At 36.2% G+C, this 144179-nt stretch overlaps 1 protein-coding gene across 1 annotated transcript; it reads left to right on the top strand.

Annotated features, from left to right (window-relative positions):
• The first annotated feature begins 64671 nt into the window (after positions 1 to 64671).
• Positions 64672 to 139528, top strand: LSF2 (dual specificity protein phosphatase (DsPTP1) family protein). The gene is made up of 4 exons (XM_089819717.1): positions 64672 to 64986; positions 65113 to 65318; positions 138433 to 138600; positions 138697 to 139528. The coding sequence occupies exons 1-4, from the start codon at positions 64713 to 64715 to the stop codon at positions 138895 to 138897; spliced, it is 849 nt and encodes a 282-aa protein (XP_089675843.1). The 5' UTR covers positions 64672 to 64712; the 3' UTR covers positions 138898 to 139528.
• Positions 139529 to 144179: the final 4651 nt, after the last annotated feature.

Genomic DNA, 144179 nt, shown 5'->3' with positions numbered 1-144179 from the left:
TTGATGAGTATTCCCCACTTACACTAGTACGTTTGAGCCCTTTTTCTGATGGCTAGCCGTTGCAAATCCAACAAAAAATCATCAGGCAAGTGACACTACCTATCATTGCACTTTTGGCATTAAAAGTATTGACGGTGAGTGAGTCCTTCATAATTGCAATGTCAAACATCATCTAAATTTGTAGGGAAAGAGGACCTATGAGCTCATCAAAGAGGTAGCCAAGATGCCATTAGAACTTATTTTGCTATTGTTATTGAAATGTCCATGTGACAGTATTACTATACAACTGACAGCTATCTATCAGAGCTTTCCAATAGATAACCATAGGTTGCCATCACAAATGTTTGTCATACCCAATGTTGTGTCATCTATCATTCTTAGGTTTCTGTCAGAATTGTGACAGAAGGTTGTATTTAAAAATATATACTATCATGCATGGAGTGAGACATGCATTTTGATTCTAATTAAAAGATCAAGCTAAACATAGGTGCAATTTTACTCATTTACTCATTCTAATTTTAAGCTTATGAAAGTCCCTCAATTTTCTAGGTTTGTGCTATCAGTCCATGTCAACTCAATCCATGTATGGTATAAAGAAAAAGATTAAAAATATACATGTAAGTGCAAGTTACTATGATAAGATCACTTCCCAAAGTAGAGTTTGATGTTGGATGAGTCATTATGTTTCTTTTCAAGGTTATTTTTGCCATCTTTAACATGGAATTTCTCAATTCTGACACCACAGCTATATGTGTCTATGAAAGTGTTAGTTGTCAAATATCATAATACTATTTAAATATAAAGCTTATTGGTGCACTACAACTATTAAGTATTTTATCATACTTCCAATGTATCCCATCTCATTGGGTAGAGTGGGTCCTGAAAGCTTGAGAAAGATTGTGGAAAATTGGAAGTTATAATGTGAAATTAGTTTGAAAAAGTTTTTAGATTTTAGTTCTTGCTTTGTCTAATATTTGATGTCAATTCCCAGAGTAGGGTTTGATGTTAGATGAGTCATTGTGTTTCTTTTCAAGGTTGTTTTTGTCATCTTTAACATGAAATTTCTCAATTTTGACACCATAGCTATATGTGTCTATGAAAATGTTAGTTGTCAAATATCATAATACTATTTAGATATAAAGCTTAGTGGTGCACTACAATCATTAAGTGTTTTGTCATGCTTCCAATGTATCTCATGTCTATATATATTTTCCTATCATGTCTGTGCAAGATAAATGCATATCTTTTAGTGTGGGAATAAATGTTTTTAAATAATAACTGATATTGTTTCTTTCTCCTCTATTATTTACATTGCACTATGATTTATTGACTACAAATGCATGTTGTCCACTATGGGTTGTGCCATAATAAAGTAGGAGGACAAAGTTATTCTTTACATATTTCCTAAGACCCAAATATGAGCACAAATTTCAAGGTGTAACTATTTTTGAAGTGACTAAATTCATTGAATCTAAGATATGCAATCATGATTAAGAGACAAAATATAGATAACTGTTGAATACAAAATTTTACTATTTAAAGAGATGAAAAAGTCTATTTTTAGCTACTGATGATGTGTTGATAGTTTGCTAATAAGTTGTTGATAATGGTATATTCAAGATCCTACATGAATGAAAAGAAAAAAAAATTTAGTAATAAACTCTAATCAAACATCTTCAAAACACAAGCATTGAAAAGTATGTAAATCTAAATATATCATACATATTGACCAATCTTGAAGAGGAACTTGTTGCAACAACTGTTATTATTTTCATGCATAACCAATGTGTTTGTATGTGACTAAGCTTGTTTATTCACTTGTATAACACATATGAGTGGTTTAAATGCAATTGGTTTAGTGCTTTCCATTGTTTCAGTCAATGAATAAAAACTCATAGCTAAGATGGCTGACCTAGTGACTCCCAGAGAAATGTGATTATGGAACTTGTAGTTGGGGTAGTTCATTCATGTTGAGCTTCTAGTTGGGGTAATGCATTAAATTCTATGTTTTCCAATATACAATGTACAACATAAATGACTTACATTAAAATCATAACCATATTACATTAGCTTGAAGAGTATAAAGTACTAACAAGAACAACTTTTTTCTAGATGGGAAATGTGCTAGGAGATTTTTCAAAAGATTAACAACTCATGAGGAGTTCCATGAGAAAGAGCTACAAGACCACAGATAAAATATATCTCTTAACTATTGAATTCATGAAGTATAGAGAAGTTGATCAAATGCAACTTGAAAAAGTTTTGTACAAAGAAAGGAACAAAGATGTTTAACTTAAAGCCATAGTGAAGTTATCAAATCAACTTCATAGTTTTGTTGAGTAGAGCAGTAAAATGAAAGCTGATTTATTTGAGGAACTACCTTGTTTTGTTGAAGAGAATAACATATGTGGATTATCCCCAAATTCAACTTCTAAACAACACAAAGAAAGATGTGAGCTTGAACACATCTTATGTTTTCATGCAATTAATAATATTATACTATTAGATACTTATAAATTATTATATTAAAATAGTGAAATGTGTTCTTTTGATGTGAATGCTTTTAAAATTGAGATAGGAAGACATTTTAAAAGCTTAACTAATAGACATCTTTTGATTACTGTTACTAAAATTTTGCACATGTGTAAAATTTAAATATTCAGACAAGAACATACATAAATGCCATTTATTTCACAAAATATAGAAAATGTCCTCATATTATTCATTTTCAAATATACAATTTTCATGTTTACAAAGTATGAAATGAATGGAAAAATGCTGATAAATAAAGATCTCACACAAGCCGTGAGTATAGCTTACTATGGCTAACTTTCTTTCATAAAGGAATACACAAATAGATAAATATGTTCAAAAGAAAGAAATGAGGTTAGAGATAACTAGTCATTGGCTTTTGCTTTGACTGGTTATGAATTCCTTGGCATGTTCGTCATCTAGCTCCAAGCTTTGTATTCTTCAACAGCTGCAAAAAATGAAGGAAAGTGATATTAGATCCCAAAGAATCTAAACAATGATTGAATATCTCTACTACTACACATATTCTATCTGTTGATGCATTTTGTTACAAAATAAAGTAAGCTATATTAAATGCAATGCTGAAAGATATTTTGCAATGGGCTTTTCAAAGAAATAAAAGTCATTTGTGGGTGTCATGAGCCTGTGCTTGAGCCTCATTAATGATATGCTACAGGATAAAAGAAAATAAATCATTATTAGTCTATATAATTCATGAGTTTTAGCCTGATGGAATTATAAAGATTTTCACATATGCAATTCAATAAAGCATTATCAACCCCTAAATAACATTGTAGAATATTATAGAATATCATAAAAATAGCAGTAAGACAATGGCGACTTCAGGTTGAGGGTGGTGCAAGAATAAAGTTATGAGATTTATACTGTTTGTCTTGTGAATCTCCTTACAAATTCGATATGGGAGGTTTGAAGTATTACAATGAATTCTCATAGAGAAGCAGCATGATCTTAAAACAAATGGTAGATGCACTGCAAAGAAAGCATCCAGATGTCTCAATAATTTTTGCAAATTATTATAATGCAACCAACTAATAGAGATGCTTATGGATGATATGTTTTGGGGAACATTATCAAGGCTATAAATGAGTAGAAGATTGGCAATGGTAGTAATCTCTATAAGATTATTGATCGGTGCAAGGTAAGAGGTAAGGTTATTGTGGAAGTTTTACATGAAGCATCATTGCTAAAGAAACACTTTCAAGGAAGGAGGTACATGCTAATTCAAAATGCATTTTTTCTTTCTACCATTTATGAGTCTTCTCAGCTTTTACATGTTGGATTGTTACTATAGCGATGCTCACTAAATCGTGATATTAAATTGACTAAAGAAGTCATTGTACTACCTCAAGACCATTCAAATTAACAAGAATTATTTCAGCAAAATTAAGCCCAAATGTAATAGCAGATGCAAAAATCAATAAAATTTGAGCTTTATTTAATCTCTACTCAACACCTTTCAAGTTGCATCAATCAATTACCTTAACAAAATGAAGAACAACATAATTGCACACTACAATCCAATGTGGACTTTAAAGTGCAGCATGACAATGCTCGAGGACCCATGAAGGGTGGAATTCAGTATTATGCAAAGGTTGATCCAGATGAGGTAACCATGTGTTTACTCAAGGGATTCATGATTTAATTAAACAATCCACACACATATTCTCCTATTGAAAGATCTTTCTATTTTGGGAAAGAGCCAACAGCTTGGTAAGGCTTTCTAGTAAGCCACAACCGATATGGACATGAGAAGTAATCTTTTCCAGTGGTGACTCTGAAAGGAATTTTAAAGCTAATGAATGTAGAGGGTTTGGTAATATATCATGTGAAAAGCCATTTGCAGAAGTATTGAATCACAAAGTATATTTAAGATTACACAAATGGAAATATGGAGAAGGCGAGAAATGCACATGATATCTCAAATGTAAAACTAGAATGCATATTACAGGAGCTTTACAATTACAAATGAAGATTCTTTGTGAATCTACCTTAGATAGATGGTTGTTCAGTGGTATGCTATAGGCATAGTATTTGTGGTGTGGTGTGCATATATATTCTGATGCCATAGGGTTCCTATCTGAGTTTTTGAAGTTGGAAACAGTGTCTTATATGAATGAAGCATTATGTTACTCTCTGAGATATTATGTCCTCGACAATAGAAATAGATTATAAAGTTGGATGTGCAAAAAAATGCTTGGCATGTTAATGATTCTTGTCTATAGATAAGACATACCTATGCTATGGTGGCTAGACTAAAATAGTAGTACAGATATTGAGGTAGAAACATAAAATTCAACTTTGCTTTGGAAGAGACTTTATTTCTCATTGGTTCTTTTCATATTCAAAAAATTTCATTGCAAAGAAGAGGACTCGCACAAATATTAAACATAAATAAATAAAATTACAGGATAGATTCCATAAGAGTTCTTACACAATGTGAAAATGATAATGTTGAAACACATACATACAACAAATCAATTATGGTGCAGGAAAGACCCAGTAGTTAAAAGTTTTAATGGCGTGCAAAAGACCAAGATGCATGTGTAAACAAGTTTGAGTTCTTACAACAAAAGCATCAAGACAGAAAATCATTTCCAATGGCAGCTAAAGACCAATGAAATCCTTCGAAGAACTCTCCAACAAGTTGATTCATGGCGGCTTCAAGATCATGTGAAACCCTTGTTCTTCCCCTCTTCGTTCTTCCAATTTCTTCCAGAATATGCGAGTGTAAAAAATGAATACCCTTTTTATGGTTACAAAGGCTTTTATGCCTTTTTCATATTTCATATTCTATGAAGTCTATGGCATTTTCATGTCATCTTTATCCCTTTTAAGCTTGTTTTTGTTCTTTTATCTTGTGAAAGAAGTTTTTAATAATTCACAAGGTTGTATAAAGGTTGTGTTAATCTTTTTTTCCTTTTTGCATAAACTTTAATTTTGTAAAGGAATAATATTTAATGATGAATTATAAATCATTAAATATTATTTCCTATTTTAAATGCAAAAGAAGAGTACATGGTTTGACCTTGTCTATTATGGTCCTTTAAGGAAGAATCATTTTTGCAAACACTGGGAGCTCTTCTAGGAGAGAATATAGGCTTTTGAGGTCGAATTTGGCTTTGCCCTAACAACTGAAAGATATTTGTTGGCTGTTAGAGAATTTTTAGAGGAGTTTTGAATGAGTCATGAGGTTCTTTATAGGGTAGCGGAGTTTTCTCAGGGGTAGGACTTAATTTTGTGAGTTATTAAGTCCTTGTTTTTATGCTATCTTTTTGCATTTGACTCAGGGGGTTGAGATTGTACTTAATGAGTTTTGCAACTCATTTTTTAGGAGTTCTGATTTTATGCATCAAGTTTTGTGACTAGTTTTCTAAGTCCTAGACTGCATCTGCAAAATCTGTAATTCATTTTTGGAGATACAATACAAGTGACAGCAAGTGTGATCATGCTATTTTGTGTTAACTGTTAAGCCTTCTTTCTTCCTACATTTTTGTGTGTGTATTTGAGTGATTTGATAGAATAACTTGTGAAATTTCATTATTCCTTGTCATTCTGTCTCATTCTAGCACCTAATTGTAGGAGAGTAAGTTTATTTGCAAGTTATAATCTGTGTCTTTAAAAGCGAAATTGGTTAAAGAGAGGTGTCTATGTTCCTCCTTTTACTAATTCATTCTTAAAACCATATTATAAATTATTTATGCAAATCTTTACAGGAAGATCTATTTTTCTTGCACTTCCAATAGTTGTGTAATCCTCTCAATCAAGTGTATCTAAATTTTCATCATCACTTTTGGTGTATCACCCATCTCTTAGTTTAGGCTATAGGTTTTAGGTTTATTTTCAGCAATTTCTTCACTTTTCCCTAAAGTTTAAGTTAGGATCTTGGAAATATCACTAAATACCCAATAGGAGCTGGCCTAGAATTTGGAGGTCTCACTTTATTTGCATTTCCCACATAGTGAAGTGATTCTCATGTTAAGTTAGAATATTTGAACTCTTTTAGTTCAGTACTAGGTGCAATGCAGATACTTAACAATTACTTTCCACATAAGTTTGTTGCATGTCAATTGAATCTACATAAAAATGATTTGAAATCTTAGTACTATTCATACACACTTTATGGTCTTCATTTATAACAAGCATATTACAATGAATATGATTAAGCCACAAAATGGAAATAATGGAAGGTTGATAAGTGTTGAAGAACTTACAGTGTAACCACACGACCTCCAACAGTGTAAAGAATATTTGTGGCTCTAGTAAAGTAAAGAACTAGTTTGGTTGGTGTAGAGTGTTTTACATCTTCAACCTATATAACTAGAACACGTTTAGATATTCACAAATTCAAATGAGGCATAGTCAAAGCACTTTTTAGAAAATCATTCATGTAATAACACAATGTAGCCATCTAATTATGGACATAATTGACTCAAAATTTTTAGAAATTTAATATTTTGCTTTGAAATGTATATTTGTGAGATAAATTGCTACTTCTATTTTTGCTATGCAAGGTCCTTTTCCTCTAGATACAACTACTCTTTTGCATAAAGATCTTCAATGATTCAAATGTCTTGCTATTGCACTTTGAAGAGTGACTTGTCTCTAAACAACTAGAGACAAATGGAAGAGTTTGAAACAACTAGAGTCACTTTGATAGGGGTCCATTAGCCTCTATTTGTTTAGACATAAGGTGTTATCAGTTTGATTTATGATCATCTTATTCAACATGTAATTCTTGGGCTGCAAGTTTTATCTCCAATGATTGGGCCCTTCTCATCTGTACATTTAATTATGTTATGTCAAAATAACAAAGATGAAAGTAAGTTTAGGAATGTGAAGATATGGAAATAATACTTCGTCACAAAATAATTATATACGTTTGATTTTTTCTCTCCTCGTCTACTTGCAACCACCATTAATAAAAATATTTGGTACAAAAATCCAAAGAAATATTTAGAAAACTCCATAATTATGTCTAAAAAATTATACTATTTCTAAGTTTTCTAAAGAATTGAGGGGGAGGTCTTTACCTTACATGCATACAATCACCCTATTCAATCAAACATACTCATACATACGATCCATTAATCGGGATACTTAAGGAGCTTGTTGTTCTCATGAAGCATACATCTAAATATGGTTGACCAGCTAAGATACTTGTAAACATTCAAGGCCATTTCTATTTTGTTATGATTTTGTTCATATTTTATGAAGCCATATGAAATTAATAAAGGAAAAACACTTCTTATTAAAAAAGGTTCCAAACCTACAAAGTGATATTATTTTCCCATCTTTTGGTGCATGTCCTTTATGTCTTTGGCTTCTCTCCCATGTATCCAAAAATAAGATTCTACCACTCTAAATCGAGAATGCATGTGCAGTTGCGTTCCATATGTATGGACAATAGGTGGAGTTGAAAAAATGCACCATGTTTACATTTTTTATGTAGGTCTATAAGTTTTTTAATTTATAGACCATCGTGAAGATTATAACTCTAGCAACTATGGTCGAGAGAATGTCATTAGCAAACCAGCAAATAAAAAGTCTTGATTTGCTTGCATGCTGAGGACATTACCCTTGCCTATAAGAGTCAAAATTACAATGTTTGTGATGGTCTATAACTTAAAATACCTAATTAAAGACCTCTACCAAAATTGAAAACCTAGTGCATTTTTTAGCTCCACCTAATAACCTATGCATATGAGTTGAGATTGCATATTGAACTAGGCACCTCCTTCTACATTTCCTAAAACCAAGAGATTTTCACAGTTCACATCTAAAACTAGCACCATATTTACTAATATATTCTTATTTAAATACAAGTAAAAAACAAACCTTTAATTTACCCTATCATCATCATGATTAGTAGCAACATAATCATCTTCTTCTTCTTCATCTTCTTCTTTGACTAGCTCTCAATCGTGATCATCGTCTTCCACTTCTTCCTCTTCCTCAATATCTTCTTCTTTAAATACATTATAATTTAGTGGCCTTCCTCTTGGATAATGTCTAACAAAAAATGACCAACCCAATTTATGTGGAACCTCTAAGTAAAATATCTGCTCACATTGGCTTAGAAGAACATAGGGCTCTTCCCCAACTAGCTCAAACAACCTTGTATTAATCATTGGAAATCTATTATCATGTTCAAAAAAAATTCTATCTAGATCATTTTGATTGAGTCATATTCTATACCATTTCAGGATGTAGAGCACTAATTTGAAGGAATTAAAGTCAGAGTCAAGTATATCAACCAAAATGTCATAGTATCAATTTTGAGACTCTTGAGGATGTAAGTCATTTCTAGATGAAATATTAGTGACCTAGAAGACTGCACTTATCCCAGAATCACAAGTTCTCTTTGTGTCATCCAAATTTTGAAAAATTCATAACCATTTCATAAAATAGCCTTGTGGTGTTTCACCTAAAATATTATCAAATATGTATAAATTATTGTATCATGAGTTGAAAAACATAGGTCAATTAACAAATTTACAAGTACCTAGAGATCTCTTAAACCATATGCTAAATCTATTTCCTTTTTTGTATCATTGGGATCTCCAATGAGCTTATATAACCAATGAAGACACAAATTCCCATTTTAATCTATGACTAGAATGTTGATATCGTTCAATCCATACCATCATCCAATATTGATTATTTGTAATAAACAAATGTATTACATCCCACTCTTTAGCAATTGTACAAAAGTAAATAGGTGACTTACAAAAAAATTATTTTTAAGATTAAAAATCAATTGTCTATAATAACATCTCATAATTTATTACCTTTCACTTTCCTAAATCTATCATTCCCAACCAAGTACTCCCCTTCAAATTTTTTAATGGAGTCAAGATCCCAAATGCAATCTATATGGGTCTTTGTTGCAAGATTAGGAAGATATTGAATAACATACACCATAATCTAGTATACCATATGTCTCTTAACCATAGAACCCTTGAGATTGCTCTTTATTGAACCAAATCCTTCAAAAATTTCAAGTGCCTCTCAAGAATCCATATTGACCTAGTCTCTATAGGTCCACACAATTTAATCTCTTCAACTTGGTGTATGAGGTAGTGTTCTTTTGCATTGAAAAAAGTTGAAGGTAAACACTTGAATTTCACACATTATTTGACAAATTCTTTTCTTCCAATATTTTATATCTTCTTTATGGATTTCTTTAGATGACAACCACCTTGTTGGTGAATAGATTGTCCTTTCGACTTTTTAACAAAATCACTCTATGCCCAAGGTACAAAAAATACAAAATGTTCACAATAGTTGAGAAAATATCATGTTATTTGATTTTCTCTTTGAATTTTAAAGGTATAGCTCCCTTATGAGATATGCAATGAATTCAAAATTATCTTCACATTTCTACCAAAAAGTGCACAAGGATCTCTCACATACTCCTTGGTAGTGAGGTAAGAACCAATTCAAACAACAAAATAAACATTCATCGAACCATACTTACACAAAATATCTACTTTAAAGGAATGAATAACACCACAAATTGATGTCAATCATTCAAGCACCTTAATTGAAAAGAACTTACTGTAAGAACATCAATCAAATATCTTGAACCAATAAACCAGAGTTCACAAAGTAACAATGATCTAACACTTCAAACACCAAGTTTCCAAGCCCAATTCAAGATGATATATATATATATATATGTTAAACCTTCTTCATGCACACAACCATTCAAAAAATAAAACATCCATATACTATCTTTTGACTACTGTATAAAAGTATCTACTTATCAGAGTTTCTAACTATCTATTTCTAACCTTAATTAGTTCAATATCCTAGCATTTATAGTTCCATTACAGAATCCAAAAGGCCTCCATCAAAACCCAGCCATTTTAGTTCAAACAAGAAACATTTACGAACAAGAAAGTAGTTATAAACTATTGTCAAAATGTAACTAAACAACTATCTTATTCAAGCCTTGTTGCCAGTCTTCTCTTCCCTAGCCATGGTCTGACGCACTAGCTTCCAGCTTTTGAAAGTGTTCATGAACTCTTGTAGGGTGTGGGAATGTGGATTTTTTAGACTCAGCAACCTGTCCCTACACACATCCTTCTACCATTTGAACTCCTTTATCTTCAAGCTGTGACATGGCATCAGGTCCTTGTTGAGACGTAACATCGACTCAATGTTTGCCAACGAGGTGAAGTCATCAGTGCTTGGTGAGTCATTATCCCTAATTCGTTCAATAGCTTCATTGAAGCTCTTAATTAGTGTCTCAAAATCCATATTCCCATCATTGAACTGTATAATTCCCACCAGATTTACTACTTTCATATCTTTAAGGAGTTCTTCATGCATTCCAGTGACTTTGTTCTCGATGCTCTGCACTTCTTTAATTGCCTCCTTATAAACTAACTCCTTCCAACTCATGTCATTTTTCATGATAAACAACATGCAGGGATCTACATACTTCATAGGATTCTCATTTAGAAACTTAAGTACCCCGAACCTCTCGACTTCAATTATTTGAAAAAAAATCGCCTAACATTGACTTTGCTCTGCTTCCCATCTAGGAATCAAAGTTTTAATCTCTCCCAGTAGTGATTCTCCTTTGGCATATACATTTATGAATTTTGAAATAAACTTATAACCTTCTTTAATGATGACTTCCACCCAATCCTTCATGGCATCAGCTAGCAACTTTCCTCTTTACATTTGCTTCACGATTTGTTGACTTCCTATAGAATTTGGATCAAAAGCTTGGGGCACTTGAACAATTGGCAATGCACCAAGATTCATCAAGGAATCAATATACATGAACATAGTCATCACCATGCCCTTTAGTTCCTTTTTCTCTTTGCTATCCTTCTCAGATTGAGTTAGCATGTGGTTAGCAAAGAATTTGAAAAAGTTATTGCCAGTGCTTCTATTAATGGTCCCTAATTCAACCGAGGTAAGTTTGAAACCTTCATCATCAATATCTTTCGACTCTATTTTATGTCTGTATGTGTCTATTTCAACAGTGATCTTCCTAGTCACTGGGTCCTTGGTTAGGTGTACATCCATTTTCAACTTCTTAACCTTTGAACCCTGTGCACCAAATTTAGTTAGAATGTCCTTCACAGGTGATGTAACCAATTGCAGACTTCTTTTCTTGTTGATTGTGTTGGATAACCAAGCAGGGATGAAAGGACCTACAGAAATCGCCTAAGGATCTCTAGTTGGATTCATAAACTTTGGTTGATCCACCTTAGGAGCTTCGATGAACTATACATCACCATCAGTGCCATCTGAGAAATTGAGACCATCGGTTGAATCCTGCCCTTGAGTTGACATCTTCTCCATTTGAACCTTGTGTTGCTTCAGGGCCTAGGACTTAGCTTGAGACCTGGTCCTAAGAGCCATGTTTTGTATATGGATGGGCCTCCTCCTTTGTTTACCTTGAACGAATTCACTACCTGCAATAGGAGAGGAAAGTGGGATGTCAAAAGATGATGGTTCAGAAAAAGAAACCACCCTTGAAGAGGGTTCATTGACAACTTTCTTGTTTTGCTTGTTTAGCCAATTATTTATGTAAGTAAATATAAATCTAGCTCTTAGATTTATATCCTCTTCCTCATACTGGTTCCAATCTACTACCAGTGACTTCGATTCATGAGATTCTTCCCAGTTTGGTTCAATTATATCTAAGCCATCCTCAATCACCCCCTCTATTTTGAACTTCAACCTTAGGGAATTAATTTGTTGTAATGTTAACCTTGAATGATCTCTCCTCAAAATCTCCTCCTCATCCTTACAATCTTTCCATAGATCTTCTAACTGTGGAGTTACTGATGAGTGGCCTACAAGCCCAAGAATCTGAACTGCATATCCCTTACTATCAAAGTTTCTTCTACTATGAAAGGAACCAAAATTAAATCCAAGTAAATTGCTTCCAATAACAGAAGCATTAGTCATACTATTACGAACCAGAGAACCCAACATAATCAGGAGAGCTATCTCCCAATCCTCTTATGGTAAATTATCCTTAACAACAAAGAATAGTTGCCTACAAATCTCAATTAAAACAAAGCAATCCAAAGCATATCATGGAAATTTTATAGGTTCCTCTTCGTATCTGCCTATTCTCAAGTGAGTGGACCTAGGAAACTATATGAAATAACTTATGTATTTTTGAATCAACATTTGGGCTTCAAAAGACAACCTAGGCATTAGTGTTGTCTTCAAGGCTGTATGCACATTTTCAATTAACACATCATGAACTTTCCTAAAGTTCTCCAGTGCTTTATCCTTTTGCAGTAGAGGGAAATATTGGTAAACCATTATTTCTTCACTCCAGACTCCATGAGGAAGAGGGGTAAGGTCACAAACATAGGCAATACAATAAGTCAAGTAGGAAGCCATATAGAAATTTTCCTTGGACTCTTTGGCATGCTTAAGCTACATCCTTAGTGAACTAGTGATAATCTCCATGCACTCCATCCATTATTCTCCCTCCAAAATGTTTTCTATATATATGTACATCCATTCCTCAAAAAGGAGAACATCAACAGAACCTTTGACTCTATGCAATAACACCACAAGATCGTGAATATGAGGTTTCAAGTGATCTTTAATGATAACTTTGGGTAGCCTAGAACCTCCACCATAGATGGTCTCAGTCCATTTCCTAGCCAGGGTATTGTGAAATTGGTTTGGAGTTTCTTGATATTCGGCCTGGGCTTGAAAAGGGGAGAATGTGGCAAAAGTGCCCTTGGGCAGACGCAATACAGAAGTGATAGTCTCTCTCGAAATTGAAATCATTGTTTCACCATCTTTGCTTAAAATACATTTTCTCCTAAAATCATAGTGGTCAATACACATTTTGAGCAACTCAGGACTCAAAAGAGATTGGGAAAAAGTTACAACTTCAAGTAGTCCACTAGTTAGATCTTCCATGCACCCTTTCGATTTATCAACATACTCAAGGAAATTTTCTTGAACATTCTCTACCTTAAGACCCTCTAAATTTGTATCACTTATGACAGTCTTTCTACATTTCAGACTTGAAACATTGCAAAGAAATGCAAAACAAACTTCATCCTTAATCAAAATAGCAAGGCTTCAAACTAATTTTCTTGAAAAACATAGAGATTACAGAACAAACACAAGGATTTCTATGTTTCTCACCTATAATTTTCCAAAAAACAACAATTTTCCCTTCCTTCCTTAACAGTTTCTTCTCCAAACTTTCAACTCTTCGCATGATAAACAAAAAAAGAAAGCCAAGCTCATTTTAAGAAGGAAAAGCACTTACATGTGGAAGTACAAGCTCATTATAAGACATTAATGACAAATCACTCCTTGTTAAAGATTGTACATTCAAAAGCCTTGTGATATGACCATTTCATTTAATAATTCCCCTTTTTGGCCATACTAATAATGATTAGCTTTATTGCAACATCCAATCTCTTTTTCAGCCACAGATTTCCACTTTTTCTCATAATGATAATTTTTGCATTGAGAATAAAAATGTCCTTTAAATCATCACTCTCTGACATAACCATCAATACCTTGCAAAAAGATAGCGCATCGTACACCATAATCTAATTTCACCAAGATGAATCTACCATTGAATGACTTTGAACGACTTTGAACCAAGGTTCAAAGTGGTTCAAAGTGATTTAGAAAAATACTCTGTTGGATGAGCGCACACTTCCTCCAGGAAAACTCATTAGTGTAAAACCTTTGGTTGAACTACTTTGAACTACTTTGAATCAAGGTTCAAAGTGGTTCAAAAGAAGGGGCTGCAATAGGAAGCTTTTGGGATTTGCACAACACTTCGAACAATGACGAATGTGTGGAGCGATGAAGGAAAGACTTCGAAAACCCAAGGAAAAAGTTTTAAAATATGGCAACTCATGGAAAACTAACACACCTACAAGGGATTCAAGACACAAAAATATATAAATACGAGACTTTACATTATATTACTTGTTTGAAAAATTAAATAAATATCATTGCTTACCTCATGTATTTTCCAAGATCATATATCACTTGTTTGATATTATTGTCAAAGTTCTTTGGGAGCAGTAGCACAGACTGCAACAATTGTCAACTGATCATTTCATACAATTATAATTAAATGCAGTTACACAAATATATTGTAAATACAAAATACTATGACTTACCTTGATGAAGGTATGCCAATCATGCATTTTCATCCTTGACCCAAAATTACTTTTCTTTGATATGAGATTTCTTATATTCGCAACAAATCCTGTAGGAAATCAATTTTTTGTATGACTTCCTTTATGGCATTACTTTCTTGCTCTAATAATAACCAAGGAAGGATACTTGCATTAATCTAGTCTCCATTTCTATTTGATTCAATGATATTTTTTATTGCATGATTGGAATCATGAATGTCACTACAAATTTTGCCCAGTTTTTCTTTGTCACGCCTTCCATCCAATATTTTTCATAGTGTCTATGTTACATTCTTTCCAATATGCATAGTATCAAACAAATGCACAATTTTTAGCTTCTCATAGTAGGGTAGCCTACTGAATTCTCTATGATAACATTTTAGTCCATTTGGAAGGTGGTCAGTGATGCCTTGATGACCTTCATGATCATCAATTACATAATTAGCCAACAAAACACAATAAAAATATATAATTTCCAAACACAAACCATTAGGTGGAATGAAATTTTCTTGAATTGTATTATATTCAAACTACCATAGGTGAGGTGTCATTCTTAATGGCTCTGATGTAGTCTCTTCTTGCCCATTGAAAATATGTTTTTCTGCACTTTGATACTTAAGATTTTTGTGGAGGAAGTGCCTATACTCATCAAACACTTGCTTTCTTAAAATTTTGGAATTACGAGATTTCATCTTTGGACCAAACATTGGACATAAAAATTTTCCCTTTGTTTGAAGACCTACAAGACAATGATACAATTGGATTAAATATGTTAATTTTTAGAATTGGAATTATTGCATACAACTAGAATTCACCATAACATACCACATAAATGTGTCAACCCTGGGGTATCATGAATTTTCCACACAAGCATTGCATGAAATTGAAGTTTTCTTTGTCCAATTGGTCTAGAGATGTCATACATAGTGAAACCATTCCATAACACCAACAACTCATCGATAAGAGGCACAATATATACATTCATATCTTACACTTGGTATTTACCTAGTTGAATGAACAACAACATCAAATAATTATTGTGGTCATTTCACTCCAAGACTTATAATTACATGTAGATAACTATAAAATAATAATATACCTAAAACGATCATTGCCAACATAATATTCTCCCTCTTTATTGACATCCATGGAGGAAGGTTATTTTTTATAACAAAAATAGGCCACACCGAGTAAACAGATCTCATCTCTCCAAATGGATTGACATCGTCTACTACTAGAGAAAGCCTAAGGTTTCAAGGTTCTTTAAAGTGTGGTCACGTTTCCTCTATGTCCATAAATGTTGAACTATCTATTAGAATTCAAATAATTTCATCTCGACTCCTATTGCATGTATAGTAATCCATAAATTGTACCAAGCTACTGCACCTAAATAATCATTTCAGAAGTGGAATAATGTGGATGTAACAAAGAACCTTGTGAGCTATCTTTTTTTGTCATTTGATCATCTTGATATCTTCTCATATGGCAATCAGGGAATACTGTTGCATATTCATGTTCTTTATGATAAATAGAATGATATTCAAGACAAGCATCTATTGATTGATACTCCATTCCAATATGTTTCATAGTGGCACATAATTCTCGGTACGAACGAGGGAGAACATTTGATGGTGGTAACATTAACTCACCTATCAATCTACAATAAAAAAATATAATTTTTTACTGTAAATAATCCTATTGGTACATGTTTCACCTTTTATAGACTATAATGGCATATATGACAAACCTTAACATACGTGACATTGCTATGGTGGATAAACAATTCATAACCTTCAAATTCGCCAACAACAATACAATAGAGAGAAGAGTAGATTATGAGCCTTCACAAAGGGTTGTGTTTGCCTTCTCAAGTAGAGGTATATCATGGATGGTCTCAATGTCATACTCATCATAATCATCATCAACAACAACAAAACCACTAGTACCAAATGTGTAAAGGATCAATGCATTTGTACCATTATCTTCAAATCTATTTTTCTAGCTCATGATCTTCATCTTCCACGGGATCATGATCTTTAGCTTCAATACTCACACCTCTATGTTCCTTTATATTCACACCTCCATATTCCTCTAAGACATGTTGGTACATATCACCTACTACCTTGGGGAGATTGACCTATATAAAAAATGATGATATCAAACCCCCCTTCAATGTGATAATCAAACCTCCTTCCATGGTTCATATGTATATTAATTGCAAAAATAATATAACAATCAACTTACCAATTTATGAGAATAAAATCCCCCTTCAATGTGACTATTCTCCCTACAATGTCTCTTAGCTATTTTAATTTTTGTTCTTCGTTTCTTTAAATCGTTACAACTCTTGCAGGGACAATAACATTTGTCATCACCTTCTCTTTGAAAGTTAGACAAAAATCTAGTGATTGTCTCCCTATTTTGATTGAATTCCCTTGAATTATCTAACATGATCCTTCTTTACCAAAATAACTTATGCTTGTACCCTTATTCAATTGATTGTACTTGCTAGATCTATCATTGATAGCCATTTCACCATACACATTAACATTACAGAGAAAACCTTGAAAAAAATTGGACATGGTGTACTTAATGTTAATATCTACACATATGGTTTTGATAGCAAATGTTCACTTTATTTGCTCGTGGTGAGAACTCTTCAGTTGTGACAAAAAATGACAATGTGACATAATTCTAATTGAAAAATCTTCTATGAGATCCTCACATTATCTTCAAATATTTCAATATTTTGTTCACAATTTGGTCATAAGAATTACATAATCTGGGAAAGCCAAAGAATCAAGACCCTCAAATGAACATTGTGGCTCTTAGAATGCCTACTGTTAAAAAATCCAATAGTCATTTTAACGTCACAACTTGCATCATTTGTTCATTTCAATAATTGAACTAAGTGTGTCTTACAGATGTTTCTAATAAGGAGTGATATAATTTTAGGGGTTTGGCACTTTAAACAATGACATTGGTGTAGGTCATGATCTATTAGGGTCTTTGAATAGTTCTCTTACAACTATTTCTAAATTTCTAGTGCCTACTAAACTTATCTAAATTTTTATCTAATCACTAACTCAGTACCTATTAAATCTTAAACTAAAAATGCATTCACTCTAACTTGGATTGAGTAGAGCTTCATTGATATTGGCTCATGAAATTCTTAATAACTTGAAGTTTATAGATTAATCTATTAACATTTTTGAAATTTATTCTACTTAATAAAATTCAAATTTAATCTACTAAAATGGATTCCAATCTAATCTAAATTATTGTCAATAAAATATTTTTTATGCTTGCAAAAAAATCAAAAGACTATTTAAATAATAACATACAAAAATGAATCTAAATTTCATTAACATGCTCCAGTAAAGTTTATGTACAAACTTACCTTTCATCATCATTAAAAACACTACCAAATCATTTAACATCTACATATTATCAAAACTTATAAAAAATGGGAGTATTTTATAGATTGTTGAACATAATATGTAATGAAAAATTATTCTATTGAAATTTACAACATTAAAAACTATGCATAAATAGATTTATGCTTGAAACTCAATTAAAATCACTAATGATACACTAATTTATGTGTTGCAATATGCTCATGATGGGGAAAAATATAATTTTGTATGCATTGGAGTTTTGGGTTATCTTTCAAAGGCAAGATTGGCTGATGTTGTTTAGGGGTCTTGATCATCTTTCTATGTTTGAAGTTTTAAAGCAATTTGAGATGGAATCCATTTTATGTCACTACCCTATAATGAGAAAAGTATGGCAGTTACAAGTCTAAATCAGAGATTTAAAGTGTCTTGAGTACAAGAGTTTTTACCTTGTGCATGTTAAATATGTTAGAATAAGTGTATTCAAACCTTGGTAAATGTTTTGATACCAAATCAAGTAATGGGTGTTAAAGAAGATCTATAGTTTTTATCCTAAAATGCCTAATTAGACCATTTTTGTCCCACTACAACCTAACTCAACTTGTATATACATTTTGTAAGATTGAAATGATGGAAACTATTAGAAATGTTTATAATAATTGAGAGAGGGGGTGTGAATCGGTTACTCAAGGTTTTGAAGTACCATTTGAACTTTTCAACAATAGAACACTTACTGTTCTACTTATCCTACTAATGCTCAATCTCTACTGTAAACAAAATTACTAATCCAAATATAACATGCTTTGCTGAATATAAGATGTAAAACATATAAATCATTCAACACATATTTGACACTAGGATTTTTACATGGAAACCCAATTATGGAAAAACCACCAACAACATGTCACCACTTTTTCACTCTTTCAAAGTGAGCTCTGTTAAGAGCCAACCATGTTAAAGGTTACAACACACATTGTTAAATATGACCTTGTTAAAGGATTTAATCACCCTATTAGGAGTGGCCTTATCAGAGGACTTTGCTCATTCCATTTAGAATGTCACCTTGTGAAAGGATTTACATAGATTGTTAAGTCTTTCAAATGATTGTTAGGTCAACCTCTATTAAAAGGATTTTAATACAAATTGTTTACAATGATTAGAAAGAAAATAGTAGGTTTTGATCTATGTGATTACAACTCACTTTACAGGTTCAGATGTTGACTCATTGATAAGCTCTTCACTGTCATCTAGATTCTTGATTCACTCAGCAACCCTTCAAGCAACCAGTCTTTCCCCTTCAACAATACTTAAGCCTTTTTTCTTAGATTTTACTTATCACTATCAGCAACATCTGCATAAGCAATCTCTTTTAGCTTTGCATTCATTCTCACACTTGTGCACCTCTAATCCTCCTTGCTCTATAATCTTTGCACCATACCCTTTGGTTCAACTCTGTACGTCTTTAAATAGGCAATTCTCACTTTATCATTTTCCACGATCACCATAGATCTTAGGGTTTATGATCAAGTTTAACACAATTCATTGTATCTGTCCATCTTCTCGATCTTCCTCTAGAAACTTCTCTAGAATCTGTTTGTTAGGTCTTTACCTAATCCTCACCTTGAATTTAATGATCCAACTCATTGCTCTTATCCCCAACATAGTTTACGTCTCCCAATAAATCAACTGAGTCAGCTAGGAATTATGATCTCCTAAAATTCATCTTCAACATTATTACTCAGTAATCACTAAGTTTTGACACTCGGTCATTACTTAACACTCGGTTGTTGTAAAACTTCTTGGCTTGGCATCAACTAGCTTACTCGATCAATATTGATGCTTGGTCAACACAATATTTTCTTAGTACTTATTGTAGCTCAAATGACATTAGCATCACTTGACATTCCTTTACCATTTACTTTGTTACTCAACTTGGCTTGATATAAACAATTGCTTTGTCTCATCAAAGTCTATCGAATCACATGTCCATTGTAGCTTCCTTTTCATAACTCAACCTTTCATCTAAGTTCTATTGTTAAGAAAAATTTCTCAAATTGTCTTCATCAATCAAATAGATATGACATTTAGATTAGGTAGCAATATGTCTTATCAATAGATTTAACATCAATGACAAAACAACAATTGTTCCAATTGTAAGTTTCCAACAGGAAATATTGGCATTGATGTCAAAGATCAACAAGTTGTAAGTGTAAACATCATCAATGTTAAAGGTACGAGTATGAGACAAATGATTATCAAGGATTAAGTATGAATGCACCCATCATAACTAAGGTTGAAGGAGAGATTGGTCCTATAGAAATGGCAATGAAAGAATGATGATAGAGATATGGAGTTCCTTGTTAGCTTTGGTAAATCTCTAATTATATTTTTACTTGGTCTTTCATATTGTCAAGACTAATATTTTTTTTATGAATTACGGATAGTGTTGGAGACTTTCATAAGTTTATTGAATCAATCTATTAAATTAAACATGCAAACTATTGAAATGGATTTTTATTTTCACTTTACATTGAATTTACTATGTTAGGTTGGTTATAAATGAAAAATATAGAAATATGATTCTCCTATCTAGGCTTGGGAGAAAATAAATCTTATAACAATATATGCATAATATTATTTTTAATTACACTCAACATTTCACTCTGTGACAAGTGAATTATTTTGAACCAATGACTAATATCTTACCATAGGGTGCAAGATTAGAGGATTCTAACCCTCGAATCTAATTCTAACCCTCAATTCAATTCTAAACATAAGCCAAACTTTAATATTAACATGGACTATAACTCAAATTCCATATAAAAGCATAATCCTAAACCAAACCTAACAAAGAAGACATATCAATGATCAATAATAGATAAAGATTTACTCAAATTTTATAGAAAATCATAATCCTAAACCTAACAAAGAAAACATGTAAATGATCAATAATAAATTGAATTTATTATTTTCATATATTATATAATTTAAAAATAATATATAAATTAATATGGACTAATCATTACACCTCTTCCAGATGCAAATCCTAGTAATTAATATATTTTGTGGAACAAAGACATGTACTTTTTACCTATTACAATAGACAATTGTGCAACTTAAGAACTATTCAAAAAAAAATGATTTTTTTATTATCAAAATTTTGTTAAAAGTCTTAAACAAGAAGCTCTATGAATCAAAGGGATTGATTTAGAGGTGTGTGCATCACTGGCTCTATTAGGGGATTGTGGTAAATCTGAACAAAAGAATTAAGATAAGCTCAACTCAGCACAATTTGAAGACCTTTGGAAGCTCCAACATCATGTGCAAATAGGGGATATCAAATAGCTTCCAAGATTTTCAAGAACAATTTCTTATAGGTAAATCTTCATCTTTAAGAGAAAACAAAGGATATTCAAGTTACATATTTACTAGGTAAATCTTGAAATTTCACACTTTCTTAGACATGGTTTCTCTTTTGGGTATAAAATTCTAGCTAGGGCATGGTGAATAGTAATTAGTTCATTTTTTTGAATCTTCAGCCAAATGGGATATGAGTTCGCTCATATGTCAGTAGCAGTAGTGTTAGGGCACCAAGATATAGTTTCAAAAACTCATTTGTCCACATTATACACTTTCTTGTTTAGGAAATCTTTTTGTACATTGATATTAGAGATTAAAACACTAAAAAAACCATGTTATATCATTCTATAGAAATCTAAATAGATGCCCAATTTCCTATCTTTGAACACTAACTATCTAGTGATCAATTTCCTTGAAGGAAATCTTTATATAAGATTCTAAACACACAAAAATATTAAGTTTTTTAAATTGTTACACTTTTTTTTTAAGCATATTACATTTTTTTCAATCAAATTTTGTATAATGATATTAATATGTAGCAAATTCAAGGCATACTAGTAAGATAGAAAATTGTTGATAGAAAAATTCAGTCAATCCAAAGCTCATCACCTCATAGATCGTAGATCTAACTGAAAGGACTCACATGCAAGGCATGGTTCCAAGGGTTAGGTTGATACACAATTTACTAATTATATAGCTTAATCTATAAGAAAATAATAAAATTGTAACATTCAAAAGACCACTCATAAAATGTCTCATTTCTAGTAGCACTTCACATTGTTGTTGCATTTGTAAGAGTTAAAGTCATAAGTATCAATAGGAGCGGGTAAAACATTGGTGTCATTGATCATATCACCAACAACTTGTGTATCTATAATATAATTTTGATGAGCAACCTTAAGCTTAGTCCATTCATTATAAACAATATTATGTGAGATTCTATATATTTAATATGAAATTCCATATTTTCTATAACAAACAATTCACCCATTTTCCTTCTATCTTAGGGCTAGAATTTTTATTTTTTTTAAATCTCTCTTATGTAAACATTAGTGATCTTCCTATCTTGAAAAACCTATCTATAGGAACTTTTGTTATCATTGGAACTTGGATAGCATGATGAAGAAAATTCATTCCACTAAGAGACTCCTTAAGTTTTTTTTTTTTTTTTTTTGTTTTACTTCATCATTCCTTCTTCTGTTAAATATTCCACAAAATCCTAGTGGTATAAATCAAGAAAAAAATATTGAGAATCACAAATTACCTACCAAGTAAACTCATTATTGTTAACCTATACCAGTGATTCCCTTAGAAGTATGACCAAATGATTTTAGCTTAAATATAATTAAGAAAAATGCTTTTGTAAATGTCAACCATATTACCCAAAGTATAGGTGTAAGATAGAAGACCAACAATAGTTAAATAGACCCAACAAGAAGTTTAATCAATAGGAAAAATATATTTAAAGTAGGGTTTTTCTAGGTCAAAGTATTCAACCATTTTTTTTAAATATAATAGATCATTCGTCATTATCAATGTTAAGATTCTACTTATTGAAACTACACAATACTCATTGGTTTTGATTAACATATATACAAAAAAAATTGTATTAACCTTGGAAAAAAATTGTCTTTGGTGCTAGCAAAAGTTATCCAAAATCTGAGTGTAATATTTTGAAGTGACATGAAATTTAATACTATATAAGGGATTTCATATACTTGAAAATATTGTTTTGTAGGATTTAACTGAAGAGAAGCTCCTTTTATCTTCTTAGTTGACTATTTCAAATATATCATTCAATTATTTTACACATATAGATGGATAATATTGCATAGAGCATCCTTGTTTGTGGTAGAAAATCAAATCAATGTTTCTCATTGAACAAGATGAAATTTAGAAACCCATAAGGAAAAATTTAGTTTTAGTCATAAAAATTTATTTAATGGTAACCTTGATACTTTCAATACCTAGTTAAAACCTATAATATTCAAAATTAGGTGTCCAAAGGGGATACATAGGAAGTTAACTATGCTGATCCTCTTAAAGCCTCAATGGGACAACATTGGGAATGATGGAGTCTAGCTCTCTAGTGTGTAAGAACTTTCCTTAGGGAAAAATTCACTCAAGACCAAGAAGCACAATAACTAGCACAAAATAGACCAATAGAGTATGATCAAAATAACAATATGATATTCAATTCATTGTATAATACACTAGAGGTGTCTGTATATAAAGGCCTCTCAGATGCATCCAAAATATCTAGGAGTCAGCAATATGATAAGCCTCACAACTAAGCACATGTCCACCAAGAATGGGTTATCCTTCGTTAAGCACAGAGTTAGTGCGATGATGAGAGGATAAGCCTACAAAGGTGTGTCACAAAAAATTATGTTGTAGACACCATGTGCTTAATTAAGAGTGCAAACAAGGTGTTGTCAACATGAGAAGTTAGTTGATTATGCAAACTCCAGTGGTGTAGACACCATGTGCTAAAATAGTGTTGCTTACTCCTATGTTTTCAACAAGACAACTCATATGAGTACACAAACTCCTAGGTATCTAGCCTAAGAAATAATAAAATAATGCATTTATCCTAAGTAAACTTAAGTAAAGTGTAAATAATAATTATTTACACTAACACCCCCCTTAAGTGCAACTTAGGGGAATGCACTTAAGCTCACAAAATCTATGATGAAATTCATGATGGGTCCCAGCTACTAGGCCATATTAGGTACCCAAGTAGAAATGCAATGTTGAAATGTAATGAAATATCTCTGCAAATGGAGAAAGAGGGAAAACCTCATGGGAAAAACCATCCTCCAAAAAATGAGATATGTACAATAGAGAAGAGAAGGATCATGTGACCCCCCTTGGTGAAAAGACCCCTCACCCCAAGGAGATCTCACAAATAAATATAGTTGACCTTTGTGAAGGGCTTGGTGAAGATGTTGTCTACCTACTGCTTAGTAGGACAATATTGCAAAGCGATGACCTGCTTACAAATCAACTCTTGAATGTAGTCCATTTGAACCTCGATATGTTTGGTGTGTTGATGTTGCACTGGATGTTTCAAGATTTCAATAACACTCTGATTATCACAATGGATGAATATGGATCTAGGTAGATCAAATCCAAACTCCTTTAGAATTTGTTGTAGCCAAATAGCCTTTTTTGCTACATTCACAGCTGCTCAATACTCAGACTCAGTCGATGAAAGAGCAATGGTGTTTTGCTTTTTACTTTGCCAAGAAATGGGGTCAAAACCAAGATGAAACATATATCTTGAAGTAGACTTGTAAGGATCAAGGTCCCCTGCATTTTCTGAGTCTATATATCCCACTAATTGAAGTTTAGTACTAACTGCATAGCGTATCCCATGTGTATGTGTACCCTAGATATAGTTTAAGATTTGTTTGGCTACCTTCCAATGAAGTTCATGTGGCTCTTGCATGAAGTAAGAAACTATTCCAACTAAAAATGAGATGTTAGGGCATGTATTTGTCAAGTAGATGAGGCTTCCAACCAACTGTCTATATAAAGTCGCATTAACAAGTGGAGTGGAACACTATGTTTCTAACTTAACACCAAAAAGGAATGGGATAGCTATAGTCTTGAGGTCACCCATGAAAAACTGAGCAAGAAGATCAAGAGCATACTTAGGTTGTGATAATGTTATCCCTAATGAAGACAGATGTATCTCGATACCAAGGAAATAGTGTAGTAGACCTAAGTCTATCATTGAAAACCTATCCTAAAAAGTAGCCTTGACATTGTCGATGATGGATGTAGTACTTCCTATAATGATCAAGTCATCCACATAAAGTACAAGGAGCAAATGTGAATAATCCCTCTAAAGAATGTAGACATTCATATCAGAATGACATCTAGTGAACCCTTTGGAGAGAAAGAAAGAATCCATCTTGGAATACCAAGCTCTTGGAGCTTGTTTAAGTCCATAGATAGACTTCTTTAATTTGCAAACCAAGATAGCATCCTATATGAATCCATATGGCTGCTCCATATATATCTCCTCATGAAGATCACCATTCAAAAATGTGCTCTTCATATCCATTTGATGAACAACCCATCTTTGAGCTACTACTATAGCTATTGTCAAATGAATGGAATTCATATTTGCCACTGCTGCAAAGGTCTCAGTGTAATCAATGCCAGGTACCTGAGAAAAACCTTTTGAAACAAGTCAAGCGTTATGTTTATCAATACTTTCATCCACTACAAATTTGGTTTGATAGATCCACTTACACTGAACCAATTTTCTTCCCTTAGGAAGAGAGACTAAGTCCCATGTATCATTTCTCATAAGAGAATTATATTCTTCCTCCATTGCTCTATCGCATTCTATAATACCTAATGTTTCTTTGAAGGATTGTGGATCTGAAGAAACTGCAATATAAGCATGTGGGAGTAAATTGTGTTGTGATCTTGTCCTTCTTATATCAGAAGGATCCCCTACCAATGGTCTTGTTGCATCCAACATCTACTTAGCCCATCTAGGTATATTGGAAAAAGATGTAGAAGGTGTATCCTTAATCTCAACTGGCTAATAACTCTGTGTTGGTCAGCGACAAACATCTTCCAAGTCATTAGTTTCATTGTCACTCTCTTCAATGAAGGAGGAAGAAGGAGGAGTTAAAGAAGTAAAGCTTGGACAACTTTCTTCAAAATGTACATTCCTCTCATAGAATATATCATGTGTCTATGGATCCATTAGCTTGTAGGCTTTATGTGAGTCCACATATCCAAAAAAGATACAAGGTTTTTTTTTATTTTTTAATGCCTTATGTTTCTATGGAGGTATTCTTGCCCGTGTTGGACAGCCAAAGACTCTGAAGAGCTTAATCGTAGGTTTCTCACTAGTCCATGCTTCAAAAGGAGTTATACCATCCAAAGCTTTGTGAGGAATTCTATTCTGAATATAGTTAGAACAGTTCATTGCTTTAGCCCAAAAGACTTGATCAAGAGATTTGTTTAATAGCATGCAAGTAGTCATCTCTTTGAGAGTTTTGTTTTTCCTTTTAGCAACACCATTTTTTTGTGGCATATATGGTAGTGAATGTTGAAGGCCAATTCCCTCTTAAGTGCAAAAGTATATTAGTCTTGTGTTCAGATACTCCCACCCATTATCTATTCAAAGAACTTTGATGAATTACCCTAACTGCTTTACCACTTGAGCCTTGAAGCTGAGAAATTTTTCAAACACTTCACTCTTCTTAGCCATTAAGAAAACCCAAGTAAAGTGAGAGTAGTCATCTATGAAGGTGAGTGCATAGCGAGACTTGCCAAATGATGGTACTAGAAATGGTCTTGTCACATCACGATGAACTAATTCAACAACACATTGTGCTCACCAAGACTTCCCCTTTTTATACAATTTTTTTGGATGTTTTCCGAGCGAGCAACCTAAACATACACCTTCTGAAAACTAAATTTGAGGTAGACCATTGACTATTTTCTTGCTACTAAGCTACTAAAGATATATATAGTTGAGATGTCCAAATCTCTCATGCCACAGTTTACTTTTTGCATTTGAATGCACAAAGGAGGAGGAGATGTAAAGCCTTGAATCATGATTGGCTTCACCAATTGGAATCTTAGAGTCATCCTTGATGCTTTTCACTACCACTGAATCTAGAAGAAATTCAAATTTATTTCCACCTCCATAGTGAGTCATTTGGTAGACTAAAAGAAGGTTGGAGGAAAGATTTGGAACACATAGAACATCCTTGAACACTCCCTTGTTTATCTCAATTTTTGCTTTTACCTTCAACTTCCACCTTAGTATCATCACCTACAAATATGTGTGGTACCTCTAAATGTGTCATGGAAGAAAAATCTCACTTTGACGCACCCATATGATGTGTGCCACCTGAATTATTAATCCATTCTCCCTAACTAATAGTGTTTGTGAGTAAAGCATGCCCTTTTCCCTTAGAATATGAAGATAAGGATCCTTTCTATTTATAAGCATTAAGTAGTGGAACATTGTGTTTCTTCATGATGTTCTTCAACTCATCAATTTGCTTATGTAAACATTGATGTTCATCATGACCCATCTTCTTACAAGGTACATTTTTTCTTCTCCTAATTATTGTCCCCCTTCTTTTTGGTATTTGAGGAAGACTTGCCTTGTTGATTTGATGTTGGTGTTGTCTTTTTTGTATCCTTTTATTTGTTGTTCTTCCACTTCTTCTTCTTACCCTTTCCTTTGTTTGAACTTTGAGTAGTTGAATTTTGAGAACCCTCATTATTAGCCACCAATTCCTTCGACTTTGAAGACTTGAGAATCCCTATTGTTTGCAACTTACTTTGTTCATCCTCTAACAGTTGAGCATAATCATCAAAAGAGATCTTCTTATAGGCAGCCCCTAATGTAGTCTTTGTGGTGTTGAAAAAAGAAACAAATGTGGAGTGCTCAGATGGAAACTTTATTATGAATGAGATATATCAACTTGTCATCTTTCATAGGACTACCACAATCATCTAGCTTTGTTCTTAATTCATTCACCTTAATGGTCTCGTATTGAATCAAAAGTCTTAGGATCTAGGGAGACAAGTTGATCTTCAATTTTGTAAACATCCTCCTCAGTCACTTTACCCTATAGGTTTTTGAGGGCATCCCAAGCTTCCTTGGATGTATTATACTTCATGGTCTGATAGAGGATCTTCTCTTCAACCCCCATCCCAATATCACTTAGGGCTTTCCTATACGCTAGTTCCCAAGCATTGATATCACTTTTGGATACTTGATCACCTATTGATTTAGGAAGGGAACCATCTACATATTAAGAAACTTCATTATGTAGTAATTGACACCACATTTCAATAGACCATGTAGCATAGTTATGTGGTGTTAATTTTGGAAACTTAAGATTTCCCATAATGCAAGAAATGAAAGATGACAACATAAAAAGAGGAACACAACACCAAGAGACACCCCCCCACTATTCACTCAATCAAGAAACCCCCCCAAATGAAAGATTTTGGCACTTTATGATGCAAAGCCTCACCTTGGAAAACTCAAGAGGAAATCAATCACTCAACTGAGTTGCTTCAAGGGGCACATGCACCTTCGAAGATCAAACTAAAATCAAACTTTACAATTTACTAATTGATTCTCTTTATACATATTTAAATGAGAACGTGCAACATCAACTTCAGGAACGATTAAAAACTCTTGTAGACTGTTAACAAACTGATTTTTTTTTTAATACCCATTGAAACTGTCATGTGACATGAACTTTCTTAACCTCTTGTCGCCCCATTTCAATTTTCTACATCAAATTAACTTAGGCCGACCTGAATTTTCCAAAATGTAAATAGAAAAATGTGCATGGATTTAACAACTTCAAAAAGAAAATTGAATATCTGAAAATATACAAATTGTTTTCTTAAATCAATGGTAACTACGTTTAACTTCTCACCGCATCTCTATGCATGAAATTAAAATTTGAAAACTAGGTCAGCCAGTAAAGATAACCTCTTTAATATGGCTCAAAATTGCAATCTCATGCTTCAATTTGATATTTTTTCCCTCACATGCAACCATAAGATTTAACATATCGGTGAACAGATGAACACATTCACGTGATTTAAAATCTAAATTCCATGCGGCTATGATCAGAAATAAAAGACCCAAAAAAAAAAAAAAAATAGAAATAATATAATACATAACTCTTCTGTGATCTTAGGAATCAATCACAGAGAGTTTAGACAGCTCCCATCAAAAGAAGCGACTCTCAAAATCGCTAAAGTTTACACTCACAGTTTAGGAAAATCGTGCTTCCTTCAACAATTTCAAAACAACAAATTAATTTTTTGATTTCAAAATCCATTGACATGTTTCTGTTCTAAAACAAAACCAATAATTTGGAAAAGTCACACTAAAAACATAGATTCGCCAAAAATCAGAAAAAAAACTCAAACTTTCTATTTCTCTTCCACTCAATCCGCTCTCTTTTTCATTCAAAAATCTACCTTTTAAAACACTTTCCCATCTCTTCTCTTGGGAATCTAAAACGTCCACAATAAAACAAGAAACTAAAACCTATTTTGGAATCATGAAAAATCAAATTTCAGAAACTGCCACTAACTCTTCCAGCTATTGGAAGTTTCCCAAAGTTATCAATTTCTAGTTGGATTAATTATTTAAAACACACACACAAAACTCTTAAAGAAAACTGGCTCAAACATAAAACTGAAATTACTTTGTCCTAAGTGGCTATAATTGGAGAGCTTATATGATTGCTATTCCATTTATGCCACCACATCATAAGAATTTATTATAAACATTAAAATTTAAACACACTTTAAAACATAACATTAAATTTTTGTACAACTTCATGTCGCATTTTTAATCTTGTTAATTCTTGTAGCAGAAACTATCAAGTTTGCCACTGCAACACTTTATACTTAGTGTAATTACAATAGCCACTTGCCAATTTTGGCCTTAGTGGTCTTCTGATTTGTTGTTTACAATCTCTTTTTGGAGTCCAAATCTGAAACTAAGCAATGTATAATAATTTTAGAGCAATACAATGCAAAGAAAGGACCTAATTCTGAAAGTGGTATTTTTGTCCATACAAGCCTATAATCTTATTGTAGATCTAGAAAGTAGACAAAAAATTATTCACTTTCAAAAAAATAGAACCTAGTTTGGAGTCCAAATGAGCCTGTACGGAGCATTTGAAGTTGCAAAATGTAGGATTAGATAGGTACAATCACCAAAAACTATAATTTCTAACAAATTCGTGGACTAAAACTAGAAAATAATAGCACCACTCAAAAGTTTAGGAAATTCTACCCAAAATCAAAAAAATTGCACCTGATTTGGAGTCCAGATGACTGAGATATGGCCTCCCAAAGTCAAACTGTCAAATCAAAATTGAATCTGGAGAGGGGTCTGAGTAGCAAAACATGAGGTTAAATTTCACGTCCAAATGACCATTGTAGTAGTTCAAATTTCCCAGTGGATGATAGTCATGCGGTCATCAATTTTAACATAGGGATTTGATGATGTCATCAAAAATTTGCCCTCCCTGGGTGACATGGTAGTGATGTCAACTAAATGGTTGATGACATCACTATATGAACACTATATGGAAAGGTGATGTGTCTTTGCCTCCTTGGGCATACAGTCACTGACTGGAGTGCAAATGTGGCAATGCATTGTCAAAGGTTAACGTGTTAAGGGTTTCCACATGGAAAAGGTCTTTGTTGTGGATGTGGACAAATCACTACGTGTTGGTTAAGGTGGCAATCTAATCACTAATGTGTCTAGCACTTAGAACACCACATGGAAAAGGAAATACACTATAGAACTAACCACCAGTGAGAGGTAAGATAGAACTAGTGAGAGGGATATTGATGGCTGGCACCGGAGACAAGACTTGCTTGTGGGTGCGACGGGAATTTAATCCTACATGCACCCCATGCAGTGCAAAAATATGTATAAATAGCTCAAGTCACAACTGTGAAAAAAAATGAGCCGCTGAAAGTATTTGAAAGGCCCGTCGATGTGGATGTCGATTAATGTTTGAGCTCACCAAATTTGTGTGGTGTGATCTAGATTTGTTCGTCGATGAGATAGATGCAGTCAAATATGCTACAATTTAATGGAATATTGCACTTGCAGGGACCAAGGTTTCACCACTCGATTCTTGCAAAAAAAATTCTCTACAGGCTTCTTGGCCAAGAAAAATATTAAAAAATACAATCCAAAAATTAAAATTGCATAGAGAAACTCAAATATGAAAAATAAAATAAATTGCAGATCTAATAAATTATACTGTACTTGCAAATCAAGCCTTCGGGTGCTGGTTTGCAAAACAAATTTGCCTCTAATTTGACTAGTGACCAATATAAGCGAATTTATAGTCAATTTTCACCTAATCGACACTCTGGATGCAAAGGTGAGATCTGCTTTGGCTCTAGACACTCCCAATATCTATGGATACTCCAAATCTACATCAAGGTGTCCTTAAAGAGGTGAAGCAAGATCAGTCTCCAATGACAATGAAATAATCCTCCTATGGCTTTCATACCATGTAAGAATTTGCTTTAGGGCAACATTCACCCAAGACCAAGAAGCACAATAACTAGCACAAAATAGACCAACAGAGTATGATCAGAATAACAATATGATATTCAATTCATTGTATAGTACACTAGAGGTGCCTTTATATAAAGGCTTCTAAGACCCATTTAGAATGTCTAGGAGTCAACAATATGATATGCCTCACAACTAAGCACATGTCCACCAAGAATGGGTTATCCTCCATTAAGCATAGGAGTTAGTGTGATGATGAGAGGATAAACCTACAAAGTTGTGTCACATAAAATTATGTTGTAGACACCATGTGCTTAATTAAGAGTGCGAACAACTATGTTGTCAACATGAAAAGTCAGTTGATTATGCAAACTCCAGTGTTGTAGACACCATGTGCTAAAATAGAGTTGCTTACTCCTATGTTGTCAACAAGACAACTCATATGAGTACACAAAATCCTAGGTGTCTAACCTAACAAATAATAAAATAATGCATTTATCCTAAGTAAACTTAAGTAAAGTGTAAATAATAATTATTTACACTAACATAGTGATGGGTTTTATATTTATTCTAACTCATAAATCTAATTTTAGATTCTTTTTACTTGGCATGATTCCTAAGGTTATAATTTTTTTTCACCTCACAAATCTTGTTGAATTTTGAACATCTAGTTTAAAGGAAAAATCCCATTGGTTTTGGCTTTCATTTGGCTTCCTCATATTTGTATCTATGGATTTTGAGAAAATTTGAATTAACTTGTGTTAACCTCATAATGGTTTTTGACACTTGAGTGCCAACACACTTAATCACATTCCACATTGGAACCGAGTACACCATGCATGTCGAGTAATCTTCATGTGCTGAGTAGTTTTCAGAAGTCGAGTGAAGATCAAATACCGAGTAAAAGATCAGATATCGAGTAAAAATCAGATACCGAGTGAAGATCAGATACCGAGTGAAGATCAGATACCGAGCGAAGATCAGGTGCCGAGCAACATAAGGTGCCAAGTGATACAGTTTTGTTTAAGTGTCGAGCTATCCAAGAAATAGCATGTGCTAAGTATTAGCAATACTTCAAGAGCCGAGTAACTTAGTATATCAGCATAAGAGTTTGTGATTGCACAAACTATGATGCAAACAGTTTTTTTAGCCGACATAAGGTAAATCTCAAAGGATTTAATGATGAGATCAAATCTTTTATTTTTCCTATGCAATCTACATGCAGCCAATAAGAAAAATGATGAAGGCATGCAACCAATAGAAGAAGTGCAAACAATAAGCAAAAAATGAAGATTGAATATGGATCGTAGATCCATACCTAACCCTAAATTCTCAAATGTCTTTATAAGGAAGACAAAATTTCATTGTAAAGTAGAGGTGAGATAAGACATACAAGGGTGCACAAGGAATTCTATTTTCAGAAGCGAGGATTATCAGATCACAAAAAAGATCAAGACTAGAGAAAGCAAAACATGTGCCTGCATTCAGCAATCAAGGATTGTAATCAATCAAGTTCATTGTACCTAATACTCTCTAGCAATTGTATTAGAATGAAAATCCTATGGTGATAGGTTAGCTTAACAGCTATTTTGTAAATCCTTAATTAGGTGACTAAATCCTTTAATAGGGTGACACTTCATGTTAAGTGTTTGAAATCCTCTAACTAGGTCACTATTGACACAGTGTAAGGCCGTTAACAGGGCAGACCATCAGAAGTGGTTGAACAATATTGCTGCAGTAATTTTTGTGGGTATCATCCCCACCCCAGTTTTACCTTCTTATTCCTGGAGGGTTTATGGGTTACCAAATTCCAGTGTTATGAGTTGTTGATGCATGTGTTTAGTTTCATGTTTACTTGATGTATTTACATGCATGCAATTTACTTTCAGTTAAAAGTTTTATTGGCTAAAGTGTGATACTTATGATTCACCTCACCCCCCCCCCCCCCCCCCCCTCTCATAAGTACTCTTTCCATATTTGAATATTCCAACAACTTGAGTTTAATAACTCATAGTATTAACTAGGAACTGTCATCTTCTGTTGCCACTGATATTTTTTTGTATTTGTGGTATTTCAAAGTGATCAACACATCATTGGGTATTTCAAAGTGACAAAAGATTGATGTCAAAAAGATAAGGGGGCAAATGAATAAGACTTGGAAAAAGAAAGATGAGTGCAACACATCAAGTGGAGGGATCACTTCACCCAATGGGTCAAGTGATCACACTTCATCAAACTAAGTATGAGAAGTACACAAGATTGATATACAAAGCTATATCACACATCAGTCCCAAGACAAAGAAGCTAAGCAAAGTATAAATCTACATGAAACAAGATGTCAAGACAAAAACTAAATGTTGTTGCCAAGCTGTCTTTGGATACCGAGTTAAAACTCCAACAGATGTCGAGCTCCTAACAACGATCGAGCTGATAACTGATGCCGAGTTGGATAACTCCAATGGAAGCTGAGTAAAATGGAACTAGTGGAAGTTGAGTTAGGTTAAAATTTCTTCAGAAGCCGAGTTGGCAGTTGAGCATTTAATGTGATGGAATTAGGGTATATTATCGCGATTTCAATCAATTTTACTCATCGCGATCAAGAAGCAAAAGAGAAGAAAAAGAGCTGAGCGACTTCATAGCAAGAATCCAGTGTTTCAAGCATATTGCAACCTCATTCAAACATTTTTCATCGATCTTAAGGTATTTTCATTTGTTTCGAGCTACGTAGTTTCATATCCTTTTGTTGTGAAAACCCTAGTTTGCATAAATGGCGTCAAGTTCAAAGAAAATCGAGGAAAAAGAGTCTTTTGAAGTCCAGTTAATTTCAAATGAGGTCAAGCAACCTAATTTTTGTCCTATTCCCGAAGTTGCCTACAAAAATGACCCAACCGGAGCTCTCTCCCATATTCCCCCAAAAGTTGTAATGGTTCAAGACGTGCGGAAATGTTACAACTGGAAGATAGGAGCTCTAGGAGACATGGAAATTAGACAAGCATATGATAAACTGTGTGTAGATGGAGTCTTGAAAGAAGAATTCAAAATTGTAGAAAGAAAGGGTTTGACCCGAGTTTTAAGTTTTCCCACCGTATTCAAAACAGAATGGGTTAGACTTGTACTGAGCAAAATTCATGGTGGAAATTTGTGGTTAGAAGATATTCCCATCAAATTGACAAAGGAAATTATACATAGAGTAACAGGGTACCCAACCCTAGATCAGTACAAAACCCTCAGAAGTGAATCAAAAGAGGTTATTGAAAAGAATACTGGTGCACAATGGAACAAAAGAGGAATGACAATTCATACCATACAGGATCCTCTAGTTGAGTTTGATGTTAGAGTCATCGCCCGTAAATTCTATCAATCCAGTAGACTCAACAGTGTACCATGCATTGCAGTAGATGTAGGTTACAAATTGGTGAAAAAGGATCATACGTATGATCTTGCAGAACTGCAATTGCAACAGATCAATGAAAACCTAGCTGCCATAAGAAGAACAAAGGGCACTCAGTGCAAGTTTGGAGCAATCCTAGTTTGTATATTCTTTTATGTTCAGAATGAGTTTCCTTCTTTTGGAAAAGTAGCATGGAGGAATGACAGAACCATCATTGCACAAATTAATGAATATATAGAACAAATGGGAGAAAATTTTGATACCTTGATGACAAGCTATTTTGAGGATTTCAAGAAATCCATGAAGCAAAGATCAAGGATACCAGCTTCCTCAGTAGAAAAACATACTAATGATATATGTTTCTTAGTTTACATTGATTTTACCTATATTCAAGCAATAATACCAAGAGTAAGATGGCTAAGGCCATTTGGATATGAAATTAATATTGATGAGGCATCAACAACAATAACTGCATTATTAGCAGAAGAAATAGATAAAAGTGCTCCACATTTTGGCACTTATGATGTGGTAAGATCAAAGATAAACATGAAATTAAAAACTGCTTCCACGTTGAAGAAGAAAGACAAATTAATAAAGAAGATTAAGAAGAAGTTTGGTAAAGAAATTGAGGCTAAAGCAGAAGAAGAAGAGGAGGATAGTGATGATGAAGATGAGCAAGAACAAGGACCAATAGAATTAACTCAAGGTCTTGGAGAAGACAAGGAGGAAGGTGAAAAGGAAGAAGAAGCCAAGGAAGCACCAACTAAAGCTGAGCCAAAGAAAAGAAAGGCAACAGAACAACCTTCAGCTAAGCCCAGATCAAAGAAAGCTGCCACGCCATCACCTCAAAAGCCAACAACACGAGCATCAACAAGGGCCTCCACTCAAAAGGCCAAAGAGGAAGTTACCAAGAAGAAACAAGTCAAGGAAACACAAGAAGAGCCGAGGAAGAGAAGAAGGTATGTGGCTCAACCTGGCACTGATGAAGAAGATCTATCTGAAAAGGTAAGCAATTCATCAGTTGATACATTATGTAAAAATTTTGGAAATGGTGACTTGAGTAATTTAAATAAAGTTGATTTTAGTAAATTTACAAAAGAAAAACAAAATAAGATAGAAGAAACAGTGTATGGAATGATGGCACAGTTCAAGTACACTCCACTTGAACTAGATGGACAATTGCCAAAAGAACTATCAAAAATTGTAGAAGACAAATGGCATTTTTGCTTAGAAATGGAGAAGGAGATGAGAGCATCAACCCTAGCAAGTGTATTGGCGGATTTGACCAGGGAACAAGTAAGGAAGGCAGTCAAAAGGCATAATAACAGGTTTACACCTAAATACAGGGCATTCTTCATACTCTAAAACAGGATGGAAGAGATTGTTCAAAGAACAATGAAATCATGGAAGAATTTGTACAAAAAGATTGAAGATTTTTTCGAGGAAGAATACAAGGAAGAAGCTGCTATACCAATAGAAGAGAGGAGAAAAAGGAAAGAAGAAGAAGAAAAGAAAAGAGAAGAAGAGAAGAAAGAAGAAGAAAAGAAAAGAGAAGAAGAGAAGAAGGAAGAAGAAAAGAAAGATGGAGAGGAGGAAGAGACACAAAAATAGGACAAAATGGCAACAACTGAGCAAGAGCAACAACTAGATCAGAGTGTGCAAGACACACAATTGCCACCCCCTAGCCCTACTCAAGCATCCATCGCACCTGCAGACACTGTAACTATTACTGATGTTCCTAATACTTTTGGTCAGAATATCAATCCATTAACGGCAGAAGATCTTAAAAGAATTCTTGACCAATCTACACAACAAGCAATATTGTGTACAGATCCAGTATTGGTCAGTATAGATGAGTTGCAAAAACTAGTAGAAAATATAGTCAAAGATAAGGTGAATCCGCAAGAACCACCTTCTATCATCTCTACAACTACTAGTAGTCAATTCCAAATACTAACAAGCATAATTGATGCTACAAGACATAAGCAAAGTGCAGCTATAGAAAAAGGAACAGAAAATAGGACAGACTAGTACATCTGATCCTACAACACAAACACAAGGTGCACTTCCACAAATTACAATAATTGATCATGGTAGACAGAAGGAGGAGGAAATAGTGAAAACCCCTAAAGAACAGGAGGCGATACAAACATTAATAAATTTGACTACCTCAAGAACTCCTTCACACCAGCCATTGCAAATATCAGTACCATCATCTAGTACTACCAGAGTTGCAAGGGTACTTCACTATGGAGACCTTGAATTAGATGAGGAGATAGTCATATTGAGCTATGACTCAAAATCAATAACCATTGATCAAATCAATGAGGTACAAGATGCACTGAATAGGAGGAAAAGACAAGAAACACTTAGGAAGGAGTATAAACATAAGCAGACACTGTATGAGATTAAGGACATCTTTATGGATGCCTTCAGTTTGCAATCACCAAATGAGTCAAAGCATATCACAGAGCAATTAACAGATATTTTTGACCAGGTGACAAATGAAGACTTAGAAAAAAATGCAAAACTTATGGAATGGTTAGAAAGAAAATTTCAAGGGAAAGTGAATGAGAAAATATCAAGACAAATTGCACTTTCACAAGTTGAATTGGCAAAAATTATTGACAAAGTGAAAAAGGTACTTGAGAATATATTCTCACTATACAAAAAGTTGTGTGATTTTTCATACTTCACACAAGAAACAAGCCAAAAGATATTGAGCTTGGAAAGAAATTTAAACATTTCAAGCATGCAATTACCAAATGATCCAGCTCAAAGTGAGAAGCATTTTGCTCAATCGCTTCACACTCACAAAGAAATAGTTGTATTAATAGCAGATGAGGCTAATATCAAGGCCAAATTAATACAGCTCTAGTCCTCCATTACCCCTCATTTAGAGATACTCCATAAAGAGCAAGTATATGCTGAAACCATTCTTAAGAAAGACCCAAATCTTTCTACATCAAATGGACTTATTCATCTTGCTGCTAAGACTGCCATCTAGTATAAGTCACTGGAAGTTGCTTTGAACAATTGGGATGCAGCTCTCAGGATGATTATGGAGGTAAACATCACATTTTTGGCTAAATATGGTCTTAACCCTTAAACATTCTCTGACATAATTGTCAAAAAGGGGGAGAAAATAGACATAATAGGGGGAGATAAAGATATTATGAAATAAATTAATGGGGGAGTTATAAAATTATAAAATGAGAAAAGATACAAAGGAGGAGCTTGATATACAGATAAGGCACAATCAACTCAGGGGAAGTTACAAAATTTTTGAGGTATATATTGTAAGATTGTAAGTTACAAATTTTGATCAAGTTTTCTTTAAAGTCTGTACATACCAATCAGATTAGTAAATGTACTTATAAGGTCAGTTAAGTGTTTTTGTCACTCATGTCAAAGGGGGAGATTGTTAACCTCATAATGGTTTTTGACACTTGAGTGCCAACACACTTAATCACATTCCACATTGGAACCGAGTACACCATGCATGCCAAGTAATCTTCATGTGCCGAGTAGTTTTCAGATGCCGAGTGAAGATCAAATACCAAGTAAAAGATCCAATACTGAGTAAAGATCAGATACCGAGTAAAGATCAGATACCAAGTGAAGATCAGATACTGAGTGAAGATCAGATACCGAGTGAAGATCAGGTGTCGAGCAACATAAGGTGCCGAGTGATACAGTTTTGTTTAAGTGCTGAGCTATCCAAGAAACAACATGTGCCGAGTATTAGCAATACTTCAGGAGCCGAGTAACTCAGTATATCAGCATTTGCACAAACTATGATGCAAACAATTTTTGCAGCTAACATAAGGTAAATCTCGAAGGATTTAATGATGAGATCGAATCTTTTATTTTTCCTATGTAATCTACATGCAGCCAATAAGAAAAATGATGAAGGCATGCAACCAATAGAAGAAGTACAAACAATAAGCAGAAAATGAAGATTGAATATGGATCGTAGATCCATACCTATCCCTAAATTCTCAAATGTCTTTATAAGGAAGACGAAATTTCATTGTAAAGTAGAGGTGAGATAAGACATACAAGGGTGCACAAGGAATTCTATTTTCAGAAGTAAGGATTATCAGATCACAAAAAGGATCAAGATTAGAGAAAGCAAAACAGGTGCCTGCATTTAGCAATCAAGGATTGTAATCAATTAGGTTCATTGTACCTAATACTCTCTAGCAATTGTATTAGAATGAAAATCCTATGGTGATAAGTTAGCTTAACAGCTATTTTGTAAATCCTTAATTAGGTGACTAAATCCTTTAATAGGGTGGCACTTCATGTTAAGTGTTTGAAATCCTCTAACCAGGTCACTATTGACACAGTGTAAAGCCTTTAACAGGGCAAGCCTTTAACAAGGCAGACCATCTGAAGTGGTTGAACAATATTGCTGTAGTAATTTTTGTGGAAATCATCCCCACCCAAGTTTTACTTTCTTATTCCTGGAGGGTTTCTAGGTTACCAAATTCCAGTGTTATGAGTTGTTGATGCATGTGTTTAGTTTCATGTTTACTTGATGTATTTACATGCATGCAATTTACTTTCAGTTAAAAGTTTTATTGGCTAAAGTGTGATACTTATGATTCACCCCCCCCTTCTCATAAGTACTCTTTCCATATTTGAATATTCCAACAACTTGAGTTTAATAACTCATAGTATTAACTAGGAACTGTCATCTTCTATTGCCACTGATATTTTTTTGTATTTGTGGTATTTCAAAGTGACATGACAATTCTATTAGATTGAAGACACACCTTGATATGATGACTCACCCTCTACACTTGAGAAATGCACTCGAATAACTATCTACATGTCCTAGGCCACTTTTGACATGTAATGACCTACACCCTAAAATTTTCATATACCTTTCACATAGGATTTGGCATATAAAAACAGTTGAGAATGCCATTCTTTGGGATATTAGTAAGTGGATTAAAATGAAATTCTCTCAAACTACTTCTGTATGGTTCTATACAAGGTCTATAGTGAACGTTAAATGCCATGCTATGTAATTAAGGGTTATAATTGAGAACACCAAACGAAAAGGCAAGATTGATTACAGAGAAACCCTCAAATAGGAAGAAAACTCTTGGAAAATAAATTAATATTCTTCGTTCCACTAGATTGCATTCCCAGAAGAGAAGATGTGGAGTCTCTTATAACACAGAGGCCTGACATGACTACCTCAAAAGTTTCTCATGCAACTTATGTCATCATAGAAGCTATGGAAATGCTTGTACTTCTTAGGAAGCTCACGATGATGATAATGATGATAATCATGAAGACCAATCCAGGGCCAAAAAAATTGAACATGTATTTTTCATAATCTATGATGTCTGTTATGAAGCTTTTAAAATCTTTAAAAGTTTCTTCATCATCAATGTTTTAGGTCATACATAATAATAAAAAAATTAAGTTCTTCGATTTTTTTTTGTCAAAAAAATGGATGAAATATCCTTTCAAATATAATCCACAAGTGTATCACAACATCCACAAAGGAAAGAAATGTCATGGGCACAAAACCACAAATATGCATAATAAGGATTTCTAATTATACCAATATCTTATGACCAAAAATATTATACTACAGATCTTCAAAACAAAATTTACCCAACACTCCTCGCCAGGTACCAGTTACCATGTCTTCCTTCTTGTCACTAGTTCTACAAATTAAACAATCAAAAATAATTGAGACAAATAATTGCAACCCATTAATTAATCCCCCCATCAAATCTATACAATTCAAGGAAATGTAGTTTAATAAAAAAAATCTTCAAAGAATTAAAAATATTGCTATGACATTCATTTAGAGGAAAACTTAATAGGGTTATAAGAAATAGAGCTTAATAGATCAGATGATACTACTTTAAAATTCATTTAGGGGCTAACTTGTAGAGGATGAAAAAGTACTAGTGGTGATGGAAGAATCTCTACCAACATGTAGTAAATGAGACTAAGAATTGGTTGATCCAAAACATCAAGGTCAACGACAACAAACACAAGTCTAATACCAAATATAGATACAACAAAAAAATAGTTAATTTTTTTTGAACAATTTCAACAGCTATGTAGAACCCCGAATGTTTCAACATGATGAGGGTATATATGTTTTTTGTTATATATACATTGTGCATGTACATTTTTACATGGTGTTTGGCTTAGGGTTGAAGGATATATGAGAATGGGCATGTTGTATGGATGGGCCACTAGGGGATTTCAAATTAGTGCTCTTAGGGAGCCATCCCAAAAAGATTGGTGACAAGGTGACAAGAGTTATAGTTTTCATGGTGTTTATGTACAAACATTTTGTGGTTACAAGGGGTATCACATACTATTTCTATGCAAATATAAGCATGGGGTGATCGCTCCTTACCATGATTGACTTTTCCCTGACAACCTCCACCTCTTCTCATGCAAAGCCAGATCTAAAGAAAATGAGAAATGAGCTATTCATTTTTTTTTGTTTTTATATAATTACATGGGTATTGAAATAACAATGGTATCGTCGATATTATGATGACATTAGATATGGTTGCAAAAAAAACATAAAAATCACACACAAATGGTATTTTTGTCACAAATTTGCATCAAAATTTGACCCCAAATGTTGTAGTGTTAGTCTTCCTGGGATGTCACTGAACTAGAGGACTGAGGATATGGGACATGTTTTCTATTGTTTTCTAATTGTGGGTGTAGCTTTCATGATCCTAAGTGTCTCTTTCTTTGGCCTCTTGGACACTTATGAGATTTGGGACATCATCCTTATCTGCTACATCATGTTTTCATATGCAAGACTGCACTCATGGTTATCCTAGCCTTTATGCCTTGGTATAGTTGCAATCTTACAATATTAAAGTTAGGGATTCTACTAGTGAATCATCTTGACCTTTAAGTATTTGATGCTTATGCTAGGTTCCCACATTTTGGCTTGATGATTAAAACAAGGACCTACTTAATTGACCCTTACAACTTGCACTTTGCATCTTCATGATAGCTTTCATTTTAGGGTTTCATTCTAGTTTGCATATAAGTTCAGAGAGAGTCTCCTTCATCTTTCATGGACATGTCAGTCAACTCCATTCATCTCCTTTATTCTTCTCGATCATGTCACCATCATATCTCCTATCTTTCACTAATCATCTTCTTTTTTTTCTTGTCATAAAAAGGAGTAAATTATATCTTCCCATCCATCTACCCTTTTGAATCCCTTATGTAGAATTTTGACGTAATTCTTTGAACATCTCAGATTTCTACAAAAAAATGCATTTTCCAAACCTAATATCGACGTCTTGGATCCCTTTTTTGAAATAGAAATTCTACTTCATCTTGCTTGTCAAAATCATATTTTAAATTCTTCCTTCTTCTATACAGTTGATCAAATTTATGAGGCTTAACCTTTACATCTTTTGAGGTAATCATACTTTTCATAGTTTCCACCTCTTAATCTTCTCTCTCATTTCATCACATTTTTTCTTGTTTTGACCTAATTCTCACAATTATCTTTCTCATCAAACTTAGTCAAACTGGGACAAATTTTCAATCCTTGGTGATCAAACTTTGATTCTTCACTCTTTGAGAATCTCTTATTTATCATTATTGACATTAGCTTATCTTGATTTGATCATATCTATCTCATTTATGTATCTCCTCTGCCTCATTTTGATTTTGATCTTGAGGGGGCTAGAATAATCTATCTGCTTTCTATTTCACCTAGGGTAGACTCTTGATCTATCTATCTATTTATCTTGGACATATTAGTGATCATCTTATCATTATGGGTGTTTATATTGTTTGGACATATTAGTTCTCATCTTATCATTATGAGTGTTGATATTATCTTATTTATTTATGTCCTAATTTTCAGTTCCACTACTTATCAATTGTGTGTTTAGGATCATCTATCTCTCCAAGCTTCATTCGATCAAGTTCAGAGTCAAATCTCTCTCAATTAGCTCGACATCATCACTCTTTAACTTAATGTGCTCCTAGATCGCTTATGCATTAGTCAAAGAGGGGCAAATGTTATCACCCAAAAATGGTATAGTAAATTATAAGCCCCCTTTTAAAATTTTAAATCTCTATGCTAGACCATACTTTATGCTTAATCAATTTTGCATAATTTATCAATCACTTATCCTTGATCAAATAATCAATTAATGATTTATTTGGTTTTATTCTATAGTTTAGCCACATTATCCTAAGTTTTGTTTAATTGAAAGAGCATGCTCCCTTTTAATTAAATAAAAAGTCCCCTTTATTCTATGTGCACATGCAAATCACTTTTCTAAAATATAAACTCAAATAAATAAATAAAAAGAAGATGGAATTCCCCACTTGGATTAAATTTATTTTAATTCAAATATTTCGTCTTATTTTCTACCTTAATTAAAGCATGTTTAATTGTCTTATCTTCAATTACTTTTTCCAAGGTAGACTCATTTGAATTAAATTATTCTTTAATCTTTTTCTTAATTACAATTAGAGTGTAATTTATTTTATCTTATCTTCGATAAGTTTTTCCAAGGTGGATCTATTTAGATTAAATTTAATTAAATTTAAATCTTCTTTAACTTGATTAAAATGAAATTAATTGTCTTTTTTCTAATCATGTGCACAATCATCTTTTTCAAGGAAACCACCTCTTCTTCTTATTTTCTCCTCCAATTATTTTAAAATTCTTTTCTTTTCCCCATGAAGGTGAAATCTTTGATTTTTTCTTATTTTTGCCTCTTAAATCTCAACTACCCATTCTTTGATACCTTTAAGATCTTTAAAGAAAAAATTGATAATGAATTGTGACTCAAGCTTAAATGTTCAAGATCTAATAGAGGTGGAGAATTCACATATAACCAATTCAATGCATATTGTGAGGATAATGAGATTTATAGACAAACTTCAGCCTCTAGAATAGCACAATAAAATGTTTTAGTAGAAAGAAGAAACATAATAGTTTGTGGGGTAGCAAGAGAGATGTTATTTGAAGAAAATGTAGCGCATGCACGTTTGAGAGAAGTAGTAAATGGTATAGTATACACCTTGAATAGAGTTCAAATAAGATAAGGAACATGTAAACCACCTTGTGAACTTTGGTTTTCTCATACACCTAAAGTTAATTACTTTATAATATTTTGAAGCAAATATTATATTAAGAGAGATAATGAAATAGGAGAATTTGATCCTAGAAGAGATGAAGGTATGTTTCTTGGATATTCTACTAAAATTAAGACCTACAAATGTTATAATCAAGGCTAAAGAAGATTGTTAGAAGTAAAAATATAAGAATCAATCAATGATTTTAGGTGCAAGAAAGAATTTTTGAGTGTGACTCAAATGAGGATACAAATCAAGCGAGCACAAGTCATATACAATACAAAATCAAAATGTAGAACAAGAGCTCATGTTCAAATTTAAGAACCTATAGAAGAATAAAGTAGATAAAGGTATGTTGATTCAAATCACCTTGATGATCATATTATTGGAAATGTAATTAGTGGAGCAATGACAAGAGGAAGAATGAGAAATGAAATATGTTTGATTTCACAATTTGTACCTAAAAGTATCAATGAAGTATGCAAAGACAAATCATGGATTAATGTCATGAAGAAAGAGCTTGAAAAGGTTGAAAAGAACAACACATGGGAATTGGTTCCTAGGCCTAAATTCAATTTTTTTTAAAGGAGCTAAGTGGGTATTTAGAAACAAGATGAATGAGCAAAAAGAAGTTATAAGGAACAAGGCAAGATTGGTGTATAAAGGCCATTCACAACAAGAATGAATTGATTTGAAAAACCTTTGCCCCTATAGATATATTAGAAGCAGTTAGACTAATTTTGGCATATGTAGCTAACAAAAAATTCAAAATATATCAAATAATGTTAAATCAACTTTCTTGAAAGGAGAAATAGAAGAATAGGTATACATTGAGCAGTCTGATGAATTTCTATTAACACAGCAAGAAGACATGGTATGCAAATTAAAGAAAGGCCTTTATGGATTGAAGCAAGCTCCAACAACTTGGTATGTGAGGTTAGATAAAAACTTTTTGCATTTGGGATTAAAAAAGGGAAAGACAAACAATAATCTATATGTAAGAATCAATTCATATGGACTAATTTGATCATTGGAATTTTTGTAGAAGACATTGTTTTAGGAGGAAATGATGGTGTAAGTAATAATTTTTCTAATGAAATGAAAGGTGAATTTCAAATGTATATTACGGAGGAGATGAAATACTTTCTTGGACTACAAATAACTCAAACTGAAATGGTATCTTTAAATATTAAACTAAGTATCTTAAAGAGTTACTAGTAAGATTTGGTATAAAAATTTTAAATCAAATGGAATATGTTGTGATGTAGAGCCTAATCAAACGCAGAGGTCAATATTTTTCCACTTTATTATGTGATTTCCCACCAGATTACTCTGGGGGTTTGGGAGCAGCATCCCCAAGATGGGGTCAAGGGACAGGGCCCCTTGTGGGGTCCTAGGGCATCTCCCCTTGTGCGGTCCTAAGGCAGTGCCCTAGGTGTACTCCTTGTCATAGTACATGGTGAGGTCGAGGGTCAACACCCTTGAAATCTCAAATGAGTTTGTTATTGTAAAAGGTGTCAGGTGCTATTTTTGTATTAGATAACTTATTCTAGCTCTCATTTTGTAAGCGGCAAAAAACGTGTATAAAATGGTTTAGGGTTAGGGATTTCATAATGTATTTTTGGATTATAGATTCTTGTTGCAATTTTGAGTTGTAAGGGATTCCATATTGTAATCACTAGATAATAATAATAATGGACCTATTGTTGGTGGATGTATACCATGGATTGGATGAACCACATTAAATTTTTGTGCCCCGTGTTCTCTTATGTATGATTTTATTATTTTTTGATATTGGTTATATTTGCATGTAAATGTTATTTCTATCTATGGTTAATCCTAATAGAATACCTATGGTTACAAGTTGTAAGTTCACTACTAAAAATGATTCCCCTATCACCATTTAGATAAGGTATAGATCTATGATTGGTGGTTTACAATACTTAGTTCATACTTGACCTCACATATCAAGTGCAATTGGTATTGTGGTGAGATATCAAGAAAAACCTAAAGAATCACACTTATCAGTAGTAAAAAGAATTTTCAAATATTTGAAGAGAACTTATGAATTCGGTCTATGGTATAAGAGATCCAATTATTTCACATTATATGCTTATATTGATGCAAATTGGGCAAGAAATGTTGATGGCAACAAAAGTACTAGTGGAGGTCCATTTTTCTTTGGAGGAAGTTTAGTCTCATGGTTAAGCAAGAATCAAGATTGTATATCACACTCTACTAGAGAAATAGAATATGAAGTGGCAACACATAATTGTAATCAATTGACATGGATGAAATAGATGTTGAAAGATATTAACATAACAATATTTGAACCTATCATTATGCATTATAATAATACAAGTAAATTAACATGTCAAAAAATCTAGTATTGCACTCAGAGACTAACCATATTGCTATCAAGTATCATTTTATGAGAGAAAAAGTTAGTGATAAGTAAATCAAATTGGAACACATAATCACAAAAGAGTAGGTAGTGGATATCTTTACTAAAACTTTGGCTAAAGACACCTTTGAATAAAGATGAATGTTTGGGGTAATGACCCCACCTTGTGAAGAGTAATTAATGCTAGAATGCATCAGTCTAGTGTATTCATAACACATTAATTATCCTAGACATAATGCTTGATATTTCTCCTTAGGGGGAGGGGTTGCATGGTGTAGAGATAATCCTAGACATCTTATGTGAAATTTCTTATATAATATATTTTTTGGCACTTAACACTATATGTTGTTGCAGATTAGCTTGATCCAATATAGGTAAGTTGAAGAGTTTAATGTCAAAGTGAGAGAAAACTTCCTTAATGGAAGATCTTGGTGATATTTTTCATATTGGATCATTTTCCATTGATGTCAAAGGGGAAGAGAATCTATGAAAAAAAATTCATCTTTGAAGGTATATGCATGAGAAAGTTTAAAGATTGTACATGTTGAGGATATTCAAAAAATTATATTATACTTAGTTTTTTGGATTGATGTTTTTTCACAATATGTTTCCATCAATGTTAAAGGGAGGGTTGTTAAGAATTGAGGATATTGTTTGCATTTAGGAACTTTGCAGGGACATTGTATTAATGATAGGTTTTGTCATTAATACAACATATATTCTTTGGTTTATTATAGACTTAGATTCTTTATATTGTTGGCTAATTAACAATTCAACATAGAAAATGACTAACATATTCGTTATTGGAGCTTATAATTATGTGTACTAATGAGTATAGATATCACATCTATATTTTATGTACTTTATGTGATATTTAGGATACGTTATGGTTTGTTTTGTGAAGCTTGGTAGCATGCCAATGTGTAGGAAAATATGACAGAACTAGTTATAGTATTTTGTTAAATATCTTAATGGAAATAAATAAATAATTTTAGCAAGAACAAAATATGGTAGAAGACATGTTTTCTTATGTATGATTAAATTTGTGAGTCATTTGGCTTATTTTGGTAAGGTCACTGGTGTGTAACGTGCAATGCACTTTAGTAGTATCTGATTGTGTTGATGTAGGATGTGAATTACCATTGGCAAATATTATATTCTTATTGTAATAGGTGGAAAACTTAATGTAATAGTTGTATACATGCTTATGAAGGCATGCATATCTTAGTATGGTCCTATGTAATTAACTTCACATTGGGAATAATCTAATAGTTTGCCCTGATCAATTAATTTGTAAAAGGGAATAAAAGAAAAATGTTTTCCTTTTTTTGGAGATATGTATGTTATACTTGGTATGTGTGGATATATATAATGTGAGCCTTGATATTGAATTTTCATAGAAGAGTATAGATGATATTTGAATGATTAAGTGGAATTCAAAGTAACTATTTCAACAAGTAAGTTATAGATTGACCAGTCTGTGTTTATTAAATATGTTATTTTGAAAGTTTTATCTTTCACTTTTGTTAGAGCATTTGGAAAGTGGGTCTACTTTTTATCATCAACCTTTAACGGGGTTAGAACCTTCTAGAAAGGGTTTGAGGTCTCATAACTAGGATATATCCTTTAACAAGAACTATTGTACTAAATAAACTTTATTTGACTCCTAAAAAGGTCACATCCTTTCACAAGGAACTTATATATTAGTGCACTATCTTATGGGTACCATTCTCATTGGGGTTTCCCCTCTTATCAAGAGTTTCCCTAGTCAAGGAATCATTATGTAATGGCGTATAAGTTATTTTTTGTGTGTGTCATTGTTCTAATTGTTGGTAATCAATTTTATATGTTTAGATATAATTATGTTTTCTCATAATAGATTCATCCCTAGGTGTGTATGGACTTTACTCAACATTATTGAGCAATGCAAAGTTGTGTACAATTTGTTTTGCATCAATGTGTTAAATTCATATACAAATAAAGAATGACATAATTTGAAGGGACTAATTATTAACCATGTACCATCTTAAATTGGATGCACTCCAATTTAATGAAGGTTTAACACCTATTTAATGTGAGATATCAATCTCCTTGACTCTTCTATTCCTTCTTCCCTTTTTTGTCCTTCCTCCTAGGTGGAATTGGGGTACAACCTAATATATCCTCTTTAAAGCTCCTATTTTCATAGCGTTACATTTGAGGTAGGATCTATCCTCCTAGGTCCTCCCTTTCCTTCATCTATCCACTTGGAATCTACTAAATGCACCATAACAGTTATATCTCAGACTCTACACCTAATTCTGGAGATCCTGGACCTATTTTTGAATCCTGAAGGAGTCCTGAAGGTTTTGGGACCTACTTGTCAGGGGTGTAGTATGCCCCTAACCAATCAAGGGCACAATGCCTATTTTGGATCTCCTCTTCAGGCCTCATGTTTGTAAATATTTAGGGCGTTAATTACTAGATAGATTGGAGTGAGAGAGTTAATCATTTATTTGCTTTATATAAACCCCTCCATTTACTTCATTTCTACATCAAGCATCTCAATTATCAAGTGTTCAAGCATCCACAAAGTCAATCTCTCAAGCATTGTAATATTCAAGCCTTCAAGTCTTCAAGCACTATTTCAAGCATTCCTCCATTGAAGATCAAGTATTCAAACATTCAAGAAATTGATGGAGTTTATCTTTAAGATATCCTTCATTCAATTAAACATTATTTGTTTCATCTTTTACATATATTCATCTTCATCTTCTTGGTCCAAATCAATTCAAACATATTGCATTCGATTTGAGAGATATAGATATTGTAAGGTGAATTTGTACATTTACTTTACATTCATGTTATTTCACTTATTTCAATTCAAGGCTAATTGCTAAATTGGGGTTTGACCAAGGCAAACCCCCAATCAAGAACAAACCCCCTTTTTATTAGAGGTTGTAGATATTGAATCGATGAGCAGTCTATAGAATTGAATACCCTTTTTGGATTTCTTTAGAGCTATCAAATCAAAATTAGTGTCACACACAGTCAATCAGGGGCGCGTTGCACCCTTGATGATCTATTTCTTCTTGAAATATCAACTTCACCCCTAACAGATCATCAAAAGATTTTTGGGTTTTGTCACTACATAGTTTCAGGCTTAGATTTTATGATTTCTAGTAATTCTAATTAGAACAAAAAGCATAAAACAAATAAGAAAGGTGTGTTATTTTCCTTTCTTTGTCCTTTTGGCACATTTACTTATATATAGCTCTAGCTTCTTTCATTCATCTAGGGTTTTTGAGGACTTGGATACTTCTCCCCTATTCTTCCTAGACCTAGTTTACATTAGTGCTCCTTTCTTGTTTGGCTAGCACTAATCTTTCTAGACTTATTTCTCTAGAATTTGGATTGAAAGGACTCTTTTCCTTGATTTCCATCCCTCTATTTGTATATGTATGTGTTGATTATGTGAAGAACTTAGGCTTTTATCCTTGACTCACATTTCCACCCTTACATTTATTGGTGAACCTAACTTATGATATTTCCACTTCCAATCTAGTATCAAATTTCTTATTTCAAAGTTAGATCTTGGTATTCTATTATGTTACCTCATGATCTATCTTTTCATGCTTTATATTACATTGGATTTGAGTTCATATCATAAGGTTAGATTTCCTTGTGTCTTGTTTCCTTGTTTGGTGTATGATTTTTACTACTTTTAGTCGTACTCATTGCATTTCCATTAGGAGAAGTTGTAGACTAGTGGCTCTCTTTGATCCAGATTCCTCTTCTCCTCTTCTTCAAAACCTTAGTGACCCTATGGTATCTCATGATCCTAATCTTATATGGATCATGACTCTTCCCAATCAAGTCATGATGAGGACGAGGCTTTAAAACTTCCTCATGAGCAAGTGGACAAACTTGATGCTAAGATTGATAAAATGCATAATCAGATCTTAGAAGAAAATCACAATATTGAAAATATTGCTACTTTCAATGCTCTTAAGAAAGTGATCTGTAATGATGAACATGGTGTTGATCTTTTGTATGGTCTTTTTCACCTTTTCCATACTCAAGTTAAGCCTTTGAATCAAGTTTCTTCTAATGTGGGGATAGCTTAGTTTGTTTCTACCCTTGAGTCAATTTTTTCTATTTTTGTACCTATCTCTAGCATTTCTACTTATGTTTCTCCTATTGTGGATAGTTTTTTTTAGGTGTCTAATCTTCTTAGTAGTTTTCCTATTTCGTCTTTTCTTATGAGTGCTTCATTCATCTTATTATCAACTTCACAACCTTCATATAATAGTGTTACTTTTGCTTATCCTACAATGGTTCCCAATGTTCCACGAATAGTTCCTTCTTTTCCACCTAATTCGTACACCCTTCCTCGTACTATGTTAAGGTTTTTGTGCCACTTTTTTCTTCTAATAATTCCATTATCCTTGGTTTTACTCATACTATATCTTCTCTACAACAACAACTTGCTTCTTTCACTCAATCTAAGTTTAATGCTCCTACATGTATATGGGTAGTCCTTTATCTTTTGACATTGTCCATACCACTTCTCATCAATAAGATGATATGCCTTGCCTTGACACTTATAATGGTAAAGGTGATCTTGTGACACATCTTAAGACTTTCCAAGTTCTATGTAGTGACTATGTTCATGACCATAGGATTTTAGCTAAGTTGTTTGTTTATTCTTTTCATGACAAACCTTTGCAATGATATTACTCTTTTCTACCTTATTCTATTGATTATTTTCATAAACTTTTGAATGTCTTTATACAAAAATTTCAGAGTAATATTGGTCCTTTTTCTTTCTTTGACTAATCTAACGCATTGTAAACAAAGTCCTAAGGAGAAAGTGATTTATTTTATTGGCAGATTTAAGCATTTGCATGCTCAAGTTTCTTATCATGTGCCTGATCTTGATATTCAATGTATGCTTATTGCAAATTTACAAAAAGACATTAGAGTTAAGATTTTTCTTACTAAGTTCACTTCTTTTTCACAACTTTGTGCAATGCTTCATTATCATCAATTACAATTGAGTCAGTTTGAGAGCACCACTCCAATGGCTCTTGTACATATTGATAAGAGTGATATCATACTTAATCCTAACAAAATTCATAAATGTAACAACTATGTCAAGATTAAAAAAACCACAAATACAATAGATGATCAAGTAGTTGTTGCATCCCAAGGTGTCACTACTTCTTCCTCGACTTTTTGGATGAATTGTAAGTTTACTCCTCTTTTCGAGTCTTTGCATTTTAGTATGACTAGGTTAGTTAGTGGTAATATGACTACACTTCCTCCTATTAAAATTCTTCTTCCTTCTACTACATTGAGTCCACATTTTAATCCTCAAGCTTATATCAATTTCATCATCAACCTGAACATGATATTAAGGCCTCTTATTCTTAGAAACATAAGATTAAGGTTTTGATTGATTCCAATGCATTATTTTTTGATAGTCAATATAATAGGAATAAATAAATTTGTGGCACCTCCTAATCAAATCTTCAAATCTACACTAATCCTTTACCTTAACATAGTACTAATACTATTATTCAACATCCTTCCTCTTCTTCTCCTACTGAAGTGAATGTCACTTATGATACTTTACAGTGAGAGAATGATAATACTATTAATGTGTAGTTCAACCTCCACCTCCACCTAAAGAATGCATTCTCTCCACATCTAATGCTCAACCTAAACCTAAACCTAATTGTAAGTGTTCTAGAGCCCATACTATCTCATTGACTGATGTTGCTAAGTTCAAGGCTTTTGATGGTCCTCTCTATATTACTACTCGGATTGTTAAATATCCTTCTTATGGGTGTCTCGTTGATCCTACTTTTATGTAAAATATTATTACTGAGGAACATTTATATACCAAGCAAACACATCATGATTTATATGACTTAACTAATACTTGGATTCAAACTTGTAATGGTTTCTTTTATCCTCCACAAGGTTCTATTCCTATTGAGCTTTGTGGTAAAGTGGTGAATAGTACCATTTTTGCTAATCCTAATTCCATTAGATTTCAAGTGAAGCTTTGTTTACCTTGGTTGACTACCATGCAAGTCATTACTTCCCCTATTCATCAATGCAATAAATTTCATTATGATTACAAGACTAAGAAGATCAATCATAGTCTTTATCATCCTTTTTGATCTCACATTGTGCTACTATGAATTTCTTTTGGCCTTCTATTTGTAGTACTCCTACTCGTTCAAATTATATTTTCCACACCTATCAAGCTCATAAATTTAGAAAGATTTTTGAGTTAAGTATGCCTAGGGGTATTTCTCACGGTCTTTAACCTTTTCCTTCTATGCCTATCTCTTTTGATTCTTCTATTTCTAATTTTCAACCACATGTCTACCACCTATTGATCCTCCTAGTATGGTTCCTCCTCTCAAAATGATTCCCTCTTCTTCTATGGATCTTTCACCTAGTGCGGTTCCTCCTATATTTCAACCTCATTTTATTCCTCCTCTTCTGTCATCAAAAGGTAAGGAACCTATGGTTTTTTATCCTCCTCCCTCTTCTCAATAAGCCTCCAATAAAACTAAGCATAATCAACATGCTCCTAATCCTCAAAATAACCATCAAACTCATGCTAAAGCTTGTATGAATACTTCTCATCACCCATTTATGTCGAGGAAGTTAAACATGAAATGTATATTCCTATTTTGAATCCTATTGCTATTAATTTAGAGGAAGAAGATACTTTTGATGATGATGAGAATGATATTATTGATCTTGATATTGATTTACCTAACATGCTTTCTATGTAGCTTATTATTACATCTACACTTGAGCACAGTGACTCTCCCAAGAGTCCTTCTTTGGATTTAGTTATTATTCCTACTATGTTAGATATAGCTCCTTTTGCAAGTTATCCACCTTCTCTTATTACTACCGACCAAGATAGGGGAGGAGGGAAACATGCTTGAAGTGAGTTCTCTAGCATAGTATCTTTTTATGTGTTTTCTTGTTGTTATTTACTTCTCCTATATCATGTTTTTTTAATATTTGTTTAAATTTGTTTAAATGACCCTTGTTGTTATGTTGGCACAAGGTGATAAAGAAATCGATGTGTTGTATCATTTTTCTAATTGTATCTTACCTCTTCTATATGTCATTATATGTTATGTTGTACATATACTATTATTTATACTTGCATCCTTGTGTTGTGTGCTTGGATTCATGACATGGTAGTACCAATTCTTTCTGGTCTCCATGGTGGTGATCCAAAAGTACTCTTCTTTGTAACTCTTTTGTGTCTTTCTTCCATTGTGTTGTAGTTCTACTTCCTTTGGGGGATGATGATATTTCATACTTGATATAATATTTACATGTTATCATATGATCATAATGACCCCAGAGTTAGTAGATCCCTTTTCTACTCTTGCATGTTATGTCTCATTTCTCTTGATTTGTCTTCTCATGGGGGCATCTCATAGTGGAAACACCTTTCAATTATTGTACATATACTCTTTCAAAACCATTGATCCTATTAAAGTATTAGTAATGACTTTAACATGGGGGCATATGCTCTATTCATTTTTGCATTCCAGTCATGGGGTAGTGAATACTAATTTTGAGTATAGCTTGGGGTACTTTAGCCTTGGTTGCTTAATATGCTTCCTAAGTTATCCTCAAATATATGCATTGCTACTTCATCCTCTTTTTCAAGGCACACATCTTATGAATCCCTTTACGGATTATGCACAATCTTAAAGAATGGATTCTCTATGCACACATTCAATACAGAAGGTGAGCATCCTTGACATTGGGTCTCTCTTTCCTTTACATACACATATTCTAAATCTCATCTATGGGTAACACATGACAATTTGCTAAGTTCCATAAATGGGTGACACATTCTTATCAAACCTTACTATGGTGATACAAAGAATGTTGATCCATGGGTGGGCTTTCTGATGGGTTGGCTAGTAGGTTACCATCCTGTTAGACTATTTCAATGCCATCTTTTGGTGATTCATAGTAGGGTGGGCACTCTACTGGGCAAGATAATCAATCATCTCTTCTTTTCTTTTCAGTTAGCAATTTCTCTCTTATTATGATTTGGGAGTTAGCAAAGTCTGTTAGGATTAAACCACTGACATAAATAACAATTACATGCAAATATAAACAATATCAAAAATTAATAGATCACACAAAAAAGAACACAAGACACCGAGATTTAACATGGTTCACTCAAACCCTAGGCTACATCCACCAAACAACAAGTCCAATATTTTATGATCTAGTGATTACAACCTAATTACAAATTGTAATCCCTTACAGCTCAATACTACCGCAAGAACTAATTTTTGCATCACCAAGAATGACAAAATCCCCTAACTCTAAGCCCTTTTATACAAGTATTTTTAACACTTTAGGGTTATAATTAATAATTACATGTTAGCCCAAAATCTTGATAAAATAGGGCCCTTTTTTTTTATTGTTATGAAGTATGTACAGTACTTTCCTGATTAGTCACCACAAACTAACAAAGTCTCAATCCCTTGGGAGCTTGATGGATTCTTTGTCTCCTTGATTTTAATAAGAGTATCTTATGCTTTGTGCTCTACTTTTCCACTAGTTTGGATTGAGTCCATACTCTCACCAAAAGTGGGGGCTAAATGTACCATCTTGAAGTGGATGCACCCATTTTATGTGAGATCATCAATCTCCTTATGTATTTCATTCCTTCTTCCCTTTTTGGGCCTTCCTCCTAGGTGGAATTGGGGTAAAACCTAATAGATCCTCTTTAAAGCTCCTATTTTCATGGCGTTAAGCTTGAGGAAGGATCTATCCTCCTAGGTCCCCCCTTTTCTTCATTTATCGACTTGGAATCTACCCTTGCACCATAAAGACTATCTCTTAGACTTTGCATTTGATTTTGGAGATCTGTGACTTATTTTGGGATTCCAAAAGGATCCTAAAGATTCCAGGACTTGCTTGTTAGGGGTGTAGTGTGACTTTGGTTAGGACCTATTTTGGGTCTCCTCTTAGGGTCTCATGTCTAGAAATGTTCGTGATGTTAATTCCTATGTAGGTCAGCCTGTGGGTGTTAGCCAATTTTGAGCTCTTTATAAACCCTTCCATTTGCTTCATTTATACATCAAGCATCTCAACTTTCAAGTGTTCAAGCATCCACACACTCAAGTTCTCAAGTGTTCTAGCATTCAAGCCTTCAAGTCTTCAAGAAATTTTTAAAACATTCCTCCATTAAAGATCAAGGATTCAAGCATTCAAGAAATTGAAGGAATTTATCTTCAAGATCTCCTTCAATCCATTCAAGATCCTTTCTTGCATCTTCTACAACCATTCATATTCATCTTCTTGGTCTAAATCAATTGGTGAAGCAAACACATTGTATTTGATTCAAGAGATCTTACTATTGTAAGGTGAATTCATACATTTACTTTACATTCATGCTATTTCAATTATTTCAATTCAAGGTTAATTCTTAAATTGGGATTTGACTGAGACAAACCCTCCATCAACAAAAAACCTTTTTTTGTAGGTTACAGATATTGAATCGATGAACACTTTATAGATTTGAGTACCTTTTTTGGTTTTCTTTGGAACTATGAAATCAAAATCAGTGTCACACATGGTCAATCAGGGATGCACTTCACCCTTGATTATCCATTTTGCCCTTGAAGATCTAGTTTTTTGTTGACAGATCGTTGAAAGATTTCTAGGTTTGTTAGTTCCACAATTTTAGGCCCACATCTAACGATTTTCATTCATTCCAATAAGAACAAAAAGCATAAAATAGATTAGAAAGGTATGTTCTTTACCTTTCTTTTTCCTTTCAACACATTTACTTATATCTAGCTCTAGCCTAGCTTATTTCATTCATCGAGGGTTTTCAAGGACTTGGATACTTTTCCCCTATTCTACCTAGACCTAGTTTGTATTAGTGCTCCTTGCTTATTTGGTTTGCACTAATCTTTCCAGACCCAATTCTCTAGAATTGGGATTGAAAGGACTCTTTTCCTCGATTTCTATCCCTCTCTCTCTCTCTCTCTCTCTCTCTCTCTCTCTCTCTCTCTCTCTCTCTCTCTCTCTCTCTCTCTCTCTCTCTCTCTCTCTCTCTCTCTCTCTCTCTCTCTCTCTCTCTCTCTCTATATATATATATATATATATATATATATATATATATATATATATATATATATATATATATATATATATCCGTTAGTTATTTGATGAACTTAGGATTTTATCCTTGACTCATATTTTCACCCTTACAAGCTAGAAGAAGTTTACATTTAAAACATTTTCTTATGAAAAATATCATTTAGATTTATATATATGGAGATAAACTAATCAGATGAGATATAGATAATTTAAAAATATTGAAATGGTGTGCCTATTTTATAATTGAGATTCTTGTTATAAAATATTAAAGGAGGATACAAATTAAAAATCAAAGAAAAAACATATCAAACATGAGAAAAGAGAAGAAACAAAATTAAAAGCAATACAAACATTTGAATATCATATGCAAAAAATGAGTTGGAAATTGAAGCAAGAAGTTAGGTATATCAAATACCTATTATTCCATAGCATTGTAAAGTTTATAAATAAGAAGAGGAAAGAAAGGAAATACCTAATCTTGAATTTGTTGTATTTTTATCTAACATTAAGGAATGCAAAAAGAAACACATGCAAAAAAATTGAAAGAAAAATAAAAAATAAAAATAAAACATTCTTAAAAAATGATGACTTTTATTGAGAGATGATGCCCAAGTTAATGAGGTTGAGTGAGGTCTTTGAGGACAACAACTAAGCTAAAATAATTGTTTATGATACATAGAATGATATATACTTATATTGTGTATTTTAATTTTGTACTTTTTATTTTCTTAGTGTTTTTTTATTTTTTATTTTTTATTCTTATTCCATGTTTATGATGATTTGCACATTTATTTCACCTCCAATATTTGAGTGTGCACTTATTGTCTTCCCACTCGAGGTATTTTTTTATTATGTTGTCTTTGCTTTCTCTTATGATTGTGTGCCAACTTTTATATGATCTATTTTTCCTTGCCTCTTATGTTCACACTTTGATTGATATTTTCTCCTTATTCATCACCTTTTGCCTCGATTTAATAATTATTGTCTTTAATACTTAATTTTATCATTTTATTTTATATCCACTTCATACTTCTCATTTATTTGCATGTTTACTTTTTTTTCCTTATTATATTCATAATTATTCATGCATGTAATCATATTTACAGATATGGAGTTTACCATATCATGTTACTTGTGATTTTTGTGTTGCCTAGTGATAACTTTTTTGATCCTATAGTAATATAAGTTTATTTTAGAACCCACACTTTATCTTACATTGTTAGACCATATAAAGTTACTCTACCCTTAGAAGGCATCACTTTCCTTTAACATATCATTATTTCATAGACACATCCTTACCACTAGGGGTATTATGCCTTCACTTGTATCATTATTACTTTCATTGTTTAGTCATACTCTTGGACATAAGAAACTAACATGGAGTGGTATTATGAATTCCTCAATTTTGTTTAGGCTTTCATTCTTATGTCCTTATATTAGGGGAATCATAATTTCCCTAATTCTATTTGTACCTACATTGCATTATCATGCTATTAGATCCATAACTCCCTTTAAGTGAGAATATCTTCCCTTCCCACTCTTTCCTGTGACATCATCACCTATTCCATTTTACATTTGACAAGAATCACAACTTCCCTCCTCACCATTACCTTGATATCACTTATAATATTAGTAGAGACCTATTTTCTTATTTATACTATTGTGTACTCATGCTACTAGATTCCACATTACAAGCATATGCTTCTACTAATATGTATATATGCATATTTATCTATGTATCTATGTATATTTACATCTATCTATCTATTTATCTATATATTTATTTGCTTGTCTTTTGATCTATCTTTTTGCATATCTATCTATCCATTAGTCTATATGTTTATCTATCTATTCATTCGTTTGTCCATCCATCCTTCTGTCCATCCATCCATCCATCTATACATCCATCCATCCATCTATCCATATATTTGCCCATCCATCTATCCATCTATCTATCCAACTATGTATCTATCTATCCAACTATGTATCTATCTTTCCATCCATCCATCCATCCATTTATCCACCCACCCACCAGTCCATCCATATTTATTATTTTGCAATAGTTTACATATATTTTTGGGATTTGACTCAACATAACATATGCACTTAAGACATATCGACAATCCTCTAAAGGTATTTTCTAAATATCTCCATTTTTTTTAGTAGAAAAAAGTAAAAATAAATAAGTATGAATTAATAAAATTGAAGAATACAAGTCCAAAATATATTTCAAGGTCACTCAATCTCAAGTTATCAATTCAAGTACGTCTATATTGTTTTTTGGTAAAATGAACATAAATTATATATTGATCAACAACATGAACTCTCATAACTATTAGCTGGAGTTGTGACAATAATTTGACTCAAAATTGGACATATGATAACACGTAACTCAAAGTTCTATATATAAAGAAGCATCACATTTTCAACATAAAGAGAATAGGCAGTTGGCACGATTGATGGTAATGCGAAATCACTCTACTAGGTTTTTACATGTAAAATATTTTTATTATTCATTTTGATTCATCTATGGTTTTGCACCTATCATACCACATTAATAGTGGGAGCATTAGGGTTTTTTTTATGATGGCTTCGACCAACTTTAGCCCATTAGTTGATATTAGTATTGGAGTTGCTACGACGGATACTCATGGCACCTCCTTTGAACAAATGACCACAAATTTTTGTTTCAAAAGTGTTTCATGAGGTATGACCTCCCCTGATATTGTTCTTAACATTCAGGAATTTGATGATGCATGCAACTGGTTAGAGAAGCATACCTTGATAGGTTACTTTGTGGGTTGATCTCCTCTTGAAAGAATGCTCAAAGAATAGGTTGCCAAGAACTGGACTCCTTATGGAGTCTGGCTCGAGGGCATTTAAAACCTTACTAAAGGTTTTTTTTATAAGTTCGATTTGCTAACCCTTCCTAGGCCGACACGGTCTTCAACCATAGGCCTTGGTTAGTTAGGTCTTCACTGCTGGTTTTCCAGCAATGGTCTTGGGATTTCTGTCTCAGATGATAAGAAACTAAAAGTCCCTATTTGGGTTGAGTTTTTGGGTCTCCCCATACCTTGCTGGAAGTTTATTCATGCTATTGCTCAAATCCTTGGAAAAGTGGTTTGCATGGAACCAAAGAAATTCTTCAATGCACGTCCTTAAAGGATGGTTTGCATTGAAGTGGACCTCTCTTGTGATCTCAAAGAATTCGTTGACATTTAGGTCAAAGCGCACACCTTCACTTAGAAGGCATTATAATTTAACTTGTCAAACACCTGTTATCAGTGTCAATAAGTTGAACACGAGATCAAGGATTGCCCTTTGGTCATGCCTCGCAAGTTGGCTCATGTCAGAGAAACCCGTGACAAACCAACTGAAAATGCTAAAAAAGATGAGTGGAATATAGTAGTTTGCAAGGGCAAGAATTCCTTGTCATCTAAGCAACAAGGATCCTCTTGTACCCATTCTTCCCTGAAGATTATTCCTATTACTTCTATTGCAATACCAATCACACCGGTGGTTTCACCACTCATTTCAAACCCTGTCCACCAAGGGATGACATCGTCTTTGGGTGCTTCTTAATCCACATGGGTTCGTACTCCTCAGGTAGCATCCATGGTGGTCCCACTTGGGTCTTAGCCATTGCAACACTCTCGTAGCCCAGATGGCCCTGACCCTGATGGTAGTTCAGAGAAGAGGATAATCATCTTTGGTGGTGACTCTCCTCCTACTTTCACCTCCAATTTGTTTTAGCATAACAATTTATCCTCTCCTGGGGATGGGGGCGACATGCAAGAACTAGTTCCATGATTTTTCTCTCATGGAATGTGCGGGGTCTCACAAACGTCCCTCACAAATATTATGTGCAAGATACTCAATGCCGACTTGGATTCCTGGACATCCTTTGTCTACAAGAAGTCAAGATTTCAAGATTTTTGCTCAAGGCTGCTTGCCATGTTATTTGGTTAGACAATGTAGTTTTTTCTTCTCAGCATGAAGCTGATCAAGGTGGTGTAGTTACTCTCCTTTTACCTCATTTATCTTCTTCTATTATTGCTCATGGTTCCAACCCCATGCACATGATTGTGTGGATTTTGTTGTCCTTCTATAATCATTCTTTTGGGATAGTTAGTGTTTATGTTCCAATGATGTCGTTGAACGATCCCAACTGTGGCTTTGGATGGCAAATTCCTTGCCACTTGCCACTTGGGTTGTCTGTGGGGACTTCAACATGATTGAGTTGGCCTCTAATAAAGAAGGTATTCAGTCATTTTGGTGGACACTTGGAGAAAGAGAATCCTAGTACTACATGCAAAATAAATTATGCCTTTTTCATCCCAATGCCCATTGCCATCATTATGATGGGAATTGGCATACTTGGTCTAATTTTAGAGCTCACTGTGACAGGGTTTTTAAAAGACTTGATTGTGAGATGATATTTGCACAATATTTTTTCTCTTTTTTGAAGAAAGAGATCTACTTGTCATTCCTCTGTTGGATGTGACTTTGTTAGATCATTTCACCATTCTTTTTATTGTGACCTGGCAAATAGCTCAGAGAAACTTGATTTTTTCTCAACATGTCATTATTGTCACGATCCCACCAGGGCTCACATATTACATGTTTGCAATTTAGAGTGAGTACAGGCTTTGAAGGAATTCACCACTGTAATTCCTAACCACCTTGCAATTGAACAACATGCTTTCTATGAGCAATTGCTTACTCTTAGTAACCTCAAGGAGGTTGTGTTTTCTATGGTAGATGACAAGGTTCTTGGGTGCGATGGTTTCCCTTGTAAGTTTTACAAAGCCTTTTGGGATTCCATTGGGCCAGACCTTCACAAGGTTCACCTGGAAGCTTTTCACTCTAAATCTTTAGGTAACCTTATCATCAAAGGCAATATCAAATTCATACCCAAGGTTGGCGATCTCGAAGATATTAACAATTGGAGGGCTATCACTTTGTTGAATGTCTCCTATAAGATCATAGCCAAAGCTTTGGTGCTTAAAATCTAATCTCTTACCATTGGTTGTCCAACTAGAGCAAACATGCTTTATCAAATCTCGTTATATCCTAGACGACACCATTGTTATCTAGGAAGGTATGGAATTGGCTCATAGGTCTAAGCAGCAAACTCTCTTTCTCAAAATTGATTTTGGCAAAGCTCGTGATCGCATTGAATGACCCTTCATTCTTGTTATGCTAAAAGCTTTAGGATTTGGACATGTCTTTCTTCAGTCTATGGAGATACTTTTTGGCGATGCTTCTACTTGCATCACCATTAATGACAAATAATCTAAGGATCCACGCTAGGGCTATCTTTTGGCTCATGGTTTGTAAATCCTGGTTGCTAAAGGGTTTGGTTACTTGTTGGACCACTCCATCTCCTCTGGTCGTATTCGAGATATTTCTCTTCCTGAGTCCCCCACTCAACTTGTTAATGGACACTTTGCTAATGATTCCTTCCTCACCATCATTGGGGATGAGGACAATGTTTCCAATGCACTCTAATGCCTAGATATCTTCTATCTAGCTTTTGAGTTAGCCATTTAGTAGCACAAGACGCTCTGCTATAGATAATCTTTCCTACCTGCCCCACCTTGGCTAGCTCAATGCTAGTGGAAATGGATCCAACATAGTGAAACATTTCATTTCTTGGGTATCCCTTTTGCTTTTCAAGCATCTATAGTGGACCTTTGGAATGTCGTACTCAACAAAATCTCTAAAGACTTGGACTATTGGATTACCAAGCCTCTCTCTTTCGCTAGTAAATTCCAAATCTTCTCTAAGGTTCGGGCTTCTATCCATGTGTATTATTCCTCCTGTTGGGCTCTATCCAAAGCCTCTTATTCCAAATTAGAGAAGATTCTCAAAGATTTCCTCTGGGCTTCAAATTTTGAGCATCATGGCTTCCACGGAGTTGCTTGGAATATTATTACTTGCCCAAGGAATCTGGTGGGCTTGGCCTTATTTCCACTCACAAACAAGGTATTGCCTTGTGTGCTAAATGGGTTATAAGAGCTCTTTCAGGGGATAAGGGCTGTAAGATTCTTCTCGGGCACTGAAATTCCTCTTGCTTTCCTGTCAATAGGCCGACTTAGAAGGGGATTGGGTTTCAAACCCTTCTCATCACCTATGAGCTTGTTCATATCCAAGGCTCCTTTGTTGTTAAGAGCATTTGGAGAGCATGAGAAGTTGTCAAGCTATGGCTTCATTGCGCTGGTAATGGTTTCAGAGATAGGCTTTCCTTGAATCAACATAATTTGTGGTGGTCGTCCTTATTTTCTATTGAGGGAGTGCCACTTGCCAAGATTTAGGGTGCTAGTGCACTGCATTATTTCAAACATGGCATCAGGACGCCCAAAGATCTATTTTCTAGAGGCTCCATGAATCCAAGATCATGGGAAGATATGCAGGCCCAGTTTTGCATGAATCATTTAGATTCGCAGAATTTTGACCTTCTGGTCTCTCTTTTGCCTCTTCACTTGCTTCACAAGATGGGCATTCAAGCAACCAAGCCTTGGTGGAAGGACTAGAAGTGGTATCCATGTACTCCTCTTGTCAATTACAAGCTGAAAATGGGATACTTGTGGTTGGTGCCTCATTTGCCTATGGTTGATTCTCTGAACCAATGTTGGTAACTCTAGTCCACACAATAGACTTGGAGATATAGGTTTAACACTATCTGGAAAACCATTACTGAGCCGAAGATTCCACACTTTGCTTGTGTGTTATCTTCTAGGGTTTGCCTCTAGGTCCTCGGCTCAAGCATTTGGGTATTCCCAACCCACATTGTCCTTTTTGTGAGCAACCTAAGACTTTCTTGCACATCTTTTGGTTTTTTCGTAGAGCTCAGTAGTACTAGCTCTGGATCCATGATTTTTTAGGCCTTTTAGGCTAGATCCATTTCTTGGCATATGGTTTTGCTTGGGAACTCTACCAAAATCTTGTTTAAATTCTCCTAGATTTGGCATGCTTTCAGGCTAGAGATTCTTTTCACTCTTCGGAAAGACATAAATGTTGTGCTTTTTACATGTAATTTTCTCGATATAAATGTTGCTATGTATACTAAGGCTTGCATATGTAATAATGTAATGCTATAGATTCAAGTATAAGCCAATAAAGTGGCTTTGGAGGTGGCCCACCTACTATTCCTAGTTGGCCTGCACCTGCTACTAACTCCAAGTGGTCATTCCCCTGCATGGACCTGGCAGTTTTGTTGCCGAGGGTGGAGGGTGAGGAGAAAGAACATATTGCCGCTACTATTGATGACGGGTGGGCTCCTCCTGAGCCATCCTCTAATCCCACTGATGCATGGGGGTTTCATGATAGACATGATCCTCCTCCCTCGACTGCCACTACTTTAGCCCCTCAGGGTTGCTTATATGTTTTTTTTTTTTTTATGAATACCTTTTAGTGTTTCTGGCTCTGCCATTTGAACTCTCATAGAGTGATCTTGTATCCCCCAACCTCTTTTTGTGAATATGTAACTTTAATATTTAATTAATAGAACAGAGACTATTCATAAAAAAAAACTTGGAAAGAATGAGATCTAGAATCTACTTTAAAGTCATTAAATCTTTAAATTTTCTAGTTGAAAATTTCTTTTACATGTTTTCCATAAATTAAGTTACATATGCATCCATACACTTAGAATAAGAAAATTAACATGAATCATTATCAACTTAAGTCAATTTATTTGATTAACCTCCAATATATTTATAAAAAATCGAAGACATTATATTTCCATTATATTCTAAGTCCAGATTGAATTTGGCCCACCCAAAGTGAGGTGCAGTTTCATGATTTGGGGACGTGTTATTTTCCCTTGCAATATGTTGACATTATATTCGTACCTCGTGACGCACCACAAGAATTGAAAAATGAAATATGCGGCGCATCCGTGGAAGGAACGCCAGAAAAACTGCATGATTTACTTTGTTTCGTTTTCGTTTTGATGTGCACTTTATCAGCAGCCATCCATTTCATTTTCTGCAGACAATCGTGTCAGTGTCAACTTAATAACTAGTATTTGTACAATTCATCGTAAGAAAGAGATGAAATTAAACTAGGTTCCAGTACAAGGCCTTCGAGTTTGAGAATGGCTTCCACATTAAGCCAAGGATTAAAATGGATTCCTTCAGGATCGAACCTCTGCAATGCAAAATTCCAAGTCCCAGCAGTCGTAATAAATAGGAGGATCTGCGTTGCTGTTCACCCTGCCAAGATCAGAGAGAAGAAAAACATCATGGCCTCCTTCAGCCCAACAGAAGAAAAGACGGTCTCTCTTAGCCCAACAGAAAAAAAGACGGATCAATATAACAAAGAAATGCAGCGTCAGATGAGAAACCCTTACGAATACCACCACGATCTGGGTTTGAACTCGTGACCTACTTTGTCCTAATTTCTACTCATAACTAATGACACTGAATTAGAAGTCTATAGCATGCACAATTGTGTTCCTCCTAAAAGGGTGGGGATATAATTTGATTTGTTTGCAGGAATCCATTACACTCGTATCTCACCCAATTTGATTGTGGGGTCACAGCCTCAAAGTGTTAAGGATATTGACAAATTGAAAGAGGAAGAAGGTGTGTCTGCAATCTTAAACTTACAACAGGACAAGGATATTGAGTATTGGGGAATCGATCTGAATTCCATTGTCAGGCAGTGCAATGAGTTGGGCATTCGGCATATGCGAAGGCCTGTGAGTTATTTAGCTGTTATGTTTCATTCCATTGTATTGTTTCATCAGATTTAGAGATTGTACAGTTGACTTTCATCAGTTGTATCTCATCGTTGGCCGTTGTAATGAGTTGAGTATTGAGCATTTGCGAATGTCTGTAAGTCATTGACTGATTCTGCTTTTGTCCATTCTGTTTTTTCATCAGATTTTAGGATCATACAAAGATAGAAGCCTTAGAAACAAAAAATAGGTCATGCTAAGCTACACGTTAACTTGTTAGATAATATCCTTTTTTTGTGGAAGCTCACAAAGCTCACAATTTCTATTTAACTTGTGTATTATTCGAATTTCATATGATTGATTTCCAACTTCATGACAAAGCTTTTGGGAAAATCCACATTGGACGCTCCACATTGGAGGCAATCTTTATCACATGCCCATGGATGCTTCATGACTCACTTCATGGCTCACAAACATGCACATGACGGATGTGTTCATGTCGAAATTCTTGAAATGTGAAGTATAAACTTACTGTGAGCAATGCAGTACAGTTTGTAGAAAACCTTCTTGCCTAAAAGTTGCATTCACGGGACTTCATTTTCATATTTCAAACTCCATATTTAATTTACCAAAAGCCTCTTCAAAGTTGCTTCTAGCCTCTTATGACTAGAACTTGTTAACACGATGTTTTTCAGTCATAATGCAGAGGACTTGCTCTCAGAATGCTTCATGTCATGCCCGCACCTCAAAAGAGAGACTTCTAGCATGAACAGAAAGAATGGGGTAATGAATAGAATGATTTTTTTTGAAGGTGGTGATCTTTATAACAAATTAGCAATCGAAGTAATGATGATCGGTAATCAAATTAGTAGTGAACAGTGATCAAATAACAAATAGAAACCTCATGAGATAACACAAAAAGGTGCGATCAAGGAAAAGAAACAAATTGTTAATCAGATTAGGCGTGAGATACGTCTCTTCACAAGGATTGCCTCTCAATCAATTAATGGAATATAAATAAACAGGTCTCCGGTGAAAGGCAGGCATCAAGCAATCACACAAGTACAATCACACCAAGAGATTTTTGGCTGATCTTACTTTGCTTAAGCAAATACAATTACATCAAGGAAATTCAATCAGGAAGAACGAAACATTGAACAAAAGAGCAAAAACATCTAAGATCGACTCATATAAGTCTACAGAAAATACATCAAAGGAATTAATCTTCAGATCAGGCAAAACACAGCAGTATGATATTATTTAAGATCTGCCCTTCTCAGCACTCTCATTATCAATATCAGTTGTGGTCTTTCTCCCTCTCTCTCTCTTTCTTTCTCTAATATATATAAAATTATAAATTACTTATGCATAAATAGATAATGCTGAAGTGTATACTCCTATGATAGAATATAAGATATGCCCAATTGTCTGAAGTCCATCTTGTAGGGATGATTGCAGGTTTAATAGGAGGGTGATAAAAGCAAAGTAACGTGAATCGGAATCGGCAAGGCTGAATCGAATCGTGAATCGGCAATGAATCAGCGATGAATCAGCAAATTTGAAAAAACCCTTTAAATTTAAAGATTTTAACAATTTAAAACTTATTGCATGCACCCTTTATTGAATATAACTTAAACACACTATAACATCATCAAATAGAAGTTAAAACTTAACATACATAAACATGGAAGTTTGGAACATAAAATCCATCACATACGTAACTATGTTATCTAAAATGTAAATTGTAGACTAGCTGAAGTAAATAGAAATCAAATGATCATAATGATTTAAATCATAGAATGTATGTAAGATGATCCATAAGACATCAAATCATAAATGTATGTAAGAATCTAAGATGAAGATCCATGAAAGTTTGAAACATATGTCTATCATTGATTCAGTATCAATATCTGTAAACAAAATATAAAAACAAAGCTCCAGCTCAAGCCTTAGACTCATAGTCATCATCATCCTTAACATCATCCTCAAGCTCGGCTACAGCCTCAGCCTCAGCCTCAGCCTCTGAGTATCCAGTCTGCCTAGTAGCAAGGCATCTAATTTAGGTCCTAGAGGACTACCGAGCCATATCTCCCGCATGTAAGATGGGCTCACGAACGTCGCTAGGGCCTGTGCCTGTGCGTACACGTGTGCATCTACCAATGCCTGAAGAACGTGCTCTAGCTGCCTCAGCCTCTATATCCACCTAGTCGACCCACGCACGGTCTTTCTCAATGAAGACTGGATCCACAACCTCTGTGAGCCACTTTGGTTCTGGATCAATCTCCTCTAGAATGATCGGAGAGGAGTTAGTGCCCAAAATCTGTTTGATCCTAAGACGGAGGTTGTAATGAACAAAGACAAGATCATTCAACTTCTGCACTGTCAACCTGTTTCTCCTCTTCGAATGGATGTGCTCGAACATGGACCAACTGTGCTCACATCTAGAAGCGCTGCTTGGCAGATGGCAATTTTTTGAAGTTTTGGGGTTGTGGCCCCAAACATTTGCCACCATCTATCTGAAATAAGGGAAAATATAAACAATTATTCTCATTTACAAATTACAAGTTAACTCTATAATTACATAATCAACTTTAAGTTTAGAATCTAGATTCATGAACATTGAATATATTATTTAATTTTTACTTGGCTGTAGTGTTGTCTGAGCATTTATGGCCATCCTGCCAGAGAAAAGTGGCTCCTCTTTATTGTTGAACTGGTCTAGCTCAACAAACGTAGCAGCGCTATCTTCATCGCTACTCAACCTCTGAATCACTGTGTATAAGCCAGTGAGAACCTCCGCATCTGCCTTGAACTCAGGATGGAAACAAAATGTTGGATTCAAATAGTAAGCTGTTGCATGGATGGGTCGATGGAGCTGATTCTGCCATCTCCTATTGATGATGTCCCAAATAGGGCCATACCTCTCCTGCACTCCTGCATATTGGGCTCCGATGGCCTCCTTGGCCCTATCCATGCCCTCATAAATGTAGCCCATAGAGGGCTTCTCCCCATCAGCAGTTCGTAGCAAAGCTACAAGGGGCTCAGTGATCTACATATAAAGTAAAACAAAAAATTTGAGTCAAAACTTAAATATAAAATAATATAACTTAAAGTAAAAGTAAAATACTAAATGTTAAATTGCAATAAATTTACCTTAAGGATTTCTCTAGCGGGTTTCCAAAAACCATCCTCATCAAATATGCAATCCGCCACATCTATCCCTGCAGTGGTCGTAGCATAGGAAGAGGAAATCCACTCCCGCCCAACAAACATGCTCCTCAATTCATCCCTTGATGTCAACAAGGACTGCAAGGTGATGAAATTCGAGACAAATCTTGTAATACCTGGGTGAGCTAACTCCTTGCCTTCCGTGTACTTCCTCATTGTGCTAAGGACAAATGAATGATTATAAATGAATTTGCATATGTTTTTTGCCCTTTCCACACATGACTTGACAAACTCAAGTTTGCCAATTTCCTCCAACATGAGGTCAATGCAGTGTGCCACACAAGGGGACCAAAATATGGTGGGGTGCCTCTCCATCAAAAGTTTACCTACAACAATTTTAAGTCAATTAGAAATTCAAATTTCAAAATTCAAATAAATTTATTTTCAAAATTTGAAAAGTTAAAAGTTTACCTGCAGCAACATAACTTGCTGCATTATCTGTCACCACCTTGATCACATTTTGTTCCCCCACCTCTGCTATGACTTCTTCAATAGCCTCACATAAGTATGTGGCTTTTTTTACATGTGCGGAAGCATCAATGGATTTGATGAACATGGTATATCCTACAAGTAACAAAACAACGAATTATAATATTAAATGGATCACCAACGAATTAGCATTCAACAAATCAAAATTTACAATTATGTATGTAGGAAAGTAGAATGATCAATCACCTCCACAGGATACAAGAAAATTGAGGAGTGTTTTATTCTTCTATCTGTCCAACCATCAGTCATGATGGTGCAACCCTTTGCAATCCACTCCTTTCGGTTCTCCTCAAGCTTAGCCCTCATGTCCTCTACCATCTCATCCAAGAGGTATCTGCTCAACTCAGCCTTAGTTGGGGCTTTAAACCCCGGACCACAAATAGCAACTACATCTATCATGTTTTGCCAATAAGGAGCTCTGTCACAAATAAAAATTTAGATGTCAAAGACTCAAATTATAAAACAAGTAGATATAATCAAAGTTTTACTTTTACTTTTAATTTTAACTTTAAAGAAAACAAAGAAAAAAGAGTCAATTACCTGGCTGCAATAAATGGAATGTTGCAAAAGTACCAAAATTTGCATATCTCCTTTCTGGCAGCATCATGAATCTCCTTGTTCAAACCCATGCCCTCAAGCATGGGTTGGGAACTAGGAGTAGTGCGGGGCACAAAGTAACTATCCATTTTGTTTTTCCACACTCTAGGCTGCAATAGGTTGGTGTGGGACTCTGTCTCAGTATGTGACCGACTAGCACTAGCACGAGCAGAAGAACTAGGATAAAAAGGAGGCCTAGGAGAACCCTCTCCAACACAACCTACGGATGCGGAAGCTGATGCAGATGCAGATGTGGATGCGGGAACATGGGAGCCAATACCCCTTAACCCTTCAAGTTGCATTTTCCTATTCGCTTTGTCTTTTTCAAATTTTCCTAATGCCATTAAGCAAGTGCGTTTTGCCTCCAGAGTTTGGTGAGTGCAAATTGTAACATCGTGTCCAGGTATAGCAGCAATGTGGTATTTCAATCTATAAATACCACTAGAAGTTATTTTTTCTTTACAAAACATACATTTTGTTTGATATTTGGTTCTTTCAGGAAACTCTTCGTTATATTTCCAACATTCATCTTTTTTACCCATTGCGAATTTGCGAAAAATGAAAGGAAAGGCTACTGCAATAATTTTTTTAATGTAAAATATCGAAGTTTGAAGCTAATAAAAGCTACAAAACAACAAACCCTAGTTTGCAACTTAGTAAAAATAAAGAACATTCAAGATCTAAACTAAAAATCTTGAAAACTATAAAAATTTAACAAAAAATGCATAATACACTAACATGCAAAAAACAAAAAAAAAGAGCACTTACCTCTTGCAAATGAGTTGAGGAGTGTTGATATTGGCTCCTTGATGCTTCCAATGCAATTGATGGCCTCCCCAAATGGACTGCTGATCTCTTTGGTGCTCTTCCTTTTTGCCGGTTAGAAACCTATGGCTTTTCTTTTCTCTTCTTCTCTCTCACTTTTCCTCTCTTCTACTCATGCTTAACAAATAGAAGGCCCTTTAGGGTTATAACAAAGAGAATAGGTCGAAAAGAAACAAGTTATTTTAAAAAAAATTTACAAGTCCATACTTTTCATGCCGCGGCTGGTTTTTTGGTGATTTTTTAAGGCAATTTAGGCAATTTTTTTGGTGAATCACCGATACATGCGATTCGGATGATTCATTCGATTGAATCGGCGATGGCGATTTCCGACACCAAAAAAATCGCCATCCATGAATATGATTGCTGAATCGGCGATTCACGCGATTTTCGTTACTATGGATAAAAGGGTTATTATGTAGGCCACTCTAGAGATGACGATATATGTAGCTCCTAGGGCCAACAGGGTTTTTACTCCACTCTCGCTTACAATCTCTGTCTGACTTTGTAACGATGATACTTTTCTTTGGGAGATGAGACATTAATAGGGAGCGCATTATGTTGGCCACCTTAGTGGATGTCCATATTGATTGCTCACTCAGGCCAAGAAGACTTTGTTATTCACTGTATGCTTGGGCTTAGCGTAGATATTGCTTCGGGCGAACCTCTAATTTTTCTTCATCTAAACACTAATATTTTTGTATAATATTATTGATGTTATATTTGATCTTGTCTCGACCTAATAATTTGTTGGTTTTATAGCAGAAATGACATACACAGTAGAAAACAAAAATAGAGAAGACAAAACTTAGAAATTGCCTTGGGAAAACTCTCCAACTTGAGGGGGAAAGACTCTAGCCACAAAGATCACTTTATTAATGATAAACAAGAGTCTGATTTACAACACACTAATTGAATCAATAATGATTTCTCCTCTGAATTTGTAGACACTTAACAACGAATACAAAAAGTACTCTAACTAGGAATATTTAACCAGCATTATATGTCATTCACGCCTATGACTTTGCTAATAATAATGAATGCTACATCACAACAACAAAGAACATTAAAAAATGATGACCTCAGAAGAACTAGATGTTGTCTATAGTAAAGAATATATTATACCCCTAAAGAGGCAGACTCTTCACTGTCTTTCCCATTAAGAGTTTGTTGTAACACATGACTAGAATGTTATGGGAAATTGATGTTGTAGTTGTATTAAACAAAGGAGATGAAAGCTCTTTATATAGATTTACAAAGACGATGGTTGTAAAAGAAACAATTTGTGAGGGAAGGTGGAAATAGAAAAGTACCTAATAAACTAAAGACTAACTAAGATGACCATTCAAGGAACATTATAATATTCTAATATCCTCCCTTAGTTGTTATCGTCTAATTGTTGTTTTTTGGTCACAAATTCTTCAAAACATTCTACTGCTGTAGAGACCCTCCTTGGATCTACAAAATATAAATGACCAAGAAGCCTAAATCCGTCTATAAAAGAACAGAGAAGGGTGCCTCCTTCTTCAGAATGCTCTGCAACAAGTAAAAATAGCATGCCATTGACTTTGCCGCTGAGATGAGTCTTCCACCTAACCCTTCTAGAATTTGCAAAACATCTGACCAGAAATCATCGCAAAACAGTCCAACCTAATGTTGGATATTGAAGCTTCTCTTTCCTAGAGGCAAAGACAAACATTGAGAACAACTAGCATGATTTTGAGAAAAATTTGGCAAGTCCTGCAAACTTTGCAGATGAGCATGGTGCCCCAAAATATATTGCAAAAAACCATGATTTTTTAGGAGAAAATTAAAAAAACCAGACAATTTTTTAAGTGAAAAATTGATCAAGATTCAAAACTAGACAATAGAAGCCGAAACATGGATTGGAGAATACAAAGCTTCGTTTTTTAGGAAAAATAGTAAAAACTCAATATATAATTTGAGGAAAAAATTATAACAAAGAAAGCCCACACAACTTTGTGAATTATAGAATCAGATTTTTTTTTGAGGGAAAAAAATTATGAAAACCCACTAGAAAAAGCTTCATGTGGCAAAACACGAGACTTTGCATAGTAAAACAACACATGCAAGTAACAAAATGCAAATACAAGCAACATGCAAGGACATACAACTCACATGAGACTTTTGCCCAAACCAAGAAATTGTACAATTGAAATTCTCCACCAGGTTTGCGACTTTCAGCAAAAATGTTTGAAGACAAACCACAAATTTCATAAAATACCTATTAACGATTTTTATTTTAAAAAATCAAAAAACAAATTTCTGGAAAAATTTCTAGATCAAAAGGGGCTTAGATTTTTCTTAAAATTTTTGCCAATTTTTACAAAATCCCATCAACTTGCTTTGTTACCATGTTATGGTTAATTGATGGTAGTAGTTGAATTAAACAAAGGAGATGAAAGCTCCTTAAATAGGTTTACAAAGATAATGTGTCTAAAAGGAATAATTGTGAACTAAAGACGAAAATAAAAAACTACCTAATAAACTAAAGACTAACTAAGATGATCATTAAAGAAACATTATAATATTCTAATATAGATCGCTGAGACAAATGAAGAGTCTTCAGTCACAAATAATAAGAGTAATGCTACAAATTGAAGAGATTTTAAAAAACCTTCACTCACCACTTTTTGAGAACTCCTCTTGCTACTACAAAGCAAGGAGAGAAGACATAATATGAATTCCTTCAGCATTGGACAAGGTAAATATTACGAACTAGAGATGGTATTCTTCCTGCTTTGAAGATGATTATGTATGAAGTTCTGAGAATCAGGAAAAGATAACTCCCCAACTACATAATGTCAACACTCCTTAGCAAGGGAGATATCTTTTCCACTACCCCTGCCATGGAATCTCTCAAAATGACACTCACAATGGCTACACCTATTTGTGAAAATATTTTTTTTTTATCGCGAAATCTCTCAATGTGATAATGCCATGGAGTCACTCACACAACATCCGCTATGGCTACTCCCATATGTGGAAAGAGTAAATGCATTGGTGCCCATCACGGAATCACTCAACATGATATCGTCATTTAATCTCTCAATATGATGTCCACCGTGGCTACTCCCATTTGTGGAAAGAGCAACATCTCACAAGGGTTTTCACCTCAGATTTCTCCGTATTAGATGAATATGCATATTAGCATATAGTAAGAGCAACATCTCTCAAGGGTTTTCACCTCATATTTCTTTGTCTCAAAGAAATATGTATTTTAGTACATAGCAAGTATCATTGATGCTGAAACTCTCTCTCTTAGCAAGAGCAGCATTCTCGACAACCCAAGCTTGTGTTGAAAACATACAAATTTTACTCGAGAGAGAGGCTTGGTGAGAATGTCAATTGTCTATTCATCAGTGCAAATATACTTGAGTTGAATAGCTTTTCTCAATAATATATGTGTTTTGTTCAATAATATATGTGTTTTGTTCAATCATGAAATACTGGATTTATAGAAAGCTTTATGCAGCTTTGATTATCACAAGAACCACAACTGGCTCTAATACCTGACCAAACAATCGTACAATATGCTTTCAAAGCCACAATGCTTCTCAAGCTGCTACATATGCTACAACGTTTCCAGCTTCTGCAGAGTTTTGAGCCACAAAGGTCCATTTCATTCTACACTAGGAAATCATGACATACACCAAACAAAAGCAACATCCATAATTGCTTTTCATAGTAGTTTCTTTTCCAACCCAATCAGAAGTAGAATAACCTTACAAATTCAGATCTACATTTGAAGCATATCTTAAGCCATATCCAACTGTGCCACACAACAATCTTAAGATATGCCTAACTAATTGAATGTCTTGGTTCACACATGAACTGACTAAAAGCATCCATCACATAACGAATATTTGGTCTGATATTCACTAGATACATCAAAGATCCAATCAATTGTTTGTACATGGTGGGATATACCAAACCAGAGCTAATTGCAACAACTCTCAACTTTTTTAAATTTGTCTCCATGGGAGTGGACATGGACTTGCAATCCAACATTCCAAAACTCTTCTAGATATCTATGGAGGATTTCCTTTGATTAAGAATAATCTCATTGGGTCTTTGCCATACTTCTAGTCGTAGAAAGTAATGCATGAGACCAAGATCCTTCATTTCAAACTGAGAGTTTAAATCTTTCTTGCATTTGACAATGAGACTATCTTGTCTAGTGAGAAATCCATCCATCACATAACAAATATTTGGTCTAGTATTCACTAGATACATCAAAGATCTAATCAATTGTTTGTACATGGTGGGATATACCAAATTAGAGCTAATTGCAACAACTCTCAACTTTTTTAAATTTGTCTCCATGGGAGTGGACATGGACTTGCAGTCCAACATCCAAACCTCTTCTAGATATCTATGGAGGATTTCCTTTGATTAAGAATAATCTCATTGGGTCTTTGCCATACTTCTAGTCGTAGAAAGTAATACATGAGACCAAGATCCTCCATCTCAAACTGAGAGGTTAAATCTTTCTTGCATTTGACAACGAGACTATCTTGTCATCTTGTCTATTGAGAAATCCATCCATCATATAACAAATATTTGGTCTAATATTCACTAGATACATCAAAGATCCAATCAATTGTTTGTACATAGTGGGATATACCAAATCAGAGCTAATTGCAACAACTCTCAACTTTTTAAAATTTGTCTGCATGGGAGTGGACATGGACTTGCAGTCCAACATTCCAAACCTCTTCTAGATATCAATGGAGGATTTCCTTTGATTAAGAATAATCTCATTGGGTCTTTGCCATACTTGTAGTCATAGAAAGTAATGCATGAGACCAAGATCCTTCATCTCAAACTGAGAGGTTAAATCTTTCTTGCATTTAACAACGAGATTATCTTGTCTAGTGAGAAATCCATCCATCACATAACAAATATTTGGTCTAATATTCACTAGATACATCAAAGATCCAATCAATTATTTGTACATGGTGGGATATACCAAATTAGAGCTAATTGCAACAACTCTCAACTTTTTTAAATTTGTCTCCATGGGAGTGGACATGGACTTGCAATCCAACATTCCAAACCTCTTCTAGATATCTATGGAGGATTTCCTTTGATTAAGAATAATCTCATTGGGTCTTTGCCATACTTCTAGTCATAGAAAGTAATGCATGAGACCAAGATCCTTCATCTCAAACTAAGAGGTTAAATCTTTCTTGCATTTGACAACGAGACTATCTTGTCTAGTGAGAAATCCATCCATCACATAACAAATATTTGGTCTAATATCCACTAGATACATCAAAGATCCAATCAATTGTTTGTACATGGTGGGATGTACCAAATCAGAGCTAATTGCAACAACTCTCAACTTTTTTAAATTTGTCTCCATGGGAGTGGACATGGACTTGCAATCCAACATTCCAAACCTCTTCTAGATATCTATGGAGGATTTCCTTTGATGAAGAATAATCTCATTGGGTCTTTGCCATACTTCTAGTCGTAGAAAGTAATGCACGAGACCAAGATCCTTCATCTCAAATTGAGAGGTTAAATCTTTCTTGCATTTGACAACGAGACTATCTTGTCTAGTGAGAAATCCATCCATCACATGACAAATATTTGGTCTATTATCCACTAGATACATCAAAGATCCAATCAATTGTTTGTACATGGTGGGATGTACCAAATCAGAGCTAATTGCAACGACTCTCAACTTTTTTAAATTTGTCTCCATGGGAGTGGACATGGACTTGCAATCCAACATTCTAAACCTCTTCTAGATATCTATGGAGGATTTCCTTTGATTAAGAATAATCTCGTTGGGTCGTTGCCATACTTCTAGTTGTAGAAAGCAATGCATGAGACCAAGATCCTTCATCTCAAACTAAGGGGTTAAATCTTTCTTGCATTTGGCAACGAGACTATCTTGTCTAGTGAGAAATAAATCAATATAAAGAACCAAAATTCAGACTTTACCATTAACTATCTTGAAGTAAAGATCTGAATCTGCATCATTCTTGAAGAATCCCAACCTCATCAAGTATTGATCAATCCTTTCTTACCATGCACGAGGTACTTGCTTAAGGCCATACAACACTGTCTTCAATCTGCAGACATGAATCACTAATCATCTGGCTGTTCATTAAACACTTCTTTAATTATACCCTTAAGAAATGCAGGTTTTACATACTTTGGATGTAGTTTTTAGCCTTTAATTGATGCAATAGCAATTATAGTCATGATAGATGTATAATGAGCTACTTGAGCAAATATTTCCTCCTTTTGAGAGAAACCTCTTGCAACAAATCTTGTTTTGTACTTCTCAATACTTCTATCAACTACATGGTTGATCTGTTATGGTAAATTGATGTTGTTGCAGTTGTATTAAATGAAGGAGATGGAAGCTCCTTATATAGATTTACAAAGACGATGTTTGTAAAAGAAACAATCGTGAACTAAAGACAAAAATAGAAACTACTTAATAAACTGTTGTCACAAAAGTTTGCACCCTTGTCCAAAGTTTTTACCCAAGGACAACCTTGTGAAACATGGAAACAACATCCAATCTGTAGGACTTGAACTGTGAGGTTGAGTCTCTGGAGAAGGCTGGCTTCCTTTACTATCAGGATGCACCTAACTACTGTTGAAGAAGAAAAGGGAGAAGGAATGCATGAAATCAAACTACCTAATCTAATCTAGCGAGGTGATGCACCAAAATAGAGTGTTCAAACCAAAGTAACGAGAATCGGAATCGGCAAGGCCGAATCGAATCGTGAATTAACCATGAATGCCCATGAATCGGCCATAAATCAACAAATTAAAAAAAAACCCTTTAAATTTAGAGATTTTAACAATTTAAAATTTATTTCATGCACCCTTTTTGAATATACCTTAAACACACTATAACATCATCAAATAGAAGTTAGCATACATAAACATGGAACATAAATGATAAATCCATCACGTACGTAACTACATAAAATGTAAATTGTAGGCTGTGCTGAAGTAAATAGAAATCATATGATTATAATGATTCAAATCATAGAATGTATGTAAGATGAAGATCCATAAGACATCAAATCATAAATGTATGTAAGAATCTAAGATGAAGATCCATGAAACGTACGTCTATCAGTATCAATATCTATAAACAAAATGAAAAAACAAGGCTCCAGCTCGAACCTCATCATCATCCTCAAGCTCAGTTGCAGCCTCAGCCTCAGGCTCTGAGCATCTAGTTTGCCTACTAGAAAGGCGTCTAAGGTAGGTCCTAGAGGACCGCGGAGCCATATCCCCTGCATGTAAGATGGGCTCACGAACAACATCACTACAGCCTGTGTCTGTGCGTGCGCGTGTGCGTCTACTAGTGCCTGAACGTGCTCTAGCTGCCTCGTTTGCCATGGGCACAGCCTCAGCCTCTATATCCACTTGGTCAACCCACTCACGGTCTTCCTTAGTGAAGATTGGATCCACAGCCTCTGTGAGCCACTTTGATTTTGGATCGATCTCCTCCAGAATGATCGGAGAGGAGTCAACGCCCAAAATCTGTCTGATCCTAAGACAAAAGTTGTAATGAACAAAGACAAGATCATTCAACCTCTGCACAATCAACCTATTTCTCCTCTTTGAGTGGATGTGCTTAAACATGGACCAACTGCACTCACATCCAGAAGCACTGCTTGGCTGACTCAAAATACGGATGGCAATTTTTTGAAGTTTTGGGGTTGTGGGCCCAAACATTTGCCACTGTCTATCTGAAATAAGGGAAATAAAAAACAATTAGTTTCATTTACAATTTTAAAATTACATAATCAACAATTAAAATTTAAAATGCACAACTTATAAGTCATAAACTTTAGATTCATGAATATATAATTTAATTTTTACCTGGCTGTATTGTTGTTCGAGCATCTATGGCCATCCTGCCAGAGAAAAGTGGCCTTTCTTTATTATTGAACTTGTCGAGCTCAATGATTGCAGTTGCGCTATCCTCATCACTACTCAACCTTTGGATCACTGTATATAAACCGGTGAGAACCTCCTCATCTGCCTTGAAGTCAGGACGGAAACAAAATGCCGGATTCAAAAAGTAAGTTGCTGCATGGATGGGTCAGTGGAACTGATTCTGCCATCTTCTATAAATGATATCCCAAATAGGGGCATACTTCTCCTGCACTCCTGCATACTGGGCTCTAATGGTCTCCTTGGCCCTATCCATGCCCTCATATATGTAGCCCATAGAGGGCTTCTCCCCATCAGCAGTTCATAGGAGAGATACAAGGGGCTCAGTGACCTGCATATAAAGTAAAACAAAAATTTGAGTAAAAAAACTAAATCATTAAACAATTAAATATTAAATATTAAATGCTAAATAGTAAACTGTAAAATACTAAATGTTAAATTGCAATAAATTTACCTTAAGGATTTCTTTAGCAGGTTTCCAAAAACCATCATCATCAAATATGCAATTCACCACATCTACCCCTACAGTGGTCATAGCATAGGAAGATGAAACCCACTCCCGCCCAACAAACATGCTCTTTAAATCGTCCCTTGATGTCAACAAGGATTGCAGTGTGATGAAATTCGAGGCAAACCTCGTGATGCTTGGACGAGTTAACTCCTTGCCTCCTGTGTACTTCCTCATTGTGCTAAGGACAAATGAATGATCATAAATAAACTTGCATATATTTTTTGCCCTTTTGACACATGACTTGACCCACTCAAGCTTGCCAATTTCCTCCAACATGAGGTTAATGCAGTGTGGCGCACAAGGGGAGCAAAATATGGTGGGGTGCCTCTCCATCAAAAGTTTACCTACAACAATTTTAAGTGAATTAAAAATTCAAACATGTTAGAACTTGGGAAACTTAGAATTAGAAAAAGTTCAAAATTCAAATAAATTTATTTTCAAAACTTGAAAAGTTAAAAGTTTACTTGCAGCAACATAGCTTGCTGCATTATCCATCACCACCTACACCACATGTTGTTCCCCCACCTCTGCTATGACTTCCTCAATAACCTCACATAAGTATGTGGCGTTTTTTATATGAGCGGAAGCATCAATGGATTTGAGAAACATAATATATCCTACAAAACAACGAATTATAATGGATCATCAACAAATTAGCAATCAACAAATCAAAATTTAAAATATTCAATCACGATTCACAATTATGTATGTAGGAAAGTAGAATGATCAATCACCTCCACAGGATACAAGAAAATTGAGGAGTGTTCTATTCCTCCTATCTATCCAACCATCAATCATGATGGTGCAACCCTTTTCGATCCACTCTTTTCGGTTTTCCTCAAGCTCAACCCTCATATCCTCTACCATATCATCCAAGAGGTATCCACTCAACTTAGCCTCAATTGGGGCTTTAAACCTTGAACCACAAATAGCAACTGCATCTATCATGTTTTGCCAATAAGGAGCCTTATCACAAATAGATAATGATTAGAAATTTAGAGGTCAAATCATTATGTACGCTAGTAAAGCGAATCTATGATTAATCAATGAAAATCATAAAACAAGTAGATATAATTAAAGTTTTACTTTTAAGTTTAACTTTAAAGAAAACAAAGAAAAAAAATCAATTACCTAGCTGCAACAAATGGAATGTTGCAAAAGTACCAAAATTTGCAAATCTCTTTTTTGGTAGCATCATGAATTTCCTTGTTCAAACCCATGCCCTCAAGCATGGGTTGTGAGCCAGGAGTAGTGCAGCGCACAAAGTAATTATCCATTCTATTTTTCTGCACTCTAGGCCACAATAGGTTGGAGTTGGACTCAGTCTCAGTATAAGACCGATTAGCATTAGGACTCACATGAGCACTAGAACCAGGATGAAAAGGAGGTCTGAAAGAACCCTCTCTAACACAACCTACGGATGCGAAAGCTGATGTAGATGCAAATGCGGCTAGGGGAGCATGGGAGCCAATAGCCCTTAACCCTCCAAGTTGCATTTTCTTAATCAATTTCTCTTGTTCATATTTTTTTTAATGCCACTAAACGAGTGCTTTTTGCCTTAGCAGTTTGTTGAGTGCAAATTGTAATATCATGTCTAGTTATAGCAACAATGTGGTATTTGAATCTATAAATACCTCCAGAATTTATTTTTTTACAAAACATACATTTCGTTTGAAATTTGTTTCTTCTAGGAAACTCTTTGGTATATTTCCAACATTCATCTTTTTTACCCATTGCAAAAAATGAAAGCAAAGGGCTGCTGCAATAAGAAAATTCATGTAAAATATCAATGTTTGAAACTAATAAACAAAAGCTACAAAACAACAAACCCTAATGTGCAATTTAGTAAAACTAAAAAACATTCAAGATTTGCAAATGAAAATTAAAAAAATTTAACAAAGAATGCATGATATGATATGATATGATAGATTTTAATGACGTCCACGAGACTAAAGTAGTCTATGGGACCCATGCAATCGCCCTCCCGAGTCAGGAGCCAAACTAGTCAGTTGCAAAGTTTTGGTTAACTTGTTTCTTCTTCTCTGAATTTTGATAATCAACTCCGCTGTTCTCTTCACTTGATCTTCCTCAAATAAATAGTTGAAGTCCTTGTTCTGCAGAATTTTTGTATAATCAGATCTGATGTCGTTGTAAGCCAAGCATTCCATGACAAAGTGTTGCTCTGTCTCCACTGTTCCCATATTGCAAAATAAACATGTTCTGTCTGCCCACTCTTCCTTTGGAACTTGCCATCTACCAGTTTCACATCGCAGCTGATGTGAACTAGTTCTAATTTGTGCCATCAACATTTTTGCTTTCCAGTTAATAGGTGCCCTTATATAGGCCTTTTCATCATGACTAGAAGTGGGATTAAATTCTTTAATGTAATAAGATTTTTTCCTCCCTATGTGTCTTGTCCACAGAATATTGCGAAATTTTTCATTTACAAACTTTTTTATTTCTTTAATGTTATCCGGGCAAGCTTGGATGTTGATATCCCATTTTTGCATCCATTTGTCATTTTGTTTCATCCATGTGCTTTTCCGCCTCACAAGTTTTTCCTCTATTACCAACTTGGGCCAATGATGTGTTTCTAGACCTTGAGTTTTCTTTAAATAGCTTAGCATTCGGGTCAATGCGACGGCTTCTAATGGAAAGGAACCCACCTCCGCCAAAAGGATTTCATACGGAACTGTGGTCTTGACTTTAAGATTGCATGTGATAAAGTGTTTTTGAATTCTTTCTACTTGCCGCCATTTCTGTTTGGACATACTACCGCCCCACACTTCACATCCGTATAGAATAACCGGAGTGACCAGCAAACCAAACAGAGTTTTCATGGTCGTCCAATCCCATAATTCTGCGTTCCTGCACTTGTTTTGTAAAGAGTATAACGCCTTCCAGCCCCCTTGGATTCTTTTCGATCTACAAGTATCCCAGTTGAGTTTGTTATGAAAATCGATGCCCAAGTATTTGTACTCTTCCACAATCTCAAGGGGGCTATTTTCAAACAGAAACTTGTCTTGTATGCCCCTATTCTTCTTTAGTGAGAAGATCATAATTTTGGTTTTGCTAGTATTAACTTGCATTCCTACATCATGGCAAAAAAATTCTAGTGCTTTCAAGTGCTCTTTCAAACCTTTAGCTGTTCTAGCAAGAATAATGAGATCATCTGCATATAAGAGCAATCTTATCACGAAGTGGGCCAGCTGCACCCCCTCACCATTGGTCTTGTTTATCCACTCTTCTAACTTGTCAATATAAAGCCCGAATAGTGTGGGAGAAAGCGGACACCCTTGCTTAACCCCGATGTTGCTATCAAAATCTTCTGATAACCCTTCTGTCGTTCTGATTTTAGCTTTGACCTGCTCATATAATCTGTAAACCGCTGATGTAAGTTCTTTAGGGACATCCAGCTCTACCATTCTATCCCATAGTTTATTACGTGGCACTGTGTCGAAAGCTTTTTTAAAGTCCACGAAACAACAAAAAGCCTCGTTCCCCGGAGTGTCCCAAACTTTCTCTATCAAATGCCTGAGAGTGATGCCGTGATCTATAGTAGAGTGTTTTGGTCTAAAGCCTGCTTGCCCTTTTGCACGTTTGCCTTCTGTTTCAGCCCAGTTGCTGATTTTTTGTTCTACCAAACTACCAAATAACTTGCCAAATAGTGGATTGATCATGATGGTTCGGTAATTAGAAGGATTGTTTATATCTCCACTTTTGTGGAGTGGGATCACCACACTTGTAGTCCATTTTACAGGGAAACCCTCTCTATTGACATTGTTGAAAATCTTAGTGATGTGTGGTGTGAGGATTTCAGCACCCCATTTTAAGTATTCCGCTTGTAGCCCATCTATATCTTGCGCTTTACCAACAGCTAACCTTTTGATGCCTTGAATAATATCATTTTCACTGAATAACTCCCCCGTAGTCTCTGTTTCCATGATACTGTGTTCTCTTAGATCACATTCGTAGAGAGTCTTGGCATATTCCAGCCATTTGGTTCCTGTTATGTTATTCACTATCTGAGTTTTTCTCTGCTGAAGCTCTTTCCAAAATTTTCTGGGGTTGTTTTTACCAAGATTAATCAACTCTATTCTTCTCTTGTTCACATACTCTTCTTTCTTCTTTTTAATCAGTTGATTATACTCTTTTCTACTTTCTTTGTTCATGTTCTTTTTCCAATTCCTTTTTGCCATTTTGCACTCCTCATCAAACCAAGGATTGGCCGGAAAAGTGTTCTTGGCTTCTTTTGTGGCCCTAGATCTTTTACACTCCTCCAATGCTTTAATGATAGTAAGAACAAGATTATCCTTGTCCATGAAATGTTGTTTTTCAGACTCTAGATGGTTTCCCGGAACCCTAGACAGCCGCAAAAGAGAGTCTTGAAAAGTATCATGGTTTTCTTGTGTCATTAAAACTTTGCCAGTCGGAATCATCTTCCTCTTCTGTAAAAGTTTTGGGACAATATGTTGATCTTTGAAGTGAGTAGTCACCCTTATCAAGATGGGGTTATGATCAGATTTTAACTCCATGGGGCAATCTTCTATGTCAAAGTTAATTATCTTTGCGACATAGTCTTGCGAGCATATAACATAATCAACAACACTTTGTCCATTGTGTCTTTTGCATGTGATGCCTCCTGATTTAGGCCACTTTTCCATACCATTGCATATAACCATGTTGTATAGGCAGCATAATCCTAGTAATTCAGCACCAAAATGATTAATCTTTCCCATGCTATCCTGTGAAGATCTTTCCCATTTTTGTGTCCCTTCTTCTTCGAGCCAAACTGGATCTCTGCTTTCATTGTAACTCTCCTTAAGATTGAGAGTTTGGTTGTTTGCTGTTCTAGCATTGAAATCCCCTATTAACATTATTTCCCCTAAAGAGCTAAAGGCTGTTATGTCTTTTTTTAGCGCAACAAACGGATCTTCTCGATCCAACCTATGTTTTTTATATACTTTTGAGCCTTTTGGAGCGAAGTAACATATAGCCACCCTTGTAGAAATCTGATTCTCTGTTATTTTTATCCAAATATACTGCTTGTTTACATCTTCTTTCTCTAAGTTTACAAATCTGCTCCAAGTTTCTTTTATTAGAACGGTGATGCCTCCATGCCCCTTACCATTATCTATCTTTTCATTCCACAGTGATACCTTCTTATATCCTTCAAAATCTGGAACTCTACATCCATCATGCTCATGAGTCTCGGTAAGCATAATGATGTCATTATCTTTAGCTATCGGCCCTAACCCAGGTCCTCTTCTCCAAGGATAACCTCTACAGTTCCAGCTAACTATAGTTAAATGTTCCTGGGTGGGCCCGAGTTCCTATTTATTGCGTGTGATTTTGTCGCTGATTTGGGCTTTGCCATCTTGTAACCACGCCCACTTGCCTTTTCCTCTTGCTGTTTTCACTTTTTCCCATTCCTTCCTCCTTTCTTCTTGCTGAGTTACGGTGAGATCATCATCAAGATATATGCGTGTGCCTCTAAGAAACTTCCTCTTGCTGAAAATGTTATTTTTATCTCCTATATTCTTCATTGTCACTCTAACATGTCTATCTTTGCCTCCTCTAATCCATTTTCCGATTCTTTGAGCTTGTATGGTTGTTCCATGCCAATCTAATTGGTCTTTAAAGAAGTCTTTAACTAAATCCATTGTTTTCTCCTGTTCTCCATAGTCTCGTAGCCCTTTGACAACGATATTTGTTGCTTTCTCATTTCTTTCTTTTTCCTCTCTAATCTGTCTCCGAACTTGTTTTTCTATGTTGTCAATAGGAGTGTTTGCTGGTCCCTTTACTATGTTGGCCCATGATCTAACTTCTTCATTCTGTTCTCTAAGTTGATTCTCTTTTATTTCCATATTGGCCATGGCATCTTGTATATTTTTCATTTGCGAGTTTTTGTCTGCTTCTGTAGCCTCTCCTTCTCCCATAGTACTTGCTGCTGTCCTCTTTTCCCCTACTTCTTTCTTCAACAATATTAATTCATACTCTCCTTTTTCCATATTAAATTGCAATTTTTGAATTTGTTCTCTAAGTGATTTGATCTCCGCTGCCAGCTTCCAGTTATCTTCAGTAACTCTTTTCATTGTGATACTTTCTATTTGGTTCCTCTCCTCGAGTGCCCACACCCTTTCCTTCATAGCTACTAAATCATTCACAAAAATGTCTGGATACCACGTCATAGGTGTCCTTGTGGGGCTGTAATTATTCGGTAGCCCATCCTCCACCATGTCTATCACCTGAGAATTATCTGGCTTCCCTTTACCGTTAATATCTCTGATATTATCAAACTGCTCAATTGTTTTAGAGATTTCAGTCGGCCTCAGACTTTGTTCTCCCTCCCTTGTGCTGTCTGGGGTTTGTGGAATCGATTTCGGAAGTAAAGTTGCTAACTTCCCTCTTTTTGCATTTTTAAACTTTCGTATCTTTCTCCGCCTAATTATTCTTTTATATTGTTTGGCATTCACATAGATGTAGTTGCCTCCTGTGAGTGGTCCGCTGGTTTGTGATAAGCTCAAAGTGTTTGTGGGCAAATTACCATTTGTCCCTCCAAGATTGAATGAACTCGTGTGTCCGGCTGAGGGTTCTGGAATAATGAGGAAGCTCCCTTGATTCCACTTGATGATGTTGCTGTGCCTTAAACTATCTCCGTATGTCAGGACCAAGCCACTATTGCCAGAGATGTCGTGTTTCGTAGCTTCTTTCAAACTAGTTTGCTGTTCTGCTGTTACGGGTGCCCTGACTATCTGATTCTCTGCCACCCTGTTACTATCAGATCCTGTGTTATGTAAGGTGGACCCATCTAGTTCTGACTGTTCCTCTCTTATCATAGGTTGATCAGTCAATGATACTTTTACAAGTATCCTATCTGCAGATGTATCTGTGATTTCCCCGTTTGTTCCGTCCATGAGGACCATATCATTCCCACCGGTGCCTTGTTTATATGTTTTTAATAGTGTTTTACTGTTGTAAACTTACCAATGCCAGGAGAAGAAACAAAGGGAGCCTGAACAGGTGTAAAATCATATGCAAGATAAAAGGAAAAGGCGTACCTGGGATCTGCCTGTCCCCCTATTGGAGGCACATATTGTTGTCTTCAAATGGAACCGAGCTGGAGCCCACTGAAAGAGAGGGACACCATATCAAGTAAAATCATCATTTGAAAACTCGCCAATATCAAAGTCTTTAGTACTGGATGGTCCCACCGGATGCTAAGACTACCGACCAAACCCTTAAATCTGCCCCTGCACTGATCCCGTGTCTTGTGGACCCCTCAATCAGAATGCTGGACCCCTCAAATTTTTATGTAGACCTTGTTAAACTGCTGTCCTTGTTTTCAAAGCTTCCCAGAAGATCCCTTAGACCACGTCTGAAACTATATGTTAAACCCTACCAGTTAAGTTTCTCGTTTCGAATTATATCAACGGCCCCGATCAGTTCCTACATGTCGGGAGTAGGTACGGCCAGTTGGAGAGAGTACAATTGCGTTCGAAATATTCTCCTTTGATTATGGTGGTGGACTTTCATGGCACTTACCTGTTAGACATGCTGCACGCTCTCGGCTGCCCTCAAAACATTTAAACGTATTTAAATTCTACTTTGATTTTTTCTGCGGAGGAAAACGCGTTAGGCACTGGGTGACCGTTTGAAGGGAATACTCTTAGTGATATTGATGGCAGTTCTTACATGTAAAAAAAAATCAGCACTTACCTCTTGCAAATGAGTTGAGGAGTGTTAATATTGACTCCGTAATGCTCCCAATGCAATTTATGGCCTCCCCAGATGGACTTCTGATTTCTTTGGTGCTCTTCCTTCTTGCTGGTTGGAAACCTATGGTTTTTCTTCTCTTCTTTTCTCTCACTTTTCCTCTCTTCTACTCATGTTTAACAATTAGAAGGCCCTTTAGGGTTAAAACAAAGAGGAAAGGCCAAAAAGAAAAGAAAAACAAACATGTATTTTAAAAAAAAAATCAAGCCAACTTTATTTGCTGCCGTGGCCAATTTTTGCTGCCGATTCAGGCCATTTTTGCCATGAATCGCTTGAATCGGTGATTCATGGCAAAAAATCGGCCATGCCGATTCACGACTCCAAAAAAACCACTTGGCTTGAATCGAATCGCCAAACCAGCGATTCAAGCTATTTTTAGGCGATTCTTGGAACTATGGTTCAAACCAATCTCTACCCATACATGCATTTTTGAACCATCATGACACCAAAACATATACACATCCAGACTTGTTTTAATCTTAACAATCACATGTAGATCAAAAAACCCAAATAAATGACACAAGGAAGATGAGATTGACTTATATATCATTCATAGGTCAAAGAGATACAATCATGCAAAATTGCAGATATCCACAATACACTAATGAGAGGCAAATAGGTCTTGCACAATACATCAATGAATGAAGGAGATAAGGTAGAATACCATATAGTTCAAATGCAAAGGGGATTTACAGTGAACTTGCAAAATAGTATCAGAGAAACAGAGAAGAGTCGGCCTTACGAAAGATTACAAAACCTGCCTTTATAGTTCAGGCATGATTGAGATTTTTCTGAATGAAAGTAATTTCACAACTACTGCCATTAAGAGTACAGAGAACAATCATACAGATATGGAGAAAATCTAATCTTGGCACACATTTAGATGCGAGAAAATTCAATATTTTGCACAAAACAGAGCCCTGAGAAGATAGAAACAGTGCCATTAAGTCACTCTAACCAAGTAGATGGATAACCCAGACGGTGGAGAGATGTGCTTTGTTGTTTCTAGTCCTGCATTCATTCAGGAGTTGTTGGAATTGATCAAGAAGATCAAATTGTGCAGGAAAACCATTTCTTTCCCATAGTTGGCTCGACAAATCAGCAAAAATGAATAGGTCAACTGAGTTCTGCAACTGGGATAAGCCACATGGACCAATGGTCTTTTATCTTTCCGCCACCCTGTAGAGTCCTTATGCATTTGACCATATCATGTTTAACAAACCGCACCACCTTCAAACTTAATTGCGATGGTTTATAACATTGTCAGTTCTAACCACGATGTCAACCTTACTGCATCCGCCAAACTAGGCCTACTGGGACATGTGGCAAATCATCGCTATGTCACTATAGCTAAAGATTGATCATTTTCCCATAGCGACATAACGATAGACGTCGATCTTCCTCCATCTGACGGCCCCAAAAAATCATCAATCCTGCCAGTGCATCAACCGATAGAAACAGGGTCTTTTGCCAACTTGTTTGACATTAATCCACCACATCGCAAACCACAAAAGGAAAGGACCCACCTGCCACATGTCAATCCATTGCTATATCACTATGGATAACTACCTTGCAACTCCGCAAGGCGACATAGCGACAAGCGTAGATGATCCTTGATCTGACAGCGAATAAAATGCACTGAAGGAACTGGCCCACACTTTGCATAGTCAGCACCTCGGCTAATGAGAAACCAACAAAATGCCAACTCATTCTAACAACTGCTCGGCTGCTTTGACAGGAAAGGGGGGGTCCGTCGAGCCGTTGCTATGTCGCATGAAATAACTACCTTGCAACTTTTCAAAGCGACATAACGATGATTGTTGATCCTGAGAAGATCGATGGCTGGGAAGATGCACGATGAACTCTGCCAGAACTGAGGAAAGAGGGTCCACCATGCTACGTGTCCACTTGTCGCTTTGTCGCTATGGATAAAGAACATGCAAATCCCCAAAGCGACAAAGCGACAAGATTTGTTTGCATTGGATGGTAGATAAAACACAAGCTCACAAGGAGATATTAATCACACACTACTTAGGAATTAAGGTATAGTCTAAGGTCATAACAAATATTGCTTCTGCATGCCCTAATGTTTGACTTTTCAAATATTTGAATGACCGTTAGACATTTTGCCAAATATGAAATATGAATTTTGGCGGGAGGGCAAAATAGCTAACATAAACTAAAGACTTAACTAAGATGACCATTAAAGAAACATTATAATATTCTAATACCCTCCCTTAATGGTCATTGTCTAATTGATGTCTTTTGGTCACAAATTCTTCAAAACATTTTGCTGCTGCTGAGACCCTCCTTCGATCTGCAAAATGTTAATGACCAAGAAGCCTAAATTCCTCCATAAAAGAATAGAGAAGGGTGCCCTTTTCTTCAGAATGCTTTGCAACAAGAGGTGAGCCAACCACTGACTCAGGTATTGAGATGAGTCTACCATTGACCCTCCTAGAATCAGCAAAACATTTGACCAGAAATCATCATAAAATATCCATGGATCTCCATGAAGTAATCTTCATGAAGTAGGAAATGATCGATTCTCCTTTAGCCGTTTTAATATGATGGAGCTGTTGTCTTAAGGCAAGAGCTCTGCTGGTATTGTTGATCTCATACTGGTCTTGAAGAGTCTTGAAAATGACTCTAGTTGACTTCATGTTGGATATGATAGGCACAAGATGATCTTTTATAAAATCTATATAAAGCTTCCTAGCCTTAATGTCATTCTTCTTCCATTGAGTTTTCTCAACCTCATTAGATGTCTAGCATGCTAAAATTTTATACTATTTTGATGAATTGGAAATATCTAAAAATAACATTTCTTTTCAAGGTAACATGAAATACGTTTATAACTACCTATGAATGGATTATCGTTTCCTTTCCATTTAAACATAATCAAGTAAAGAAATAATTGATTCAATTGGTTTTAATCCAAATAAAGAGAAACTAACCATATTATCTAACTATAATACTTAACTGAAAATGCAGAATATAAATATAAAGTACCTGAATTTCAAATGTTTTGCAAAAAAACCTCGACCTTGAGTTGTGCAAGCCTCGGCTACAGGAGGAGAGAAGAAGCATTGCCATGGGCTTAACCTCGCAACCGCGGAGCCTTAAGTATCCCACACAATCTTTACTGAGAAAGGCCCTCCCTACCTTGGGAATTAGGCTTGGGGCTCTACTGTTCAGCCACTAAGCATCCTAGTGTTAGAGCATCGACTAAATAACCAGCTAGGCTTAGGATACCTTCCATACACCTATCTGCTAACTGTTAGCAACTCTGACTTCTAGTGATCACAAGAAGAAGCATGCCACTAACCTACCTTGCCCAAGGATTTGTAAGGCCACTATGTATGTGATCACCCACTGCTTGACTTGATAACAGGACTATAGTGAGGACTATCATGAGCTGACATAGATTTTAAACATGTCATATTACTTGCTTAAATAACTGATGGTTCTTTTCTTTATCATGCAGGAATAACCTTAGCTCAATGATTGCCATTTCACGCCCTTCATCTCGACCAAGCTGGTCTTCCTAGATGAATCATAGGGTGAATGTATAAGCATTTGAAATCACAATCACTGTATCTTCCGATCCGGTCTTGGCATTATAAAAGATACTTTGAATGTTTTTGCATTTATATTCACAGCTAGTACATTTGTTGACTTGGCCTTGGCATTATAAAAGATATTTTGAATGTTCAAGCATTTATATTCATAGCCAATACTTCTATCCATAGTTCAAAATCTTGTTCTCAGTCACTTCTCGACAAGGCCAACAAATTTTTCTTGGCAAATATTAGTGAGAAATTGGCAACTTCTCGGGAAAATATCGAGACTTTTAAAAATGACTTTAATTTAATTAAAAATGCATTTTTTCCACAAAATTCAATAAGTAGATGCATGTATTGAGTCAATAAATGAGTAAACAAACCAAACAAGCTGATCTAGATATATATAAATGCAATAAGTAACAAAATCACATCCTTATGTGGAATGCCGATGTAGTCATAGACTCTGAACTCTGAAGCAAGCTACAAATACAGAATTGTCTTTGTCAAAATATAAGCAAATACAAATGTCAAGTTCAATATGAAACTAGTCTACATCTTCCTCTTCCCCATCCCAGTAGTTCTAGTAAAAACTATGGGAGAGGGAGGGGGTCTAGCAGCTCTAGCCGTAGCAGTTGTCTGTGGTGGTGTTGGTGTTGGCCCTGGTAATGACTCATCATCCTCATCCTCACTATCACTGTGCTAACTGTCATTGTTTGGCCTTGGTAATGACTCATCATCCTCATCCTCACTATCACTGTGCTCACTGTCATTGTCCTCCTCCTGAATGTCGTCTAGTGACCACCCTCCTCCATAGCCTCCCTCTCCAACTCATATATTTCATCCTTAGTGAACAGTGAAGGCTGCTTCTGTGCTGTCCAATCGCCAAAAGGATCTATGTCATCTAGATCAAGTGGCTCAGTTGCTGCCGACTTTACCTTTCTTATGCTCAACTTGAGGTTATAATGCACAAAGACAAGGTCATTTAGGCATTTTTGTACCAACTTGTTCCTTTTCTTCGTGTGAATAGATTCGAACAAGCTCTAATTACTCTCACAACTAGATAAGCTACAAGGCTGACATAAGATGCGAAGAGCAAGCTTATACAGATTCAGGACATTACCACCCCAATTTCGCTACCAAGCATCTGCAAGATAAATTTTAAAGAGCTAGAAAGCAAGATGAGGATAAGTTTTTGTAGCTTAGTATTTATCTACTTATCATGCATGTGAGAGACTCCAAATTCCAAATATTGTACTTGGGGTTTGAGTGTCTCTGCCCCTCTTTGCCAAGGCCGAGGAGAATAGTTTGCTTGTTGCATTTTGATACACTTCCATTTCGGCCACAATGAGGTTTCTCACCACAATGTCAGGTACCATCCCTTGCATGCATTCACTAAAGCCCTCCATGACCTCTCTATTGGGATCCACATATGATGGAGAGAAGTGGTAACAAGGGTTGAGGGAATACTCTGTTGCATGAATGGGTTGGTGGAGCTGATTGCTCCATCTCCTATCAATAATGTCCCATATGGGCTGAAATTTTAGGCTCTCTCCCCTATACTTATTTCTTACAACCTCTTTTGCCCTATCCATGGCCTCATAAGGGGACCCCATTGGGGTTTGTTCCCCATCTACCAAGTGGAGAACTCTAACCAAAGGCTTCACCACCTACAATTGAAAAGTAGAAAACAATTATCAATCAGAGAGTAGGGTTATAAATTAATAAGTACAAAAAAAAGTAAATTTTGAAGTTTCCAAGTTACCTCTACAATGTCTGTAGCTTGATCAAAAAACTGGATGTCAAACACAATGTTTACAACACTTTGCCCATTGACCTTCTTTGAATAACTTGACTGTAGCTATTTTGGACACACAAAACATTTGCCTCAAAGGATTCATATGATGAAGAACACTTTGCAATATTAAAAAAATCGTTTCAAATCTTGTGACCGTGGGTCTAACTAATTCCTTGTCTTCGGTGTAGTCTCTCATCAAGCAAAGGACCCGAGGGTGATTGTAGATATATTTTTAATCTTCCTTGCATCCTCTACAAGTGGTTTCACCCAATCCAATTTCCCTATATCCTCCAAAAGAAGGTCAATAACATGCGCTACACAAGGAGACCAGAAGAGTGTGTTATGCTTTTCTTGTAAGATCCGACCCGCTGCCACATGTGCCGCTGCATTGTCAATTATGATTTGCACCACATTTTCAGGCCCAACCTCTATCACAATATTCTCTAGCATTCGCGCCAAAGTCTCAGCCGTCTTTATCTTGTCCGAGGCATCCAAGGATTTAAGAAAGACTACTTGATCTTTGCAAGAAACTAAAAAGTTGATGATGGTACGGTTTCTTCCATCCGTCCATCCATTTTAAAGTATGGTGCAGCCATATTGTTTCCATTGTAACTTTTGCTCTTCAACCACATATTTACCCCTAGAAACAACATCTTTCAGCAATCTACAAGCACAAAATAAAAAATGAGATTAACTTTAATTATACAACTTTGATTAAGAAAAATTACTTCCAACAAAAAAAAGCAAATTGTAAAACTATAAAAGTATTAAAGTTTGAAACAAGTGAGCTACCTCCCACTCAAGGCTGCAGGAGTAGGTGGCTTGTAGCCCTTTCTCGCTAACGTACAACCAGTCACAAAATTCAGAAATATGGACTTGCTGCAACATTGAAGGAGAGCTTGTTAAAAAACCAAAAATCAGCACATTGAATGCCAAGTTGCTCATGCACATCATGGTTCCATCCAGTACCCTCCAATGATGGTTGTGCTCCAGGTGTGTTTCTATGCACAAAATAACCATCAATAGAAGAGTTTTGTGGTCTACTAGAATCAGCAAATGTGGAAGTTAAGCCCGAGGACCTGCCATAGGTAGGTGTGTTTCGTGCGCGGATCCGTGGGCCACGAAAAGAGCCCACTATTCCCTCAAGTACTTCTTCTTCATTAAGGGTGACTGGGATACCTAGTCACATGACACAACCCACATCATTTCATTATGAATCATGATAATTGTTTTAGCACAATCATTAGTCATGATTAGAAAATAATAAATGATTCTTAAAAGGAAACATACCTTGCGATTCGTAAATGGCTGCCCTCATGGCCAATTTTTCCCTTTCCCTTTTCAATTTCTTCTCTCCTTGGGCACTAAGCAAAGCAATCATCTCCCTTATTATTTCCTCCATAGTCGCATCACAAACTCTTGTGTCATGCGTGTCTATACCAGCAAGGTGGTACTTCAAACGAGATATGCCTCCACGGATTTGTTTTTCGCATTTCATGCATATGATACTATTATACCCTACCTTCAAAGGCATATTTCCATGCAAAGCCTCTAGCCCCTTTAGGGCGTGTGCCTATGAATTCAGATGGGCATGCTATGACACCATTGGGAGATGCTGCAGCTGTCCCAGATGTAGAGGAAGCCATATTTGTTGGAAAATCAGAGAATAAAACAAAAAAGGTATTAGCCTTTAGGTTTTGAAATTATTGAGAAAAACTTGATGTTTTTGGAAAAATTGCAAAAAGATGGTGTTAGGTCTTTGTCATTACACTCTAAAATGTATTAGAGAACATTACAAATGGTATTCCTAGAGTCTTAATTAAGTTAGATGCAAGATATGCAAGTATGGGAGGACAAAAAAAAGTTTAACTCAAAAGAACAAAAAATTGAGAAACTTACTTGTGGATCCAGATTTGCTTGGAAAGAGCTTCGAATCCGCTCCTAATCCACTGGAAATCGCTACAAATCAATGCCAAACACATAGTTGCTACTTCGAAACCCTTCTCCTCCACCTAAGATGCTGAATGCAACAAACAAAATAATAAAATGATGTTTTTATGCGCAGGTATTTACTGGCATGCTGCCCGTGAGAAGATTGAAAGTTATCACGAGAAATTGGTGATATATCGCTGAGTTATCACCAACTTCTCGCTGCAAGAAGTTCAAAATCTCGGCCCCCAAAACTAGCGATAAAATCTCAACATTTCTTCCTATCTGGAACTTCTCACGAGAAGTTGATTTATCACTGATATATCGGCGAGAAGTTGAACTATGCTTCTATCGTTTTGACCTTGGCATTACAAAGATATTTTGAAATTTTATTATTATTGATTTACAAGGAGCGGTTTCTTATCTCAAGGGATATATTTCAGATATCCCCATATAAGACGTACTTCATGTTTTCATGATTCTGAAAGGAGAGTTCTTATATGAACAAAAGCCACAATTATGAAGCATTCTTACATTATAAACATAAGGAAAGAGAACTTGGATCATTTCTTTATTGGTTCTAACAATATGACTTAAACTCTCCAAGTAGATTCTGGCTATGCCACACTATATCATGTGAAAATAAAACATAAGTAGAGGTGAGTTCCATGACTTGACTGGAGGTCGACCTTGCACAAGGCTCGAATACTTCTTGAATCAGTGTAGAAATGCTCAATCACTAAATGCTTATGAAACTAGGAAGGTATCAATCGGCTATTTCCGTTCTTGTGCAAGAACTTGGCACCGAAAATACTAGTGTGATCAACTCAATGCCTGAAGAAGGCAGAAGCAATATTTAATGCAGAAATTGTGATAGCGGATGGTGTATCTGCTGGAAGAATTGAAAGGAACTTGCAGCGATAATGTGATGCAAGAATGAGAGCAAATCTGATTGTAGGTGGTAATTTTCTTGCTAGTGGGTAAGAATGTTATATCTAAATGAACTTCCTTATCAAAATATCTTTCTTCTTGGCTGGATGCTTAGTGTCGAGCAAGATTGAGAAAGGTGGCAAGGAGTTGCAAGATACAAGGCCATCGACTTAATGTAGCAATATTATTAATGTGGCCATTGAAAAATAATTTAAGGCTGATGAAATGAAACATAAAAAAATATGTTCGCTGAAGATGAATGATAAAACTATTGCCAAAGAATAATATTAACCCATGCTAATTAACTTAATATAATTATATCATACACCTCCTAACTATACTTGTGTGTGTGTGTGTGTGTGTGTGTGTGTGTGTGTGTGTGTGTATATATATATATATATATATATATATATGCGTGATATTATAGCAACGTATTTAACGTATACGTCTTATATTATGTGGGCGTATACATTTGTCTTATTCCAATTCATGCATACATACATATATGTGTATATATATATGCAAGCATACATAGATAATATGCTATTATTGTATTAAGGCGTGACAATATCACATGAAGCTTTGAGATTGTCAATTTCATAAGGTAACACATTTTAATTTAATTTTCATTGGTCTTCTTTTAATAATACATTATTATTGAACGGGTAGCTCATGGGAGTCCCTAATATATTCTCGCTTGCCTAGTCATTTGCCCCTTAGCCTAGGCAGTTAGAATTCATACTTGTCATCTCATAGGTAAAGTGGTGTCCCTTGACCAATTCCTTTCTTGGCAATGCTCCCCGCCTTTGACATGCTCCCGCAAGTAGAAATTCTCCATGATAATATCATATTCCTCAAATAATCATAATTACTATAACAAGTTATTGATCATAAAACATCATAACAGCTAACTACCATTTCATTTCTCATGAATGAATAACCAACTTTCCAAGATTCCAAGATAACATTATAATAGCATCATAACGACTAACATGTCATCTTCACATGAAATTATAATGATTAACCATCTTACCCTTTGACATGATCATAACTAATTTTACTTGTCAACTTACTTCATTTGAAAACTGAACGGCTATATGAGCAATTTTAAATTAGGCAAAAATTGGGATGTAACAAGATGGTTTGACGCATCCTTCTCCACAAAATCTAGAAGATTATTTTCTTCCCCTGTGATAAGAACCTTGAATTTTCAAGAGGTAAAGTTTGATGCACCATCAAGCCTATCTTCAACCTTGAGACCCATTCATGATCTTGAATGCTTAAAACGAATTATTCAATGAGAAGAACATAAGAAGTCTTAGTTGATTTTGAATGAATGTGATTATGGCTTTGTTTAAACCTGCTCTAATAGCATGTTGGTTTTATAGGAGAAATGACACACAACACAAAACAAAGCTAGAGAAAACAAAACTAAAAAATCACCTAGGGAAAACCCTCCAACTTGAGGGGAGAAAAACCTTGCCACAAAGATCAGTTTAGTAATGATAAACATGTCTGATCTACAATAACCAAACTGGATCAGTAATGATTTCTCCTCTGAATCTACAGAAATTTAATGAATATAAAAAATACTTTAACCAAGTATATATTAAAATAATGTTTTATTATTTATTCAATGTTCTATAATGCACTTTATTGTAATTTTAGGTGATAAGATCATCTCTAATCTTATTTGCAGTTTCTTTTTAGAAACTCGCTTATTTTGTAAATATTGTAAATAAATTTATTGAGGGCCTTTACTCAGTGTTTTTTTTTCGTTGATTGGTAAAAGGCAAAAGCCCTATATGTTATATTCAAAATATTTTATAAATTAACCCCATTCAAAGTGCAGGCACTAGAGGGAAAAGAACGTGGAAGAAAACCTCCAGTGTAGCCCGAGACATTTGTGTCCTGATTTCATACAAATACATTCGCCTTTGTGACTTAACAAAGGTCTTTGAGAGTACATATCCTCCCTTACATTTAAATCAGGTCTTTGCTCAATGTTAATACATCAAATAATTTACCAATTACTTGCATAATATGGTATCAGAGCGAGCTTAATTTTTTTTCGAAAAATTTATAATTTCTCTTATGAAATTATTTGCATTAAATTTTTTGAAATTAATTTTCTTCAGCTTGGTCTCGTTAGAATTTTGGTCAGCAAATCTCTTTCAAACTTGACTAGGGTTTTTTTTTGCCATTTCTCTTTGCAAATCTTGTCCATTATTGGTCGTTTTTGGTTTGCAACTTGGTTTGGACTTTGGGCAAAGCCATTTTCTACAACTCATGTTAGTGTTTTGGTGCTTTTTATTTGGTCTTAAACGTCTTTGTGTATTCAGTAATTATACACCTAGGGTTGTGCAATATAAGAATGTGTACCTTGTAGGCCTTTGTAACTTAAGAATTTACAAAATCAAATTTCACCTGGATTTGTACCTAACTCTTTTAGATAGCTTGTAGAAACAATGTGATCTATTTTGTTAAGTTTAAAATCTCCTAGACTTGCAATGGCATTCTTTGGAATAGGCTTGAGGAAGATAACAATTTATTTTGTCAAAACTCATCTAGGCTTACACTTAGCCTCTAACATAAGCTTGTGTAATATGACAATGTATTCTGTCAGTCATTTACCTGGACTTTATCAGTCTATTCCATGTAGGCTTCAGTAACATAAAGATCCAAGATATCAATCCTTACCCAAATTGGCACACAACATCTTCTAGATAGGTCTTACTAACATAATGATCCATATGTCAAGTCAAAATTCACCTAGAATTGCATCCAATCTTTGCCTAAAAAGGCTTCAGTAACATTTTATCAATCAAAAATTACATTTACTTGCACCTAGCTTCTTTTATGTTGGCATCAGTAACATATCGATCTATTTTGCCAAAACATATTAAAACTTTAAACTAATAATTTCCAGATAGGCTTTAGTGTAGTCGGAATAATTGTGTTTAGTACTTGTTGTAGTTAGTTAGGCGGGTCTACAAGTACTTGGAACGTTGTCAATGTACTCATGTTGATTTTTGGTATTAATAAAGAAATCATTTCCTTGCCTATTGGTGTTGTGGTATGAATGGTATGTTTTGTGTTTTACTTCATATGTATCTCAATTAGGACTATTTTGTATGGTTAGCATATTATATCTCTGTACGATACGTTACGAGCTTTCGGTGCCACCAGCAATGTACGATCTCTTGGGAGAGATCCTTCGCCCGTTAGCATGAAATTTGTTACAAGTGGAAGAGGAAAGAGCTGAGACACAAAGGGAACGAAGGAGACAAGTACTACAATTTGCGGAAAGGAGGACCGGGGAGCACAAAGAATGTGAAGATTCCAAAGAGGGAAACAAACAATAAAATGATTCATGCCCCTAATTCCAAACATATGTCCCAAGCGGTTACAGGGAGAAGAAACTGAGGAAGAAGTCGCTTTGAGGATACTACGTCTCCAGTAGTAGGAGGAGAGACGTCGTAATTGGAAAGGAGGACAAGGGGATTCCACAAGAACCCAAGAAGGGTTGATTAAGCATACAATTGAATGTATAGCAAATTTGGTCATCTCAGAGACACTAGCAAGGAAGTTGGGATACAAAAATCCAGAGACACTGATAGGGAGAGACTTGGATAGGAGCAAAGTCAAGAAGAACGAATTTCCAGTCGGGAGGGAGTGTTCCATCAGAAGGTGTTCATATAATGGCAATAGACAAACAAAAATTACCAAGGTTCACAGGGAACGGCTCGGAGGACCCTGCTCGCCACTGTAAAACATGTATAACCACATGGCAAGCGAATGGACAAAATGATGCAGCGGAATGGTTAAAATCCTTTCCAGCCACATTAAGGGTATTGCCATTGATTGGTATACAAATTTGGAGGCAGCAAAGAAAAACACATGGAATAATATTTGCACAACCTTCGAGGAAGAATTTAGACTCCTAAGAGATGATGAAATAGTAATGGAGATTTATAACACAAGACAAGGGAAGAGTGAATCCGTCAAAGCCTACAACAGAAGAAGGAGAGAGCTGATAGGGAAACTAGATAACAAGCTGGTAGATTGACTAAAGAAACGATGGTTCATCAAAGGATACACCGTCTCTCAAGAAAAAGATGAAGATAGTCCCGCCATTGACCTTTGGAGATGCATATACCCGTGCCATGGACATAGAAAGTGAGAGTAAAACTTCCAAGGCAAGAAGGCACGGAAGCTCAACTGAAAGCTCAGAGGAGAGCGAAGAAGAATTCAAAACCATTCAAGCCCTGAGAAAAGACCTGAGGCGTTTGATGAAGGAAGTGGTAGGGAGTAAAGAAGAAAAGAAAGAAGGGAGAGAACTTTGGTGTATTGAGTGTGGAAAAGAAGGCCATACAAAAGGAGTATGCTTGAAGAAAGCATTTTGTGAGATTTGTTACGTATTGGGGCACGCAATTAAAGATTGCCCCTATAATTTAAAAACAAGAGGAGTGCTCAAGTATTCTTGACCCAAGGGGGCAATCTACACCTCCATCCACTCTACCGAAGAACACAAATACAGAAGCCTCATCAAGAGGATACAGAAATAACAGGAGAGGAAATAACAATAATAGCAACAACTATAGCAATAACAACACACCGCAACGGCCACTCCAGTATGATTTCAAGTGGAGGCCGATGATTCAATGTAGGAGATGTAATGAATGGGGACATTTTGCCCAAGATTGTCAAAGCGAAGGAGGACAAAATGGAGGGATGCTCTGCACATGGCGTGGGCCAAGCAATCATGAGGATACAAATTGCCCAAGACAAAAGGGGGTAAATATGCTAGACATTGAAGATCCAGAAGGCGAGATTCTTGCAGTCACCAGGATGCAAGCCAAAAAATTAGCATATCCGAATGCTACTATGGAGATCGAAAGATTCAGGAAACAAAGAAACACATTCAAGATAGCATGAGAGAGGAAGCAAAGACAAAGCCAGAAAAGCCTACTTCAAATAGGGGTGTAACGAATATTGTGCGGCAAGTATTGGAAACTACTATCCCAGTGAAAATATGTGATTTATTAGAAACATTACCCCAACTGCAGGTAGCACTAACATGGCGGCAAACCCAAAAGGGATAACCTCAAAGAAAGAGGAGGTGTCGTCGGTAAATATTGTGTAGCCGACAGGATGATGTCCTCAGTAAATAGTGTAGTTGATGGGTTGATGTCGTCGGTAATTGTTATTTAGCCCACGGGCCCCTTCAGGAAGGTTCTTCAGAAAGTATATGTACACCATCCGAGATCATTGTAATCATCATCAGAAGCATAATGTAATGTCTTTGGCATATGTGAATAATAAAAGGAGTACTGCTGTTCTTGTCTATCGTTTGTGTGCATTAATCTATTTACCCCATACGGTAAACATTTGGCGCCATTGCAGGATCACTACTACTTTAGAATTGATGTCTCTTTTACGGCCGTATGGTCTTTGTGATTTCCTTAAGGCTATACGGTGCATTATGTTCTCCTTGAGTCCATATGTTTATTGTACTGGGTAAAGAAAACAATGCATACAAATAATAGACAGAATAGCAGAACTCCTTCGATTATATTCGCATACGCCAAGATATTACATTAGGTTCTGATATATGATTACGATCCCGAAGGGGGATATAAATACTATCTGAGGAACCTTCTTGAAGGTATCTGTTGGCCACATACAACATGTCGACTACAATAATAGAACCTTCTAGATACATCCCGATACATGTCGGCCTGACGGCATACCTCCCGATAACCCAACGATTACATCCCGTTACCTCGACAGGTACATCCCGTTACCCTAATGCATACATCCCGTTACCCTGATGCATACATCCTGTTACCTCGACGGGTACATCTTGTTACCTCGACGGGTACATCCTGTTACCCTGACGCATGCATCCCGTTACCCCGACGGGTACATCTCGTTACCTCGACAGGTACATCCTGTTACCCTGACGCATACATCCCGTTACCTAGATGAGTACATCTCGTTACCTTGACGAGTACATCCTGTTACATTATTTCCTGACGACATCATCCCCCCCAAAAGAAAAAGTCTTCTCCAGACGACAATTACAAAATATCTGAGACAATATATTAACGGACTGATTACAACAAGATAAATCTGCTTCTGACACATCACTTTCACCTTCGTCCCGTGCCTGTAGCCTCTGCTAACACAATGAAGCTGACCTTGATAGCCACTTGTGCTGCTTTTTCTATTTTCAACTCCTTGGTACCTTGAGCCAAGTGTCGCTGCACTGCCTCCAACTAGATGATCAGCTCCTTCAGAGCTCTCTACGCATCCACCAAGACAGCCTCTCGGCCAACACCTGCTCCCAGTGCCTCTGGTACACAGACACTCCATGCCTGCAATAGCTTCAAGTCTTCTCAACTGGTCACACTTCACGACTGATATCCGCAACGACTGGGGGTCTAGGGGGCAACATCCCCGGTGGGGTCGAGGGGCAACACCCACACAAAATTGCATGGAACACACTATTTTTGTCATTTTCTTCTGATCTGATACTCTTTCTAGCAACCACTGATGCTTCCCCTTCCCTTTGACATCATTTGCTACTCTTTCGTTTTTTTTTTTTTTAAAAATAAAATTTATTTTAACAATTAAAAAATTGCAGCACCTTAATTTTGCCTCGAGGCGTTGCTGTTTTGCAACGACAATGACAAGGGAATCATCTGATCATTTTGCAACGGTGATGGCGACAACATCTTTCTGGCACGGTAGGATCCGTTGACTGCGGGAGGTACCTCTTGCTCATCCAACGTCCCCAACTTTATCACTTGATTGTCGCCGACCTCCCGGATCTGATATGGTCCAATCCATCTTGCCTTAAACCTTTCCTGTTTGATTTCATTCCGACCGTCGTACTTGAGTACCAACTGCCTCGGTTGAAACCTGTTGAGTTTGTCATGCCATGCCTTATGTTTGTTCTGTGTCACCTTTGTCACCCACTGTGCCTGCGGTCGTCGCGCATCTAGCTTATTTCCTTGCTATTGGCATCCTTCAAGTAATTTTATGGTGCAATGCATTCTTTTCTTCTTGTGTGGTCTGTTCACCATGTGCCGGACGGTGGAATTTTTCTTTTATCTAGGTTTGTATTGTATGTCCTTCCCTTCTTCAGCTGTAACCTCCTTTGTGTCATCTGCTTCTCTGTATTCCTTCGGACACTCATTTTCCTCTTTTTTCTCACCTTCGTCGACCCTTAGCATATTACAACTCGGAAAGAGTTCGTAGTCTTCTATTTGCCAATGGTAAAGGCCATTCACCAAGTCTAGGTCGTCATCATTCGATCCTCCTAGTGTCAATACTCCTTCGTCCGGTTCCATTCTCTCCTCTTTCCTTCGTTGTTACTTTCGCCTTCACCTTTTGAATTTGACGATGCTACCTTCTCACCTACCATTTGTGTGTAGGTCAATTATGAATCTTTTGCCTCCGTGCTCCATTGATAGGGTATTTTGTTTCCAATCATGTTTTACTTTTGCTTGCACCAACCAAGTCCATCCCAGAATAGCATCATATCCTTTTCTTTTCAATGGAATGACCACGAAGTCCAATAAAAATGGTTGTGTTCCAATAGTTATTTGTTGCGCTCTTAAGGTTCCCAACGGTTTGATTCTGTGCTGGTCTGCCGTGAGTAACTGGAATATAGGTGGCCACAACGTCGGCTTTCCCAACTTCTTCCAGGTATCCTCTGGTAACACATTCACGTTGGACCCTCCGTCGACAATTGTGTCTGTCAGAACATGTCCCAAAATCCCCATCTTGACAACCGTCGGATGCCTTCCAGTTGTGAGTGCCAGCAACATTGAGTCTGTTGTCGTCACTTCCCTACTGTCCCTTCCTGTGTCTTCCGTTGCTTTCAAAAACGGTGTATGATTCAGAATGGCCGTCCGTAACTGGGGCATTGTGAGGTGGTCACTTATCTTGACCAGTACCTCCGTTTGTAAGATTTGCCGTACGATTTTTTGTTCCGCGTAGTTCCTTGCCAAGGTGTCGGTGATGTCTTTTAACTGAGATGTCTCCGTAAACTATGCCTTCTCAATTTCCGCTTGCGCTTCCCCCAGTTTTCTCTCTTCTTCTGCCGGGTCCGAGTACACCTTCACTTGCCTCCGTGCAATTGCCAGAACCTCCTCTTCATCCGTGCCGACAGTGATTAAATTTACTTCAAACTTTGGGCACTTAGCATCTTCTTCTGCCGGGTCCGAGTACACCTTCACTTGCCTCCGTGCAATTGCCAGAACCTGGAGTGGCACTATCAATGTTTGCATTTCCGTTCCCTCCTGACGTGGAAGCTGCCTGAGTAAGAAGCACTTGCGGAAATCCTCTGGTTTTCATGTTAAAGGGGCATTCCTTTGTCGAATGGCCCATGATCTGACAAATGTCACATAATTGGTTCTTTGGATAGGATCCTTTAGTATGACCGTCGATTTTACACTCTATGCACCACAACTCACTGCTCTTTGTCTTCTTTTGCATATTTTTAAACTCCATCATGCGGATCATGTCCTTCTGTAGGGCACGAACCTTCTTGGTACTGCCTTCATCGTCGCTGCTATCTTCTCCGGAAGGCTCGTCATCATCAGAATCTGAAGAGCTAGTCCTCTTCTTCTTCGTCTTTTGCTCGCTTTCCAAGTTCAATGCTCTGTTATAAGCTTCTGTGTATGACGACGGTGATGCGATTTTCATTTTCTTCTGCAACTTTGTGCATAAACCTTCCACAAACCATCTTTTTTGAAGTCCATCTGCCGGCTTATTTTTCATTTTGTTTATCAAGTCTTTTAACCTCCTGGCGTAGATGCGGACAGTTTCATTCTTCCCCTGCTTAGTATTGAAGATCTCTGCGACAATTTCGCAACAGTTGAAATTCGGCCAAAAACTCCTTTTTGATGTTATTCCAACTGTCCAACTTCTGTGGATCCGTACTAGTAAACCAATAAATTGCCACGCTCCATAGGGTGGCCGGAAATTGCCTCATCTAGTTGTCTTCATCAGTTATGCCATTTGCCCTCCAAATTGTTCCACAGGTTTTACAATGTCAGATGGGATTAGTTGCGCCATCACCATCAAATTTAGGTAACTTCTCCTTTGGTCCCGCCATCCCGACACTCACGCTTGGTATTCTGACGCTCACACTTGGTATCCCGACGCTCACACTTGGTATCCTGACAGCTGTGTTTGGTGAAGAAGGGTCTCCGTTAAGTGAATCTATTCCTTGTGGAAGTGGATCCCGGACGAAGAGTTCACTCCACGCTCTTGCTCCTTCGGCACTCCGAGCCGTGCGAGTCGATTCTCTTCCATCTAGATTGTCTTCCCTCGGCGAACACCAATTCAAAAACTCCTCGCGTGCTTCTTCCACCAACTCCATGCGTTGTCGCGTCTCCTCTAACAATGCTTCTGCGCTTTTGCGTCCGTTTGCAACAATCTTCTGGAATCTCTTTTTGCGTTCGGCTTGTTGCGCCAAAATCAGATCTTCGTGTGCTGTGCGTATTTTGTCCTTGGCCTTTAGCTTGTTCTTATTCTTGTTCAGCTGATTCAGCATTACTCTTTATTCTCCTGCCTTTCCAGGTCCATTGGACAACGGCGCCAAATGTTTACTGTACTGGGTAAAGAAAACAATGCATACAGATAATAGATAGAATAGCAGAACTCCTTCGATTATATTCGCATACGCCAAGATATTACATTAGGTTCTAATATATGATTACAACGATCTCGAAGTGGGATATAAATACTATCCGAGGAACCTTCTCGAAGGTATCCGTCGGCCACATACAACATGTCGACCACAATAATAGAACCTTCCGGATACATCCCGATACATGTTGGCCTGACAACATACCTCTCGATACCTCGACGGTTACATCCCGTTACCTTGACGGGTACATCTCGTTACCCTAACGCATACATCTTGTTACCCCGACAGGTACATCTCGTTACCCCGACGAGTACATCCGGTTAGCTCGATAGGTACATCTCGTTACCCCGACGGGTACATCCTGTTACCCTGACGCATACATCTCGTCACCCTGACGTGTACATCTCGTTACCCCGACGGGTACATCCTGTTACATTATTTCCTGACGACACCATACGGTCCAATTCACTAGCTGGTTATCACCCACACAATGATACTTCTTCCCCGCTTGAGTCGTTTGGTGTGTCATGCACAATATCTTCTCCTATCTAGCTGTACGGATATAAGAAGACCCCTATAGCAAACAAGTCACCACTGTAAAACTGTACGAAAGGAGGCTTAGATTGGATACTGTATGGTGTACGACCTATACAAAGGGTAAAGCTAGGCAAACAATAAAGACTGTACGACATTATGTGAACGCAAGTGGAGAAATCTTGACCGCACGGAGAATAGAAAGAACGCCGTATGTTGTATGGTTAGCAGCTTGGAGAAATAGGAACACAGTACGGCTGAAAACTTATGGGAAATTAGAATGTTGTAGGCAAAGAAAAACAGAGAAACATCTTCCATACGACTCAAAAAGAAGAAGGAAGTAGCATATAGTGGTCCGTACGGCCTGGTATTTTAGAAAGCAAGCAAAGGTAGGAAAGTTGTACGGCCAAGACGTACGGTAATAGGAGCAAGGAAGCCGTACGTCGGAGAAGGAGAACTGGGAACATCTTCAATACAGGAAGGGAGCCATTTCGTAAAGTAGGAACTGGAAAGGGAGAAGAAGATTGCAGTACACCTGTAGACTTAGAAGAAAGAGTGATATGAGGTTTTAAGAAAAAAAAAAAAAGCGACGACAAATAAAAAATGTTCAGAATGAATAATGTATGATGTTGAAGGGAAGGGAAAGACATAAATGGGTAGAAAGCATAAGCAGTTGCCAAGAAGAATGTGGGATTGGAAGAAAATTGCAAAAATGGTGTGTTCTATGGAGTTTTCTGTGGCTTTCAGAGTGCTAATTTGGTCTTGGCTGCCCCTCGACCTCGCTGGGGGCGATGCCCCCTAGACCCTCAGTCGCTGCAGTTATCAGTCGTGAGAAGTGTGACCAGTTGATGAGACCTGGAGTTGCTGTAGGTATAGAGAGTCTGTGTACCAGAGGTAGAGAGAGCACTAGAGCAAGCCTTTCGAGAGGGGTGATATGTTTTGAGGCACTCAGAGTAGGTGTTGGATGTGAGGCTATCTTGGTGGATGCATAGAGAGCTCGGGAGGAGCTGATCATTCAGTTGAAGGCAATATAGCGACACTTGGCTTAGGGTACCCAGGAGTTGGAAGCAGAGAAAGCGACATGGGTGGCTATCAAGGCCAGCTTGACTAAGGAGACACTATTGTGTTAGCAGAGGCTACAAATGCAACATGGTTTGGAGACCAGTTTGGTGTAGGCACGGGACGAATGTGAAAGTGGTGTGATAGAAACAGATCTATCTTGTTGTAGTTAGTCAATTAATGAATTCCGTTTTGTTAATCGTCTCAGATATTTTGTAATTGTTGTCTGAAGATGACTTTCTTTTGGGTGGGATGATGTCGTCAGTAAATATTGTGTAGCTGACGGGTTGATGTCGTTAGTAAATATTGTGTAGCCGATGGGTTGATGTCGGTAATTGTTATGTAGCCCATGGGCCCCTTCGGGAAGGTTTTGCGAAAATTATATGTACACCATCCGAGATCATTGTAATCATCATCAGAAGCATAATGTAATGTCTTTGGCATATGCGAACAATAAAAGGAGTACTGCTGTTCTTGTCTATTGTCTGTGTGCATTAATCTATTTACCCCATACAGTAAACAGGAGGGAGAAGTATGGATAGAAGACAATACCCTGTTCACCATAGGGATGGGGAGAACACCAGCAGTAGTAGAGATGGAGATACTAGGGTACAAACTCTTAAATACTATTGTGGACGGAGGTTCCAACATAAATGTCTTATCAGAAGAAACATGGAAGGAAATAGGGAAACCTACACTCGGGCCGCTAACATTTCAACTAATGGGAGCGAACCAACTTGGAATCAAGAGTATAGGAACGCTGATGGGACAAAAAGTCATAGTTGGTATGCAACAATTTTTTCTCGATTTTGTGGTTATCACCTTAGAGAAGAAAGGATACAATGCTCTATTAGGAAGGAAATGGTTGGTTGTAACAAAAGCTACCCATAACTGGAAGCGAAACACTCTATCTATTGAGTCAGAAGGAAGAAAGTACATCATAGACCTCAAGAAACAGTCAGTAAGTCAGGACTGGGTATCAGACTCAAAAGGAGAAGACTATGGAGAGATGGAACCAGATGAGGAAGGAGTACTTAGATTAGGGGAATGCTTAGAAGACGACACAAGTTCCCTTAATGGATTATTTCATTGGCAGATGGGAGACTGAAAAGTTTTCCATGTGGAATGTAATATGCTGGAAGTGCAAGAATCTAAGTTGGAGGAACAATACCCGGAAGAGTACACAGAGTATAAGGAAGGGATGGCAACTCTCAACAAGACACCTGCACACATTTTTGAACGAAAGGTGGAATACGAAGAGGCCAAGCTCCAGGCATTAAACCTTGGAGAAGGAGATCAACCTAAGGAAATATGGATAGGAGATGATTGGGACCCAGTATTGAAAGCAACAACTCTTAGAATCTTCTTGGAGTATAAGGATGTCTTTGCTTGGACGTACAAAGACTTGAAGGGAGTACCCCCGAAACTGTGTGTCCATCGGATTCCATTGGTACCCGGAGCAAGACCAGTATGGAAAAGGCCTTATAGAATGAATAAAAACTATGCAGACAGGGTTAGGGAAGAAATCACAAAGATGTTAGAGGCAGGAATAATATTTAAAGTGCAAACAAGTGAATGGGTATCTCCTATAGTCATATCACTTAAGAAGGATGGTGCTTAGATTCGGATATGTGTTGATTTCAGATGTTTGAATGCAGTGACAATAAAAGACCCATTCCCCATCTTGTTTGCTAATAGCATTCTAGAGGAGGTAGCTGGACATGAGATGTATTTTTTCATGGACAGATTTTTAGGGTACAATCAGATTAGCATTGTGGAGGAAGATAAGCTAAAAACAACATTTGTGGTTGAGGACGAGGTATATGTCTATAATAGGATGCCCTTTTGGCTATGCAATGCGCCAGCCACGTTCCAGAGAATTATACTGCATATCTTCGATAGCATGTCAGTGGGGAATTTCAAATCCTTCTTGGATAGCTGGTCGGTTTACAGTGGGTAGGAGCAACACCTCAGAATCCTTGGAGAATGCGTGGAGAAATGCTGAAGAGCAAGACTAGCCCTCAATCCGAAAAATGCAAGTTTATGGTTTCACATGGTAGGCTTTTTGGGCATATTGTGTGCAAAGAAGGATTGAAGACAGATCCTAATAAGATCAAGCTGATCTTGGAAATGGAAGTTCCCTCTAATGTAACAGGTATCAAATTATTTCTGGGCCATGTAGGATCTATAGAAGGTTTATAAAAGGATTTGCTGGAGTGTCAATGCCACTGGAGAAATTAACTAGGAAAGGAGAGCGGTTTTGGTGGAAGGAAGAGCAAGAAACCGCCTTCCAAGAATTGAAGAAAAGATTAGCAGAGGCCCCTATTCTCATATACCCCAGCTGGGACAAAGAATTCCGTGTCCATGTAGATGCCTCCAATTATGCAATTGGTGCTACTTTGGCACAAACAAGAAAGGAAGGGCTTGACCATCTTGTATATTTTGCAAGCAAGCTCCGGTCCAAAGCTGAGTGTAGCTATAGTACTACAAAGAGGGAAGCATTAGGTATGGTGTATGCGGTGCAAAAATTCAGACATTACCTATTAGCTACACCCTCTACATTTTTTGTTGACCACCAAGCACTAATGTACTTAGTGAACAAACCAGTGATCCAAGGGAGAGTAAGGAGGTGGCTAGTTCCGCTACAAGAATTTACATTCAAAATCATAGTTTGCCCAGGAAAAACTCATGTAATTGCTGATCAATTGTCCAAAATCAAGTTAGGAGAAGCCTCTGGTAATGGGGTGTGCGAAGACTTTCCAGACGTGTACCTGTTTAGGATCATTGTGTTACCTCAATGGTATGAAAAGATTGGACAATACTTATCAACAACAGCCTTCCTGAAAGAAATGCCTACAACAGAGAGGAGAAAAATTGCCTTAAAAAGCAGCACATTTGAGCTAATTGAAGGGTTATTATACAAAATGGGACTGGATGAGATATTGCGGAGATGTGTGATGGAGGAAGAAATTCCAAGTGTTCTCAAGGAATCCCATGAAGGACTAGCAGGAGGTCACATGGGACCAGATACTATGGTGAGGAAGGTACTCTTGGCAGGACTATGGTGGGCTGACATTGTACACAGATGTGAGGGAATGGGTATTGAGTTGTGACACTTGTCAAAGAGCAGGCAAACCACTCAAAAGAGACTTCGTGCCACTATTTCCATCCCAACCACAGGAATTATTTGAACGGTGGGGACTAGACTTTGTAGGACCCTTACTGGTAAGCAAAAGTCATCGGTGTAAGTACATAGTAGTGGCAACAGAATACTTAACCAAATGGGCTGAAGTACGGGCTCTTCCAGACAACACTGCTCTCAGCACCGCTAGATTTTTGTATGAGCAAATGTCACAAGATTCGGGATTCCATTCCAACTGACAAGTGACAGAGGAGTACATTTTTTTAACATTATAATGCCAAATGGACATGTTTCCAATGAAGAGCAAAATGCTACGAACAAAAACTTGATTTAGGACTCCAAATCTCTACATAAAAACACCTTGAGCCACTTATGGAATGATAATATTTCATGAAAAAACCGTACATGATCACCAATAACATGAACAAATCATATAATAGTTTTCTGCAACCTTCCTGTAGCAACAGTGACAGTATTTCAGATAGAAAATGACACAGCAGTTTTTAGAAATTGGCTTGTTTGACAGTGACCCATTAAGCCATGCGATAAATTTTTCTGGAAAGAATAACTTTTGTTCACAACATGATAATATATCCACACATCAAGGCTCAAGTCTTTACTCAACCATACATAACTATACCAACACATTTTCTATCTGCAGATTCTAGAAACCGTTTTCTGAACAGGCTGCCTTTACAAAATTGATCACAACTTACTCATTTCTCAATGAAGAACAATCAAACTTGAAGCAAAAGCTTTTCAACCATATGAAATTTGCACAGTAATCCTTTCGTGCAAGACAGTACAAAGCTATGCAACATGAGAAAACTTAGAGTTTACTGGACGGTGACATTGTTTGTCAGTGCTAAGGCGTCATCAAAACCCTTGGAAACCTTCATAAAAAACCAACAAACCCTGGATTATGAAAATATACCTTCAGATAGAGAATTACACAAAGCTATATCCATCTTCACCATGGCAAAGGAAAGATACGAGTTTACCCTAAGAGGGTTTCAGACCTGCCATTAGAAAAACTACCATTACTGTCTCTATACCTTATGAAAAACACTCAAACCTGTTCGAAATGAAAGGTGATTCATACAGCTTTCCAATGGATTCAATTACAGGTCACAAAACATCTGTACACGCCTGTAACATGGGCCGCAACTGGAATTTCTAAAGAATGCAGCCACTAAAGCAACTGTAACTTTAAAAACACTTCATAAAAACTAATGAAAATTGATTCAAATGGAAGGTATTTGGATTTCCTACGTTTACTAATCATTCACATATCAGTTTCAATCCTTACAAAGTAATTGAAGATTACTGTTACAGTCACAGACTTTGGACATGCAAGTATAACTGATTTTTTATTATGCTTCTCTTCCATTCTCCATACAATCTGTCCTCCAAAACCTCAGATCTGACCGTACCATCATTGTATCATGTTTAAATAACATAAATAGGCTTGATAGATCAGTCACAACCGGTCCAAACTTATCTTCAACTGATTTTGACAAGATTTTGTAAAGTTGTCAATTTTGCAACTTCACAACTTTTTGACAATTTAACAACGTTTTACCTATCTTGCAAATATGACCCCAAAACATGACAGTTGTCCATAACACATCTGAACTAGGATCTAATAAGTCCAATTACATCAATTCAACCTATTTTTACCGTTCGTCCAACCTTTGCCTATGGTTGACCTATTGGTCATTAAAATGCAATTTTGGCTTATTAGCCTTACAATATGACTTCAAATTGCTACAAATATCAACCAAATGATCCAAAGACGTTATTTCATGCTTTATTGTCATCCTAGACTCAACTTGAATGTCCTTCCATCTTTCTTGATTTCCAATTCCTTTGTAATTTGATCATGATTCTTGCAAGTAACTTTGGTTGTGTAATATTTACCCTCTTGCTGTACCTTCCATCCTTCAAGCGGTCCTCACTATCTTGGTTCCAAGGGATGGAATCTTCAAAATTGATGCTCATGTCCTCATAGGCATCTTTAATATTGTCCTCCACATACAATCCCTATAAACCTACATATCACATGTTAGGAACCAAAATCACAGAATCATCATTAGTGTATTCATCATGAACATTATTTCCCTTCCATGACACTCATAGTGTCCTCCTTTCTCATGGTTTCACTAGCGACCATCACATCATCTCTTGATCAACAATCTCATTATGAATTTTGACATCCAAATGTCCTTGTATTGCTTTATGAATCAACAAATCAATTTGTTCATCTCCTTTTCAACTTGGACAATAGGTTCATGCTCCACCACTATCTCTTGGGCTTCTATCTCTAGTTGCTTCTTCCTTTTCAATTTCTCCTAATAGTCTACATGCATGAAATGTCTTTTAATTTTTGTCACCATGATATTCGAGGAAGTGATCATACTCATTCCTTCTCTCATCCTTTCACCTTGAACATAGTTCCTCCTTGTGAATGCTTCCCCTTTCATCTTGGACCTTGCAAACTTCACCTTTTTGTCTTCTGGTGTCTTCCCATAATCAAAATGGTTATTTAAGTCTTCCATCTATTCCACAATTTCTTCAGCATCCTTCTTCCCCTTATATATTAGGAGTTCCATCTTTTGTAACTCCATTTCTCTTTCAGTCTCTTTTTATTCTTTTCTCTTATTTTCCTTTTCTTGCTTCTTCTTTTGTGAATCTTTATAAGCCTTCCATGCATCCCACAATACTTCCTTTTCATAGGACAACTTTTTTTCCTCACCTAGGTTTCGCCCACTACCTAGTCTTTTAGCTACTATTCTCAGGTTCTCTCAACCTATCTTGCCCACACCAACTTACCACAACTTCCCTTGCCAAAACTTTGTGCTCTGATACCATTTTTATGCGAAGGCACTAGAATTCACATTAAACCTGTTAACATTTTAATGCCAATCTTGATTTTGGATTCTAAATCTCTACAAGAAAACACCCTGAGTCACTTATGGCATGATAAATATTTCATGAAAAGACCATACATTGTCACCAATAACATGAACATATCATATAATAGTTTTCTACAATCTTCCTGCAGCAATGATGATAGGAACTCACATAGGAAATGACAAAGTAGTTTTTAGAAATTGGCTTGTTTTGTTGGATTTTAATTCAGAAATCAGATAAATAGCAATAACAAATAACCAAAAAAGATGCAAGAGACACATACAAGTATCATAGGAAAACCCTTTTAGGATGAAGAGAAAAACCCAGCCACACAACAAAAGATCATTTTATTGATAATAAAGTTCAAGTGTACAATGCCTTTCGCTTGAAGCAATATATAAGAGAGACTCTTTACATTACAACCAAAGGTCTTTTGAATTTCCAAAACATGACTATGTATTTCCATGCTTCAACGCATCTTGTATGACACGTCTTAATATTTAATAGTTCAATTTATCAGAAATGTCCTTTTCAGTTGAAGGTGACCATAACGATAATACCGTCCATATTTCTAGAGATAGAGATCTCTATCGCAACTACAATTTTTAGGACTCCCTCTTAGCCAGAGATAGATCTTTAGCTGAACAATCACACAACTGCAACCAAAATGTCAATGATAAAATTTAATCACATGGATCCTATAAAGTTTACGGAATCACTCAACATGAAAACCCTGCAAGAAACAAAATTAGCTTTCATCATGATGTTGTCATGGAATCTCTCAACATGACACTAAGAGAACTATTTACTCATTGTTAATAATCATGGAATTACTCAACATGATAGCTCTGTAATAATTACCCATAATCATGGAATCACTCAACATGAAAAACCTGCAAAAATCACAATCAAATTTCATCACGGACTCACTCAACGTGGTGTTGTGATGGAATCTCTCAACATGATAATGTGGTCTTGTCATGGAATCTCTCAACATGACTAGTTAGTAAAGGTTTACAACTAACATTTTATTGTGGACTCTTTCTATTACAAGGTAATTGGTAAATACTTGCTTATTAATAACAGAGACCGAAAGGTCAATTTATACAAAAGGAAGAGACGATGTTTCCTTAGGAAACGATCGTAAAGAATAGAAACATTCTATTCCAGAGAAAGCAAAAAACGAAAGCAAACTAAAGCTAAAGATATTTACAAGATAACCATTAACTAATAATAGACGTCTTATCTATTATTGTAATACCCTCCCTTAATGGTTAATCTATCTAACACACCAAGCTGTCCTCTAAATTTGACAAACTTATCAAGACCAAGAGGCTTGGTGAGAATGTCTGCAGTCTGATCTGAGGTAGGAACATACTGCAGATCTATAGTCCCGTCTTCAACCAGCTGTCGTATGTAATGACAATGAACATCCACATGCTTGGTTAGTTCATGGAAGACTGGATTCCGTGCTAACTTGATAACGCCTTCGTTATCAACAAACAGAGTAGTCGGTCCTGCTGGTGACATCTGCATATCCCCAAGCATCCGACGAAGCCAGACAGCTTCACATCCTGCCTTAATAGTCCCTCTATATTCAGCCTCTGTAGAAGAGAGAGAAACTGCCTGCTGCTTCTTGCTGGTCCATGTGACTGCACCGGATCCCAAACTGAACACATCCAGATGTTGACTTTTTATCATCAACAAAGCCTGCCCAATCTGAATCTGTGAACCCACTGAGTTTAGGATTAGAACTCCGAGAATACAGAAGTCCATAATCAGAAGTGCCCTTCACATAACGAAGCACACGCTTTGCCGCCATCCAATGATCAGCCTTAGGAGCTGTCATAAAGCGTGAAATATAGCTGATTGCGAAGCTGATATCAGGCCTAGTAGCAGATAGGTAGATGAGGCTGCCTACTAGTTGCCTATACGTAGTATCATCAACGGAAGGAGAATCAGACTTGGCTGATAACTTGAGACCTTTCTCCATAGGTGTAGATGCAGGTTTGCAATCCTGCATTCGGAATTTGTCTAACAAGGCTCTAGCATATTTGGACTGAGAGATGAATATACCAGAAGACTGTTGCCAAACTTCAACACCTAAGCAATAATGCATGAGCCCAAGGTCAGTCATATCAAAAGATTGGCATAAGTGTTGTTTGATTCCCTGAATCAAAGATGCCGAACTGCCAGTGATGATCAGATCATCCACATAGATAACCAGAAGGATGATGTCACTGTCAGTAGTCTTGATGTACAAATTTGAGTCTGAAGAACTCCTCTTGAAGCCTTGATCACTGAGGTACGTATCAATCTTGATGTACCATGCCCGAGGGGCCTGCTTCAAACCATAGAGAGCTTTTACCAATCTGAGAACCGGATGGTCTTTACCAGCAACCTTGAAACCAGGAGGCTGCGTCATGTAGACCTCTTCATGGAGATCACCATTCAGGAAAGCACTCTTTACGTCCATCTGATGGACCTTCCAGCCAAATTGTGCTGCCATGGCTAGGACTAATCTGATGGTGCTCATCTTTGCAGTAGGAGCAAAGGTCTCCTCATAATCAATGCCCCGACGCTGAGAAAAGCCCTTTGCCACTAAACGAGCTTTGTACTTATCCAAAGTACCATCTGATTTGTATTTGATTTTGTAGACCCATTTGCAGCTAATGGGTTTCTTCCCTGGGGGAAGATCAGAAAGGACCCAAGTGTTGTTCTTCAGCAGGCTCTGGTGTTCAGATTGCATGGCCTGTTCCCACTCTGGAATTCCTTTAGCCTCGGAATATGTTTGAGGTTCAAATACACTGTGAATGTTGGCCATAAGAGCAAAGTTAACAGAATCTATAGTTTTGCTCTTTTTCCGAGTAGTTCTCCCATCAATGAGCTCATCATCATGAAGATCAGCAAGTGTCTTAGCCCACCACTTAGGCCGGAGAGGAGAATGACCAACAATAGTACTAGGAGATGCTTGATCAGCAGGATCTTGATCAGAAGAATCTGGATCAAACTCAGGTGAAGCATCTTCAAAACGAGGTGATCCTGCAGGAGAAGCCGGAGGTGGCTGTACAGGTATCACTGGCAGGACTGGAGCTGTAGGAGCTACTGGAGCCCTCCCATCAGGTGGACCTAATGGAAGCCGAACTCCCAAATCATGAACCTGCATAGGCTGGTCTGCTGGATCAGGAACAGGAGAAACAGGCATGAATGGTCCTCGCTGCTCATCAAAGACTACATCGCGGCTGTATATGAGACGAGATGTCTCAACATCAATAAGGCGGTAGGCTTTGTGAAGACTACTATATCCAGCAAGCATCAGTTTCTGACTCTTGGCATCCAACTTGGTGCGTGAAGCATCAGGGATCCAAACAAAAGCAAGAGAGCCAAAAACCTTCAGGTGACTGATTCTGGGCTTGCGACCTGACCAGGCCTCTTCCGGAGTTTTACCTTTGACCGCCACTGTGGGTGACCGGTTCAACAGATAAACTGCAGTGTTAACTGCTTCTGCCCAAAAATGCTTCAAAACATGTCTGTGTTCGAGCATGGAACGAGCCATCTCGGTGATTGTCCTGTTCCGACGTTCAACTACACTGTTCTGTTGTGGCGTGTGGGGTGTGGTGAACTGGCGTTGGATGCCATGTGTATCCAAGAAGCTGGAGAAAACATTAGAACAAAATTCCCCCCCATTGTCTGATCTAAGAGTAATAATAGATTTCCCAGACTCTTTTTCAACTAAGGGTTTAAACTTCTGAAATACAATAAAAGAACAAGCTCATCCCGAGCAAGTTGTGAGAGATAATGCACATTTAAGTGCCCATATCGCTGATGCCAAAGTGTGCTGATGGAAGATTGCCGAGCAGCCATAGCTAAGTCCTGAGAATCACCAGAATTAGTAAGTCTGAAAAGACCATGATCCTCAAGACCAACTGCAATAGTAGACTTAGTCGCCCGATCAGTGATGGTGCACTGATGTGAACTGAAGGTGACTGCCAAGTGTGGAGAATGTCGCAGCAACTGACTGACCGAGAGTAGATTTAGTTCCATCCCTGGAACGTAGTACACATCAAGGAATATGAGTTTCCTCCCAACAGACTGAATTTGAATGTTGCCTTTACCAACAACCGTGTACTCTTCTCCACCACCAAAGATAACAGAATCTGAATAAGGCTGGTAGTCAGTAAACCAGTCTCTGCGGTGAGTGAAATGTCGAGAGGCACCTGAATCAATGTACCAAGCAGATGACTGTACATGATCTGCAGGTCTTTTAGCCATGAAGGCATAAAAGGCAGATTCCACCTGCTCAATGTGCTCTGCACTGTTCGCTTTGGGTTGCGAACCTGATTGCTTAGACTGGGCAGCTAAGTGTTTCCGACATGCAACCTTCATGTGACCATACTTGTGGCAATAGTTGCATTGAATGTTCTTCTTTTTGGTACCATCGGATGCTGGAGCAGAAGACTTCTGCTGAGATGGTTGCTGAAACTTGCCCTTATCCTTCTGAAAGGATTTCGCAGCAAAGGCTTGCTCAGTGGAGGTGGAACTGGAGCTGCTACCGAACTGTTGTTTCCACCGATCTTGCTGAAGTAGCAGGGTGCAGAGATCAGTGAACTTTAGATCAACACCAGTAGATGTGATGTTGAGAGTCTCGATAAAATGCTCATAGGAATTTGGTAAACTCCGAAGAGTGATTACCACAATATCCTCTTCCTCCATCTTGCGACCGATGGCAAGTAACTGATCACGGATTTCCTGAATCCGATTCAGGTGTGCCTGGAGCGAGGTGCGCTCATCCATGACAATAGAAAACAGAGTGTTTTTCAGAAAGAAGGCTCTACTCTTGTCGGAAGTCTCATGAAGACCTTTTAGATGTGTCCAGATTTCGGCCGCTGTCTTGCCGGATGGAATTTGAGAAAGCTGGTCATCAGCTACGGATAGTTTGAGAAGCATTACTGCCTCTCGATTATTGAGATCCCATGTATCTTGATCAGGACCTAGAGAAGTCGGACGCTGCGTAACACCCAGAACAAGTTGATCAGTGTTTCGATATTCGAAGATTGCAATGATGCGTTGCTTCTAGGTTCCATAATTGTGACCATTGAATTTGGAATTATGCTCGAGCAAAATATTTGTCAGAGATGCCATGGCACATTTTTCAATAAAAAACTGTGAAAATCTGTGAAGGCACGTTCTTCGAGGCAAAAAATACGGAAGACCCAAAAGAATCAGAGAATGACCCAAAAGAGAGCTCAAAAAACCCAGAAGGAATTTGCTGTCGTTTTTTGAATCCGCTGGCTCGAAAATCGAGGCACAAAAATCGAGGCACCCAGAAAAAACAGACGACAACCCAGTTGAACTCTCAAAAAACCCACCAAGAATTTGCAAACAAAAAATTTTTTTGACCCCAAAAAATTAGGGTTTCGAAAAAAAAACGGCCCTAGCTGAAAAAAGCTTGAAAAAACTTCAGATTTCTTGATGAAAAATGGTCGAATCTGCTTCCTAGAGCACGATGACAGATTGAGACGGCTAAGAGCATGAAGATTTGATACAGAAACATGCAGATTTTCACCCCAAAAAGGCGAGTCTTCAAAAAATGGCCACGATTTCCACGCGATTTGCAGACCTGTAATTCGGAAATTTCTCCAAGCAGAAAAACCCTAGGTGGGTTTTGGAGAAATTAGCTGAAATAATTTTGGAAAAATTTAAACAAATAATTTCAAAAAGAAATTATAAATTTTTCCGAAAAAATTTAAGTATTTAGCTCTGATACCATAATACAAGGTAATTGGTAAATACTTGCTTATTAATAACAGAGACCGAAAGGTCAATTTATACAAAAGGAAGAGACGATGTTTCCTTAGGAAACGATCGTAAAGAATAGAAACATTCTATTCCAGAGAAAGCAAAAAACGAAAGCAAACTAAAGCTAAAGATATTTACAAGATAACCATTAACTAATAATAGATGTCTTATCTATTATTGTAATACTTTCAACGTGATACAGTCGTGGACTCTCTCAACATGACTTCCAACTCCCATCACAGAATCTCGCAACTCGATGTCATCATAGACTCTCTCAACATGATGTTCACTCCCAAAGTGAAAGAGTTATCAGGTTGACCTTGTAACTATCATGAAAAAGAACTCATAGCTAGCAAGAAAAGAAATCACAGCTGAAATTCTTTTCCAACAAGAGTCTCAAATTCTACAATAGCAAATATTAACAATATGTATACAAAAGTCTCCCTCTTAACAGAACTAACTTTGATCACTACATTACAATAGTTGATGTAACCTCACTCTGAAGCTGAACAGCTCCCTCTAAAGATCATTGTCGTTGCATCGTACAATCAATAGAAATTAAATAAACATTAACCTATCGTGTAGATCAATGCTAAAAAAAACTTACTATTCTAAATAATCAATATTCAGCACTATTCAAGATCTGAAAATCTTATCTGTGTCTTTGCTAACATCATCATGGTCTCTCATATGCAAGACAAGTTCTGCTCATAATTGTTTTAAAGAAAGTTAAAACTCCATCTTTCAATATCTGACAATAGAGAGGCCTTCACAACATCTTTACCAGAATAGCGATTAAAAAAAACTCCTTCGCTGCCAGACATAGCATTCACCACATTGCACAATCCTAAAGATTGCCCTGATTTCAATAGCTGATGTCAACTTGATTCTTCTCAAAGGTCATCCTTCTGTATGCATTTTGTGATGACTTGCAGCAACTCATATGCCAATATGAAGCAATTGATCAAAGAAGTAACAAAAATGGAATAAAGAGGTGTTACGAAATATAATGTCAAGCAGTTACGAATAACATACTTCCAAAAATGGTAGACTCCAACCACCAGCATTGCCATGCCATTAGATACGGATAGTCTTCCAACAATGTTTGTGGCAGTCTCAAGACCATAAGTACTGGAAGAGTTACCAAATCTTTGAAAACTGCCATCGATTCTTGTTCCAGAGGGATCCCAACAGAGCTGATAGTAGCTGCATGGCCAAATCCTGGGCAAAAAGTTTCTTTGGAACAGGAAATGGCGCTGCCTCCACTGTCATTTCCCTTATGCCCTCGATCAAAAAAAAGAAATACTAACTAAAACAATAGTAATACTCTTCTGAATGAAATTCAAAGGCTTGCTTGCAAATAAACAAAATTGCTCTGGAATCTGCACACGCGACAATAAGCCACCAATATTCTTCTTGAAGGATCGAGGGACAAGAATGGCTTTCAATGGCATTCACATTGTTATATAGTCAGTCAGCACAACGGGAAAAATACATCACCTCGAGAAACTTCTTCGTCATGCTCCACAAGAAACTCTTCCTAATATACCATAGAGGGATGCCTCTGTCCATAGAAAATCCATCTTCGCTGCTTCCTTTGTGCCCTCAACTTCTGCTAAAAAAATGTCCCTCAAATTTAACGGTAATAAGAGTTGGGTGCATAGAAAAGCCTATCTCAGCCAAATTCAGGAAAAGAACCAGAGGTAAATAAAATACTGCAGAACAAGTTCTGCGCAGACAAGCTTTTTAGAAAATTGATGCATGCATGAAAATTTATTTCTTCACTGCAATGTGTTAAGAATGTTAGCTTGTGTGAAATTGAATCTATATTGTTTATGTCTATCCTCAAGTTAATATTACATAACTGATTCATTAATACATACATATATATATATATATATTTAAGATTATACGTAATGTAATCAGTGGGTATGAGATGAAATTGCCGATAGCATACTATCCTCACGTAAGACTTTATTATCGACAGGGAATAATTATTGTTCATATTGATATGCCATTCTAGGGATATCATAGTGAGATGATATCTCCTTACACTCAAGAACATAGTATGTTCTATATCAATCCTTCTTAATTAAGAGGGAGTGTTAAACCCTAGTTCAGTCAGATTGATATGATGACGAGATTCATTATAAATGGTAAATCATCATTAGATAAATATCCTATATACATACATATTATTATATAGATAATATATATGTTACACACACACACACACATGGTTAGTTATATTAAATATACTAACAAATGATGATTAACTATAGAGACATGTCTCTTTATGAGACATGTCTCCTCCTCATATTTATATGAGAAGCAAATCTGCAATTGGAACACATCAATCAAATTGGCAATGATACTACATTTGCAGAAATGATCCTAGAAAATCAACATGGTATCAGAGCCATGCTGCAAGTGTACGATATAATCTGGTCAATCGAAATACTATAGAAAATCTGTGAATTATTTTTAATCATGAAGAAAATACTATAGCTAAGTATCAATGTAGCGAACCCAGAAAGCATCGTTAAGAGAAATACAAATATTTATTTAAGAGTTGAATTTCTTATGGCCCTACTGGATCAGGAGGAAGACTATAAGTACCCCAAAACAACCATAATGAAGACTAAGAATCCTGAAAGGGCTTAAAGAATCCTGAAATACCCACATTCATATTCATATTTATTATCTTTGAATCCTGAAATGCCATAAAAGACCTGGTAGCTGCTACATTCAAAATTCTGAAGTGAAAGATAGATCGGCATTCTGTAAAATCCTAATTTCAAAGTTATTCCAGCATATAAGAACATTTAAAACCATGGGCACACATAGAAATCCAAGAATCCAGCAGCTACCTGGCACTATAAAAGATCACTGTGTATTCTGTGCAGTGTGGCGAGAAACGAGTGCCTCAATAAGACATTGACTGGGTGTACCCAATATACGCAAAAACATGTCCTTAGTCTGCTCCTCCAACGCTTCCATATGCAAGCTCACAATGGTAAGGATTCGAAAGTCGCCTAGCACGGTGCTTACAATGGTCTTCGCTATTTTATCCACGCAGCTCTACGGAAATAACTTGGCTGGCATCCCGTCCCAACATGCACTTACATAGGAAGCCCGAATCCAATTCTTTACTTCTTCCCTCCTAATTGTACGCTAATTGGCTATTATTTGCTTCAAATTTTCAAAGACTTGCGCGAATTCTGTGAGTATGCAGACTCAATCTGGATGAGTGTTCTGGTAGTGATTTAAATGGTGATTTATACTTTGCAAGCTGGGATACATCTCTTTATATTTCCCAATGGACTATGAGGCAAAGCCAGCGGAAATACTGAACCATGCAGTTATAATTGAGGAGATTCAAGAGTGTTTTGTCAATTATATGGTGAATGACACACTGGGATTCATATCCAGTAGGCATATTGTCTATGCTGATATGGAGCCTGACAAGGCTAGAAGTCTGATTTGCTTGGAGTTGGCCAAGTTTTTTTTTAATAGCTATAGATCTCCCCAAAACTGGAAATTCGGCTCATATACAACAAAAGAATCCCACCTTAGTTTGGTTGTGTTTCATGTGGAGAGGGACCTACCACAAGATGGAGTGGATTAGTAAGTAATAAAAGAAAGATATTGATTTAAATATTAGAAAGTAAAATCAATTTATAAATAATAATAATAAAAAAATCATCGAATACCTCTCGAGAATGCTAAAGGAATCAAGAGTAAGTGGAAGGTATGTGACTTGCTAATATTTTTTTTATCTTATTTTTTATCATATAGGTATCTTGTTTTTTCATTTCTTAATATAGTTTTCAAATGAACTAATTTTTGAAAGCGAAGTTAATATATATTTGTATATATATGTTCTTTCAAATTTTATACGATGAAAATAGTAAAAGCTTTTGAGATGATATTTTTCAATGAAAATATGTTAAAACTCTTACAAATGATCTTATAGAATATATTTATTCATGACTTTGCAAATTAATGAGTATCATTTTATTTAAGAGATTGAGGTACTTATACATCTCAATAGATCTAAAACCCAAGCTGTCAAGTCATTATCACTAGGTAAGTTTGCTCACCTTTCCTAAAAGGTGAAAGTAAAATTGATATTATTTTATTATATTTCAATGCTCTTCTCAAAAGATTAACGATATTTACATTGATATATTCTTTCTTAAGGAGAACAAAGAGAGGAATAATGCAAATAGAATTTTTTTCATGATATTTTGCTTTTCCCTTTTCTTATTCAATTTTACGGAAAATATTACTTCAAATGGTGAAAGGACTATTTAAAGGAGATGTTTAGTAAAACAAAAATTTAGTTTCGATTATACAAATTAAGGATGTATACAACTCACAATTGTTGTAAAAATAAAATACATATGTTCTATCATTATTATGTAAGACAAACATACAAACATCACCACTCTAAGTAATATTGGAGTTAAATTATAGATCATCAATATACTAGAAGTCATTTTTTAAGGATTTTGAGAGAATGAACTCAAGTCTCTTTGAAAAACTCATAGAATTCTGGTATAGGACAATTCAAGAAGATAACAGGGGTTCCCTTAAGAAAGGATTTGGTGAACATGATCTTATCACTAACGCTATAGTAGATTCACACTATGGTGCATAAGTATTGTTATGTGATTGGGAATGTATCAGCCAAAGTGTTGTTCTAAGTAACACTGGGAGTCAAAATTCAACACTATCATTTTAATCGCATATGAATCTTATCTCATGAAGCAAAATATCTTCCATCATATGCATAAAGTTGTGTAGTTAAACTAGTATGAATAATTTTACAATGTGGGGGGGATAATAACCAATGCTTCATTCCCACTTGAACCTTATTTAGAGGGGAGATGTTCCATTCTCAAGTAATCTCTAAAGACAATTCTTGAATATTCATGTGCAGATAAGTAATCTTATATTAGTTTAATTCCTTGTACTCTCTCTCTTATTTGTAATTCTATATGTATTATATGAGCTATTTCCCTTGATCTTCTCCTTTGTATCTAAAGATGATCTTGCAGGAAAAGAAGAATGGCACATTGGGCATATTGTGTAGACTCAATCTTATGAAGTAGCTCCAAAGAAGTCGTAATCTAGAATTCATTAGTCTTATGAGGATCAAGTTGAATAATGTAAGGATCTTGAAGCAAATATCAATGATGATCGAGGTTTTGAGTATTCTTTTTTATTAAGAGGGAGTCTGACACTTCTTCTAGGCAACGTTGGAGCTTGAATTATTTATAATTAGAGGAAGTCTAGAAATACATGGGTGTGACTTTGTGATTTTGATGGGCCCACCTCCATATACATCATGAGGAAGTATTGACTTATCACCTGAAGGTTGAAAAGATTAAGATATTCAAAGGAAGTTCAAAAGTTTTTATGAGTAACAAAATGATTTTAATGGGCTACACCTTGTGAACATCACAAGAAAATGAAAAGATCCTTAAATAACTTGCATGATCATACACTAGATACCGAGTACGTAAAATTGTTCGATGATATAAAAGTTGGAATTTCACATTATGGGGGCTAAATTTAATAAACAATGTTCAAATTCCTACTTTTATAGAGGAGATTTAATGATTTGACATTTTGTCATAGAAAGATAAGTAATTCTTACTCTTGAGTATTGCAGTTATCTACTTACTATAGTCTCTCTCTTTCTTGGTTATAAACTTATACGTACTATAAGAGTTAAATTGCGCTGATCTTTTCCTTATATCTAAAGATGTTCTTGTAGAAAAGGAAAGTTGGTACGTTTGCTACTAGGATTATTGTGCAGGCTCTGGAAGTGAACACTTTTTATGATTAAGATTATGAAAAGGAAATCTAACATTGCTTCAGATTAAGAGGGAGTAGATCATATCACTTCAGAGGTAAACTTGACATGATTAATGATTGTTGTTTCTTATGCACTTATTGACTCACATCATATGGTTGATGATTATATGCATACAGTGATAAATCTACTTTTGTAGAAAATGTTCCATGACTTAATGTCATGTGACCTTGTGATACTGGTGCATTTATCACAAGGATGAGTTATATTAGTACAGATGAGCAAAGTGCTGATATTTTTACCAAGCCTCTTGCAAATTTGAAATTGTGTACTTCATAGGTAAAATTGATATGATTTTGTTGTAAATACATTTAAACTATATATTCATGAATATAAAATTCTTTGTTTGCAAGCTTGCATTGATGTCCAGTGAGAAGAGAAGGCAATAACAAGAAGGTGGAAACCGTCCAATCTTTAAAGGGACAAAACAAGATGCAGACTTCCAAGTCGGCAAGACATGAAGGATCCAAAAGTTAAAATACATTAACAATGCCAAAGAAGATCAACTTGCATGAGCACAGGAATACAAGCTTGAATGACACTAATCAAGCGATGGGAAAAATAGACTTCTTTCGAAGAAATAGCAGGCAGAAATAAAATTGCTACGCCCAAATCCATGGTCGCACAGTATTCACTTTGCCATAATACTGCCAGCCCACACCAAATCTTTTTGACAAAAACAGGGGATGCACAGATAAACATGAGAATCATAGATAATGCATATTTAAGCAGACAGATGATCTGAAATCCTTCACGGTTTGCCAAAAATGATTGACAGAGAGCAGAAAAAATCTCAGGAATCTTTGATCAAATGTTCAAAGGTGTGAAACCAGAATTCCACAACTCTCTCCTGCATCCTCTCTGCTCAAACTTTATTTACTGCTGCTTTGTGAACCTGGCTCTGATACCATGCTGGATTTTAACCCAGAAATCAGATAAACAGCAAGAACGAATAACCAGAAAAGATGCAAGAGACACATAGATTTATCTTGGGAAAACCCTTCTAGAATGAAGGGAAAAACCCAGCCACACAACAAAGGATGATTTTATTGATAATAAAATTCAAGTGTACAATCCCTTTCGCTTGAAGCGAAATATAACATAATAGAGACTCTTCACATTACAACCAAAGGTCTCTTCAATTTCCAAAACATGACTCTTCGTATTTCCATGCCTCAATGCATGTTGTATGACACGTCTTAATATTTAATATTATAATTTATCATAAATGTCCTTTTCAGCTGAAGGTGATCATAATGATAATAACGTCCATATTTCTAGAGATAAAGATCTCTATCGCAACTACAATCTCCAAAATGTTCGACCCATTAAACCATGAGATAAATTTTTCTGGAAAGAATAATTTTGTTCACGACATGGTAATCTATTCACACACCAGGCTCAGGTCTTTACTCAACCATACATAGCTATACCAATTTCTATCTGCAGATTCTATAAACCATTTTCTGAACAGGCTGCTTTTACAAAATTGTTCACAACTTACTCATTTCTCAATGAAGATAAATCAAACTTGAAGTGAAAAAATGTTTACTGAATGAGCTTTCCGACCATATGGAATTTGCACAGTAATCCTTCCATAGAAGAGAGTTCAAAGCTCTGCAACATGAGAAAACTTAGAGTTTACCAGACTGTGACATTGTTTGTCAATGTTAGCGCATCATCAAAACCCCTGGAAACCTTCATAGAAAACCACCAAACTCTGGATTATGAAAATATACCTTAAAACATAGAATTACACAAAGTTATATGCATTTTTACCATGGCAAATGAAAGATATGAATTTTTATAGGGTCTCTGGTTACCTTGTTAAAAATGCTCACACCTGTTGCAAATGAAAGGTGATTCATAAAGCTTTCCAATGAATTCAATTAGAGGTCACAGAACATCAGTACATGCCTCTACCATACGCTGCAACTGGGAATTCTGAAGATTGCATTCATTAAAACAACCATAGCTTTAAAAGTACTTTATAAAAATCCTGAGAATTGATTCAAATGGAAGGTATTTTGGATTTCCTATGCTTATTAATCATTCACATATCAGTTTCAATCCATACAAAACCATGAAAGACTGTTACAGTCACAGACTTTGGAAATGCAAGAATAACTGATTTCTTATTATGCTTCTCTTCCATTCTCTAGAGTCCATACAATCTTGCTTCCAAACCCTCAGATCTAACCATAGCATCATTGGATCATGTTTAAATAACATAAATAGGCTTGATGGATTAGTCACAACTGATCCAAACTAATCTTAAACTGATTTTTGAAAATGCTTTATAAAGTTGTCAATTTTGCAACTTGATAACTTTTTGACAATTTGACAACTTTTTACCTGTCTTGCAAATATGACCCCAAAACATCATGATTGACTGTAATACATCTGAACTAGGACCAAATTAGTCCAATTACATCAATTCAACCTATTTTTCCCATTTGTCAAACCTTTGACCATGGTTGACCTATTGATCATTACAATGCCATTTTGGCTTATTAGCATTAGAATATAACTTAAGATTGCTACAAATATTAACTAGATGATCCAAAAGATGTTATTGCATGTTTGATTGTCATCCTTGACTCAAACCATTAAAGTTGGACTCCTTTAACCAACAGGTGCTCTGCACCACTTAGCACCATAATTATATATTTCATCAAGTCAAAAAACACCTAGAATGGCATTTGTACTATTCTAAATACTCGTCGATGCACAACAATTTAATCATCTCACTTGTCAGAAGTTATGTGTACTTGCACCTAACCTCTTCAATAATGTTTAATGCTATCAAAGCAAATGTATGTTTGCATCAATCCTTTTCTGCATAGGCCTCAATAATAGAATAATTTATTCTGTTGAAATATATCTAAGCTTGCACTTTGCTTTTTCTAGATAGGCCTTAATTGGATAATGATATCTCATGTCAAATCGACCTACACTTGCATTCGGCCACTTCTATATGGATTAGTAATGTAAGAATTGGTTCTATCGAAATTTACAATTTCTTAGTCCTAACATTTTTCATATGGTTCTCAATATCATAACTTTATCAAAATCTACCTAGACTTGCAACTAGCCTCATCCATATAGGGCTAACAATCTGTTCTTCCAAGACACACCAAACTTTGCATCAGCCTCTTCTGCACAACCATGGGTACAAGCTGGGTTGACCTAATGGTGAAGGTATGCACACTTCATAATGTGGTCATGTGCACAAATCCAGAGTGTGGTAAGGTTTTACACATGAAAAAAATATGCGGTGAATGATAAAAGCAATACCTGGGGTGTCTTATACACCAAATTGGTTCCTTGCTTGGTGGTTACCTATAAGACTCTCCCTCCTTTACCATAACTTGAAAAATTGTTTTCTAACTCTCTCACCTTTATTGTAACTAGTAAAATCATTATCTATATTATTACACAATATCCATGTAGATTTGCATAAAGCTTCTTCTAGACAAGTCTATATTATAAAACCATTTTTTCTCTCAATACTCAGGTATACTTGCTCTCAAATCTGTTCTGTCTAAGCTAGTGACATCTATCTTTTCCATCAAAATTTATATGTATTTGTATGCATCCAACTCTTTATGCTTCTTAACTTCTTAGTAAAAGGTATTCTGGTCTGACACTCTTTATTTACCTTGAACTCTAGACCTATCTCTTTCCCTATCACTCTTCCTCGATCCCCTCTCTCTATCTCTCTCCTCTCTCCTCTCGCCTCCAAGATCTAGATCTATCTCTCTACCTCTCTCACCCTCAAACCCACTCAAGGGGTGCTACCCTCAACCTTGTTTTGGTGCTCCCCTATACCCCCATCAAACTGCAAGTCTAAGCAAGTTGATCTTAAAACTCTACATGATATATTCCCTTCTTGTAAATTTTTCAATATTTGTACTCATAGTTTAAAAAATATTATGGCTGCTATATCATCTAGCATTAGTTGCCTTTGAGGAAGGATTCTTACTCTAAGAGTTGGAGCCATAGACTTGTAGTTTGTTTGGAACATTTGATGCCATGGATTTTGTATTCCATGAGTTTTGTATATATTTGAGAATATTTATGTATCAGGTGTGTTTAAACATTAAAGTTTATACTAATGCGATTGATGTAAACTTGTGTATGTGATCAAATTAGCTTCTATTTGATGATGTTATTGCGTTTCTCTTTAATAAAGGGTGCAAGAAACAAGATTTGAATAGTCAACTTCTATTTAATGATGTTATTATGTTTTCACTTTGCCGAGTCTTGCCCAGTTTTTGCCCTTTTTTTTGCTGTGTCTTGAGTTGGGTTAACCTTACCAAGTTTGCATTGAGTCCGAGTCTAGGAACTATGATCTTATGTTCATTAGATTGAATAGCTTTATTGATGATCATGAGTTTTTGTATTGCTGTTTTCTTTAAGTATGTGATTATAGGTTTGCATACAATTTCTTTCATTCAATTTGCTGATTTGTATGTTTTTTTCTAATTTCAATCGGTGTTTGCAGACAGTTTGTGTAACATACACTTTTCCCGGGTCTTAATCAACAACTAATATATCAAAGAAATACAGGTTATTACTTCATTTTCATAGGAAGACAGTTAAATCAGTTGCGTTCATATGAATAATGGTTAAAATCAGTTAAACAAAATTTCATAACTAAGAATTGAAAACACCATCAATGAGTTTACTATGGAAATTAAAATCTACATACCATGGAATTTGAGACTGAAATCAATCTAGGGATGCTTTTGCAAACACCCAAGTTAGTCCACAAATACCACTATATCAATATCAAATGACGACTACCATCCAATACCATTATATCAATATCAAATGACGGTTACTATTAAATACCACTATATCAATTAGGGCATCACATACCACTGTATCAATTAGGGGATCAAATAACATTGGATCATTTAGGGCATTAGATACCACTATATCAATTAGGGCATCAGATACCATTGGATCATTTAGGGCATTAGATACCACTGTATCAATTCTTTTCTTCCCATTGTTAACTGTGGCAATAAAATAAGATTAGAAGATATGCTCATAATTATTATTCATATAAATGAAAAACTGAAATAAAAATCCTATAGATATGTTCCATATTCAGTTGGAAGATTATCTGATCTAACTGGTTACTAATTGCTTTGATGAGAAATATTGCTTACATCAAAAGAGATAACTGAATTCAACGATATAAATTCATCGATCATATCTTCCACTTGTATATATATATCATAAAAGTAAAAATACTTGTTACTGATAATTGTTTGAATTGCTCAATTTATCTATATCAGATGCGCATCCGACATCTTGTGAAGAGGGGAAACATTGTCAGGGGCTTAACTACTCAAACTTGGACTATAACTTATCCTAACACAATCTCTAATGAGAAAGGCCCTCCCTACTCGGAATAGACACGGAACACCTTGTTAGTCACTGAGTATCCTGGTATCTAATCACACCACTCGACTTGACAACAGGAGAAAACAATAAACATGAATGCGCATGAGCTATTAAATGATTCCTTTTAAAATGATAAATGTTTACCGCATAGGTTAATTAAGAAATGTACACAGACAATGGAACATGAACAGCAGAATTCCTTCTTATTATTCGCATATGCCAACAGATTAGATTATGCTTCATAAGATGAGATTGAATTATAAAAGATGATATACAATGATCCCAGACGGGATATAAATACTATTCGCCGAACCTTCCCGAAGGAGTCCATTGGCCACAAACGTTATGTTGCTACAAACTATTTACCCGTCGGCTACAAAATACAGAAACACCGACGACAATCACCCTGTCGGCTATAGAAACATCGACGACAATCACTCCGTCGGCTACAGAAACACCGACGACCATTTCTACCTACGACATCATCCCCCTCAAAAGAAAAAGTCGTCTCCGGACGACAATTACAAAATATCTGAGATAATTTAACAAACAAAATACATTAACAGAGTGACTACAACAAAAAATCTGCTTTTGTCACATCACTTCCACATTCATCCCGTTACATTTGTAGCCTCTGCTAACACAATATTGTCTCCTCAAGCTGACCTTGATAGCCACCCGTGCTGCTTTCTCTGCTTCCAACACCTCGGTACCTTGAGCCAAGTGTCGCTGCATTGCCTCCAACTGGATGATCAGCTCCTCTCGAGCTCTCTATGCATCCACCAAGACAGCGTCTCGGCCAACACCTACTCCCAGTGCCTCTGGTATACAGACACTCCATTCTTGCAGCAGCTTCAAGTCTTCTCAACTGGTCACACTTCACACGATTGATATCCGCAACGACTGGGGGTCCAGGGGGCGATGCCCTCGGCGGGGTCGAGGGGCAGCACCCTCGCGGGGTCCTGGGGTAGTGCCCCAGGTGCGCTCCCTGTCACAATACAGGGCGGGGTCAAGGGGCGGCGCCCCTCGTCGCCAAGACCAAATTAGCACTTCGAAACCCACACAAAACTGCACGGAACACACCATTTCTGTCATTTTCTGCCAATTCCACACTCTTTCTGGCAACCACTGATGCTTCCCCTTCCCTTTGGCATCATTAGCTACTCATTCTAAACTGCTTAAATCTGTCGTTTTTTTTTTTTTTTTGGTTCGTTTTCTTGGTTCCTGCTCCTACCACTTTGGCCTTCTTGCAGAATATATATTTGTTCCTATAGCTTCTTACTTTTCCCTACGGCTACTTTTTAATTCAGCTAGAAGATTTCTAGTCCGCAGAGAAGAAGGGGCTATAACAATTTGGCTTTCAACTGTAACGAATCTCCCCGTCCTCCTCCCAAGCTGAACAAGGGTAGAAAAGCAACACCAAAATCCGAACCAATAGAAACTCCCGTTGCTATAGACATAGAGGATTTCATGCGGGAAGATGTGTCAATCTCTCAGCGTCTTCTTGAATGGTGCAACTCCTCTCATTATCCCATGGAGGTCGAAACAGATGAAGGAAAAGATAGCGCCCGCGCGGAAGAGGGACCTTCAAAAGCTCAAGCCGTTAGCCACGGGAGAGGGAAGACAACTCCAACCATGTTCGCGGAAGAGGAAATACCAAGCTGCAAAACAGTCATTCGCCAGAAGGATTGTTGCATTGCGGGAAGACTAAAGACACCTGCGGAAAAAAAAGAAGCAACCGCGAGAAACAAAGCTATCCGTGTGAAACAAAACATCCACGGCAACTAGACCATCTGCGGGGAAATAGAAAAGTGCGTGTCCGCGGAACAAGCAAGGCAGTGACAACCACCTGTTCGCGGGAAACCAAATAAATCCCCGCTGAAAGCAAAAGGAGTCCGTGGAAGACACAGTTAGGAAGATAATAAAGTCCGCGAGGAGACACCAAATGCCGTAGGAAACAAATGAAATCCGCGGGAAGACACCAAACACCGTGGAAAACAAATAAAATCTGCAGGTGGGAAACAATAGCAAAGTTCGCTCGTGATAAGGTACTCCGCAGAAAAACAAGGAAGTCCGTGGAAAGGAAAGAGAGGCACCCGCGGAAGGGAGTCTACAGGATCTCTCGCAGACTGTTGCCTGTGGGGCAACAGTCCGCGAGAACTCTTTCGTTTCTTTTCTTTTTTTTTTTTTGCAAATTTTTCTTCCAAAATTTTAATTTTATTTTTCTCCAAAATTTTTAATTTTTAATTTTTTTTTTTGGTTCCAATTTTTTTCTCTTTTTAAGTCTTTTTAAACAAAGAAATGCATCTTAATTTTGCCTCGAGGCATTTCCGTTCTGCAACGACAATGACGAGGGAATCATTTGATCATTCGGTGACGGCGACGACATCTTCTTGGCACAGTAGGATTCGTTGACTGCGTGAGGTACCTCTTGCCCATCCAACATCCCCAACTTTATCACTCAATTGTCACCGACCTCTCGGATCTGATATGGTCCAACCCATCTGGCCTTAAACATTCTCGGCTTGATTTCATTCCGACCGTCATACTTGTGTACCAACTGCTTTGGCTGAAACCTATTGAGTTTGTCATGCCACGCCTTATGTCTATTTTGTGTCACCTCCGTCGCCCACTGTGCCTGCAGTCGTCGCGCATCTAGCTTATTTCCTTGTTGTCGGCACCCTTCAAGTAATTTTATGGTACGATGCATTCTTTTCTTCTTGTGCAGTTCTTTCACCGTGTACCGGATGGTGGAATTTTTCTTTTTTTTTGGGTTTGGACTGTATGTTCTTCCCCTCAGCTTCAGGCGTAACCGCCTTTCCTTCTTCCGCTGCTCTGTATTCCTTCAGACATTTATTTTCCTCTATTTTCTCACCTTCATCAATCCTTAGCATATTACAACTCGGAAAGAGTTCGTAGTCTTCTATTTGCCAATGGTAAAGGCCATTCACCGAGTCTAGGTCGTCGTCATTCGATCCTTCTTCTAGTGTCAATACTCCTTCGTTGTTTGGTTCCATTCTCCTCTTTCCTTCATCATCATTTCTTTCGTCGTCACTGTCGCCTTCACCTTTTGAGTTTGACGATGCTGCCTCCTCAATTACCATTGTGTGCAGGTCAATTATGAATCTTTTGCCTCTGCGTTCCATTGATAGGGTATTTCGTTTCCAATCATGTTTTACTTGTGCTTGCACCAACCAATCCCGTCCCATAATAGCATCATATCCTTTTCTTTTCAATGGAATGACCACAAAATTCAATAAAAATGGTTGCATACCAATGGTTACCGGTTGCGCCCTCAAGGTTCCTAACGGTTTGATCCCGTGCTGGTCCGTCGTGAGCAACTGGAATGTAGGTGGCCACAGCGTCGGCTTTCCCAACTTCTTCCAAGTATCCTCCGGCAACACATTCATGCCGGACCCTCGGTCGACAATTGTGTTTGTCAGAACATTTCCCAAAATCCCCATCTCAACGACCGTCGGATGCCGTCCAGATGTGAGTGCCAACAGCATTGGGTCTGTTGTCATCACTTTCCTACTGTCCCTTCCTGTGTCCTCCATTGCTTTCGAAAACAGTGTATGATTCAGAATTGCCGTCCGTAACTGGGGCATTGTGAGGAGGAGGTCACTTATCTTGACCGGTATCTCCGTTTGTAAGATTTGTCGTACAATGTTTTGTTCTGCAAAGTTCCTTGCCAAGTGCCGGTGATGTCCTTCAACTGAGATGTCTCTACCGACGATGCCTTTCCAATTTCCACCTGCGCTTCCCCCAATTTTCTTTTTTCCTCTGCCGGCAGTTTTGCTTGCCTCCGCGTAATTGCCAGAATCTCCTCTTCATCTGTGCCGACAGTGATCAAGTTTACTCCAGACTTTGGGCACTTTAGCATTTTCATGGTCGCCGGGTCCGCACCATCTGCATAATAATTTTGGTGTGTTTGCCGTTGTACAATCTCGCGCAAACTGACCCCACAAATTACATGCTCGGCATTGAATGATCGGCTGTCCATTTGCATCATATTGGGTTCGACTTCGGCTCCCATTATTATTGTTATTGTTCGCATTGTTGTTATTTTGCCTTCTGTTATTATTCTTGTACCCTTCGGATGTGGCACCTGTGCTATTCCTATTTTCGCTACTGCCCAATGGGGAAGCCTCCTGTGTAAGAAGCACCTGCAGAGATCCTCTTGTCTTCATGTTAAAGGGGCACTCTTTTGTCGAATGGCCCATGATTTGACAAATGTCACAAAATTGGTTTTTTGGACACGATCCTTTAGTATGACCACCGGTCTTACACTTCGTGCACCACAACTCACTACCTTTTGGCTCCTTCTGCATTTTTTAAAACTCCTCCATCAGGTGGATCATGTCCTTCCATAGGGCACGGACCTTCTTACTGTTGCTTTCATCGTCGTTGCTATCACCTTCGGCAGGCTCGTTGTCATCCGAATTAGATGAGCTAGTCTTTGTCTTTAGCTCACTTTTGAGGTCCAATGCTTTGTTATAAGCTTCCGTATATGACGATGGTGGCACAAGTTTCATTTTCCTCCGCAACTTCGAGCGTAGGCCTTCCATGAACCATCTTTTCTAAAGTCCGTTTGCTGGCTTACTTTCCATTTTATTTATCAAATCTTTTAATTTCTTAGCGTAAACGCGGATGGTTTCGTTCTTCCCCTGCTTAGTATTGAAGATCTCTGCTACAATTTCATTATCATCCCGCAACAGTTTAAATTTTGCCAAAAACTCCTTTTTAATGTTATCCCAACTATTTAGCTTTTGTGGATCTGTATCAGTGAACCAATCAATTGCTATGCCTTGTAGGGTGGCCGGAAATTGCCTCATCCAGTCGTCTTCATGAGTTATGCCATTTGCCTTCCCGATCGTTTCACCTGTTTTGCAATGTCAAATGGGATCAACCGTACCATCGCCATTGAACTTTGGCAGTTTCTCTTTTGGTCTCGCCATCACAATTGTTTTCTGTAAACAGGCGTTGCTCGGTTCTGCAACACTGGCTCTCTTCACTCCCACACCGACGGTCTGCACTCCCACATCGACAATCTGTACTCCCACACCGGCGGACTGATCTCCCACATCAGCGGACTGCACTCCCACACCGGCAGACTGATCTCCCACACCGGCGGACTGCACTCCCACACCAGCAGACTACTCTCCCACATAAGTGGACTGCACTCCCACACCGGCGGCCTGCACTCTCACACTAGCGAACTGTTTTTCCACACCGTCAGACTCAATAGCTGCGAACCTTGGTGAAGAAGGGTGTTTTGAAGTTGTCCCTTGCGGAAGTATATCTTGGACAGAGTTCACTCCACGCTCTTGTACTGTCGGCACTCCGAGCCGTGTGAGTCGATGCTTTTCCGTCTGGATTCTCTTCCCTCGGCGAACAGAGATTCAAAAACTCCTCCCGTGCTTCTTCCACTAATTCCACCCGCTGTCGAGTTTCCTCCAACAATCTTTCCGTTCTCCGATTTCCGTTGGCAATCTTCTGAATTCTCCGTTGGCGTTCGGCTTGCTGTGCCAGAATTAAATTTTCTTGTGCAGTACAGATTCCATCTTTTCCCTTAGCCTTATTTCGATCCTTGTTAAGCTGATTTGACATTAATCTTCATTCCTCCCACTTTCCAGGTTCATAGGGCAACGACGCCAAATGTTTACCGCATAGGTTAATTAAGAAACGTATACAGACAATGGAACATGAACAACATAATTCCTTCTTATTATTCGCATATAATAGATTACATTATGCTTCATAAGATGAGATTGAATGATAAAAGATGATATACAATGATCCCAGACAGGATATAAATACTATCCGCCGAACCTTCTCGAAGGAGTCCGTTGGCCACAAACATTATGTTGCTACAAACTATTTACCCGTCGGCTACAGAATACAGAAACACCGACGACAATCACCCCGTCGGCTATAGAAACACTGACGACAATCACTCCGTCGGCTACAAAAACACCGACGACCATTTCTACCTACGAGAATATACATTGTTATGTCACATCTGATTCTATTTCATGTTATTGTAGATTACTCTCTCTCACCTCTTCACCCTTGTCCTTGGCTATACAGCTAGGTGAGTCCTAGGTGTTTGAATCTCAGAGCATCCGACTCTTTCTGTTGATTCTCAACTATTTCATGAATAATATATGTTCTGACTTATCACAAATTGTGATTTGAAGAATGTGTTCTTAAAGACTTGCAGAAAATATCATTTGAATTGTAATCTCCAATGGTATAATAAATCTTGATTCAATAACGTGGTTACTTGGTTTTTAACTGCCATAAATAAATCTAATTTAGAGGTGGTCTATCCTATGCTAGCGATCAAGAGATTTTGCATCATGATATAAGTTGTAGCTCACTGCTATGTAAATTGGATTTGCTGTAACAATTGAATAAGAAATTCATAGTGCAATGTTTTGGATTTTGGATATCCACATAACTTGAAATAATCCGAAAAGGAATGGGGTCTTGCTGGACGCTTAACAACCTACCTCACTTTCGACTGTGAAGATCTTGAATGCTAATCCAATATGAAGACAACTTGTGATTTCGGCAGAATAACATAAAGAATTCGTGGGAAGGAACAATGCAATGATTACAATTTGATAATAGTAGAGATATTGATGCTTTGAAAATGTAATCGGTAATATGGAAGAAGACGGGAATGATCACAGAAGTCAGATGCTTGGAAAATAATAAAAGTTGAGTGCTTGAAAGAATAGAGGTCTTTCCCTCTCACTCTCGACTTCTTAAATAAAAGGTAATGTGACTTCTTGGCTTCCAAGAAGCCATAACATAAAGGAAATGTATTGGCTTTTGGACACCAAATAAATGTGTCAAGTGTTAAATCGGTTTCAAACAAGAAAAATAATAAAAAGGATGGAAGAAGATTTGAAGGTTATAATTCGAAAAAATATTATGGTTTATATCTACGTAGATATATTGGTGAGGTGGCATTATTTTATAATAACGAAAATAATATTATGGTGTCACTTTAATTTATATCTATGTGTACATACATAGGTATATATATTAATAATATGGTGAAAGATCATTCAAAATCTTTTGAGGTATGTGTTATATTTTAATTAAATTATTTTATGTTTTAAATTGTTTATTTAATAGCTCATGCGGTTCCATCGGTTGTATCTTGATGTTCAGGTCGCTAGGTCCCCAACCATGGTGATTAACGATTAATACCCATTTGCCCAGTGATGGTGACGCTCCTGTGCCCAATTCTTCTCTGACAATGCTTCCACCCCTTCAACTTGCTTCCTACAAGGAAATTCTCCGCAGTTAAATCATATTACCATAACAAGTTATTTAGTCATAAATAATCATAACGGCTAACCACCTTTTCAATTCTATGAATTTGTGATAAATAATCAACTAGCATGTTATCTTCGCATGAAATTATAACGACTAACCATCTTACCATTTTGCAGGATTATAACAAATTTAACTGTCGACTAACTTAATGTGAACCTCAATGGCTATATTTTAAATTAGGTCAAAAATTGGGATGTAACAGTTTGTTCTAGCCTTTGCTTTTAGCCAGAGGAGTTGAAAGTGATTTTTCTTCCCATAGATTAGATTTTCCATGTTAGACATGAAACATAAATTCTTTTGTCTTGGGCAGAGCTGCTGAATAACCTTTTGCCTTGATGGTTTAACCTGAGACTGAAAAGATAGGTTTTGTTTTATGTTTGTTTGTAATACAAAATGAAGATGCCCCTACGCTTTAGGCTTATTTTAAAGGAGCTTCTACAAATTTGGAAGTTCATCCTTACGTTTCATTTGTGTTGTCTTCAAAGGGACAGAGTAAAGTAGTAACAGTGAATCACTTGAAGGGCAACATATTTTGAAACTAATGTTCCATGTTTGTATGATTCAAAACAAGAGAAATGAGAAAGGGAGATTAATTTCCAGTAATTTAAGTTCCAAGCAGCATTTTACCAGTGTGTTGATTTCTTCCCAACTCTACAATAAATCAATAATTAAACATCAAACTGATATGGTCTTTTCTACATGTCAGTAGAAACTCAGCAGATACAAATTTCGTCTGAGTTGGTCAAAACCTTGACAAATCTGAAAATGATAAAAGTTAAAAAAGTAACTTAAATTAACATGCAAAATAGCAGAGAAAAGCATAAGACATGAATTTGACAACATATAGCAAGGAGAAATTAGTTAAACTTTTGGCATGGACTCACAAGTATTTACAATTTTTTCTTTGCAAACTCAGCAAGTGATCTGCAAGGTTGCATTGGTTTTCCTGTAATTTCTGAAAATTGTATCAGCTATTGGTAGAAATCTGTATTTTGTTAATACTGTTGAAATAAATCTTTCATTTAATTGTGCAGAAGAATACTTACTAACAGTTTTTCAGATGGAAATCAAATCTAAAGTTTAATGAAAGTGGGCCATTGGCTGAGTTATTGTTGAGTCCAAGTTTTGAACAATGGTGATATATATTATTCTTATTTTATATTGCAGCTCAATATTTTTGACTGGCTGATATTGAAGAAATGAGGTCATATCAATGTATGCTTCCTTCCTGATATAGGGACAAGCACCCTTGGACATGCTCTTGTCTTACCTCATTGTTTCCAGAAGCAGCACCACAGTAGGATTTAATAGGTCCCATGTTCAATATCTTGCCTTTTGGCTATAGCTCAGTTGTATTAGGCTGTTGCCATGCATATCTCATATGCCTATTTTGTGTTTTTTAAAATTAGGTTTTCCTTTTATAGGAGTGCTTTTCAGTACGTAGCTTTGTGTAGAATGTTTTATTTAGTATTTTCTGCTCTAAGATTGAGTTGTCTTTGTTTACTTGATTTAAGACTAGCTTTAATTCTATAATTTGTATATTCAGGTTTGTAGTTTTGGCATATCTGCCTAGTAAATGTGACATTCTGTACTTTTTCAGTTTCTTGGACCTGCTTGACCCAATTTGAGGACAGTAGCATAATTGATTTCTTATAGAGCTCCCATAGTTATTGAGTTTCTATTGGTTGAAATTCAAGTCTGTCCCTGCTTCCATTTATGTATCAACATTTTGGAGCCAATTCCTTGTTATTGAAATTGCAGGCACAGGATTTTGATCCAGATTCTTTACGTAAGGTGCTGCCAAAGGCAGTAAATTCATTACAATGGGCAATCTCAAAGGGGGGTACTGTTTATGTTCACTGCACAGCAGGCCTAGGAAGGGCACCAGCTGTTGTAATCGCTTATCTTTTCTGGTTCTGTGACATGGATGTAAGATTCTCAAATATCATGTTTGTTTCCTATTTGGCTTATCATCCACAGTTTTCCTCTGACATCATTATGCTTTTTGGTTGATAATATGTGCAGTTAAACACAGCATATAATATGGTGACATCAAAGAGGCCTTGTGGACCAAAGAAGGTTGCAATCAGAGGTGCCACATATGATCTGGCAAAAAATGATCCATGGAAAGAGCCTTTTGAGAGTCTTCCTGACCATGCTTTCACAGGTATTTCAAATTGGGAGAGAAAGCTAATTCAAGATAGAGTCCGTGCCATTGGTCATTGATAAGAATTTTAGAAGTCTCCAAACTTTATTTCCAAATGAGAGACAAGTAGCTTAAGGTGAAATGCATGAGCTCCTGATGTTGTTACATCAGCATTTTAAACTGTCTGCTGTGTTAGAAATTTTCTCTATTACACAGATGGAGTCAGCGGAAGTTTATAGGTAGGAGAAATGAATGTTTGATGTGGATCTGTCAACCATATCAATATTGTTACATTCATCTCCAGATGATGTATATTCATTGTGTAGGAAATATTTGGAAATGGTAAGCACTTTCAAAGTGATTTCAACAAACAATTGCTATGAAGGGTATTGCCACAGGGATTTGTTTGGAGCTATCAATGCAATACACGGTGAGGCAACAATTGAATACTCTTGACTGCAATATGCATGACAGTGTGCAGGTGTAGGACAGATGAATGTTAGATGTGGATCTGTCAATCATATGAGTATTGTTACATTCGTTTCCAGAGGTTTATTTCCATTCTATATGTGCGAAATATTTGGAAAGATAAACACCTTTAAAGTTATTGGAAGAAGCAATTAGTGTGACTATTGTCACATTCATTTCCACAGGATGAATTTCCTTCGTAACATTTGGAAGTAATAAATACCTTTAAAATAATTCTAACTATTAGTGTGAAGGATATTGCCACAATTTTTTTTGGACTTATAAACGTAACCCATTGTGAGGCACCTATTGAATACCTTTGGTGTGAATTTATTTATAAATGTGCATAACATTTGGAAATGATTAGCACCTTTAAAGTTATTCTAACTATTAGTGTGAAGGGTATTGCCAATTTTTTTTGGACTGATAAATGCAACTCATTGTGAGGCACCTATTGAATACTCTTAGTCATTACTTCAGTGTGCATGGAGGGAGTTAAAACACATTAACACATAAGGGTGAAGTTATAGGTAATTTTGTCTGTACAAAAACTTGGAGAACGTTTCCAAATAGCATCTGTGAAAAATAGGTCATTAGAAGAGACTAACTGTAATGTGCATGCACAGTATGCGTGTAAGGCAGTAGCATTTAACACAACTTATTAGCATTTGAAAGTAGTACAGGTATCATTTATCGTACAATGACCTAAAAAATCTATCCCAGAATGTAACTATTAAAGAGTGGCCCATGACAAGACAAAATAGTCTAGCTGGACCACGCTACCATAATCAGCTGTTTCATCCTATGATGAATGATTTCTACAAGCTGTCATACTAGGGGGGATATCTCTTTCCAAAAAGAAAATGTAAAACTTAGCATTTAGAAGATATTTTCCACAAGCAGCCAAATTGTGATATTGCTGTTAGGATTCAATTGCGTAGTTTTTTGAGGCAAACTTATTGATCCATTTTTCATCCTACACAAAAACACTACACAGTTGAATCCAGAGCAATATCACAATTTAACAATGGATGTTATTGATTAAAGAAAATTCTTCTGATTGGAAAGAACATGGAAGAACCAACAAAGAAAGGGACCAAAGAAGACCCCAAACATCAAGTTACAAAGAAGGGAAACCAAATGAGAAACCAAACAAACTGAATAGGTGGCTTGAATCTAAACCTCTCTAAAGGCCTTTGAAGAGGAACTTGACTCAAATGATTCTTCATCACATCTTCAATTTTTTTTTTCCTTGCATGGGGATCCACAAATCTTACTAGTGTGGCCCCCTCTTTGATTTCTAGCACTATCCCTTTGTAAAAAGACAAAGAATACTCTTTAATATGCATCTTGTCATGAAGGGAAGGTACAAGGATCAAATCCTTAGCTTCTTGTCACATCTCAAAGTGATCTTTTTCATGATGATGATCTCAAACTAGTGAAAATGCCTAAAAAATAATTTACTTTCCCTAGACACCAAACTAGAGCATAATTTAATAGTGTTTGGTAATGCCTTATTAGTTTTGATACTTGCACAAAATTTTGGAAAAAGAGAGACCTTTCATAGAATTTAGAACGTTGTTAGTGGCAACATATTATTGATAGCATTAGCAATACCTTGAATAATTCTTTCATCCCATAATTCCGATGGGAACTCTGGGAGTCTAATCCAAATAGAAATTATGGTAATCTTGGTAATGTCAAAACTAATTGTCCATCGTTTGAAAAGAAGATTTGTCTTACTAGGACTAGGGACAAATCTTGCTAACATTGTTTATGTTGTTAGGACCTTGGTTAGGTTCAATTGAGGTTTTGCCAAGAAAAATTTTAAATCGTAAAAAATAGATTGCAAGGAAGAGTGATGTTGAGATTAGCAACTAGATAGCTAGAGTGGGGGTCTAGGAGAGTTTAACATTAATTTTTTGGTCTTGATTCTAGTCATGGGAAGAAAAAACTCACAAGGCAAAAGGATTTGGGGGACTTGAGCAATGGTGCATGAGGTATTTCTTTAGCAAATGTTGAGACATTTGTGTCAATTGAGCAGCGAGAGACAATTGCATTTCATCTTTCCACAAATTCCAAAGGATCTATGTGTAGAAGGCATGCCAAGTTTGAGTATACATGGAAGGAATGAAAGGCTAATTCCTCAAAAGAGCTATATGTTAGGAAAAATACTCGAGATGGAATGGTGAAAAAAATCACGAATCCAACACCAAAGTGGCCGAGTTATGCAACAAAACTAAAATAGATGTTTGAAAGACTAATTATGTACAAATACGGCAATGGGGGATCTTAATATCTATGTGCCTAAGGTTAGATCCCACATACAAACTTTGGAAAACAATCCACCAAACAAAATGGACAAGCGTAGGCTAAACAATAATTAACCAAATATTCAAAATTTGTGTGGCTAAACACCATAGGAAGACATGTTGTATTGCCAAGAATCAACCTGAAGATGTGCAATGCCAAATTGGAAATAAATGTCTAAAATACAAGTCTTGGAATATAGGTTGCACTTTAGGGATGCCATCAAAAGGGCCATAGCCCTTGTTGTAGATGCAAGTAAATATAATATCTAGTCACTAGGATAGACAATATGTATGAGATATAGAAGATAGAAGACATACAAGATATATAGATAAAATAAGATTTAAGGAATATAATATATGTTGATATATGCATACAAATAATTATGATTTTTGGTCTATTGCGTGCATATGATGTTTTATTCTATTTTATGACTAAGATAGGATTCAAATATCTTTTCTTGTTACTCCAATAGGATTGAGTACGGGGTAGAAGAACAAAAATCCTTAAGATGCAAAATTCGAGTTCGTATCCGTTAGTTTTTTGCTAACATTGTTTTCATTGTTTAGACCTTGGTTAGGTGTTGTTGGGGAAATTTTCAAATCATAAAAACTATTACCATATCACAAAGTGAACATAAAATCATAAGGGATATATGATCAATAAATGTTTTATCTTCTTGACATCGACCTTGTGAGAGAGGGTCAGGTGCTAAGAGGATGAGAAATGGAATTGGGGAAAAGATTTGAGGAGCCCAATGATAAGTTGGCAATACTTGTGTTGATATTCAATGCACATTAATATACACAACTATGATGTATGTTGATTCTCCACTATGTTTGAATCTAACCAAATTGAATATGTTGTCTTAATTTAAGATGACAATGTGACCTTTTGTCTTAATGGATAATGCAATTGATCTAAATGTGTGCCACTTGGAACTAGAAGACTAATGTTAGTGATATTCAATAACACACTTGCCAATAGGGTGGTCTTATAACTCAACTTGACAAATATATTAAAGTTTCAATATTTTTCATTTGGTGTACATGAGGAAGAACTTCCTTATACATATAATATGTATGCCATGCTCTTCATCCGAAATGACCTTGAGAGGTCATCATTTACCTTTGACTTGTCATGAAAAGGCTAGTTGTTACAATAATAATGTACTTCCGTGTGGGAAATGTGTGTATTTTTTTGATTAAGTAAAAACAGGTTTTGAAAGGGCTCAAAACCTTGTACAAAGGGACAAGAAAGATATAACAATGAGAATCTTAAAACAATTGTGGAGAACCACTCGAAAAGCTAGAGGGACACAATACGGTTCCCAATAAGAGGGAAAATGGCCCAAGAGACCACAAACCATCAAGATTTATATTTTGGTCCATTCTTTTGAGAATGTAAAGACATATCAAATGAGGGTTTCAAGGATTTTCCTTTTTCTCTTTTAATTGAAGTCCAACCATCCTCCACCTTCCCCGCAATTTTCTGCCAATCCCCACTAACCCCCAAGGCCCTCGCAACAGAAGAACCAACAACAGTGTTCTGGACAGAGCCAACAACAGAAGGGACAACAACAAATTTCTGACTCAAAGCTGCCAAAGGGATTGGAATAGTAGAGGCAACAGGAAACAGATTAACAACAACATTCTGAGTCAAAACTGTCATAGGGACAACATACGAATCATCAAAGACATCAACAGAATCCTCATCCAAAGTGAGATCAATATGAGAAGAGCTATCCAACCCATCCACATCCGAAGCTATATTTTGACCCGTATAGTGACCATTTGAAACCTCCAACCACCAAGAAGGTGATTTCTTCGATCTAACCTTATCAGAGGAGCATCGAGCAATGAGATGGCCAATTTTATGAGATTTCCTACATTTGAAGGGAATACCTTCATAATCAAGAAGCCAAGTCCAAGAGCCACTTGAAGAAGCCAACTTCAACATAGTAGAGAGCCCCTTAGAGATATCCATCTCCACAAGGATGCAAACATATGTTGTCCTATAGACATTGGAGGAGACTTAATCAGCCAATAAGAAATCCCCAAGGGCTTCCCCCATAGCCTCCAAGACTGAGTCCTGCCAAAAGTGAAGGGGAAGATTTGACAACCTAACCCAAAGAGGAATCTTATTAAAGGACTCAGTAGTCAAATTAAATGCTAGATACCAAGGTTTGGCCATTAGGGGGAACCTTTCCTCCCAAGAGAAACCATGGCATAAGATGGAATTCCTGTCATCAACATTAGCAAATTTCACAATAAAAAGACCCCTTGCCATAGGGTAAATCTGAACTAAATCTGAAATGATTGGTTCCCAAAATTTGGAGATCCAAGTATGCAAATCCAAGAGAGAGGGCCAAAAACCCCTAAAATAAAAAATAGTAGCAATAGCAGAGAAATCATCCACATATGTATTGATCTCATCAACAATGTTTGGTTCAAGATTAAGCACAATCAGATTACTTACAGGAACAAGCACAACCACACGACTAATCACAGCTAGACAAGACCCCTTCCTCAGAACTAGAGTATTAACACCTGCTTCGAAAGTAGCTACATTTGCATAAGAGATA

Source organism: Cupressus sempervirens, chromosome 3, assembly GCF_028749045.1.
Source record: "Cupressus sempervirens isolate cs-2001-9-10 chromosome 3, ASM2874904v1, whole genome shotgun sequence".
NCBI classification, from domain to species: Eukaryota; Viridiplantae; Streptophyta; class Pinopsida; order Cupressales; family Cupressaceae; genus Cupressus; species Cupressus sempervirens.
The sequence above is the reverse complement of the archived record's forward strand: the minus strand, read 5'-3'. Positions and strand labels throughout refer to the sequence as shown.

Coding starts and splice junctions, on each gene's coding strand:
- LSF2 (XM_089819717.1), top strand. CDS start 64,713: ATGGCTTCCACATTAAGCCAAGGATTAAAATGGATTCCTTCAGGATCG. Junction 65,319..138,432: donor TTCGGCATATGCGAAGGCCT/GTGAGTTATTTA, acceptor TTGAAATTGCAG/GCACAGGATTTTGATCCAGA. Junction 138,601..138,696: donor TCTGGTTCTGTGACATGGAT/GTAAGATTCTCA, acceptor TAATATGTGCAG/TTAAACACAGCATATAATAT.